General features: G+C 44.5%; 2 protein-coding genes across 4 annotated transcripts in view; one reads left to right on the forward strand and one right to left on the reverse strand.

Moving 5' to 3' along the window:
- The first annotated feature begins 43,169 nt into the window (after positions 1–43,169).
- On the forward strand, positions 43,170–118,596 carry ccdc92ba (coiled-coil domain containing 92Ba). 2 transcript variants are annotated; one of them, XM_048557004.2, is made up of 4 exons: positions 43,170–43,357; positions 59,016–59,163; positions 85,605–85,652; positions 113,685–118,596. In XM_048557004.2, exons 2-4 carry the CDS (start codon positions 59,034–59,036, stop codon positions 114,425–114,427), a joined length of 921 nt encoding a protein of 306 aa, XP_048412961.1. In that variant the 5' UTR covers positions 43,170–43,357; positions 59,016–59,033; the 3' UTR covers positions 114,428–118,596. The 2 variants fall into 2 exon arrangements, with proteins under 2 accessions (XP_048412961.1, XP_059511271.1); XM_059655288.1 differs by lacking the exon at positions 85,605–85,652.
- Positions 118,597–128,371: 9,775 nt separating this feature from the next.
- Positions 128,372–133,799, reverse strand: part of LOC125464426 (mucin-17-like) — an 11,195-nt gene continuing 5,767 nt past the window's right edge. The window contains exons 5-13 of one of the 2 annotated variants that reach the window (XM_059655284.1): positions 133,362–133,496; positions 132,890–133,077; positions 132,711–132,808; positions 132,028–132,155; positions 131,766–131,955; positions 130,394–130,541; positions 130,244–130,322; positions 130,039–130,164; positions 128,372–128,845 (exon numbers count right to left, since the gene is read on the reverse strand). In XM_059655284.1, coding sequence (XP_059511267.1) covers positions 128,736–128,845; positions 130,039–130,164; positions 130,244–130,322; positions 130,394–130,541; positions 131,766–131,955; positions 132,028–132,155; positions 132,711–132,808; positions 132,890–133,077; positions 133,362–133,496 — 1,202 coding nt within the window. In that variant the 3' untranslated portion in view covers positions 128,372–128,735. The remainder of the gene's footprint in view (positions 128,846–130,038; positions 130,165–130,243; positions 130,323–130,393; positions 130,542–131,765; positions 131,956–132,027; positions 132,156–132,710; positions 132,809–132,889; positions 133,078–133,361; positions 133,497–133,799) is intronic. The other variant, XM_059655285.1, reaches the window with a different exon arrangement.

Here is a 133,799-nt window from a genome sequence, read left to right on the forward strand (position 1 = left end):
TTTGAAAATATGTTTCTTTTTTATCTTTTATAAATCTGAAATAGTTAGAAAGGACATTTATTTTGCTGTTTGCAAGCATTCATTTTCACAAAGTGGCGCAGGGCATTTTCACAGTGAAGTCCTCACACACTGACTTCCAAACCTCTAACCTCCCTTCTCTGGTGGGGTGGTGTTGAGTGTCTGGCTGATGGCACCACGAAGGAAAGAATGATTGCAGGTCAGCTTAAGCACTCCTAATTGCCAGGCACAAAGTAGCATTAGCAAAGTCTGAAACACTGGGAACCTATCTTTCACAGATCATAGAATCCCTACTATATAGACCCTTCGGCCCAGTATAGTCACACTGACCCTCAGAGCTTCCCACCCAGACCCATCCCACTAATTTACACATCCCTGGACACTATGGGCAATTTAGGATGGTCAATCCACCTAGCCTGCACATCTATGGGCTGTGGGAGGAAACTGGAGCAAACCCACGTAGACATGGGGAAAACGTGCAAACTCTACACAGACAGTTGCCCGAGGGTAGAATCTTACCCAGGGTCCTGGCGCTATGAGGCAGCAGTGTTAACCACTGTGCCATCTCCTAGACAAAATATTATGTATGGCATAGAACAAAAGGAATAAAGGAAGATTTATCTGGCCATGAAATTATTTCAGGTAATTTCATGTTATCCTACAACTACATTTAGATAAACCACTCAAAAAACAAAACACGAACCTGACTGCAGGGCTTTAAACAAACAGTTAGAAGAAGAATGGTCATCAAATGGTGTTGTACGCCAACGGCTCTGTAGAAGAAAGGAAATTGGAGATGGGGCATGAGTACTCCTGAGCGTCATTCTTCCTTTGAGTTATTAGTACCATGAGGGTTATCGAAGGGATGCCAAAAGCCATTATCATCTCCCCAGACCCTAATGTCTGAGTTCCATGCAGGACCTAAACTGACAGTGGGCATGAGTGATCAGAGATAATGGGAACTGCAGATGCTGGAAAATCCGAGATAACAAAGTGCGGAGCTGGCTGAACACAGCAGGCCGAGCAGCATCTTAGGAGATGTGTATTTTAGGAGTCTGTATTCTCCACTTCTGGTAAAGTTTACCTCTCTTATCTCTCACAGGGAGATCTTCCCCATTGTAACACAGAGGCCAGTAGCTTAATGACAGTTTGCAGTGTGTCCTGACCTGGGTGGTGAGTACTTAAACACATTGCTTGCTGGACGTGTGAATAAATGGGTTGAAATCGCCTTCCTTAGGGATTTGGCACAGTTAGAAAAATGTGTACAAAGTGCTGTAAAATCAACAACTTCCAGCGAGTTTTGAGAAGATTTGTAGCTCAGTTTGAGGTTCTGGATGTGAGTTTGCTCGCTGAGCTGGAAGGTCAGTTTTCAGACGTTTCATCACCTTATTTTTTATTTGAAAAAATATACTTTATTCATAAGATGTACAAAAAATAAAACATTTATACACCTACCCAGTCATGCAAGCCGCTCCGGGTTACCCGGGGGTACATACACCAACTAAAGGAAAAAAACAAAGAAGAAAAAAAAACAAAGCAAAGAAAACACCCCGGCAGTCGTCTCCCCGCACAGTCCCAGTTGACCCCCTGACCAGTTGGGGAAGGCGCCAGTTGGGCCCAGTTACCAGACAGGGCCCTTTTTTCTATTCTGGACAAGGGGTTTCATACGGTGGTCTTTCCCCACCGCGCCTTGGCGGCGGCTGCCCCAAGCTTTAGCGCGTCCCTCAGCACGTAGTCCTGGACCTTGGAGTGCGCCAGTCTGCAACATTCGGTCGGGGTCGGTTCTTTCAGCTGGCAGACCAGCAAGTTGCGGGCAGACCAAAGAGCGTCTTTCACCGCATTAATGGTCCTCCAGGCGCAGTTGATGTTGGTCTCGGTGTGCGTCCCGGGAAACAGCCCGTAGAGCACTGAGTCCCGCATCACGGAGCTGCTCGGGACGAACCTCGACAAATACCACTGTAGCCCCTCCAGACCTCCTGTGCATAGGCACACTCCAGGAGGAGGTGATCGACAGTCTCGTCCCCCCAGCAGCCACCTCGAGGGCAGCGTGCGGTGGTGCAGAGATTCGGGGCATGCATAAAGGATCTCACTGGCAGAGCCCCTCTCACCACCAGCCAAGCAATGTCCTTGTGCTTGTTTGAAAGTTCTGGCGATGAGGCACTCTGCCAAACGACTTTGGCAGTCTGCGTGGGGAACCACACGACGGGATCCACCCTCTCCTTTTCCCGAAGGGTCTCGAGGATACTACGTGCTGACCACTGCCTGACGGCCTTGTGGTCAAAGGTGTTTCCTTTCAAAACTTTCTCCACGAAGGACAGGTGGTACGGAACGGTCCAACTACTCGGAGCGTTCCGTGGCAACGAGGCCAGGCCCATCCTTTGCAACACCGGAGACAGGTAGAACTTCAGTAAGTAGTGACACTTGGTGTTTGCGTACTGAGGATCGACGCACAGCTTGATGCAGCTGCACACAAAGGTAGCCGTCAGGGCGAGGGTGGCATTCAGTACGCCCTTTCCCCCATTTTCCAGGTCTTTGTACATGGTGTCTCTGCGGACCCGGTCCATCCTCGACCCCCAAATGCAGTGGAAGATGGCCCGGGTGACTGCAGCGGCCCAGGTCCAGGGAATAGGCCAGGCCTGCGCCACATGCAACAGTACCGAAAGCCCCTCGCACCTGACAACCAGGTTCTTACCCGCGATGGAGAGGGACCGGAGCATGCACCCTCCCAGCTTCTGCTTCAATTTGGTGATACGCTCCTCCCAAGTCTTAGTGCATGCCCCAGCTCCACCAAACCAAACACCCAGCACCTTCAGGTAGCCTGTCCTGACGGTGAAGGGGATGAAGGAGCGGTCGTCCCAGTTCCCGAAGAACATGACCTCGCTCTTACCCCTATTGACTTTGGCACCCGAGGCCAGTTCAAACTGGCCGCAGATGTCCAATAGTCTACTCACCGACCGACGATCGGTGCAGAAGACGGTGACATCGTCCATGTACAGGGAGGTCTTGACCTGAAGGCCTCCGCTGCCTGGGATAGTCACGCCCTTCAGGCTCACGTCCTTCCTGATGGATGCGGCGAAGGGCTCCACACAGCACACGAACAAGGCAGGAGAGAGCGGGCAGCCCTGCCTGACTCCAGATCTAACAGGAAAACTGTCTGATTCCCACCCGTTGATCGAGACTGCGCGAACGATGTGGGCGTAGAGCAGCTGGATCCAACTGCGGATGCCCTCCCCGAACCCCAATTTGGAGAGGACGTCCCTCATGTAAGCATGAGAGACCTTGTCGAAGGCCTTCTCCTGGTCCAGGCTGACGAGGCAGGTGTCCACCCGCCTGTCCTGTACTTAGGCGATCGTATCCCTGATGAGCGCGAGGCTCTCAGCGATCTTCCTGCCCGGCAGAGCACAGGTTTGGTCAGGGTGAATCACTGACTCCAGGACAGACCTGACCCGGTTGGCAATAACCTTGGCCAGGATTTTGTAGTCCACGTTCAAAAGTGAAATGGGACGCCAATTCTTAATTTCTTCCCTCTCCCCCTTCCTCTTGTAAATGAGAGTGATGATGCCCTTCCTCATGGACTTGCACATTTCCCCTGCCTGAAGCGCACTATCGTACACCTCCAGCAGGTCCTGGCCGACCAGGCCCCACAGAGCAGAATACAGCTCGACCGGTAAGCCATCACTTCCGGGAGTCCTATTCCTCTGCAAGGACTTGAGGGCTCTGGTCAGCTCGTCCAGGGATATCGGCCGGTCCAGCCAATCCCTCGTGCCATCGTCTAAGACCTCCGTGATAGACGACAGGAACAACTCGGAGACTGTGCTGTCCGTGGGCTTCGTGTCGTACAGTCCGGCATAGAAGGATCTGCTGATCCTCAAAACGTCGGGCCGAGATGACGTCACCGAGCCGTCGTCCTCCTTCAGCCGGCTAAGCACAGAGCTCTCTTTGTGCAGCTTCTGAAAGAAGAAACGTGAGCACGTCTCGTCCTGCTCCACGGAGCGGACCCTGGACCGGAAGATTATCCTGGAGGCCTCCACGGCGAAGAGCGAGGCTTGCTGGCTCCTCACCTCGCGGAGGTCCTCCGTGACATCGACCCCCATCAACTGCAGAAGGAGCAGGTTCTGCACCCTTTTCTGGAGTCGCGACAGCTTTCCCCGCCTCTCTCTTGCCTTCTGAACACCCTTGAGGACAAAGAACCTCTTGATGTTCTCCTTCACCGTCTCCCACCAGTCGCCTGGAGACTCAAAGAGGGGTTTCACGGTTCTCCAACCGGCGTACTCCCTCTTAAGCTCCTCGACGTTCTCTGGGGTCAACAGAGTTGTGTTGAGCTTCCACGTCCCCTTGCCGGCCGGCTGGTCGTCCTGTAAGTGACAGTCGGCCAACAGGAGGCAGTGGTCAGAGAAGAACACCGGCTTGACGCCGGTGGATCTGACTGAGAACGTCCGTGACACAAACAGGAAGTCTATCCTTGAGCGGATAGACCCGTCTGGCCGCGACCAGGTGTACCTCTGCTGCACTCCGTCTGCAGGGGTGCTGAAGACGTCGAGCAGCTTGGCGTCCTTCACCGTGCCCATCAGGAATCTGGACGTGACGTCCAGTTGAATCCCCCCACCCGCTGTCCCCACGCCGGATCTTCCATCTGCATCGATGATGCAGTTGAAGTCTCCGCCTAGGATGACCGGCCTGGACGTAGCCAGCAGGGGTGGAAGCCGCTGCAGGACGGCCAACCGCTCACTCCGTACCGCTGGGGCGTACACGTTGATCAGCCTCAGGGGAGCATTCCTGTAGGTGATTTCAGCCACTAGGAGGCGCCCCCCCACCACCTCCTGAACTTGAGAGATGGTGAAGTTGTGCCCCCGCAGCAGAATAGCCAGGCCTGAGGAGCGACAGTCGTTACCCCCCGACCAGATCGAAGGCCCACAGGTCCAGGCGCCGGACCATTTCCCGTACCTGCCGAGGTGCGGTATCCCGCACTCCTGCAGAAACAGGAGGTCCGCCTTGATGGTGGTCAGGTAGGCCAATGTGGACACACATCTCGCGGTTGACTTGACGCTGCGCACATTAATGCTCGCAATTCGTACCCCCATTGTGGGCAGTGACCGCAGTACCCTCCCCAAGTCCAAGGTCCAGCCCCTCCATCTGTCCCTTCATGCCCATTGCCCGGGCTAACTGCTGGACGCTCTCTGGGCTCAGGAAACCGTCCGTGCTGCCTTCCGGGTGGCATCCCCCCGTTAGGGGTGCGGAGGCAGGAGGGTCCGGCTCCGGGTCAGGCTGGGGACGTGCTGTTTCCTCATTCCCGCCTGGAAGTTCCGGGGGGCCCTCCAGTGCTCCAGCGGCACTTGACTGGGTGTCGGAGTGAGCCTCAGGACGCCTCCCGTCACCTGGAAGCGGGGTGCTGCTTTCCTTCCCCCTCGAGACCTTTAACTTCTGCTTCGGGTGGGCCCTCTCCGAATCCTCCTCGTCAGAGGAGCTCTTATAGCCCCCCTGTAGCTGCCTCTTCCCGCCTGATTGTTGCGGTTCCTGGGCCCGTCGACGCACCTTCCTCCTCGCTTTCCGGACTGTTGTCCACTCCCCTGGGTCGCCTGTCGCCGCCTCCATTGGCTCCGGGTTGTCGGGGGGGATCGGAGCCTGCAGGGGTGCTTTGCTGGCCTCGGGCCCATCCTGCAAGGCTGGGCCCTCCTGCACGGCCTGGCCCTCCTGCACATTAGTGGGGTCCTTGCTGGGCCCTGGTGCCTTCCTCTCCTCCGGGGGGGCTGGCCCCGCATTTCCCCTGCCGGCGACCTGGGCATAGGTGGTACCCCGCCGCGGGCATGCCCTATAGAAGTGGCCCGCTTCCCCGCAAAGGTTGCAGCTTTTCTCTCGTGGGCAATCCTTTGCAAGGTGTCCCTCCTCCCTGCAGTTCCTGCAGATGGTGGCTTTGCAGTCGGCCGCCACGTGACCTGACCTACCACAGGCATGGCAGACTTTAGGTTGCCCTGCATAGGTCAGGTAGCCCTTGCTCCCGCCGATCGCGAAGCTGGACGGTGGGTGTGCGACATTCCCATCTGCGCCCATCCTCAGCGTCACCTTGACCTGCCTCTTACTCGTCCAGATGCCAAAGGGGTCCACGATGTCAGTTAGGTCCCCTTCCACCTTCACATACCTTCCGAGGAAGGTCAGGACATCAACTGCTGGCACACGCGGGTTGTACATGTGTACAGTCACCATACGGCTCCTCTGTGCTGGCATCACAAACAGTGGGACAGCGGTCAATACAGAGACGGGGCCCTCACCTCCTTTCTCCTTGAAAACCTCCAGGAAGCGCTCGCAAAGCTTGGCACTCCTGAAGGTCACATCGTAAAAACCTCCTCCGGGGAAATCCTGCAGGCAGTAAATGTCCGCAGCAGCAAACCCACAACAGTCCAACAGGACCCCCTTCACGAAGAAGGTGCGGTCCACAGGTGCACCTTCATCCACCTTCTTTACAGAAACACGGATGGTGTTCCGGACCCCCTGACCTGGGGCATGAGCACTTGCCGCAGCCATCATTGCAGGTTGGCTGCTCCCCTGAACCAGCGTTAGGCCGAAGCCAGCATTAAGATCCACTGGTCGCAAGGGTGCACAGCCAACCTGACGTCTTCCTTTCACCTCCAAGACAGCACTCTCGTCCTCTCAGTCCACAAGAGAGTGGGTCTTTATTGTGTTCGAGATGTAAGCTGGTTCACTGAGCTGTAAGGTTTGTTCCCAGATGTTTCGTCACCATTCTAGGTAACATCAACAGTAAGCCTCCAATGAAGCGCTGGTGTCATGTCCCGCTTTCTATTTATCTGGTTAGGTTTCCTTGGGTTGGTGATGTCATTTCCTGTGTTGGTGATGTCATTTCCTGTTCTTTTTCTCAGGGGATGGCAGATTGGCTCCAAATCAATGTGTTAGTTGATGGAGTTCTGGTTGGAATGCCGTGCTTCTAGGAATTCTCGTGCGTGTCTCTGTTTGACTTGTCCGAGGATGGATGTGTTGTCCCAATCAAAGTGGTGTCCTTCCTTATCTGTATGCAAGGATACGAGTGATAGTGGGTCATGTCGTTTTGTGGCTAGTTGATGTTCATGTATTCTGGTGGCTAGCTTTCTGCCAGTTTGTCCAATGTAGTGTTTGTCACAGTTCTTGCAAGTTATTTTATAGATGACGTTCGTTTTATTTGTTGTCTGTATAGGGTCTTTTAAGTTCATTAGCTGCTGTTTTAGTGTGTTGTTGGGTTTGTGGGCTACCCTGATGCCAAGAGGTCCGAGTAGTCTGGCAGTCATTTTGGAAATGTCTTTGATGTAGGGAAGAGTGGTTACGGTTTCTGAGCCCGTTTTGTCTGTTTGTTTGGGTTTATTGCTGAGGAATCGGCGGACTGTGTTCATAGGGTACCCATTCTTTTTGAATATGCTGTATAGGTGATTTTCCTCTTTGAATACACTGTATAGGTGATTTTCCTCATATATAGTAACCTCATAACTTCATTCCCCTACATCAAAGACATTTCCGAAATGACTGCCAGACTACTCAGACCTCTTGGCATCAGGGTAGCCCACAAACGCACCAACACACTAAAACAGCAGCTAATGAACTTAAAAGACCCTGTACAGACAACAAACAAAACAAACGTCATCTACAAAATACCTTGCAAGAACTGTGACAAACACTACATTGGACAAACTGGCAGAAAGCTAGCCACCAGGATACATGAACATCAACTAGCCACAAAACGACATAACCCACTATGACTCGTATCCTTACACACAGATGAGGAAGGACACCACTTTGATTGGGACAACACATCCATCCTAGGACAAGCCAAACAGAGACACGCACGAGAATTCCTAGAAGCATGGCATTTCAACCAAAACTCCATCAACAAACACATTGATTTGGAGCCAATCTACCATCCCCTGAGAAAAAGAACAGGAAATGACATCACCAACCCAAGGAAACCTAACCAGATAAAGAGAAAGCGGGACATAACACCAGTGCTTCGTCGGACACTCACTGATGATGTTACCTAGAATGGTGACAAAACATCTGGGAAAAAACCGGCAAGCTCAGTGAATCAGCTTACATCCGGAACAAAATAAAGACCCACTCTCTTGTGGACCGAGAGGAGGAGAGTGCTGTGTTGGAGGTGAAAGGAAGACATCGGGTTGGCTGTGCACCTTTGCAACCAGTGGATCTTAATGCTGGCTTCGGCCTAACGCTGGTTCAGGGGAGCAGCCTTCCTGCAACGATGGCTGCGGCAAGTGCTCGTGCCCCAGATCAGGGGGTCCGGAACACCATCCATGTTTCCGTAAAGAACGTGGATGAAGGTGCACCTGTGGACCACACCTTCTTCGTGAAGAGGGTCCTGTTGGACTGTTGTGGGTTCGCTGCTGCGGACACTTACTGCCTGCAGGATTTCCCCGGAGGAGGTTTTTACGATGTGACCTTCCGGAGTGCCAAGCTTTGCGAGCACTTCCTGGAGGTTTTCAAGGAGAAAGGAGGTGAGGGCCCCCTCTCTGTATTGACCGTTGTCCCGCCGTTTGTGATGCCAGCGCAGAGGAGCCGTATGGTGACTGTACACATGTACAACCCGCATGTGCCAGCAGTTGATGTCCTGACCTTCCTCGGAAGGTATGTGAAGGTGGAAGGGGACCTAACTGACATCGTGGACCCCTTTGGCATCTGGGCGAGTAAGAGGCAGGTCAAAGTGACGCTGAGGATGGGCGTGGACAGGAATGTCGTACACCCACCGTCCAACTTCGCGATCGGCGGGAGCAAGGGCTACCTGACCTATGCAGGGCAACCTAAAGTCTGCCATGCCTGTGGTAGGTCAGGTCACGTGGCGGCCGACTGCAAAGCCACCATCTGCAGGAACTGCAGGGAGGAGGGACACCTTGCAAAGGATTGCCCACGAGAGAAAAGCTGCAACCTTTGCGGGGAAGCGGGCCACTTCTATAGGGCATGCCTGCGGCGGGGGACCACCTACGCCCAGGTCGCCGGCAGGGGCAATGTGGGGCCGGCCCCCCCAGAGGAGAGGACGGCACCAGGGTCCAGCAAGGACCCCACTAATGTGCAGGAGGGCCAGCCCGTGCAGGAGGGCCCAGCCCCGCAGGATGGGCCCGAGGCCAGCAAAGCGCCCCTGCAGGCTCCGCTCCCCCCCGACAACCCGGAGTCGATGGAGGCGGCGACAGGCGACCCAGGGGAGTGGACAACAGTCCGGAAAGCGAGGAGGAAGGTGCGTCGACGGGCCCAGGAACCGCAACCATCAGGCGGGAAGAGGCAGCTACACGGGGGCTATAAGAGCTCCTTTGACGAGGGGGATTTGGAGAGGGCCCACCCGAAGCAGAAGTTAAAGATCTCCAGGGAGAAGGAAAGCAACACCCCGCTTGTAGGTGACGGGAAGCGTACTGAGGCTCCCTCCGACACCCAGTCAAGTGCCGCTGGAGCACTGGAGGGCCCCCCGGAACTTCCAGGCGGGAAGGAGGAAACAGCGCGTCACCAGCCTGACTCGGAGCCGGACCCTCCTGCCTCTGCACCTCTGATGGGGGGATGCCACCCGGAAGGCAGCACGGACGGTTTCCTCAGCCCGGAGAGCGTCCAGCAGGTAGCTCGGGCAATATGCATGAAGGGACAGATGGAGGGGCTGGACCTTGGACTTGGGGAGGGTACTGCGGTCACTGCCCACAATGGGGGTACGAGTTGCGAGCATTAATGTGCGCAGCGTCAAGTCCACCGCAAGATGTGTGTCCACGTTGGCCTTCCTGACCACCGTCAAGGCGGACCTCCTGTTTCTGCAGGAGTGCGGGATACCGCACCTCAGCAGGTACGGGAAATGGTCCGGCGCCTGGACCTGTGGGCCTTTGATCTGGTCGGGGGTGTAATGACTGTCGCTCCTCGGGCCTGGCTATTCTACTGCGGGGGCGCGACTTCACCATTTCTCAGCCTCCTAGTGGCTGATGTCACCTACAGGAACGCTCCCCTGAGGCTGATCAACGTGTATGCCCCAGCGGTATGGAGTGAGCAGTTGGCCGTCCTGCAGCGGCTTCCACCCCTGCTGGCTACGTCCAGGCCGGTCATCCTAGGCGGAGACTTCAACTGCATCATTGATGCAGATGGAAGATCTGGCGTGGGGACAGCGGGTGGGGGGAGTCAACTGGACGTCACGTCCAGATTCCTGATGGGCACGGTGACGGACGCCAAGCTGCTCGACGTCTTCAGCACCCCTGCAGACGGAGCGCAGCAGAGGTACACCTGGTCGCGGCCAGACGGTTCTATCCGCTCAAGGATAGACTTCCTGTTTGTGTCACGGACGTTCTCGGTCAGGTCCATCGGCGTCGAGCCGGTGTTCTTCTCTGACCACTGCCTCCTGCTGGCCGATTGTCACTTACAGGACGACCAGCCGGCCGGCAAGGGGACGTGGAAGCTCAACACAACTCTGTTGACCCCAGAGAACGTCGAGGAGCTTAAGAGGGAGTACGCCGGTTGGAGAACCGTGAAACTCCTCTTTGAGTCTCCAGGCGACTGATGGGAGACGGTGAAGGAGAACATCAAGAGGTTCTTTGTCCTCAAGGGTGTTCAGAAGGCAAGAGAGAGGCAGGGAAAGCTGTCGCGACTCCAGAAAAGGGTGCAGAACCTGCTCCTTCTGCAGTTGATGGGGGTCGATGTCACGGAGGACCTCCGCGAGGTGAGGGGCCAGCAAGCCTCGCTCTTCGCCGCGGAGGCATCCCGGATAATCTTCCGGTCCAGGGTCCGCTCCGTGGAGCAGGATGAGACGTGCTCACGTTTCTTCTTTCAGAAGCTGCACAAAGAGAGCTCTGTGCTTAGCCGGCTGAAGGAGGACGACGGCTTGGTGACGTCGTCTCGGCCCGACATTTTGAGGATCAGCAGATCCTTCTATGCCGGACTGTACGACACGAAGCCCACGGACAGCACGGCCTCCGAGTTGTTCCTGTCGTCTATCACGGAGGTCTTAGACGATGGCACGAGGGATTGGCTGGACCGGCCAATATCCCTGGACGAGCTGACCAGAGCCCTCAAGTCCTTAGAGAGGAATACGACTCCCGGAAGGGACGGCTTACCGGTCGAGCTGTATTCCGCTCTGTGGGGCCTGGTCGGCCAGGACCGGCTGGAGGTGTACGATAGTGCGCTTCGGGAAGGGGAAATGTGAAAGTCCATGAGGAAGGGCATCATCACCCTCATTTACAAGAGGAAGGGGGAGAGGGAAGAAATTAAGAATTGGCGTCACATTTCACTTTTGAACGTGGACTACAAAATCCTGGCCAAGGTCATAGCCAACCGGGTCAGGTCTGTGCTGGAGTCGGTGATTCACCCTGACCAAACCTGTGCTGTGCCGGGCGGGAAGATCACTGAGAGCCTCGCACTCATCAGGGATACGATCGCCTACGTACAGGACAGGCGGGTGGACACCTGCCTCGTCAGCCTGGACCAGGAGAAGGCCTTCGACAGGGTCTCTCATGCTTACATGAGGGACGTCCTCTCCAAATTGAGGTTCGGGGAGGGCATCCGCAATTGGATCCGGCTGCTCTACGCCCACATCGTTAGTGCAGTCTCGATCAACGGGTGGGAATCGGACAGTTTTCCTGCTAGATCTGGAGTCAGGCAATGCTGCCCGCTCTCTCCTGCCTTGTTCGTGTGCTGTGTGGAGCCCTTCGCCTTCTCCATCAGGAAGGACGTGAGTCTGAAGGGCGTGACTATCCCAGGCAGCGGAGGCCTTCAGGTCAAGACCTCCCTGTACACGGATGATGTCACCGTCGTCTGCACCGATCGTCGGTCGGTGAGTAGACTATTGGACATCTGCGGCCAGGTTGAACTGGCCTCGGGTGCCAAAGTCAATAGGGGTAAGAGCAAGGTCATGTTCTTCGGGAACTGGGACGACTGCTCCTTCATCCCCTTCACCGTCAGGACAGACTACCTGAAGGTGCTGGGTGTTTGGTTTGGTGGTGCTGGGGCGTGCACTAAGACTTGGGAGCAGTGTATCACCAAATTGAAGCAGAAGCTGGGAGGGTGGACGCTCCGGTCCCTCTCCATCGCGGGTAAGAACCTGGTTGTCAGGTGCGAGGGGCTTTCGGTACTGTTGTATGTGGCGCAGCCCTGGCCTATTCCCTGGACCTGGGCCGCTGTGGTCACCCGGGCCATCTTCCACTTCATTTGGGGGTCAAGGGTGGACCGGGTCCGCAGGGACACCATGTACAAAGACCTGGAAAATGGGGGAAAGGGCGTACCGAATGCCACCCTCGCCCTGACGGCTACCTTTGTGTGCAGCTGCATCAAGCTGTGCGTAGATCCTCAGTACGCAAGACACCAAGTGTCACTAGTTACTGAGGTTCTACCTGTCCCCAGTGTTGCGAAGGATGGGCCTGGCCTCGTTGCCACGGAACGCTCCGAGTAGTTGGACCGTTCTGTGCCACCTGTCCTTCGTGGAGAAATTTTTGAAAGGAAACATCTTTGACCACAAGGCCGTCAGGCAGTGGTCAGCACGTAGTATCCTCGAGACCCTTCGGGAAAAGGAGAGGGTGGATCCCGTCGTGTGGTTCCCCACGCAGACTGCCGAAGTCATTTGGCAGAAAGCCTCATCGCCACAACTTTCAAACAAGCACAAGGACATTGCTTGGCTGGCGGTGAGAGGTGCTCTGCCAGTGAGATCCTTTATGCATGCCCGGAATCTCTGCGCCACCGCACGCTGCCCTCAAGGTGGCTGTGGGGGGGATGAGACTGTCGATCACCTCTTTCTGGAGTGTACCTATGCACAGGAGGTCTGGAGGGGGCTGCAGTGGTATTTGTCGAGGTTCGTCCCGAGCAGCTCCGTGACGCGGGACTCCATGCTCTACGGGCTGTTTCCCGGGACACACACCGAGACCAACATCAACTGCGCCTGGAGGACCATCAATGCGGTGAAAGACGCTCTTTGGTCTGCCCGCAACTTGCTGGTCTGCCAGCTGAAAGAACTGACCCTGACTGAGTGTTGCAGACTGGCACACTCCAAGGTCCAGGGCTACGTGCTGAGGGACGCGCTAAAGCTTGGGGCAGCCGCCGCCAAGGCGCGGTGGGGAAAGACCACCGTATGAGCCCCCTCGTCCAGAATAGAAACAAGGGCCCTATCTGGTAACTGGGCCCAACTGGCGCCTTCCCCAACTGGTCAGGGGGCCAACGGGGACTTTGCGGGGTGACGACTGCCGGGGTATTTTCTTTGCTTTTTTTTCCTTCTTTGTTTTTTTTCCTTTAGTTGGTGTATGTACCCCCTGGGTAACCCGGAGCGGCTTGCATGACTGGGTAGGTGTGTAAATATGTTTTATTTTTTGTACATCTTACGAATAAAGTATATATTTTTTCAAATAAAAAGAAAGGTGATGAAACATCTGAAAACTAACCTTCCAGCTCAGCGAGCAAACTCACATCCAGATCAACAACTTCTGTTTTTATGCAATGTTTATGCAACAACACTCTGGACAACCTGGGATCCTCTTGTCTGATCCAGATGGTGCTGGGGAATACCACAATCAAGGAGCTTGAATGAGTATCCTTATTCATAAAACTAATGTCACCATTGTCTCAGAGAGCTGCTCTCTCATTAGAGAGAGAGAGAGAGACGGCTGTGGGTTTAACCTGAGGGTCACCATACCTCAGGTAAAGGGTAATTTTGAGAAGGTAGGACTTTCATGGTAACCTCAGTTAGTAGCAGGAATTGAACTCATGCTGTTGGCATCACGCTGCATCACAGGTCCAAACAACTGAGCCAACTGTCTTCATTCATCTTCCGTTCAAAGCAGTAATTGATAGTGACACTGTTTTGCAAGCACAAACAATAGTCTTTTACATTGTGAGTTTGAATGGGTTACTTACAAATGAGGAACTGGAGTAGGCCATTCAGCCCCTCAAGCCTGCTCCACCATTCAATAAGATCATGGCTGATCTGATTATGGCCTTAAGTCCATATTCCCACCTAGCCCCTGACAACGCTGGGCTCCCTTCTTAGTTGAGAATCTATCCAACTCTGCCTTAGGATCGGTTCTCCAACTATGGGGTGGGCATCTGGTTTCTGCATCTTAACCCAGCAAGATTCCCTCACAATTGTCTACACCTTTTCTCTCCGGGTAATTAGAGCACTGCAAAACATGGTCAGTAAAAGGTTGAGTTGCACCTCTTTTTAGAAAAGTGTTCCTTTCTGCTATTTGCTATTATCACACTTCCTCTTGAAAGAGTAAACAAGGCATTAGGGTGGAAGCAAAGGAGCAGACGTAGTTTTGGTTAGAGATAATGGGAACTGCAGATGCTGGAGAATCCGAGATAACAAAGAGTGGAGCTGGATGAACACAGCAGGCCAAGCAGCATCTTTGGAGCACAAAAGCTGATGTTTCGGGCCTAGGCCCTTCATCAGAAAAGGGGGATGGGGAGAGGATTCTGAAATAAACAGGGCGAGAGGGGGAGGTGGACCGAAGATGGATAGAGGAGAAGATAGACGGAAAGGAGAGTATAGGTGGGGAGGTAGAGAGGGGATATGTCAGTCCGGGTAGGACAGACAGGTAAAGGGGGCGACATAGTTTTGGTTTATTTGTTCACGGAGTGAGGGCATCATTGGCTAGCCCAGCATTCATTGCCCATCCCTGATTACCCAGAGGACAGTTAAGAGTCAACCACATTGCTGTGGGTCTGGAGTCAATGTAGGCCAGACCAGGTAAGGACGGCAGATTCCTCCTCTAAAGGCAATTATAAACCTGATGTGTTTTTCATATATATGTCCACATATTATCCAAACTTTGCTGTACAATGTAATATTTGTCCTCGAAAGCCCAGCGGACTGCTTTGCTCTGCTGAGTAAACAGTCATATAGGAAATTTATTGCACTGTAACTATTTCTTTCAAAGAACCAGCACACAACATGCTTTAGCAAGCATTATCAGTTTCTCTGAATTACAATGTGAAGATTTCCTACAGCTTGCGTACAAAATTAACCCTGTCATCCACACTTGGTTCAAGTCTCAGGCAGTAATCAATGATAAGTAAATTAATGTGGGTGAGCTGCAAAATGAAGATGCAAATTGAGTACGGTATATTGAAAACACAGCCAATTGAAATGTAAAAGTCTTCAAAACAAGCCAAGTCTGTAAATTCCTCCAAAGGAAAAATGAGATTTAAGGCTTTGGGGATGGTTAAATTGACAAATCTTGCAGTGCGACAAGATCTGCCATGCATTTAAACAGAATCAGTCCTCCCACATTATTGTCTGGAATGTTTTCATTGTTCATTTCTTTAGCCCATTCCTCCTCCCCACCCTTCTCCTTTGCTGACTATCCATATTACCATGCGGCAGGCTTGGCCTGCTTGTAGTTTCTTTCAATGAGGCAGGTTATAGGAAAGCAACCCAAGAAAGATGCTGCTTGGCCTGCTGTGTTCATCCAGCTCCACACTTTGTTACCTCGGATTCTCCAGCAGCTGCAGTTCCCATTATCTCTGAACCCAAGAAAGGCCTATCCCTCTGATCTTCTCTCTCCCTTTTCCCCTAACGAGGAAGATCCCAACATTACTCCACTGTTTCCCAGCAGGAATGCAGATGACACTGGTAATTCACTGCATGGAACGTTGGAGTCAGGATCCATTACTTTCCAGCTGACAGTGGCAGAGGGGTTGCCACCCTGCAACCTGTTGTGATTTTGGACAAAGTCATGCCAAACCAGATTGGAGATTCTGTATCGGGGCTGTGTGGAGATAGTTCCTCTGGTGCAATCCAATATTTAGAGACATTGTTATTGCCTCTATGGGGTAGTACGTTGGAAATCAAACCCTGCTTTTCTTGGAGTTGTCACAATGTTATAGATTTAGTAAATAAAATATAAATTTACTAATTTTTCTGCCTTTTAGACCCCGGTTGACAGAAAGTACAGACAAGGTTTCTGTCCTTAACATGAATGACAATTTATTACAAACAGATACAATTTACCTACAGATAAACCTTTACTAACTGTCGGCATACAACACTACGAGTTAAGATCCTGGTTCAGCAATCCTGCCATGTCCTACCATATTCAGTCATGAACAGTGGTGGACAATTGAACAACTTACTGGAGAAGCAGAGTCCACAAACATTCCACCCTCGATGAGGAATTTTCTGGCAAAAGTCAAGGATGAAGCATTTCTAAACATCTTCAGCCAGAGGTGCTGACTGGGTTTCTCCTAAAGTCCCCAGTATCACAGATACCAATCTTCGATTCACTTCATTTAATATGAAGAAGTGGCTGATGATGCTAGATACTTCATAGGCTATGGGCCCTCGGAACATTTCAGCAAGAGTACTGAAGATTTCTGCTCATGAGCTAGCCACGCCCCTTGTGCAGTACAGTAACCTCGTGACGTGGAAGATTACCCACTTATGCCCTGTTCACAAAAAGCTGGATAAATCCAACCAGGTCAATTATCAATCAACTCTTAATTGTTACTCAGGAGATGGAAATTGTTGTTGACAAAGCCATCAAGTAACATCTACTCAACAATAACCTCTCACAAACACTCACGCTGTGTTCCTTCAGGGCTGCTCAGCTCTTGACCTCCTTTGGTTCAAGCATGGACAAAAGAGCTGAACTTGAGAGTGGAAGTCAGGGTAATATCAAGGTAATATTTGAACATACATTGCATCAAGGAGCCCTAACAAAACTGCAGTTAATGGGAATCAGAGGGAACAGTCTTTGCTGATTGGGACATTACCTAACACCTAAAGGAAGGTGGTTGTGGTTGCTGGAGGTCAATAATCTCAGCCCCAGGACATCACTCAGGGCTGGGACAGTGGACTACATCAGGGCCTATTAGGCATGGAGCTGTTTAGATTAGATTAGATTAGATTCCCTACCGTATGGAAACAGCCCCTTTGGCCCAACAAGTCCACATCACTCCTTGCAGCATCCCACCCAGACCCATCCCCCTATAACCCACACACCCCTGAACACTATGGGCAATTTAGCATGGCCAATCCACCTAGCCTGCACATCTTTGGACTGTGGGAGGAAACCGGAGAAAACCCACACAGACATGGGGAGAATGTGCAAACTCCGCACAGACGGTCACCCGAGGCTGGAATCAAACCCGGGTCTCTGGCGCTGTGAGGCTGCAGTGCTAACCACTGAGCCACCATGCCCCCCCAGACTGTTGCGTTTTGCTCACAGGATGGTGTCTCTCCCTGGCCTGTGCACAACATCAATAACCTTCCCCCAGTCTTAAGGTTAGAATAGGGGATGTCCACTAATGATTGCTCAATGTTCAGCACCAATTGCAATTCCTCAGACACTGAAGTAGTCCAGGTCCAAATGCAGCAAGACCTGGGCTATGTCTAGGCTTGAGCTAAAAAGTGGAAAAGACCATTCCTGTGACAGAAATGCTAGGCAATGCCCAGCTCCAACATGAAGGAATCTAACCATTGTCTCTTGACATTCAATGACATTACCGTCTCTGAAAACTCAATTATCATTATGCTCATTGTTAGCATAAATGGTGGCCCAGCCAGTGATCTTCAGTGTCAAAGGGGAGGTGATGGCCTAGTGGTATTACTGCTGGATTATTAATCCAGAGACCCAGGTAATGTTCTGGGGACCTGAATCCCACTATGGCAGATGGTAAAGTTGAGCTCAATAAAAATCTGGAATTAAGAGTCTAATGATGAATCTATTGTTGATTGCAGAAAACCCATCTAGTTCATTGACATCGATCAGGGAAAGAAACAGCTGTCTCTACCCATTTGGGCCGGAACAGTTCCCTGGGATGGACAAATAATGGTGGCCTAGCCAGCAACACCTTCATTCCATGAGTGAATGGAAAAAAGCAACCAGTATGAGAAAAATAAAAATCACAAAGTGCTTCATTGGAGTTAACTCAGACAAAAATTGTCACTTAGGTGAAAGAAAACAAAGTCAAGACTGCTGACCAAAAGCTTGTTCAAAGAGCGAGATTTTCAGAAGTCAAGTGGTTCTGGGAGGGAATTCCAGAGCTTGGAGTTTGGCTAACAGAAGATGGCACTGACACTGGTGTAGTGTAGTGAACAATGCTCAGAAGTTTGCACAGATTGACCTGCCTGCTTATAGAGGTAATTACCTGGGTAATTGTGTTAATTATACCAGTGACTACTGGAAATTCAAAGGTGTGCTTCCCTCATTTCCCACCCACTTTCAATACAGAGAGGTGAACATCACCAAGTTAGCCAAATTTATTTTCAGCACCTAAAGACAAACAAAACCTCCAACTGGGAGTGTGAAATTCACATTGGTCAGGAGTAAACTCTTGAAGAACAAGGCAACCCAGCTGAAGGTAAAGAAGCCACACAGCACTGGATTTATACTGAGCCAGGCCAGTCTGAACCACTCAATCTACCTCATTAGCAGCCACGTGATGAGATTAATAAAGGTTGGTTTGTAACCAGAGACATGATCCCTAATGCATTACACAGCTTCCAATTATGTAACTCTGCCTGTAATTGACAACGATGACTTTCTATCCATTATGATTGTGAAATGTATGCTGGGACAATATGATTAAGTCACTAAGCTGACTCAATAATTGATGGTCTAAACATGACAGTTAAAGTTTCATGTTTGCTGGGTTATTGACAGATTCAGATTAAGGTACATTACAAACATAATCAATACGTAGCAGTGAGTTTAAAGGCACTTAAACAATCGAGGTTATTGCCAATATGATCATAGAGAACAATGGGCAGCTGGTAATGGTCTCAAAAGTACTAATCACATTGGGGGTCCACAGGGCATCATAACACATTATCTGAACTCAAGAGTGGGCTACATCCTGTGATTCCTGTCTCAAATATTATATGCTGGTTTTGTTTCAACTGCCCAAATTTTCTGCCCTTTTCAGAACTTGAACAGTTTTCAGTGATCGCCCCATGGCATAATCTCCTATCACCCCAGCTTACTTGAGTTTTCAGTGTGTAATGTAAACACATCTCCCATGCTAAGATGGAAGAAAAGGTCTAAACGTTGCTCAGCTGTGTTGGAGCCACTCTTGTTCTATAATATTCTTCTCAATGTACTTCACAAAAATAAAAATCAATTGCAATGCCTCTGGGAATCATTTTAAACTAACATACCCATCATGAAGCTGCTACACTGCTCTTTTTACAGCCCCACTCTCCCATTTAAGTCAACAGTCACTCAAGCTCTTCAGTCTGTTCTGGAATATAATCCAATTCCTCAGGTTTGTGATTGGCAAACCATGCATCCATTGTCATGCATTCATCTTGAACTCTGCCTCTGTAATCAATACATTTGCACTGTGCTAATGAGGTAAGCACCATGCATGATTGAAAAAAGCCCAGATACTGCGGCATCTTTATTCTGGATAATACTTGGAAGTTAGCCACCTTATCTGTTGAAGTAGCTCACCCACAAATGAGCCTTGAGAACTGCATTGTTAATCATTGGGCTGCTCATACCTTAATATTCTTAATGAGCATTGATGTTATTGCTTTTAAAACCACAAATCAGATCCAGTGAAGTTGTAAAGGTGGAACTTAAAAATAAGAAAGGAATGATCACCATGTTGGGGGGTATTACAGATCCCCCCCAATAGTTAATGAAAAATTGAGAAGCAAATATGTGAGGAGATCTCAGATATCGGTAAGAAAAATAGGGTTTGAATGGTAGGGGGTTTTAAATTTCCAAACATAGACTGGGACTGTCGTAGTGCTCAGCATTTGGATGGGGAGGAATTTATTAAGTGTGTACAAGAAAACTTTCTTATTCAACATGTGGATGTACTTACTAGGGAAGGAGCAATACTTGACCTTCTGTCAGGAAATAAGTTAGGGCAGGTGACTCGAAAATTGATGGTATAGAGGACAGTGAAGGAGGTTGCCTCAGATTACGAACAGATCTTGATCAATTGGTTCAATGGGGTGAAGAGTGGCAGCTGGAGTTTAATTTGGATAAATGTAAGGTATTGCATTTTGTAAAACAAACAAGGGCAGGGCTTATGGTAGTGGTGCCCTGGGAAGTGTTGTAGAACAGAGAGACCTAGGGATTCAGTACATAATCCTTTGAATTGTGCATCGCTGGTAGACAGGGTGTTAAGATAGTGTTTAGTACGCTTCCCTTTGTTGCTTAGACCATTGCGTATAGTAGTTTACATCAGCTGAGATTGTCCAGAACGTTGGTGAGGCCTCTTCAGGAGTACTGTGTGCAGTTCCGATTGCCCTGTCATAGGAAGTATAGTATTAAACTGGAGAGGTTCAGAAAAGATTTACCGCGATGTTGCCAGGAATGGAGGATTTGAGTTATAAAGCTGTCAGAATAAGCTGGTACCTTTTCACTGGAGCTAAGGACATTTAAGGGTGACCTTGTAGAGGTTGATAAAATATGATGACATAGGTCTTTTTCCTAGGATAAAGGGATGGTTGGGATGTGGGAGACCTTTAAAAATGAGATAACGAGAGTTCAGAGAGAATATGTTCTCGTTAGTGTGAAGGGCGAGGCTAGTAGCTGTAGAGAATGCTGGATGACTAGAGAAATTGAGGTTTTGGTCATGATTAAGGATTTATCAGCTATAGACAGCTGGGATCAAGTGAATCCCTAGAAGAGTGTAAGAGCAGTAGGAGTATACTTAAGATGGAGATCAGACAGGCAAAAGGGATATGAGGTTGCAAAGAGAGTTAAGGAGAATCCAAACACATTCTATAAATATATTAAGGGGAAAAGATAATTAGGGAGAAAATAAGGCTCATTAAAGATCAAAAGAAGAAAATGGGGGAGATACTACACCAATATTTTGTGTCAGTGTTTACCGCACAGAAGGACATGGAAGCTAGAGAACTTGGGGAAATAAAAAGTGATATCTTGAAAATTGTCCATATTACAGATGAGGAGGTGCTGGAGGTCATAAAATGCATAGAGGTAAATAAATCCCCAGCATCTGTTGGGTGTTTCCCAGAACTTTGTGGGAAGCTAGGGAAGAGATTGTTGGGTCCCTTGCTGAGATATTTGTATCATCAACAGCTATGGGTGAGGTGCCAGAAGACTGGAGGCTCACTAATTCCCTCCAGGAATCTGCCACCCTTACCTTACTGGTCTTGCCTACATGTGACTCTAGACCCACAGCAATATGGTTGACTTTCAACTGCCCTCTAGGCAATTAGGGATGGGCAATAAATGCTACTCAGTCAACAACACCCTCATCCCTTTAAAGAATAAAGAAAAAATGCTTTGCTTTTATTTAAGAAAAGCTGGAATGAAAAGCCAGTTTAAAAATGCTAAACAGTGGTTAAGATTCTCTCATTCTTTCTGAACAGACTCCAAAAGAATAATGCAGAAAACAACAGAGCTCAAGAAGTAGGGATGGAATTCTCACCTTGCTTGGGTTAGTATTATCGTGAGTACAATATTATCACCTCTCACTCACTCTCACAGTTCTCGCTGACTGCAGAATTGGTGCAACCTCCTGCTGGGAGAATTGAATCCACAGCCTGGAGCCAATGAAAAAGAGATCACAGTTCCTCTGAATAATCGAGTATATAGTGAAAATTGATTTGACTATTTGAATACATTAAATTCTTGGAAATAACCATCTGGTTAAATGCGCTCTTGGAGTCTTTGCACAGTCATGGATTTGTGACTGACAGAATGAACCTGAGCATTTTGTTTCTAAGAGATGATAGGGACTGCAGATGCTGGAGAATCCGAGATAACAAGGTGTGGAGCTGGATGAACACAGCAGGCCAAGCAGCATCTCAGGAGCACAAAAGCTGACGTTTCGGGTCTAGACCCTTCATCAGAGACGGGGATGGGGACAGGGTTCTGGAATAAATAGGGAGAGAGGGGGAGGCGGACCGAAGATGGAGAGAAAAGAAGATAGGTGGAAAGGAGAGTATAGGTGGGGAGGTGGGGAGGTGGGGAGGTGGGGAGGGGATAGGCCAGTCCAGGGAGGACGGACAGATCAAGGAGGCAGGATGAGGTTAGTAGGTGGGAAATGGAGGTGCGGCTTGAGGTGGGAGGAGGGGATAGGTGAGAGGAAGAACAGGTTAGGGAGGCAGGGACGAGCTGGGCTGGTTTTGTGATGCAGTGGGGTGCAGGGGACGAGCTGGGCTGGTTTTGGGATGCAGTGGGGGAGGGGGAGATTTTGAAGATTGTGAAGTCCACGTTGATACCATTGGGCTGCAGAGTTCCCAAGTGGAATATGAGTTGCTGTTCCTGCAACCTTCAGGTGGCATCATTGTGGCACTGCAGGAGGCCTATGATGGACATGTCGTCTGAGGAATGGGAGGGGGAGTTAAAATGATTCGCGACTGGGAGGTGCAGTTGTTTAATGTGAACCGAGCGGAGGTGTTCTGCAAAGCGGTCCCCAAGCCTCCGCTTGGTTTCCCCAATGTAGAGGAAGCCACGCCGGGTACAGTGGATACAGTATACTATATTGGCAGATGTGCAGGTGAACATCTGCTTAATATGGCAAGTCATCTTGGGGCCCCATCCCGCCTCCTTGACCTGTCTGTCCCCTCTGGACTGACCTATCCCCTCCCTACCTCCCCACCTATACACTCCACTCCATCTATCTTCTCCTCTATCTATCTTCGGTCCGCCTCCCCCTCTCTCCCTATTTATTCCAGTTCCCTCTCCCCATCCCCCTCTCTGATGAAGGGTCTAGAACATAGAACATAGAACATAGAACAGTACAGCACAGAACAGGCCCTTCAGCCCACAATGTTGTGCCGACCATTGATCCTCATGTATGCACCCTCAAATTTCTGTGACTATATGCATGTCCAGCAGTCTCTTAAATGACCCCAATGACCTTGCTTCCATAACTGCTGCTGGCAACGCATTCCATGCTCTCACAACTCTCTGTGTAAAGAACCCGCCTCTGACATCCCCTCTATAATTTCCTCCAACCAGCTTAAAACTATGACCCCTTGTGCTAGCCATTTCTGCCCTGGGAAATAGTCTCTGGCTATCAACTCTATCTATGCCTCTCATTATCTTGTATACCTCAATTAGGTCCCCTCTCCTCCTCCTTTTCTCCAATGAAAATAGACCAAGCTCAGTCAACCTCTCCTCATAAGATAAGCCCTCCAGTCCAGGCAGCATCCTGGTAAACCTCCTCTGAACCCTCTCCAAAGCATCCACATCTTTCCTATAAAGGGGTGACCAGAACTGGACGCAGTATTCCAAGTGCGGTCTAACCAAAGTTTTATAGAGCTGCAACAAGATCTCACGACTCTTAAACTCAATCCCCCTGTTAATGAAAGCCAAAACACCATACGCTTTCTTAACAACCCTGTCCACTTGGGTGGCCACTTTAAGGGATCTATGTATCTGCACACCAAGATCCCTCTGTTCCTCCACACTGCCAAGAATCCTATCCTTAATCCTGTACTCAGCTTTCAAATTCGACCTTCCAAAATGCATCACCTCACATTTATCCAGGTTGAACTCCATCTGCCACCTCTCAGCCCATCTCTGCATCCTGTCAATGTCCCGCTGCAGCCTACAACAGCCCTCTATACTGTCAACGACACCTCCGACCTTTGTGTCGTCTGCAAACTTGCTGACCCATCCTTCAATCCCCTCATCCAAGTCATTAATAAAAATTACAAACAGTAGAGGTCCAAGGACAGAGCCCTGTGGAACCCCACTCACCACTGACTTCCAGGCAGAATATTTTCCTTCTACTACCACTCACTGTCTTCTGTTGGCCAGCCAATTCTGTATCCAAGCAGCTACGTTCCCCTGTATCCCATTCCTCCTGACCTTCTGAATGAGCCTATCATGGGGAACCTTATCAAATGCCTTACTGAGGTCCATATACACCACATCCACAGCTCGACCCTCATCAACTTTTCTAGTAGGCCCGAGACGTCAGCTTTTGTTCTCCTGAGATGCTGCTTGGCCTGCTGTGTTCATCCAGCTCCACACTTTGTTATCTTGGCTCCTGAAGCATCTTATTTAAAGGAAGTGAACTTGTTGGACTCAGTAACCTGCCACAAATAAAACTCCTATATTTATTGTACGAGCTCAGCTTGCAATGCACTTGTTGTATTGCTCAGGGGAGGGTCGAAATGTCACTTTCTGACCCTAAATCCTTCATATGTTAGTAAAGATATAACTTTGATTCATATAGTGCTTTCATGGCTGCCAAATGTCTCAAGAGCTTGGCAGACAATGAATTAAATTTGTAGCTCTGGTGTGCAAGAGAAAAACACAGCAAGCAATTTGTGTGTAATAAAATTCCAGAAACAACCAAGATAACTAGCTTTTTTATATAGTGTTGTTTAAGGAATAAATTATAGTTTATTGTAAGATCTGGACATTTTATTATATTGCCTTCTCTGTTGGCTAAGAGTAAATGAAGTTAGTTTAATAATGGCAGTCTTTCTTAGTGCAATACACACTATAAATGTTGCCTGAGACACCGGAGGGAATTCCCCTGCTGTTTTGCAAATTGTTCTGTGGAATCTTTTATACTGCTGGAGAACTTTAGATCATGCCCACTTTCATAATTCATTGAAATGACCACTGCAGTCTACGGCTGGTGCTGGCTCTCTGCACATTATAAAAAAGAGAGTAAACAGATAGGTTTAAAGTAGGTGTAACCAAATGATGTGTTCAAGCCACTGAAGAAGGGCTTGAACCCAGAACTTTTTGACTCATAGTTAGGGATTATGTGGGTTCATTATCAAAAATGATGCTTGCCTCTCAGCCTTGCTACCTCTACAGCTAGGAGCAGAAAGATTGTTGAATCTCAATTTGAAGTTAGTTTGTCATAAACATGTACAGCACGGAAACAGGCCCTTCAGTCCAACTCATCCATGCCGATAAGATATCCTAAATTAATCTCGTCCCATTTGGCAGCATTTGGCCCATATCGCTCTAAACCCTTCCTGGTCATGTACCCATCCAGATGCCTTTTAAATGTTGTAATTGTATCAACCTCCACCACTTCCTCTGACAGCTCATTCCATACACGCACCACCCTCTGTGTGAAAATATTGCTCCTTAGATCCCTATTGTATCTTTCCCCCCTCACCTTAAACCTATGCCCTCTAGTTTTGGACTCACTACCCCAGGAGAAAGACCTTAGCTATTAACCATATCCATGTTACCTTCCAAATAACACCCCAATCTACACTACAGTTTGTTCTTCATTGTTAGGATGGGACATTCAAGGCCTTTGAACAGACACCAGAAAACAAACCCTTCACTGTAAGGACTGTAGCGGCTTGAGGCAGCGGCTGTTCAGGCCAATTAGTGGGGGACAATAAAATTAAAATAAATACATCCTGCAGTTAAATATAAAAAAAACATGCGCATAATGAATTCCCAATCCTGCTCCTTGGAAGGAGGGAAAAGAGTTGGAAAAGGGAGGGAAAGTGACAACCTTTCATTCATTTCATGGCTATGTACTAGAAAGTGTTTGGAGATAATTGGAATCAAATATGGATGGACGTGATGGCAGGAGATGATAAGGGCAAGATATACTCATGGGATAAACGCTTCGATAATTAACAAAAGGCTTAATGGTGAGATAATTGCATCAGCATTTGTGAAGCAACTATGGAGTGCTTCACAATCTGAATACAAGGAAAGGCTGGAAAACTAGGGGCCACCACCTCTGAGGCACAAGGTATCGGAGGTCATTCATGTGAGTACTCCACCTCACTAACAGTGACAGGTCGTGGAATCGTTTTATATGTCTAACCGCTACACAGCTCTGCGATAGCAGCCCAAAGTATGGAGAGCTCTTGAATTAAGCGGCATTGTCCAAGCTCACTCCTGAATTCAAGGTTGAATTCTCTCCTGTAGAGAAAAGGATTCTCTCTTGCAGTCATTCACAGCTGCCCTTTGTTTTCATCAACGTGACAGCCTGAACCTCATGCTTGGCATTGTGCAGTGCAGGGATTAGCAGAGGATCAAATCTGCCTTTAATCACATTGCAGAAAGAAAAACATCATTCAAGCCCAATGGGTATTGGGCTGCAAACCTCAAACACAGTATCTCACAGAGTACACATCTCTCAGAGCATCAGATAGGGTTAAACCTGAGATTTCTGTTTCCCAATGAGATTACATGTGAAGATTCTAGTGCACACCTGGGTGTTACAAACAACTGTCATTGGATTTGAGACACCCTCACAGAAAACTGTACTCTTCAACCAAACAGGACCAAAGTTTTAACCAGTGGGTAGACTGAGTGATATAATCAGTTAGCCGTGCTCAAGCCATGTGTATACCTCCCTGGTCAGACCATGTGTACATCACCCTGCTCAGACTATGTGTACATCATCCTGCTCAAACCATGTGTATACTTCCCTCGTCAGACCACGTGTACATCGCCCTGCTCAGGCCATGTGTACACCACCCTGCTCAGACCATGTGTACATCACCCTGCTCAGGCCATGTGTACATCACCCTGCTCAGACCATGTGTACACCACCCTGCACAGACCATGTGTACATCGCCCTGCTCAGACCATGTGTACACCACCCTGCTCAGGCCATGTGTACGTCACCCCGCTCAGACCACGTGTACATCGCCCTGCTCAGATCGTGTGCACATCGCCCTGCTCAGACCACGTATACATCACCCTGCTTAGACCATGTGTACATCACCCTGGTCAGACCATGTGTACTTCGCCCTGCTCAGACCACGTATACATCACCCTGCTCAGACCATGTGTACATCACCCTGCTCAGACCATGTGTACTTCACCCTGCTCAGACCATGTGTACATCGCCCTGCTCAGGCCATGTGTACATCACCCTGCTCAGACCATGTGTATATCACCCTGCTCAGACCATGTGTACATCACCCTGCTCAGACCATGTGTATACCTCCCTGGACAGACCATGTGTACTTCGCCCTGCTCAGACCACGTGTACATCACCCTGCTCAGACCATGTGTACATCGCCCTGCTCAGACCACGTGTACATCGCCCTGCTCAGATCGTGTGTACATCACCCTGCTCAGACCATGTATATATCACCTTGCTTAGACCATGGGTACATCGCCCTGCTCAGACCACATGTAAATCGCCCTGCTCAGACCATGTGTACATCACCCTGCTCAGGCCATGTGCACATCGCCCTGCTCAGACCATGTGTACATCGCCCTGCTCAGACCACATGTACATCACCCTGCTCAGATCATGTGTACATCACCCTGCTCAGACCATGTGTACACCTCCCTGGTCAGACCATGTGTACATCGCCCTGCTCAGACCATGTGTACATCACCCTGCTCAGACCACATTTACATCACCCTGCTCAGACCATGTGTACATTGCCCTGCCCAGGCCATGTGCACATCGCCCTGCTCAGGCCATGTGCACATCGCCCTGCTCAGACCATGTGTACATCGCCCTGCTCACGCCATGTGTACATCGCCCTGCTCAGGCCATGTGTACATCGCCCTGCTCAGGCCATGTGTACATCACCCTGCTCAGACCACGTGTACATCGCCCTGCTCAGGCCATGTGTACATCACCCTGCTCAAACCACGTGTACATCGCCCTGCTCAGACCACGTGTACATCGCCCTGCTCAGACCATGTGCACATCGCCCTGCTCAGACCATGTGTACATCACCCTGCTCAGGCCATGTGCACATCGCCCTGCTCAGACCATGTGTACATCGCCCTGCTCAGACCACATGTACATCACCCTGCTCAGATCATGTGTACATCACCCTGCTCAGACCATGTGTACACCTCCCTGGTCAGACCATGTGTACATCACCCTGCTCAGACCACATGTACATCGGCCTGCTCAGGCCATGTGCACATCGCCCTGCTCAGACCATGTGTACATTGCCCTGCTCAGGCCATGTGTACATCGCCCTGCTCAGGCCATGTGTGCATCGCCCTGCTCAGACCATGTGTACATCACCCTGCTCAGGCCATGTGTACATCGCCCTGCTCAGACCATGTGTACATCGCCCTGCCCAGACCATGTGTACACCACCCTGCTCAGGCCATGTGTACGTCACCCCGCTCAGACCACGTGTACATCGCCCTGCTCAGATCGTGTGTACATCACCCTGCTCAGACCACGTATATATCACCTTGCTTGGACCATGTGTACATCACCCTGCTCAGACCATGTGTACTTCACCCTGCTCAGACCATGTGTACATCGCCCTGCTCAGACCATGTGTACATCACCCTGCTCAGACCATGTGTATACCTCCCTGGTCAGACCATGTGTACTTCGCCCTGCTCAGACCACGTATACATCACCCTGCTCAGACCATGTGTACATCACCCTGCTCAGACCATGTGTACTTCACCCTGCTCAGACCATGTGTACATCGCCCTGCTCAGGCAATGTGTACATCACCCTGCTCAGACCATGTGTATATCACCCTGCTCAGACCATGTGTACATCACCCTGCTCAGACCATGTGTATACCTCCCTGCTCAGACCATGTGTACATCACCCTGCTCAGACCATGTGTACATCGCCCTGCTCAGGCCATGTGTACATCACCCTGCTCAGACCATGTGTACTTCACCCTGCTCAGACCATGTGTACATCGCCCTGCTCAGACCATGTGTACATCACCCTGCTCAGACCATGTGTACATCACCCTGCTCAGACCATGTGTACATCGCCCTGCTCAGGCCATGTGCACATCGCCCTGCTCAGGCCATGTGCACATCGCCCTGCTCAGACCATGTGTACATTGCCCTGCTCAGGCCATGTGTACATCGCCCTGCTCAGGCCATGTGTACATCGGCCTGCTCAGGCCATGTGTACATCACCCTGCTCAGACCATGTGTACATCGCCCTGCTCAGGCCATGTGTACATCACCCTGCTCAGACCACGTGTACATCGCCCTGCTCAGACCATGTGTACATCGCCCTGCTCAGACCATGTGCACATCGCCCTGCTCAGACCATGTGTACATCACCCTGCTCAGATCATGTGTACATCACCCTGCTCAGACCATGTGTACACCTCCCTGGTCAGACCATGTGTACATCACCCTGCTCAGACCACATGTACATCGGCCTGCTCAGGCCATGTGCTCTTCGCCCTGCTCAGACCATGTGTACATTGCCCTGCTCAGGCCATGTGTACATCGCCCGGCTCAGGCCATGTGTACATCGCCCTGCTCAGGCCATGTGTACATCACCCTGCTCAGGCCATGTGTACATCGCCCTGCTCAGACCATGTGTACATCGCCCTGCTCAGACCATGTGTACACCACTTTGCTCAGACCATGTGTACATCGCGCTGTTCAGACCATGTGTGCATCTTTACCATTAAATGGTAAATTCCTGCCCTAATTTCACATAAATTGCCTTGCACGCAACACATGTGGGATCCGAAAACGGAAGTAACTAAATGTTTCATGGTTCCTGAGTTCTTAGTCATTCAAGGAGGTCGGCGTAGGATGTGATTGAATATGATGTCCCCTCGTCAGTGCAGAGTGTGAATGTCCAATACAATCCCTATGCAACTCGAATATTGTGTGATTATTAAAACTTCCCAACAGCCATAGTTTATGTACAGCTTTCCTACTTTGCTGCCATATTCAAGGATGATGCTCTGTGAGCCAAACCCTGGTGGTGGAAAGCTTTGTGAATCATCAATATCCCTTCACCAGGCTGCTACATTTACTAGATCTTGTATCAAAGTACTCACACACTGAACCCTAAATCCTGTTTCTTCATTCCCCCAGTCACTGGTAGATGGTATTTGATGAGATTACCGACAGCATGCAAACAGGACCTTCAGCCCAACAAGTCCACACTGCCCCTTGGAGCATCCCACCTAGACATATCCCACTTAACCCATACATCCCTGAACACTACGGATAATTTAGCATAGCCAATCCACCTAACCTGCACATCTTTGGACGGTGGGAGGAAACTGGAGCACCCAGACATGGGGAGAATGTGCAAACTCCACACAGACAGTCGCCCGAGGCTGGAATCAAACCCGGGTCTCTGGTGCTGAGGCCGCAGTGCTAACCACTGAGCCACTGTGCCGCCCTATGCTTCTCTGTTGGGAACATTCTCACAAGAAAATTGTCCAGATTGTTCAAAACTAGATGTCATGATGGGAGAGTTCATGAACCAAAGGGATGAGCTTTGATAGTTTTGTCCAGTCCATAACATTATACCATCAGGTAGGCAGGGATCAATCAGAGTAAATCACACTCTTCCACTGAGTGCAGTTCCCCTGTGTGTTAGATTATATTATATTAGATTAGATTACCTACAGTGTGGAAACAGGCCCTTTGGCCCGACAAGTCCACACCCCCCTTGAAGCATCTCATCCAGACCCATCCCCGTATAACCCACACACCCCTGAACACTACGGGCAACTTAGCATGGCCGATCCACCTAGCCTGCACATCTTTGGGCTGTGGGAGGAAACCGGAGCACCCAAAGGAAACCCACGCAGACACGGGGAGAATGTGCAAACTCCACTGTCTTTAAAAGGGCTAGACTGTTTTTAAGACGGGCAGGCTATTTTAGGAGGAGTAGACTGACTGCAGTAGAACTTAAAAGAATAAAGCAAGGGAAAACATTGGTGGCAAGAGAATAAATGGTATTTTATAAACTGAGTCCAAAATAATAGTTAAACAGAAAGTGAGAGGAAACGCTGTTAAGAACAAGTTGAAATATCTGTGCAGCATTTCACACAGTGTCGACAATAAAACAAGGAAGCTGGGGGTAATCATGCTTGGACAGGCACAGACATAATGGTGCTGGTTGAAAAATGAGGACAGGGAGTTAAATATTGCAAGGAATAACATATTTTGAAATGATAAGGACTGAAATGGAACAGAAAGGTGAGGTAGTCAAGCAGTAGGCTATCGGCAAAGAATTTATATGGACGGAGATAAGAAGAATACAAAGGGCCCAAACTGTTATCGGCTGCTCTCTGTAGTGGGACAGTTGACTCGATTCTCACACACAGCCTGCAGGCTGCTCTCTGAATAGCATCAACAACAGGCTTGTTGGGAAAGCACCACGTGCTAAAATAAGATAAAGAAAATGGCAAAGCATACCTCAGGGAATGTTCAGTTTGGCAATTTTATTCCAAATAATGGCTGGTGTCTGCAATAACAAAATGTGAATGATGTCCATCTTTGTTGTAACTTTGGACAACAACAACTTTGGACCTCTGGGAACAGGAGAAACGGAGAGAGTGAAGAGAAAAGAAAAAGACAAATGATAATCGTGACATGAAGGTTTTCTCATTTTAATAGCATTCATATCATTTTCAATGTTAATATTAAGCTGATATCTTAATATGTGTGAGTGAGGCAGTGTCACTTTTAATGGCAGGCTGGTAATTCAGAGGACAAGGCTAATAACTCCATGATCTTAAATTTTACTGTGGCCGTTTTCAAAACTGAAGTTTCATAATTTGGAAAGGAAGTAAAATTAAAAGATTTTTGCAAAAATAAATCCCAATTCGTTCATTGATGTGCTTTCATGGAAGTCACCTCTCATCATGACCCAGTCTTCTTTCCTAAACCAGCATCATTAACTCTCAACTCAACTGCGCCCCCTACCTAGTTAGTCCCTCTGCTTCATCAACATAGAAACTCCACGACCACCTTCTCAAGGCTATCCAGGAATGAGAGGTGAATGAAAGGTAAAGTTGTTACAGTCTTAGAGGACTGGAGGGCTGCTCCCTCATTTAACAGTCAGTTGGTGGTGGCCATGGCACCCCAAGCTTAAATACCAGCCTCATGACAACCAGAGGGCAAATAGGAATATATGAAAATACATTGACGCATCAAAACTCAATCATTGACTATATCAAAGTGCTGCATATAGAGACTTTTAAATAAATCTGTTCAAAGTTACTGAGATACATCTCTAGAGCAGGGGGCAATTTGAACCCAGGCATTCTTGCCTCAGAGGTAGAGACACCACTGCTCCACCACAAGAGACAAATAAATTATGCAATACTCACTGCCCTGGGAAGTCCTCCTCCAATTTAATGACAATTGATGTCTCCAGATTTCATTTTTAAAATGCCTTTCCAAGGAATTCCACATGGAATTTAGTTTGATCATTTTGAAGAAAAGGTCAAAATGCTGCGTAGAAAAAATAAATTTTCGATTTGCATGTTCCTTGGCATGCAAGTGTGGAACAATTAAACTCAGGCATCAAGAATATGGTCAATATTGACAGGGGTTAATTTAAGGCCCTTACAAAGTATTCCACTGACTGCGGTCAAAATGGATCTGGTAAACATGTTGAAAAGAACCAAGATTGTGCTTGTGGTGAAATAGTGGCTGGGGAAATGTTTATGGGAATATTGGGTGCCTCTTGCCTGTGTGGCCAGGTAGTTTTCCTAGTTTAAAACTCACACCATCAGGAGACAGCAGAGGGAAATGAAAATTGCTGATTTTTGGGAAGGTGGAAACAGCATTTACAGGTCAAATTGAATTAAGGTAACTAGAGTCTAGGTTTCTGTGGGGACCATTACAATGCCAAAAATGGTCAAAAATAAGAAACAAACAAATGGTGACATTTACAATTCCCGACCTAAGGATGAAGAAACTTCCTGCTAAGTCTCTACCATTAATAACTCAGCAGCACAGTACAGGGGTAACTCAAGAATATAAAAATTACAAGCAGCAGTAGACGATTTGGCCTCTCAAGCCTGCTCCACCATTCAATGTTAGACTTAGAATTAGGTTTTAACGTCATGTGTACTCAAAGTGCAGGGATACAGGAGTACAGTGAAAAGTATACAAAGTCACCATTCTCTGGTGTCACCTTGATACAAAAGCTATCCAGGTACAAAATCTTTGATACAAAGTGATAAATTGAAGAAATAGGTTAAATGTTCAGCATTACAGTGTTTTTTTAGCCATGGGCCTGCAGACATTCCACTCTGGGCATTCCCCATGAGGGCTTGATCTTTCTTGCATCTCCCGACACCACCAACACTCCGCAAACACCTCCCCCCACCCCACCCCACCCTCATGGGTTCGATGTCTCACCCACTCTCCGGCACTGAGCTCTGGGCTAAATCTCTTCCTCCGCGCAACCTGTGCTAGGCTTTGGGCTTGATTTCTCCCCGCCCCCAACAATAGACTCAATCTTCACCCCATCCCCCACACTGGGCTCGATCTCTCCCCGTGCTGCCCAATTGCCGCCCACCACCAGAGTTCCACCCAGCTCACCAAGTGCCAAAGTCCCACTCTGGATCTCAGCCGCTGCCAAGCTCCGCAGCCCGATGCCATCACTTCCGCAACCGAGCTCGCTCCAGAAGGTAAATAAAAAGAAAGTAGAAAACTAACAACAAAAAAGAAATGAGAAAAGCTGAAACAAAAAGAGAAAAAAGAAAAGTAGATGGAGTGGATGAACCCTGGGTTCAAAGCCTGGGCGCTGCCCACTCCGCTACCACCATCTTGCATGCGATGATGGCTGATCTGATGGTAGTCTCAACTCAACTTTCCTGCCTACTCCTCCCTAGGCCTCGATTCCCTCATAGATCTAAAACCTGTCTGATTCAGTCTTGAGTACATTCAATGGCTCTGGTCTGGCTGTATCCCAGCCTCCATTGTTTGCCGGGGGCATTGATACATCAAAGCAAGAGGGCTTGGCTTGGCTTTCAGCTCTCCCACTCTCTGTTCCACCTTTCATCACACCGTGCCTGGGAACAATTACAAAACTGCAAAAGTGTTGGTTACATTCTAGATTATAAATAATTCACACTCATGGATACCAAAGCTTCACTGTGAGAGATTACATTGCAGCAGATTTCAAATCATGAGACACCAGACAGCAGAATAATTTAAGAAAAACTCAGTCCCTGCTGCTCTGCTATGATGTTATCACATTTGATTTCTGAGAAGAGCAATCTGCGTTCAGAACAAATAGCTTCATAAAAGGAACCTGATAGGCAAACTCTATTCAACCATTCACTGCTCACCATGGGTTCAGTAGCTGGTTCTTCTTCTGTGCCTAGCTGCAAACTGCCTGCTTATGTAAAAGGCAGTGCTTTTGCAAGTTCTATGGAGGGAAGGAAATTGATTTATGGTGCATTAGATTACTGAAAGAATAAAATGCAACCTGCACATAGTTAATCTTAGATTTGGGGCAGTTCCAGACAAGCTGGCAGTGGCAAGTAGTAATGGAGAGTGTATAAGAGCACACTTTCATCCATTATTCATTACTGCTGTTCGAATCAATGTCACTGCATAGTTATGAATAAACAGGGGCATTTAGCTCATCCTATTACTTCATCCAGCACTCCAATCAGCAATCCAGATATTCCTTAAAACTTTCCAGGTTGTTGCCACTAATATCTGAGCCCAAGAAAAGAGTGTTTGGCTTAATGCTAATATTCCCACTTCTATGTAAGCAGGACACAAATCCTATTCCAGACGGTCCCACTGAGTGGAGATCAAGCTCTGGATTTGATTCTTCAGTTGATATCCTGAATGATCCAGTGAGGCAGTGTCTCGTGTGAGTGTTCTTCCTTATCGAAGTTAGGGAGCTCATTTTCTGTATCATTTGGCACTTTACGGATTTCTATAAAGCCATTTCAACATCCCCATTCAAGACCAAAAGACACAATTTTGTTTCAGTCTCTCCTCCTAATGACTCCCTTTCATGGCATGAATCAGTTTGATAATTCAAGCGAAACTAACACCTTAAGCTTCACCCTGTTCAGTTGGAGCTCCACATGCCAGAATAGTGAACAGGTGTTTCAACTAAAGTAAATAAAAGCTCTACAAAGTAGGAAGATACAAATTGTGACAAAAAAGGGCACAGGAACTGAGTTATCAATGTCCTATTAATGACAAATTTATATGGTAAAATAAAGGCCACTGAGAACTGGACCATGGATCAGACCTGAACAGTTCCTTCGCTTCTGAAAGCTGGTTTTGATTCCAGTCCACGACGAGACAGACATCTCTCATGTCCAACATCCACAATGTCTTTGTGTGGGCCCAGCTTTCACTTGACACAAGTTCCTGGCATAGATCTGCTGGGAATGCCATGTAAATTGACACTGAATTGGGAACTTGGCACTGACTCAGAAAGAACTGAAAGATGATTTGTGTGGGAGCCAGGAAAACACCTGCTTATGCAGTGGGGAAGGGATGCTGATGTTAAGTCACAATTCGTTTGCTCATAATTCTTTTATTCATCAGATTGAGAATGATTTTACTGGAGTGGAGAATCTCATGAAATGATGCATTTGGGAAACTTATTGTCACATGTTCAAGCTTGTTAAAGATATACAAAGTTGATAAAATTGTGAACCGATAAGGTGCAAAGTAGGCAACAAGGCATTTTATGACTTAGGTCAATGGCAGGATCATCTCCTGATTATTTAAAAAGGATTCACATTTATATTTCACACCCATGGGCTGTGTGTTGCACTTTATAAACAATTAGATACTTCTGTGGTCTAGACATTGTCATGATCTGGGAATGAACTTGAATTGAGAAATTGGGGCAAGACTGAAAAGAGGTAGAATCAGTGACTGAATTCAATATCAAATCAGGTACAGAAAGAGAAATAAACGTGAGGAAAGAACTGTTGAGTGAGTCAGGGAGAAAAAAGAGGGACAGGATGGGCAAGATAAAATCCAACACTTGATTTTTTTAAAAAAATCAGATGAATGTATGGCTAAGGAGCTAGTGTAAGGGGCAAGGATATCACATTTCTGGACCATTTCTACTGGGGTAGAAAAGACCTGGAAATGAGAGACAGGTTCCACCCGAATTGGAAGGGGACTAATATCCTTTGGGGGAGATTTGCTAGGGCTACTTGGGAGGCTTTAAACTAATAAGGTGTAGGAGAGGGAGGGTGGAAGAAATGGGAACCAAAATGATAGTGAGAAAAGAGAGGAAGGGAAGTGGCTGAGGTTTGCACAGTAGATAAAAGTTGAATGTTAAACAGACAAGGGAGACATTAGCCTGGCAGAGGACAAGATTAGACTGATAAATTATGTCAATTTACATCAATGCAAGTGGTCTAACAGGTAAGGCAGATGAACCTGACAGGGCACATGGGACTGGGATATCATATCTATTACAGAAACCCAGCTCAGGGATGGACAGGACTGCCAGCCTAATGTTCTGGGGTTTAGATACAATCAGAAGTGCAGAAAGGCAGGCAAGAGAGGAGGGGGAGTGGCATTTTTGGTTAGGGATAAAAGAGATGATCACCTTGTTGGGATTGAATTATAGCCTCTCTCTCCCCACCCCCATACCCACCACACCCCAACACACAAACACACACACACACACACACACACAAGAGTCAGCAGGAAATTGAGAAGTAAACATCTCGGATACAGATATCAGATATCTGTAAGAATAATAGGGTTGTAATCGTAGGGGTGTTTAACTTTCCAAGCATAAGCCGGGACTATCATAGTGTTTGGAGTTTGGATTGGCAGGAGTTTGTTAAGTGTGTACAAGATAACTTCCTTATTCAATATGTGGATATACCTACTAGAGAAGGAACAGCATGTGACCTTTGGTTGGGAGATAGGTTAGGGCATGTTACAGAGGTATCGGTGGGAGAGCATTTTGGGGCAAGTGATCATAATTCTATTAGCTTTAGAATAGTTATGGAAAAGGATAGATCAAAAAGTTAAAGTTCAAATTGGAGTATTGTTGGTATTAGCCAAAAGCTGATTGGGGGAAGCTATTCGCAGGTAAAGGGATGGCTGGTAAGTGAGAGGCTTTTAAAAATGAGATAATTACAGTTCTGAGATAGTATGTTCCTGTTAGTGTAAAGGCCAGGGCTAGTAGGTGTGGGGAATGCTGGATGACTAGAGAAATTGAGGCTCTGGTCAAGAAAGAGAAGGTGGTATTTATCAGGTATAGCCTGCTGGGATCGAATGAATCCCTAGAAGAGTATCAGGGAACTAGCAGTATACTTAAGAGGGAAATCAGGAAGGTGAAAAAGAGACATAAGATAGCTTTGGAAAATAGACTTCAGGAGAAACACAAGAGATTCTATAAATACATTCATAAATACTCAAAAGAGTAACTTGGGAGAAAATAGGGCCCATTAAACAGCAACATGTGGATGGGGGAGACACTAAGTGAGTATTTTATGTCAGTATTTATTGTAGAGGGCACATGGAAATGAAAGAACTTGGGAAAATAAATAGTGATGTCTTGAAAAGTGAGCATATTGCAGAAGAGGAGGTGCTGCAGATCTTAAAATAGATATAGTTAGCTAAATGCCCAGGGCATGATCAGGCGCTTCCCAGTACATCAGAAGAAGCTATGGAGGAAATTACTGGGGCCCTTGCTGAGATATTTGTATCATTGATAGCCACAGGTGAGATGCCAGAAGACTGGAGGTTGACTAATGTGTTGCCAGTATTGAAGGAAACCTGTAAGGAAAAGCCAAGGAACTATAGACTGGTGGGCCTTATGTCAGAGGTGAGAAGGTTATTGGAGGGGATTCTGAGGGACAGGATTTACATGCACTTGGAAAGGCAAGGAGGTGCATGGATAGGGTGAATAGCCAAAAGAGTGGGGGCATCTAAAACTAGAGGACATTGGTTTAAGGCAAGAAAAGAAAACTCTAAAAATGAGCTGAGCAGTAACCTTTTCACTCGGAGGTGCGTGTATGGAATGAGCTCTCAGGCAAAGTGGTGGAGGTGAGTACAATTAAAGCAATTCAAAAGGCATCTGGATGTGTATATGAATAGGAAGCAATTATAGGCCAGATGCTGGCAAATGGGAGTAGGTCAGATTGGGGTGTCTGGTCAGCACAGATGCGTTGCACTGAAGGGTCCGTCTCTGTACTGTATAACTCTATAATTCACAACCTGAAGGCGAGAACAGTTATCTTCCTGGTGAAGATAGTTGATTAGCTTTTATTAACAATGATTACATACAAATAGGGTAATTACATTGTTAATTGCGAGGCCTAATTTCCTGTGGTGAATAATGAACGGTTAATGTGTAAATGCAGCAAATTCATGAAAATTATGGAGAGGTTGGGGTGATTTGTTAGCTAAAGGTGGAACAGCCCCAACCGGCAATCAATTCACCAGCCTTCTTTTCCTCTTTACATCATGTTCTTCAATTTGTGAACTATTGGTGGCATGCATTATTTTTATAACCATCTGCAGCCCACATTCATTTTTCTTCATCCTGAATTATCACTTTGGACTTCATATTTAATTCATCTCTGAATGCCTGCCAAGCCCGAGACAATATTCCAATTTAGAATCTAACATCAGCTTTTAAAGAGCATGGCTGTAAACCTCAAGCTCGATCAGGTGAAGTCTGATCTTGAAGATGATCAGGTCCTGGAAGAAAACAGAGAAAACCCCACGGTTGTTTTCAGTTTCAAGCACTGAAATTATTTCCCACCAGAGGGCGCCTTGACCTCAATCCCCCATTGTCGGTAAAATCCCCTGTCCAAGGTGCTGAAACTCTCGGATCTTTTTGTAATAATTAGTTCATTAATTATTTAATTAAAGAGGAGCCCAAAGACATAATTTTCACTTCCACTCAATCTTGTTGGGAAGTGGACACATGCAAAGATTAGAGATTAGTCTGAAGTAGATCTTATTTCACTGCAAGATCGGAAGTTCGGAATTACTCTGATTTTCCTAACGAGTATAAGCCTCATGTGCATACGCCTCGGGCACAGGAAGAGAAAATGGAAACGGAGGTAAAGTTTGTATCGGGCCTAGACCCTTCATCAGAGAGGGGGATGGGGAGAGGGTTCTGAAATAAATAGGGAGAGAGGGGGAAGCGGACCGAAGATGGATAGAGAAGAAGATAGGTGGAGAGGAGAGTATAGGTGGGGAGGGAGGGAGGGGATAGGTCAGTCCGGGGAGGACGCACAGGTCAAGGGGGCGGGATGAGGTTAGTAGGTGGGAAATGGAGGTGCGGCTTGAGGTGGGAGCAGGGGATAGGTGAGAGGAAGAACAGGTTAGGGAGGCGGGGATGAGCTGGGCTGGTTTTGGGATGCAGTGGGGGAAGGCGAGATTTTGAAGCTTGTGAAGTCCACATTGATACCATTGGGCTTCACAAGCTTCAAAATCTCGCCTTCCCCCACTGCATCCCAAAACCAGCCCAGCTCATCCCCGCCTCCCTAACCTGTTCTTCCTCTCACCTATCCCCTGCTCCCACCTCAAGCCGCACCTCCATTTCCCACCTACTAACCTCATCCCGCCCCCTTGACCTGTGCGTCCTCCCCGGACTGACCTATCCCCTCCCTCCCTCCCCACCTATACTCTCCTCTCCACCTATCTTCTCCTCTATCCATCTTCGGTCCCCCTCCCCCTCTCTCCCTATTTATTTCAGAACCCTCTCCCCATCCCCCTCTCTGATGACGTGTCTCGGCCCGAAACATCAGCTTTTGTGCCCCTAAGATGCTGCTTGGCCTGCTGTGTTCATCCAGCTCCACACTTTGTTATCTTGGATTCTCCAGCATCTGCAGTTCCCATTATCTCTAAAGTTTGTATTGCATTTGAGTCGTGAAGCTTTAGTTAAGAAAATCTCTCTTCTCTTGCCCGAGGTAGATCAGAACCTCGTTCAAATAGGACAATGCTATATTGGTGGCTGAATCTACTTGCATACTGTTGGAAAAAACATTAGTTTAAACTCTGCACACCATCTCCAGGTGCAGTTTGAGACTGAATGGGGCGGTACTTTCATGTGGTTATAAATCAAATTGAATTAAACAGCACCATAAGCTGTAGTGCTGTTATGTTCGCTTCCAGTCCATTGCAAAGGTCAAGGTTATAATTATGCCTATTATTATTCTATAGAATAACAATGATAACTTGGGAACAAATGGAAAGATAGTGACATATTAAAAGAAAATGATGGATCACAAAAAATAAGATTAGCATATAAAAAGCTGGACATATAAGTTGCTGTACGAAAGGGGTAAGGTGCTTATCTCTTTATGAATTTCTCACATACCCAGGCTGTTAAATGTTGGTTTTGGAAGCAGAATGTTGTAGTTTCCTATTTTTAGACCAAAATAACAATCTGTGGCCAACTTTAAGGTGACATTAATGTATCAAACAGAAAGGAATTGTCTTTTTAGTTGCTGTTCACCCTTGTGATGTTGCTCACAGATAACCAGCGGGAGAGTTGTGGTTTCTTCCAACAAATATGAAGTTGCAATTCTCTTCCAGCCTATTATTTGCATCGTCCATCTTTTGAGAAAGTAATGCATATAAAATCTCTATCCTCTATCCCAGATTGCCTTAAAAGTTAACAGTTAAGGTAGTTCTCTGATGGTTACTGGTAAAGTGCAGACTTCTTCCCTTGGGGAAAACTAAATGATAAGCAGCCAGCATGAAAATATGACTTCTTCACTTTATATTCATGCATACAGTTTTACTACTTTTAAGTGCATTATTTGAAGTAAACAAAAATCTTTTGCATTCTTAAATATTTCTTAGCTTCGCTTTAATTCAGTTTATGTTCCTTTCCTTTGCTCCTACTTTGCCATCACCACCAAATGTGGCTCTCTTGCTGCAGTATCTAGAGGAATAAACTCTTTGTGACTGTTTCTATTGACTGACTGCCTGCTTACAGTGATGGAGACTACAGGGCTCTCTGATTTCCCGCAGAAAATGGTCTTTCCCTACTCTCAGTGGGCTGTGGCTGAAGTTAGGAATTCACCATTGGAATATTTCAAGGGGAAGGATTCATGTTTTCTTCTATTCCAATGCCAAGTGAAATATGTGAATGTGGCTCAGTTTACAATGGCCTCATACTGTGAGTAGAGGATTTTTATTACTTATTTGCCCTTGCTCTGATTAAACAATACTTTTTTAGAGGCTAAAGGGATCAAATGATATGGGGAAGAAAGTGGGAATAGGATCCTGAGTTCAACAGTTATCCATGATCCTATTGAATGGCTGAGGCAGGAGTGAAAGGGCTGAATAGCCTACTCCTGCTCCTATTTTCTATGTTTCTGTGCCGTTTGAGAAGACATCCTTCAAATGTAATAAGCAAATATTGCTGCCGCTTTTTCTCCTTGGTTTTAAGGTGGCCTACTCATTGTTCAACCTTTCTTTTTATACCCAAAGAGAGTTGTTAAAAACAAGCTAAGGCTCCAATCATTGGCAGATGAACACAAAAGCGATGAGGAAAGAAAAAGATTTTGAACATATCAATCAAAATAGAAATCTTACACAAAATACACCTGAATATAGTTCATCCACATTCAATAGCAATTAAGGACAAACTTACAACGGAATACATCAATGCTGCTAATTGATGTGTGTATTTGAGTTAGTGTCCAACACTCAATATTCTTTTGGCACGTGCTGGGGTGGGGGAAGCCAGCTATATGTAACGTGTAATGAGTGCAGAAATCTCCCAAAATCTCAGTGACTAAATGCATTGTGTACGGCAATACAGAGTGGTCTGGGTTAGGGCATTGATGATGTCTGCTATTAGTTGGCTGTCAGAATTCTCTGACTAGGCTCCCACATGCAGTATGGGCACTTCGTACCATGAAGGAACAGCAGCTGCAAGACAGAACGCAAGGTAGTCAGGCAATGTGGAGTGGGTTTAGAAGCAAGAATTACTCCCTGGACATTCTCTTAGATTAAACAAAAAGTAGCTGACTGGAAATCTTGCCTTTTAAAATATTCTAAAGGTCATCAGTGTTGAACTTAGAAATGAAAAATCACCTTTTTAAAAGGCAATAACACTTTCTGGAGTGACGGCCAGAGTTTGTTTTCATTTTTAATTAATTTTCAGGGTATGGGTGTCCCTGGCAATGTTGACACTATAACCAGTCATTAGTGGAGGGTAATTGTGACCTTTTCATGGAACCAAGTGCAGTACTGAGCAGATAAGTGGCAAGAATATTTGCACCACAGAAGTGCCAGGCAGTGACCATCTCCAACTGGGTCCAATGGTATTACCATTGCTGAAAGCTCCACTATCAAATTCTTGAGGTTACCATTGACCAGAAACTGAACTGGACGATCAACATGAATATTGTTATTAAGTGGCGGGCCAGGTACTTTGAATTCTGTATTGAGTAACTCATCTCCTGACTCCCCAAAGCCTGCCCACCATCGCCAAAGCACAATTCAGGGACTGTGATGGAATACTCCCCACTCACCTGGATGGTGGTGGGGCTGCTCCAAAATCAATGCGGAAGCTCAAAATCATCTCGGATTAATCAGCCTGTTTGACTGACACCCAATGCACCACACTTATACATCCATTTCATCCACCACTGACACTCAGCAACAATGTATACTATCTACAAGATGCACCGCAGCAACTCAGCAAAGCTCTTTCATCAGCGCTTCCAAGCTTGTCACCATGTCTATAAGGGCAGCATGTGTACACATGGGGATGCCATAACCTGCAAAGCCTCACTGCGTCCTGATTTGGAACTACATCACCACTCCTTTCTTGTGTTTGGGTCACAACATCCCTCCCTAACACTGTACTGTGGTATCCCACACAGAGGTTCCAGAAGGAGGCTCACCAGGGCAATTTGAGGTAAGCAAAATAAATGAGGAAGGGTCACTGGACCTGATTTTTTTTTCCTTCACAGATGCTGCCAGGCCTGCTGAGCTTTTGCAATTCTTGTTCCGGACTTACAGTTCTTTCGGTTTTTGAAATAAATGCCCACCTGGTCAGCAATGCTCACACCCGAGACAAAAACATCTCTTTGGTGAAAGCACTAGACCCAAAGACTATGAAGGAGCTCTGGTAGATTTCTACCAAGGTGGTACGTGGCTTAGAAAAGAACTTGGAAGCGGTGTTCCTCTGGACCTGCAACTGATGACCTTCCAGACAGTTCAGGTCGTGGGCATTCCCTCCCCCCATTAACAAAGCTGCAAACGTAAGAAGTGGAAAACAAAGGTTAATATAAACCACGTCAGGAGAAGGACGAGAGATAATGGGAACTGCAGACGCTGGAGAATCCAAGATAAGGGTCTAGGCCCGAAACGTCAGCTTTTGTGCTCCTAAGATACTGCTTGGCCTGCTGTGTTCATCCAGGAGAAGGACGAGCTCGGGCCGAAGATGTCCCCCCGCCCTAGGGGATGGGTGCTGATCTTCCGGTCACGTTGCACGGTGTTTACGGCGGCGGATCAGCTGTTGGAGAGCGCTCCGCCCTGTGCTCCTCCTTTCCCAGCGTTTACAGGACTCGATCCGAGCAGGAGGGAGGGAGGGAGGGAGGGAAGCTGATGCGGAATTTCCAGCTTCGATGTTCATACAATTCTAAATCCAGCTCCGTGTGTTTGTGTGTGTGTGTGTGTGTGTGAGAGAGAGAGAGAGAGAGAGAGAGGGAGGGCCTGCCCTTACCGGGGGCGGGGGGTGAAACTGTGCCTTTGTTCAGATCTGCAGTAAACCAGACGCAGGGAACTGGAGGCAGCTCCTTTTGGTGAGTACTGTCTAGTTTCAGTCACATTACGGGTCGTAACTCGGTTTTGGTCGCTGCAACTGTTAGATTCGGTGTGTCGGCTGGGTTTGGACGGCCGCTGCTTCTTAATTCAAAGATAAAATCATTTGCAGAATGTTGCAAGTGCTTTTGGGATGAAGAGTTCGCTGAAGGCTGTGATTTGCGCTGAGCTTGTTGTGGTTCGGCTTTGTTTACAATGGACCGCGTCCCCCCGCACCCCCCCCCCCAAACTCCAGTCATTACAAACGCCAGTGCGAGAAAGGGTCTGAGGACAGAGAGGGAGCTTTCAGTCCTCCCCCGCTGTCTTCCAGTCACATCGAGCCTTTTCGGGAACTGTGTAAACACATCGGGTTTACCTTTCAGCGTTGCGTGCCCTCACCCGGCGCCTGAAGGGAGGCATTCACTTCTGGAAGAGCGTGCATTTGTGTGGCGCCTGTCACGACTTCGGGACGTCCCCACGACCTTTTTCGCAGCCAGTGAAACACTCAGGAGGCGGGGCTGGAGCGGCAACGCGGCGGCCAATCTGCGCATAGCAGGATCCCACGAAGAGCAGTGGGCCACGGACGGGTAATGGTCGCAACTCGACTGCTCTCCACTAGAGAGATCTTTCACCTTGAGGGCAGGCATTTCTGTGGTTCTGTTGCTGACAGGTAGCACAGTCTGTACCTTAGTATAGTCTCTCCACCAGAGTCCAGCCACCCTGTAACATCCATTTGGAGAGCATGCTTGTGTTAAATGAAGCACTCACATGTAATTTGGCTGAATGAATTATAATAATCATCTCTGTTGCTGGGGTACTGTTCGTTTTCAATTCTTTGTCAATGCTAAAGTTGCCCAACTGAATCTCATCCTGCAACATAACAGTACTGCCATAGCACTGCACAGGAGTGTTAGTGTGACCTCTCTCACTTTGCTGGAGTTCCTCAGAACCTTCAGACTAACGCAAGCAGGTTATCGCATATTTCTGTGCAGAGATGTTCATGTATTTGCTGTACTGAAGTCAGTGAGAGACTTTGCCATTTTGTACTACTCTCGCAGATTATCATTGCAATACAAGTATGCCCTGTGTCACCTTGTGCATTGTTCCATGTTCCCCCTTCATCGCTATTTGCTGCGCCCTTTCCAAAACTAAGGGGTTAGTACATGGTATTGTATGCTAAAGTTACAATTCATTCATGGAAAACCATGTTATTAAGGCCATACACTTCATTTTAAAATGATTAGAAATTTTTCTTTAATAAAGCTTAACCTTAGGTGGCCATTGGTCAGTTAGTATATTAGTCCACAAAGTCATGATGGATGACAATGGTGGAGGGCAGTCAGTTTTTATCTGGGTTTGTTACAGTCAGTGGATCTAAGTGCATATGGTGAATATTAAATGTGGCTCTGGGTTCGATTCCACCCTCGGGCGACTATCTATGTGGAGTTTGCACGTTCTCCCCGTGCCTGCGTGGGTTTCCTTGGGGTGTTGCGGTTTCCTACCACAGTCCAAAGATTTGCAGGTTAGGTGGATTGGCCATGCTAAATTGCCCAAAGTGTACAGGGATGTGTAGACTAGGTGGGTTAGCCATGGGAAATGTAGGGTTACAGGGATAGGATAGGGGGTGGGTTTGGGTGATTTGGTTTATTGTAGTCATATGTACCTAAGTACATTGAAAAGCTTTGTTTTGCTAGCAGTATAGCGAGACCATAGCAAATAAGGACATGCGGATCATAGGACACTGAGCTCAGGTCAGTGAGGCTGCACAGGAGATTTGCAAAGCAAGATCAACATTAGCAAGATTAACAACTTTGTGAAGTTAGAAAGGTCCATTCAGCAGGTGGGATGCTCCTCGGAGAGTGTACGTGGACCAAATGGGCCAAATGGCCTGTTTGCACACTGTAGGGATTCTATCGTATTAGGTATTGTGCTCGTCAAAGAGAATGATACAAATATGACACAGCTGTGCCCATGAGTTTGGATGAGGAGTCTGCTGACATTGAATGCTACACTGCAGGAAATTACACTCCCTGGTATATGTCACACCCACAAATTTGAAAAGCATTGTTATTAAGGATCAAACAATCTGGGCTAAGTTTCGGTGGTAGTTCTAAACCCAAGCTTTTGGGGGTGAAATTGGACCTTATGAGGATGCAGAGTAGGGGCAAAGTTCTTTTTGTTTCTGACACATGTCCGGTTCACATGAAGTCACTGGGACTGGATGATGGGCAGAATGGCTAACATGCTGACTGGTGGGATACCATTTGGTGTTACCACCCCACCAGGTCAAGCTTCACCCCCGCTGTCACTCAAACTGTGTGAACACCCAGCAATCCGTTTAGTCATGTCCAATGTTACGAATTGTACGGGCCTTGGCTGTAACATGGGCACTTGACTACCGCTGTCCGAGGGTCTCACTTAGAGCAATGCCATCTTAATCACATACTGATTAGCGGTGCTTGAGGAACTGGATGCAGACCTGAGCTCAGTCCATGAATTCATCCCTTGGCCAGGCACTGACAATAGAATGATGAGTCTGAAGCTATCTAACTAGGCAAAACGGATGGGTGATGCTGAGTGAATAAGGCCAAACTCAATAACATAGAAGCCCTACAGTGTGGAGGCAGGCCATTCGGCCCATCAAGTCTACACTGATCCTCTCAAGGGCATCACACCCAGACCCACCTTCTACGCTATAAAAAACCACATTTCCAATGGCTGACCAACCTAGCCTGCACATCCCCAGACACTATGGGCAATTTAACATGGCCAGTCCACCTAACCTGCACAGTTTTGGAGTCTGGGAGAAAACCAGAGCTGTGAAGGAAACCCGTAAACGCACTGGGAGAATGTGCAAACTCCACACAGAGAAGAACATGGTTCCCCAACACAGTGCAGCACCAGTGTTAACTGCTGAGCCACAGCCCCACCCTTTATACTCTTGTAACTCTTACAGTTAGAAGGACCGTGTACCAGAAGACTGACCAAAACATGCCGGCCTGGGTGACACAGGTCTGAGCACCCAGTGGAAAGCATTTGGTTTGATGTCAATCCAGACTCTTTCAGACGAAATGACAAAACTGCTCATGGTATCCATTGCAAGAAATGATTTTTCAGCTCAAGTAAGCAGTGACATTGATATGTTTGAAGCAAAGCTTTCCAGTATCAGAAAAAGATGTGTGATAGATATGCATTTGAGAAGGTGTGGTGAAATGGTAACCAGGGAAAGAAGTGGACAGGGGGAAATCCACCTTGGAATGTTTTCACAGTGAGTGCTTACTTGGAAATGGTTGGAGTGTTGTAGCCTGTCAAACAAAACAATGGAACAGAAAGAAAACCCTTACCATTTTAGGTCTAACTCGGTAATGATGCACATTCTGGTCTCCCTGCATTATGCAAGATGTTGTTAAACTTGAAAGGGTACAGAAAAGATTTACAAGCATATCACCAGGACTGGAGGGTTTGGGCTATAGGGAGAGGCTGAATAGACTGGGGCTATTTTCCCTGGAGCGTGGGAGGCTGAGGGCTGACCTTGTAGAGATTTATAAAATCATGAAGGGCATGGATGGGTGAATAGCCAAGGTCTTTTTCCCAGGGCAGGCAATCCAAAACTAGAGGGCATATCTATAACGTGAGAGGGGAAAGATTTTGAAGGGACCTAAGGGGCAACATTTTCACACAGAAGGTGATGCATATATGGAACAAGCTACCAGAGAAAGTGGTGGAGGTGAGTATAATTACAACATTTAAAAAGCATCTGGATGAATGCTTGAATAGGAAGGATACAGGTCAAATGCTGGCAAATGGAACGAGATTAATTTAGGATACCTGGTCGGCCTGGATGATTTGGACCGTTTAGCCTATTCTTGTTCAGTACTATGACTGTCTTCTGCAGCTGCCACACAAGCAGTTGGGAGCAGGATTCTCCTCACCTTCACCCCTTGCTTGAGACGTGGTGACCTTCAGGCTAAACGACCAACAATTCTCCCTCTCTCACTGTCTCTGTCTGTGTGTGTCTCTCTCTCTCTCTTTATCTCTCTCTGTCCTTCCCTCTACCTCTCTCTCTCTCTCTACCTCTTTCTACCTCTCTCTCTCTCTCATGAGAATGCAGCCCTATGGTTTGCTAAGAATATAGCTACTTTACCGTTTTACAGCATAACCATTACTGAAAAATGTTTTACTCCACCTGAGATGGTTGTTTGAGTGTGGAATCCTGCTTCCAAATGCTCGTGTGATGGCTGGAGAAAATAAGATAATCAAAGTAGTCTGAAACTGTTCAAGATTCACATCATTCCACATTGTAATCCACCCGAGCTGACAACTGTGGGGCATACAAGAATAAATCTAGATATATTCAGAAAGAATGATGGCATCTGTGAGGCCAGATAAACATTTTTAGTGGTGTCTATTTGAAAATAATAAGTTTCATATACTTAAATTCAACTGATGAAATCTAAATGGTAAAAACAACACAGAATTTGATCCCTGTTTTGTTTCATTACTTGGGTGATAACATTTTGTTATTTTTATAGAATCCCTACAGTGTGGAAACAGGCCCTTCAGCCCAACAAGTCCACACCGTAACACGCCTAAGCTACATATCTCTGAACGCTGCAGGCAATTTAGCATGGCCAATCCACCTCACCTGCACATCTTTGGACTCTGGGAGGAAATAGGAGCACCCAGAGGAAACCCACGCAGATACAGGGAGAATGTGCAAACTCCACACAGGCAGTTACCTGAGGGTGGAATCGAACCCGGGTCCCTGGTGCTGTGAGGCTGCAGTGCTAACCACTGAGCCAGCATGTTAACTTTTTTAGTTTGGGAATCATTCCAGGTGACATTTAAATATCAATGTTTCTAAATATTCCTCACTAATAATTTAAACCTTTAAATCATTTTGTGATAGCTGTCTGATGTGAATTTTTCAAAAGCAAGACCACATTTTCATACGCTGAAATGTTTCACTTGGAGCCCTCAGTTGTAGAGTGGCCTATCACATGCTGTCACACAAATTTCTGCTGTCTCAGATGTTCACAAGGGTGACATTGTCTCCTTCGATTGGGAAGAAATGTCCCACTTTTACTTGCTCGTGATGGCATTTCAATCCAGTAGGAAGTAATTGGCTCATATCTCCCTGTATAATTACATCCATATCTTCCTAATCACCATATTTACATTGCAAATCAGTTTGATGGTGAACTAAAAAAAATAGATTTTTGCTTCTGCCATATAGATAATATCCTTTGACACCAATCCCCAGATGTTAGTGAGATAGATTTTTCAAGGTTGGCCAGACTGTGTGTATCTTAATTGGGTCTTGATACATCAGCAAGAAATGGGTACCTTCTGAATCAATCTTCTGTCCTGTCCACTCCCTCCGCCCCAGTTCCTGTCATGCACTGACCTCTTGTTAGATTGAGATTCTCAAGTCCAATATCTAAACACTTTTATTGTCACGTGTACTCTATTTTAGGAGTACAGTGAAAAACCTTTACAAGGTCTGCCTTCCTGTGGTGACATCTTACGTACAACTCTTGGATACAGCAGAGGAATAGAAGTAGTTGTTTAATTACAGAGTTGGAAATAAGTTGAATATATGGAAATATTAAGAGCTTAACATTAAGTGTTCTAAGAGATAATGGGAACTGCAGATGCTGTAGAATTCGAGATAACAAAGTGTGGAGCTGGATGAACACCGCAGGCCAAGCAGCATCTTAGGAGCACAAAAACTTTTGTGCTCCTAAGATGCTGCTTGGCCTGCTGTGTTCATCCAGTTCTACACTTTGTTACTAAGTGTTCTAGGTTAAGTTCTATCTCACCCAAATGGGACTTTATTCGTGTGTAAACCTACAAAAGGTTATTTGTCTCTGCCAGGTGCGCATCTTACTTTACCTGATTTTTTTCTCACTAGAGAGTAGGAGGTTGAGAAGTGGCCTGATAGAAGTGTATAAAATAATGAGAGATATAGATACAGTTGATGGCAGTTGTCTTTTCCCTATGATGAGGACTTTCATGACTAGGAGACACATTTGTAAGATGAGAGGAGAGAGATTTAAAAAGGACATAAGGGGCAATTTTTTACATAGAGGGTGGTTCGTGTGTGGAATGAACTTCCTGATGAAGTGGTAGATGTGGGTACAATTACAATGTTAAAACCCATTTGGATGGATATATGAACAGGAAAGGTTTGGAGGGATATGGGCCAGGAGCAGGCAAGTGGGACTTGTTTACTTTGGGATTATGTTCAGCATGGACTGGTTGGACTGAAGGGCCTGTTTCTGTGCTGTATTACTGTATGACTGTATGTCCTTATCTAACGTTCATCCACTCAACACAGCAGGAATTACTGGAGAGTGGAAAGTTCTCCTCCCAAACACAAGGGAACTGAGGTGTCAATTATCTTAATTATGGCTCTGGCTCAGACTAACCAATTAAGCAGATGCTGTGAATTGAATTTGAGATCTTACTCCTTGAAGCTGTTATTCTAGAGTGTCTGGAGTACCCTGGAATTTCAGCTTTAAATAATCTACCTTCCCCTGAAACCCTCACCCATGCCTTTGTCACCTCCAGACTTGATTATTCCAACAGTTTATTGTCTTGCATCCCACCTCTCATCTTACACAAACTGAACTTATCCAAAATACTAATGCTAAATTGTGCCAAGTCCCATTCCCTCAACAACCTTATGCTTTCCAAACTACATTGACTCAGATCCAGCATTGTTTCATGTTAAAGCCATTCTACCTGCTTATAATATCCTCTGAGGTGATCTCCTCTTATTTCTGTAAACCTACCAGCCCACAAGCCTTTAAGACCTCTGTTTTTCTCCAATCCTGGCCTCTTGTGTTTCTTGGGTTTAGATGCTTAACCCCCAGCAAAACCATAAGTTGACTAGGCCCTGATTCCAACCGTTCCTTCCTAAGTGCCTTCATCTATCTCACTTCCATTAAGGTGTTTCTTAAAGCCTGGTTCTTTGTCTAAACCTTTGCTCATCTGACCTAACATCATCTTATAAAGCTTGGTGTCAGAGTCTGTTTAATACTCTATAACCAGTCTTAGGATATTTCAGTACATTAAATGAGGTATACAAATGCTGATTGTCATATATTGCAGATATTTAAATAAAGAATACAAATGAGCTGGAGTGAACCATTCAGCTGGATCACCATCACCATGGGTAATTAGTGATGTGAGTAAATGCTGGAAAAAAGGACAGAAATTGCTAGAGAAACTCAGCAGGCCTGGCAACGCCATTGGGAAGGAAGCAAAGTTAACATCTCAAGCCCCTTGGCCCTTCTTCATAACTCAAAACATTAATTCTGCTTTCTTCCCACAAGGGCTGCTAGGCCTGCTGAGTTCCTCCAGCAGTTGCTGTTTCTGATTCAGATCTCCAGCATCTGCCGTTCTTTATTTCATTTTAGTGCATAAATGCTGTCCTTGCCTGTGTTGCTCACAACCCATGTTAGAATTGTGGAAAAAAAAGACCTGTGTCTCAATTCTAATGACCCAGCTCCATTTCTCCATCTTAACTTGCAAATCTCCAATTGTCTCACCCTCTACAGTTTTTTTTATGGGGGACTGAATTCCACATTCCACTATCGGGCGACTTTGAACGGAAGATCTTGAAGTAGAAATAGTGGACACAGAGTCGGTGATCTGAGTGACTGTAATGATGACTCTCTATTAAACTCAGACACCAGCAGCAGTGACGTTAACAGCTGTCACCAGTACAGGCTGCAGGCTCTAGGGGCTGGCAAATGATCAGGAGAAGGAGCTTAAGTGAAGGCAATGATGCAGGACATCTCGGGAGACAACACAGCAGGAGCAAACTGCATCGGATCTCATTGTGCTGTGTTCAGCTTCCATTATTATCAGTGTTGGATGTTAACTATCATCTCTAAACCAGACTGGTTATTACATTCAGCGCAGGATCAGTGTAAACTGGAAGGAGGTTGTGGGGCAGGGTGGTGTGAACGGCCAACTAATGCCAAGAATAATGGCTTTCCTAAAAGTGTCAGGAGGGTAGTAATAATACTAGTGCTGGGACTTTGAGCCATATTACGTTATAAAGTTGCTATATTTAGCTGCAATGGTAGTGGAAGCTGCACATTCTGATTTCTTGTCTTTAACCAGTGACACATTTACTTTGGTTTGTTCCTTAGCCCCTTTTCACATTTTGTGCTTTTTTTTGTTAAGTTTGTGTGGTTCAGAATTTGTTGGCTGTGATTTTTGATTTTCCTGCAGTCCATTGAGCCTGTTTCACCAATCATTTGGATCATGGCTAACGTTGGAACTCTTAACTGGTATATATTCGTTGCATGTTGGTACTTGTATTACAAAACTGCTTTTAGATGTTAGATTAACATGGCTTGTCATACAACAAGCACTCTGGCTTCTTTTATGATTCATTATCTACTTCAAATGCCAATATCCAGCTGGAAACTTGGCATCATCATTGAAACGAGACATAGGCTTTTCACTTCACCCTGATCAGGACAATGTAAGAATACCCAATTTCAAATGACCTCAGCAACTTATACTACAGGAGTGAATAAAAGCACCCTTTTCTTCCGTGATATAAATTGTTGTGATCGTTTTAAATTTTGAATTGACGAGTGCAAGATGAAAAGCTTTGATTATGTTACCTGCTTTTGAATTCTCCATTTCCATGCATTATATAAACATTATTTGCAACTGACTTAAAAGTTCTGCAGTCATTATTTTTAATTGTCATTTTTACATGGGGTGATAGTCATAGAGTCATGGAGATCTACAGCCTAAAAGGTCCTTTGGCCCATTGTGTTTGCGCCAGTCAAAAGGAATCACCTCATTTTTCTATTCCCATTTTCCAACACTTGGCCCTTGGCATTTGTTTCATATTTCCAATGATGAACGCTATTGATCCCATCTTCCTTAAAACCCTGAGAAACGCCTTGAATTCTGATTGTAAACTTTCTCAATACACGGAATATTACAGGATTCATTGCCTGTTAAGTGAGCATTTTGTCTGTTATCTGGTCAAGACTCCCAGAATGAAGGCATATTATTCTAACACTGAAACAAATATTATGAAAGAAACAGCTGTATAGAAGGTTCATAGAGAAAACTGCAAATGTTGGAAATACAATAGAACCAAAAAATGCTTATCAGGACCATCAGAAATATAGAACAAAGTGACAGATGACAAGGTGTAGAGCTGGATGAATGCAGCAGGCCAAGCAGCATTAGAGGAGCAGGAAAGCTGACATTTCGGGCCTAGACCCTTCTTCGGAAAAATACTTAAAATACTCTTTCTGAAGAAGGGTCTAGGCCCAAAACGTCAGCTTTCCTCCTGCTCTGATGCTGCTTGGTCTGCTGTGTTCATCCAGCTCTACACCTTGTTATCTCAGATTCTCCAGCATCTGCAGTTCCTACTATCTCTAGAACAAAATGACATCCATATTTTTAAAATCAGAACTGTTAGATGTTTTTGAGACAATTCCTGTTATCAGTTTAGAACTGTGCAATAGTGCAACCTGTGGGGATTTTTTTTTTCTCCAGAAGTTATCATTTGCACTGTCCCACACCGGTATATGTCAAAGTGTGGAGGTGAAATGGCAGTCAGGCCACGTGATTATGGATAGTGTTGATAAGTGGTGTTTAAGTAGTCCGTAGAGACTTGTAGTTCAAGTTCTAAAGTGAACTAGGACAGCAAAGGCAGGAGAATGGAGATGAGGCTCAGACCAGCCTTGATACATTTGCAGGTCCAAGGCACTGAACACAATGTTCCTTTCTTACTTTTCCCTTGGAAACGCTGCAGTTGGTCTCAGTATCTTTCAGATGGTGAGGGCATAAGAATGCACCCAACGTACTAGTCCTGATTAACATCCATTGGTTAAATTCCCAGTGACAAGCAGATACCGCCTACCTACTAACCTCATCCCGCCCCCTTGACCTGTCCATCCTCCCCGGACTGACCTATCCCCTCCCTACCTCCCCACCCACACTCTCCTCTCCACCTATCTTCTCCTCTATTTGTCTTCAGTCCGCCTCCCCCTCTCTCCCTATTTATTTCAGAATCCTCTCCCCATCCCCCTTTTCTGATGAAGGGTTTAGGCCTGAAACGTCAGCTTTTGTGCTCCTGAGATGCTGCTTGGCCTGCTGTATTCATCCAGCTCCACACTTTGTTATCTTGGATTCTCCAGCATCTGCAGTTCTCATTATCACTGGTCTGTCTCATTTTGTATACTTCAAAACTGGAGGGCCAATTACCAATATTGAAGGGTTTCTCCTCTGAGAAAGGGTTTGATTTGGCTTTGCGCTTTAATCAAAAAAGAACAGATTCACTGGTAAGGACCACATATGCAAGTGTGGGCGTGGTATCAGAATGCAAGGTCAGCACACAGGTAGAGGATATTAGGGAATACATGGAGGCAGGGCAAAGGGAGATAGGGTAATTGGAGTGGATCCATACAGAGTGTAGCACGTGCTTCTGCTTGTTGGAATCCGTGGTCAACAGCGTTTCTTTGTTGAAGAACAAAAGAAGTGCTGTTGCTTTTCTCCCCTGCTTGAATTGCAAAACAATGATGAGAGCAGTCAGACTACCACTTGCACAGCTCTGCAAGCAGTTTCAGGAGGAGTGTGCAAGTGTGTCCTTGACTCAGATTTCAAGTTAGCACTCACTATCTGGTGAATTGAAACAAAAACAAAAAAATTGCTGGAAAAGCTCAGCAGGTCTGGCAGGATCTAAGCAGACAAATCTAGAGTTAACGTTTCGGGTCGAGTGACCCTTCCTCAGATTTCTGATTTCTCTCCACAGATGCTGCCAGACCTGCTGAGCTTTCCCAGCAATTTCTGTTCGCATTTCTAATTTACAGCATCTGCAGTTCTTTCAGTTTTTGTCCAGGGAATGGACCAGCCTCACCCGATATTTCTACCTGGATTGCTGGCAGATTGAATACACCACCTTGTAATTTCTTGACTCCCTGTTCTTCATAACCCGTCAGACAGATGTTCTGCTGATAGTCCAGCATTGCATCGAGCATCAGTGACTATGGGGCTAAGCGCTCTCATGATCAATTCTTTGCAAATTGTGAACTCCATCCCTTTGTCACTGAGATGCATTTTACTGGCATCACAGTTCTGTTTTTGATGGTTCAATTCTTATTCCAAGTAATCAATTATAACAGCATTTTCAATCCAGCACACCGAATAAAATATTCCACCTGGGATAATACTTTAAGTGAGAAAGCTTTTTTCTAATGAGGTTAGTTGGGAAACAGGAAGAAATACACATATTACTCAATGAGAAATGACATTGTTACCAGCACTATTTCATAACATTAATGTACACCAGCAATCCACTCACTGGAGGATTACGTACTTGTGAATCTATTTTGAAATATTCATATAATATTCTTCTTTTAACGATCGGTCAACTGTTTAGAAGTTAAAGCCCAAAGATGTGCAGGTTAGGTGGATTGGCCATGTTAAATTGCCCAAAATGTACAGGGATGCGCAGGCTTGGTGGGTTAGCCATGGGAAATGCAGGGTTACGGGGACAGGCCTGGGTGGGATGCCCTTCAGAGTGTCAGTGTGGACATGATGGGCCAAATAGCCTGTTTCCATGCATATTGATTCTGTGATTCTAAAGGCGCTTTACTCTGTCCAGAATCAGGGAGGGCAGAAATTTACACTGTAATAGGTTTTCCTGTCTGGAGTGGTAACTGCAAATGGAGACGTGGCCCATGTTGACCAAAAGATCCACCAGTTTCAATGATACCCACTGAAATGGTAAACTACAATGCCAACTACATTTGCAGATTTCCCTTCCCCTTTCCCCTGTTGGAACAGTTTCTCCTGATGATCATCAGTGCCTGTTGGCAAGCGCATCCCAGATTGATGAGCTGAAGATGAGAATAGCACCTTGGATAAAAATCAGAAACTGCTGGAAACATTCAGCAGGTCTGGCAACACCTTTGGAAGCAGAAATAGAGTTAATGTTTCAGGCCAGATTCGCGGTCGTTACCTTGAATCCCTAATTCTGTTTCAATTTTCTCCGCAGTTGTCACCAGAATTGCTGAGTATTTCAGCATTTTCTCCTTTGGGGGTGTATTTTGATTGTAGCCTCTGCAGTGTTTTGCATTTGTATAGCCTTTTTGGAGATGCCCCCAGAGAATCATACAGAACAGGAGGAACCCATTCAGGCAGCTGGACCTGTGCCAACTCTGTCAACGATGCCAGCCAATGAGGCACACCCTTATAAATATACTTGGTCTTGTTGTGCTGCTAATGAATATTTATAGAGAAAGCTGATGTGAGGAAATGTTAACTTTTATTTACTCATAGGATGTGGGCATCTCTGGCTTTGCCAACACTTATTGCCCATTGTTAATTGCCCAGGAGGCAGCTAAATGTCAACCACATTGCATGTGGGTTTGGAGTCACATGCATGCCAGACCAGGTAAGGATGGCAGATTTGCTTCTATAATGAACATTAGTGAACCAGATGGGTTTTTGTTTTGGACAATTGATCTATGGTCATCATTAGACTTTTAATTCCAGATTTTTATTGAATTCAAATTCTACCATCTACCATGGCAGGATTTGAACCCAGGTCCCAAGAACGTGAGCCAACTATCTAGATTAATAGCCTAGTGATAATACCACTAGACCATTGCACCCCAACTTAATTCAGGGAGCATCTTACTCAGGTTTCATCTTGCCATCAGGCTGCAAGAAAATAAAAGCAAAACCATGACAGAGAAATGATAAATACTGCCTAATGTGTATTAATGTCAGACTGAACTCCTTGTACCAAAACCCGCTTTCTACTATCCCTGCGACGAATAACCTGCCACATTTGTGGTGGAGGTACGTCAGTAAGGTTCACTTTGTAACGGGACTGGATGTTCATGAAAACATATGGGAACCTGATACAGAGAGAGACAGGAGGGGAGGACATTTTGCTACATATTCCTGGGATGATTTCCCGATGCAGGAGCTCCGAGCACCATAGAGACTGGGTACACCAACTGAAAATAAAAGTAGAATCCTGGAGAAAGGTGGTTGGAAGGATTTCACAGCATTACAGCCATAACCACAATATTGGCCATTGCATTGATGGTTGCAGCGGAGAAAGTAGTGCTGTACACAGTGAAGGAGGGATTTCTGTTTGAAGTTTGAAAGGGTTAATACTTGGGCAGGATGAAATAGGGACTCATTAGTCGTTTTTCAATAGAGATTCTGTTGTAAATTCATTGAGATTTTGACTTGGGGCTTGACAACCAATTAATGCGACAGCTTAAATTATGACGATGGGTTTCATGGACCAGACTTATATACCAAGGAGAATGGGAGTTTAATAGTGATTTACTGAGGTGTCTGAGATTGTCAGATGAGTTGATGGCATAGAAAGAAAGAATGTAGGGTCATTAGCCTTATGTTAGAGCCAGGGTAAGTTCACATTTCTTCATACAGATAGGATTAGAAATGAGAATCACCCCTTCCCCACTCCCAACCCAACCCCCCTTTTAAATAATTGGCTGGGGGGGGGATTCAATTGAAAAATTCAAAACTGAATTTGATAGGTTTTTGCTAGGTAACAGTATTAAAAGATATGGGATTGAGTGGAGTAGCTGGATTCAAAGTCGAGATTGGCCAGGATCTAATTGAGTGTTAGAAGCTGCGTGGGGCTCAATGGCCTACTCCTAGTCAGATAAGAAAAATGCAAAGCCTCAGCAGGTCACTTAGCATTGGAGGGTGTCTTTTAGGTGGGAATGTGCTTAGAACTGGATGAATAAGACCTGAGGAGGTCCTTACTGGGACCCACCAAACCAAGAAGCCAATCAGAAGGCAATAGGCAGATCTTACAAGATCGAATGGACCAAATTTTTCTTCTTTGTATTTTACCAAAGTGAGGTGAAGGTAAATAATGTCTGCCATAATTAATAATTTACAGTTGCCACAGGGGTTTCTCATTTCTGCATTGTTGTTTCTGCAAGGCCATTTATGTTTTGTGGTTCACATGAAATAAACAACATTTATGAAGGAACGTTAAAAAAACCAAACAACTATAAATGCAGGAAATCAGAAACAAAGCAAAATTGCTGGAGAAACTCAGCAGGTCTGGCAGCTTCTGAGAATGAGAGAAAGCAGAGTTACTGTTTCTGGTCCAGTGATACTTCTTCAGAACATTTATAAAAGTGTGCTTCCCTTCTTGAATTTAAGGGACACTACAATTTAGCGTGCACATGCAGGACTTTGCCTGTGGCTTTCAGGATCCTGCCATCAAGCTCATTGGCAGGTGACGTATGTTTTGCGGCTTAGCCATTGAATGGCCAGAATGCAGACTCGCCAGCCAATTAGTGATGGTGGGTGAACAGGCTATCCAAGGCAGAGGTCCAATCAGAAGTCTTCCAAAAGCAGAATTAGGATGCCATGTGAGAGTGTGTGAGACTTGACATATAAAATGGCCTTTGCGGCCACCCCAGGCTGTCCTCCAGCTGTTGGGCAGCATGGAGGAGTTGAAAGTCTTTGTTTCTGCCCTGAGCTAGAGCGTCCATGGTCACCTGGGGCAACTTGGAGCCTAACTGGGGAAATCCAATTGGCCTCCTTCTCTGGGCCCATAGTTATCTCAGTTGGTTACTGACAGTTTGCACAAGGATAGCTATCCTGCACCTGCATCCCATCACAGAACAGAAGGAGGCAACACAACTGACGATGACATATGATTCTCTATTCGTCCGCTTCAGTTCCTAACAATGACTGGGCCTTGAAACCCTCAACCACATGTTTGGCCGATGACACAGACAGACTGTGGTACCATCACTAGACTAGTAACCCAGAGGCCTTGGCTAATGTTTTTGGAGACATGGGTTCAAATCCCACATGGTAGCTGGTAGGATTTAAATGCTATGAATCAATTATAATTAACCAATTAATAAATGAATGGAATTGAAAGCTAGTTCTACCCGTGGTGATTAATAGTTAAAAACAAATAAAACGGCCAGGGTGATATGGTGGTGGGCAAACCGTTGGGTTCTGTGCGATAACACTTCCTGACATAAGAAGGAAAGGAATGAAAGCTAGTCCAAGTAATGGTGACCATGAAAACTGTCAATTTGTTGCAAAAACTCGTTTGTTTCATAAATTTCCTTTGGGGCTGAAAATTGCCACTCCTACCCAGACTGGCCTACACGGTTCCAAATTCTTGGTAATGTCTTGATTCTTGGGCGCAGGCTCAGAAGTTACTCAACTGATGCAAATAGGGATGGGCAGCAAATGCTGACCTTGCCAGTGATGTTTGCATCTCAGTTTAGAAATGCCAAAATCCATAATTTCTGATTTTACAACCGGAGCACTTTTCCAAGTGATATTTTATACACAGACACATGCGTAATCAGTTTAGTGCAGAATAGTAATGTATAATAAATTAAGCATTATTAAATTCACAGCATCATTTGAAAGCAAGAAGAATGGTTCTCTTGTGAAATGTTGTTCGTTGCAGAGGAACAGCAAGGGCACTGCCCTGGAGATCGGTGGGTTGAAATTAGCAGCTCATTCAGGTGCAAAGCCGAGGATTTATTGCAGTGTCCTTAAAGATCTCTGAACATGTTGACTATGCTTCACATCGTTGTCTCTCCTGATCATTAACCTGTCCTTTCCCTCCGGGCTCAGACTGTTTACCTCGTCACCATGGAGACTTCGTCTCTGGAGCGGCAGCTGCAGAGCGTTCAGCGCAACATTGCCTTCTTAAAGGGGGAACACATGGAACTACTGCATGGGCTGCACATGGAGATCCTGCAACTGCAGAAGCGCTGCACCGGTGAGTCTCTGTTGTCATGCTCAACCTGGAAGGAGGCGGGGGGGAGGGGTGTGGGGTGGCAAGGCGTGGGCAATCATGCCTTTGTTTTTGCGAGACTGAAACAGGGTGGCAAAGGTGCCAGATGACACCATTGTTTTGTCTTTCCTTGCCGTGACCAAGAAGAGTTGCTCCAGTCACTCGTGCCTCCTTTGAAAATTCTGAGCGGTTTTGGGCCCCATACCTCAGGATGGATGTACTGGCCCTGGAGTGGGTCCAGAGCAGGTTCCCGAGAGTGATCCCAGGCATGAAAAGGAACATTATAGAGCATAGAACAGTACAGCACAGTACAGACCCTTTGGCCCATGATGTGCCACCCTACTAAAATCAATCTACCCTGCATACCCTACATTTTGCTATCCTCCATTTGCCCATCCGAGAGTCGCTTAAAAGTCTCTAATGTATCTGACTCCACTACGACTGCCGGCAGTGCATTCCACACACCCACCACTCTCTGTGTGAAGAACCCACCTCTGACATCTCCACTGTACCTTCCTCCAATCACCTTAAAATTATGCTCCCTCATAATAGTCATTTCTGCCCTGGGAAAAAGTCTCTGTCTATCCATTCTATCTATGTCTTTCATCATCTTGTACACCTCTCACGTCTCATCCTTCTTCGCTCCAATGAAAAAACCCCTAGCTCTCTCAACCTTTCCTCATAAGACCTGCTCTCCAGTCCAGCCAGCATCCTGGTCAATCTCCTCCTCTCTAAAGTTTCCACATTCTTCCTACAATGAGGCAACCAGAACTGAACACAATATTCCAAGTGTGATCCAACCAGGGTTTTGAAGAACTGCAGCAAAACCTCGCGGCTCTTAAACCCAATCCCCCTGCCAATGAATGCCAACACACCAAATGCCTTCTTTACAAGCCTATCTTCTTGAGTAACAACTTTGAAGAATCTATGAATGTGGACCCCAAGATCCCTCTGTTCCTCCCCGCTGCCAAGAATCCTGCCATTAACCCTGTATTCTGCATTCAAATTCGACCTTCCAAAATGAATCACCACACACTTGAGGACTCCAGAGCTATACTCGATGGATTTTAGATGGATGACGGGGGATCTAATTGAAACTTATAGAATACTGAAAGGCTTGGGTAGAGTGGGTGTTGGGAAGATGTTTCCAATGGTAGGAGAGACTAGGAGCCAAGTTCACAGCCTTAGAGTAAAGGGAAGACCTTTGACAACGGAGATAAGGAAAAACTTCTTTGGCCAGAGAGTGGTGAATCTGTGGAAATCATTACCTTGGAAGGCTGTGGAGGCCATGTCATTGAGTATATTTAAGACAGAGATAGGTAGGTTCTTGACAGTCAAGGAGATCAAAGCTTATGGGGAGAAAGCAGAAGAATGGGGTTGAGAAACTTATCAGCCACAGTAGAATGGTAGACCTGACTCAATGGGCCAAATGGCCTAATTTCTGCCCCTGTGTCTTACAGTCTTATAATCTCCCGTGGCATTGTTCATGAATAGTCCAGGTGAAGCTGGGTGCTCTGAAGGTCGGTTGTGGGGTTGAAGGGAGAGGGAGGTTAGCATTGAAACCAAGAAGTAATTGCCTGCATCCAGAGTGCTGGCTGCCAGACCCATTGAGCTTCTCCAGCAATTTCTATTTTTGGTTCTGACTTCCAAACTGCAGGCTTAACTTTCAGCAGTGCTCATCTAGCATGCAGCTACTTGGAACGTGTTTAGTTCTACAGAACATGATATAAATGTCTATTATATCTAGATCTCTAAATCTTTCCTTCTTGCTTATCAGATGTTGGCATTGCTGTCATGGCCTGCATTTTTTGCCTATTCTTAATTGTCATTCAGCTGGTAGTGTTGAGTCACATTGTTGAGCTGCTATAGTCCGTGTGGTGTTTGTACACCTATTGTGCGAATATAAAGGAGCTGTAGGGTTTGGATTTACCAACAAGAGGACAGGTAATGTGGTTTCAAGTTAGGACAGTGTGTGGCATGGAGACGAATTCACTGGGATTCCCATAGGCCTGCTGCCCTTGTTTGCAGAGTGGTGAAGTTTATAAACTGCTGAATATATAAATCTAGACATTGAGTCACATTAGCAGGATATTGTTCAGGCAAAGATGAGTTGCAATATGATGCACTTTTATGCCGTCTGTGCTGTACTATTCAGTCATCTGTTCAGTGCAAGGGAGAGCTGTTAGCTGTAATTTAAGGAGGACCCATGATTTGTTTTTCCCAATTTCTCACAGGGTCTATCACTAAGCTAACCCACTGCTCTATAACAGATACAGTCACCTGCGCGTAGCTGTCACAGTAAAATTGCTGAATCCTTTAAATTCCACAGAATTCTATTACACCCAGCTTGCTAATAACTGCTGTCACCTTTCTAGTTTCCAACTTCAGTTAGACACTATCCAGGCCAGTATTTATTACTCAGCCCTAATTGCCTAGAGAGTCAACCACATTGCTGTGGTCTGGAGAGACACGTAGGCCAGACCAGGTAATGATGGCAGTTTCCTTCCCTAAAGGGTGTTAGTAAACCAGATGGTTCCATGGTCATCATTAAATTCCTAATTCCAGATATTTGTGGAACTCAATTCCATGGCAGAATTTGAAACCCAGTCCCCAGAACATTACCTGTGTCTCTGGAGTAATAGTCTAAGCGATAATACCACTAGGCCATCAACTCCCTTTAACCTATGCTGGCTGTGCCAGAGGTTTGGTTTGCAGAGGAATGGGCTGCAAGTAAATGCCAAAATGATCAGTGAATCACTAAAGTGAAATGTCGTAAAGATGATGTGAAGCTCTCTGGAGAAATTTGGCATTTTCAGCCTGGACAGGAATTGATCTCAGGGATGGTTTGGAGGTTACCAAAAGAAATGTAAGAGACTGATATTTAAATTTGCAGAAGTAGGACAAGGGGAACCCATAAAAGGCAAGTTTTGGACTGAGGCTGGGTAACAAATGTTTCCTTACACACTCGACTCATCTACTAATGGAATAACTCTTGCAGAGATCCGAGGGTCATTTTATGAACCAATTGTGTGCCACAATAGAGATGGGAGGAGGGAATTGCTAGGCCCATTGTGAATGGAACAAAGGGGCAGGAGGCTGCTATTTAATTGTCAATCTGCCTCACCGTTTGATGAGATCCTAACTGATCTGGGACCTTATTGCATGATTAGTCTTTCTCTAAATTCCTTAATACCTCCCATTAATAAAATTGGATCAGTCTCAGATTTAAAATGAATGATTGATTCAGTATTGATTACTGTCTGGAAAGTTATTTTAAACTTCTGTTGCTCCTTACGTGTAAAAAGAAATCTGAGCTTTACCTGAAGAGAAGATCCTCAGCCAGTGGAAACAACAGTTAATGTAATAAATGTTTTGAGATCACTTATTGGTTATCTAAATTTCTGGTTCTAAAAACCCTAGTTTATTATAAGAAAAGGAATGTGCGTTAAATTAGTCTCAGCATCTACCAAGCGTTAAACAGCAATAATGTTTCAGGTCAAGAGATAACAAAATGTAGAGCTGGATGAACAAAGCAGGCCAAGCAGCATTTTCACTAGAAATTTGCATAATCTCTTATAATTTAACCCTTGGGGTTTAAGCATCATTCTGGTATACGTGTGTAATACTGGGTTGGATGCATGCACTCAGACAGGCAGAATGACTTTCATTAGCCACATCGTCCCATCATTTTTCAGATGCTTTCTGACCGGTTAAGTTTTTTAATTATTCTGTCATAAAATGTGGTTGTCATGGCTGGACTGGCATTTGTGATCCATCCTTTATTGTTCTTGAATTGAGTGGCTTGTGAGACCATTGCAGAGAGAAGTTAAGAGTCAATTACATTGCTGTACGTCTGCAGACACATGTGGGCCAGACCAGGTGAAACAGCAGATATCCTTTCCTGCAGGACATTTGACATGAATTGTCCAAGTTTAAAAAAAACCTCAATTATACTTAATTCATAGAAGTAGTGACTTGCAAGCCTAAGAGTTCCATAGCACTGTTTTAATATAGGCTCCCCATTTAAAACATTAAGCAGCATGTCTCTAACCACTGACTCATTTCACATTTCCAGCATTTACCATTTTGATTTCTAGTTCTCACATTTCTGTTAAATTCTGAGGCAGATTTAACATTACGCTGTGTTTGATCTAAAGTAGCAACGTACACTTAGATCTGATTGACCATGAAAATGGTGAATACTGCTCTCACTGGTTCCCTCATCTCGAAGTGAATAATTTTACACAGGCTTTGAATGTCGCCCAATGAGCACTGTGTCTGCCTTAAAAATTGTCAATCTGGTCTGGCCTTGCAATAAACACATTTGTAGCTGCACAGAAAGTTTTATTTTTATAATGATCTCATCCAGCACACTGACATTTCATCCCCATTGAAACTGTATCATTAGAGGGCAGGGGACGATGAGACTGTCTGTCTGTTTGGGCAGCTATTAGTGAACTGCATTGATTGCTCAGCTTCTTCTGTAGTGGGTCACTAGTAACTGCTGGAGGTAAATCTGCTGTGCATTTTAGTAAAACAAACAAAGGAAAGACTTATAGAATTAAAAGTATGCCTCTGGGTAGTGTTGTAGAACAGAGACCTGGGTGTTCAGATACATAATTCTTTGAAATTTACATCAGAGGTAGACAGGGTGGTTAAGAGGGCGTTTAACACATTAGTCTTCATTGCCCAGCACAGGAATTAGGACATTATGTTGAGGTTGTACAGGACACTGGTGAGGCCTCTTCTGGAGTACTGTGCGCAGTTCTGGTCCACCTGTTATAGGAAGGAGGATAATATTAAGCAGGAGAGGGTTCGGAAGAGATTTACCAGGATGTTGCCAGGAGTGGAAGGTTTGAGTTATAAGAAGAGGCTGGAAAGGCTGGGACATATTTCAATGGAGCAAAGGAGGTTGATGGGTGATCTTATAGAAATTGATAAAATAATGAGGGGGATAGATAAGATGGATGGCAGGTATCTTCACCCTACCCTAGGGTGGGGGATTTCAAGACGGGGGGGCATATTTTTAAGGTAGAGGAGAAAGATTTAAAAAAGGACAAGAGGGGCATTTTGTTTTAAGCACAGAGAGTGGTTTGTGAGTGGAATGAACTTCCAGAGGATGTGATGTACGTGGGTCCAGTTACAACATTGAAAACATATTTGGATAAGAATAAGATATGTTTGGAGGGAAATGGACTGAGCGCATGCCAATGGGACTAGTTTGGTTTGGGAGTATGTTTGGCATGGACTGGTTGGACCAAAGGGTCTGTTTCCGTGATGTATGACTCTAGACTTGAGCTCAACCTGAAGTGCATTTTCCTCAGGGGTAAGTGATCCTGCCTGCAAACATCAGGGAGGGATCAGGCAGTTTATGGCTGCTCCATCTCTGATACTGCGGATAACCGAGGCTGAGACATGGATCAGTCACTTGTAGATGGAAAGGAAGCGAATGGCAATGGCAGGACAGGAAACCAAAATCACAACGATGTGGCAGACCAGGAAAGTATAAAGCACGATCCAGCAGTGCCGATAGTGGACACCTCCTATTCGTGTTGCACATTAAGTACCTGAAGGAATCTTATTCAGTGTATTTGTGTTGTGATGTGCACATACATGTAAAGGTGCATATTGTAAACTGCTGTCCATCACTATCAGCTGGGCGATAGATAGTGGATGTACAGTCCCATGCCTCTGACAGAACAAAGCAGTAAGCCTACAGACCAGGTGTCTCCACCTAAATCCCAGGTACCCCTTGGTGTCAGGACCATCCCTGTATCCACGTTGTGGCCAGTGAACTTGAATTCATATTTTGCTTTCTTCCTACAGAGGCTGCCAGGCCTGCTGAGTTTCTCCAGCAATTTTGATTTTTGTTTTAGATCTCCAGCATCCACTGTTCTTTGTTTCATTTTAGTGAGTTAATGCTGCCAGCTTACCTGCATTATTTTTAATTTGTACAATTCAAATGAAAATGGATCAGAGGTCAAGCTTTTTTATTGAACAGGTTTGAGCTTAGTTTATTACCAGCAACTGCTGAAGGTTCCTAATGAAGGTATTAACTAAGAAAGACCGACGAAGATGAAAACAAAAACAGCCATGATTTTAAAAAAAGAACATTTGAGAAGGAAGTCTCTGTTAGGGTCCTTTGCTTGAGTCCCTTACTGCTGTAGTGAAGAAGTTAACAATTGATGTTGGATCTGGCAGATGTGATGACTTCTGTAGGTGTTTTCTGGCACCAGTGGACTCAGCCAGTCAGCAGACTTTGGGACAGAAAAGCGTCTCCTTGCTCTTCACCAGTGCTATGGTTTTGGTAGTTTCTTACTGCTTAACTTTCCTTCAACAGAGCAGTATTCAGCCTTTCTCTTCTCCTCCCCCAATTAAAAAAACCCTCAGAGGGTGGTTCTCAGAGGAGCCTTTTTGAGGCAGTGCGCACCATTTGGGCTAACCAATCCATTTACGCATAATTTCAACCAGCAGCAGAGTTTGCCCTAGACCGCTAACTCGTTTTTCAAACCGTGTGGGTCTGATTAACCCATGTCCTGAAGCTAAACTCATCTGTTACATTTTAACTGAGGCATCAGCTTTCCAGACCCTTTATCCTTCCAACTTGAATGGCTCTGATGTTGGTGTTTGTTGGGGACATGGAGAGCTGTTGGCACCTTGGAAGCCCAGAGTGTTGCCCAGAGTAAATTGCAAATGTCTCCACTTCCTAACTTAAGACTGAGGTAATACACTTCAATAAGTTTTGAAATAGCCCAGTGTAACAGACATGGTCTGCTGTGGCCTCCATCTTGATCAGGCTTTCTGAAACTTAATGTCCAGTGTACATATTTTAAAGTGGAAACGTCCCTTTAACATGTGTTTTTCTTAAAACCCTACAGTATCAGAATGGCCTGTTTGTAAGATCTGTACCTAGTGCTGTTCAGGGATTTGGAAATGCCAGCTAGGGTAAGAAAATTCTTGCCAAGGAATAACGCTATTGGCAAAAAAGACGATCACTGATTTAGAATGCAAACAGATAGAAGCTTTATTGCATAATAAAAACTGATACTTACTATTTCTCTAGTTGAGACCTGACACAATACACTTGTCTAATGTGTGTCAGTCTTCCTTTCCAAGGCTCCCTGGATCTCCTCTTGGTTATTTGACCCTGGTCTCTTCAAGAATCCCTACAGTGTGGAAACAAGCCCTTCAACACAACAATTCCACACTGACCCATCCCCCTATAATCCACCTCCGCAGCACGGGCAATTTAGCATGGTTTATCCACCTAGCCTGTACATCTTTGGATTGTGGGATGAAACCAGAGCATGCGGAGGAAACCCACAGAGACACGGGGAGAATGCACAAATTCCACACAGACAGTCACCCGGGGGTGGAATCAAACACGGGTCCCTGATGCTGTGAGGTGGCAGTGCTAACCGCTGAGCCACCATGCCAATGTCTTTCACATGCTGTAACTATAACTGCATCCACCACTTCTTCAGAAAGTGCTAGGGATATTTTTGTGTTGATCTGCAGGGATAGACCGGGTCTCAGTTTAAGATCTCATCCAAAAGTGAATTCCCTTTAAAATAGAAGGTTATGAGATTAGATCCCACTCCAGACACTTGACCACACAATCCACATTGTTGCCAGTGTGACACTGAGGGAACACTGCACTGTCAGTGTTAGCTACAAAGTGGGTAACAAATAGACTCTGCATGTGCTTCACTTGACCCAGTGGGGCTGGTATGGAATTGGAACTTGGGCATTGTTTCCCTACATTAGGTGAGGTGCTGTCACCTGCTGTGCCTGAGCTATTGAAGTACTCAGAGGGCCCTGTATTAGAGTAATCCATCTCACTTCAGGCACCTTGACATGTAGGGCGTAGGGAACAAAATTGTTCATTTTTATTCCTGTTTCTCATCCAAAATCTATGATAATCAATTTCGAACCAGATATTTGAAAACATAGACCGTAAAAACAAGAAGTGTATGGATTTTGTAAGGTCACCAAATAGGACATATCACTTTTGGGCACGGACTGGTTGGACCGAAGGGTCTGTTTCTGTGTTGTATGACTCTTATAATTCTGCGTTTCCGTCACCAAATGGACTATGGGCTTGTGGTCAGCTACAAAGTTCTTGAAACATCCCTAGGTGCCATATAAATGCAGGTTTTTTTCTTGTAAGTTAGGCTTTGATTTAAGGATTAACATCTGAAATCAGGTGGGAATGGGGCCACTGTTTATTTTAGAAAAAAGTATTTTGACTCATTCCTATTGCCTCAGTAGCTTTAGCCTTCTGCTATGCTTAGTCAAAATTTAATCAGCCAACCTTAAAGGACTCTGAAACCCAATGTGAAATACCAATGAAATAGTTGCTCATCAAAAACATGCACTTGCTAAGGAATGACAAAATGTTTTTGGTCTATTTAATGTATTACTGTACGTGACAAACACATGATACTAAATGTGTTCAGAGGGTACAGCAGTGTAAATATATTTTCTGAGTTCTTTTGATGCAACTGAAGGGAAATGAAGAATAAGGGGACATAACCTCAAAATTTGGGAGAAGAACTCAAAACCATTTTTCCACACGCAATGTACAGAGGAAATCTGGAATTCTGTCCACAATTCTAAACATCTGAGGACAACTGGTCATTTCAAGACTGAGGTCAATCATCTTTTGTTGGTTAAGGGAATCTGAGATTATGGAGCAGTAGGGCACAGATTAACTCTGATCTAGCTAAACAGTAGCACAGGTTTAGTATTCTACCCATAATCAGTCAGTCAGCATTTAACTGTTCCTCCAATCCTGTTCCTAATGCGACCATTATTGTGACAATGTTAACGCAGGAAGATTCACTAAATCAAACCTAGGATAGTTGAGCCCTTTGCCATTATCACTTGAACAGTGCTGCTCATGTAGACTCCAAAACCACCGAAGTCATGTCTGTATTATACTTGATGAAAAACGCTGGAGTAGACCTTCTTGAGACTAGCCCAGTCCCACACTGTGGCTCAAAGGTCCAAAAATGTGTTAATGATGATGGAGCTAATCCAAAACGCCTGTGCTTCCCTTTTATAGAACATAGAACATAGAAAAGTATAGCACAGTACAGCCCTTCGGCCCACGATGTTGTGCCGTGGAATAATCCTAATCCAAAAATAAAATAACCTAACCTACATTCCCCTCAATTCACTGCTGTCCATGTGCATGTCCAGCAGTCGCTTAAATGTCACTAATGACTCCGCTTCCACGACTACCACTGGCAAAGTATTCCATGCGCCCCTTTTAGATGTGAGAATGTCAATTGAGGCACAAGGTTAATAAATAAGAGCCAACGTTATGTTGACAAGTGTGAAGGGCATAGCAGCATTGTGTGTTTCTGTCAAAACCAAAGCAAACTTCATTGCTGGCAATTAGATCAGACGAGGAAGTTCAATACTATATCAAAATCAGACACCTCAGCTGAGCCATGAGTCCATTGTAGCAATCTCATCTCTGAGCCAGAACCCAACCCTGAAACTTGTGCATAAAGACCAGATAGGAACTTCAGTGCAGCAATGTCAGGGTATCGTACTGTCCTATTGCTCGGGGCCCTGCCTTCCTTTTTTGTTATTCATCCATGAAAAATGAGTGTTGCTGGCTAGGCCAGCATTTATTGCCCATTTCTGATTACTTAGAAAGAAGAGTAAATCACATTGCTGCTGACCTGAAGGTCAGACCAGGTAAAGATGACAGATTTCCTTCCCAAAAGAACACTGGTGAACCAGATGGGTTTTTACAATAATCTGTAGTGGTTACATGGTCACCAGTAGGCTAGCTTTTCTAAAAAACAATCAGATGTGATTCAAACCCATGTCCACAAAGCAGCCTGTGGTTCTGGATTTTCTAGTTTACTGATATTACCACTTCACTGGTACCTTCCTTGCTAAGTAGCTGTAAAACATCCCGTGATAAATTTTGAAGTAGAGCCATCAGTCCTGTCCTCATGTAGTGGGAGCTTGCTGTACACAAATTAGCTGCTGCAGCATATTAAACAAATACTGCACTTCATAGATAATTAAGAATTAAAGCTGTTTAGTTTGTGAAGGTGTTGCATAAATACATTAAATTAAACAAAGAACTGTGGATGCTGGCAATCTGAAATAAAAAAATAATTACTGGAGAAACTCAGCAGGTCTGGCATCATCTGTGGGAAGAAAGCAGAGTTAACGTTTCAAGCCCAGCAGAACAGGGTCCTCAACTTAAAACGTTAACTCTGCTTTCTTCCCACAGATGATGCCAGACCTGCTGACTTTCTCCATAAATACAAGTTTTTCTTGTCTTTGAGTAAATTTTGTATTTTGTACATGGTCTCTCATGCTTGTTAAAATTTCTTTGTCTAATCCTTCAATTATTTCTCCAATTAATTTAACTTAGTACTGTGGATAGATAGAAGTGGGGACTGTTCTGCTTGAAGGAGAGAAAGTTGAGAAGAGGTCTGATAGAGATATTCAAAATTTCGGGAGGCCGAGATAGAGTGGGTCAAGAGAAATTGTTCCCACTGATGGAATGATCAAGAGAGGCAAAGAATTAAGATAATTGGCAAAAGAAGCAACTGTTATGGACCAAACCAGACTCCCTCAAAATGTGTTAAGAAAATAATCGAGACTGTAACATTTTCTTGTTTAAAAGGTCCGAGTCAGACATTGCATTCCAGATGCAATTCAATTGGTCAAACTACCAAATTTGAAGCAAAACACACATTATTCATATAGTATGGTTAAAATGCAACAAAACAAAGAAGAAATTGGAATAACTTCACTCTCTTGGAAAACTTAACAGAATAATAGATTATTTAATTAGTAGACGGCAACTGTTCCAGTATAGTAACATCCAATAAACACACCCTTGACAAAGGCAACTTCAGCAAAATAGACTGTCTTCAGGCAGTTCTCCAGTCCAGGGGGAAAAACATCGAGAGAAAACTCTGTGAGAGAGTGTAGCAGGGAAAGATGTGCTGCAGCTTCCAAACCCAGCTTCAAGATTGCAGCAACTATTGCTACTGAAAATGAAAACTAAAAATCCTGGTTCTGTAGGATCTTGCCCCACCCATTCAGGCTGCTTCTATTGTTCCAACTTTTTAAAAAAAAAACCTAAGACACCTCAAACTGCTAACTGTAACAGCTCTGAGTAGACCTCACAGCATCTCTTTCTCAAGGTTTCTTCATAAAAAGAACTCAGGACATTGTAAAGCATATTGTCACACAATGTGTTGTTAAGATTTGGAATGTGTTGCTGAGAATGTGGAGGAGGCAGGTTCTGTTGAGCTACCCAAGAGAGAATTGGCATGTTGACCCTGCACGTTCTTCCTTTTCTGGTTATGGGGCTGGAGGGGATGAGGACGAAGTTGCTCATTCAGAAAGCCAGTACCGACATGATGGGCTGAATAATCTCTTGCAGTGCTCTACCAATTGTGTGACTATTCACTGAGGCTTGAGAAGGAAATTTGACCCCTGGGGGTAGGGAGAAAGGGCAGCCATTCCTAAGCACACCCTTGTTTCCTCATCCACGGTCGAAAGGTTGGCCACTTTTCGAATTTCTACTTGATCCCAATTGTTTCAGACTCTGAAGGGGACTGGAAATTGCTCAGAATATGTAGTATGATCCATCACGGAGCCAAATCTTAGTAATTGGAAGTGGAGACAGACAATATCACAGTTCTCCCCCATTAGACTAGAAACCTGAGAGGTGACTTGTAATGCACAGTAACACACATGACTTTCACCAACCATCTGAGGACAAAGCAAAAGAGTCTTTTGCAACCTACTGCCATCTCTGTGAGTAATGGTTTTCCAATGTAGCCGCTGGAGGAATGACAGTACCTGTGAGCTCAGTCTAGAGTCTCTCTCTCTCTCTCTCTCTCTCTCTCTCTGTGTCCCTCTGTCTGTCTCTCTCTCTCTCTCCCCAGTAAGTGAGTGCACAGTTCAAAGTCACTGAATTCTGCAAGTACAATGCGGTTTGAGAGGAACTTAAAGCATTAGGTTAGCTGCCAGTAAACTATTGACTGAAACCCAATCTGTACTGAACAGTGCAGGAATGCAGCCGAGGATAATGTGGTAATGCTGAATCAGAGCATTCTGAATCACAAGTAATACCTTATGATGGCATGTTGCATTCCATATTGCTGCTGTCTTCTTAGCGAACTAGTGAGATACTGGGTTACATGCATTGAACAACAACAACTTCCATTCGTGTAGCACCTTTAAAGTAGTGAAATGCTACAAGGCACTTCATGGGAGCATTATAAAAAGTTTTTGCAAGGTGATATTACGACATGTGACCAAAAACTTGATCAAAGGGGGATGCTTTTAAGGAGATGCTTTAAGGAAAGAGTGGTAGTGAGGTATAGAAAAGGTTTACCAGAGCCTGGCATCCAGATAGCTAACGACACGGCCACCAGTGATGGGAATGACATTTGGGGATGTAAGAGAGGCCAAAACTGAGGGAAGCTCTAATATCATGGAGTATTGTGAGGTTGCAAGAGATTAGAAAGATACACCTCCCACCCCCCACCCCCCCACCCCAGACCCTGTGTATTTCTGAAAATAAGAATGCAAGATTCAAAATCAGACACTTCCTGTTGTGTTGGACAATATGTCAAGGATTACTGGGCTAAAATCTTAGTTTTGTCACTAATGAATGAGTGGAAAATCTGTGTTTAAACAAAGGACATAGAGCCAGAACATAATCTCAGTGTATGGGGGCAGAGTGGGAGCCTGTGCTTTCAATGGTGTACCCCTACGATGAAGTTATTTGTGCTTACTAAGAATTAGTGACCCTCTCTATATTTTTTTCACAGGCTGCTTTAACATCTAGGCCTACTCCCTACGCCTGCTTCAATTTCATGTTATTTCCTGAGCGTTACATTGAGCAATATCCTCTGTATGTGTGTCAATCAGCTGAAGCACATTTAATTTTCTTATATTTCTAATTTATATTTTAGTTTAGATCAATGATTATTGTATTTGGGAGTTTTTATTCTCAAATATGTTTGTTAAGAATGGAATGGAGGAAGGATTGGTATATTTTGGTTTCACGATTGTGCAAAACAGGTTTTGTGATTGAAGTTATGTATTTGTCGCTAAGGCTCACTCCCTCCAATGCCCAGACAAGGGAGGAGATTGGTCTATCAATAGAGTTATGGGAGTCAGTGTTTTTATACTCATTTGGCTGCTTTTTCCAAACACAGTCATTTATGTTTTGCTGTCCTGGTCTTTTGTCTTCCTCCCTGCTCCTCTTCCTATCAACCATCTTTCCAGTTCAACCTTCATTCCCGACAGTGATCTGTCACTACAACTGCAAACGCTGCTAATATTCTCAATAGATTCCCCCCGACACAGGTTCTTCAGTTCCTCTCTTGGGATGCTCCAGTACGCCCATTGAAACTACCAACTAGTCTCCTAACCCTCAAGCTGTCCTATAACAGTCACCTATTCGCTGTCCTGCCCAGAGTGCCCACAGGGTGCCTACCTTGCCAACCTCACTTCTGGCGTTCTCACCCCAGCCACCACTGCCAATGGATTAATTGTCACGCCTGGAGAGGAAGGAAGCCTTATTCTCTTCATCACGGAGGCAGGCCACTTCCATTTCCACTTCATCGTGGCTCCACTAATCCATCATGGAATGTTAGCCCATGCGTTTTTCACTTCTGACTTGCACATTCCAGTGGTGCCTGGTCAGCCTCCTGTCCATTAACATCAGCCCGTCCAAAATCCTTCCTCCTGGACCCTATCCAACATTAACCCAGCTCACCATGACCTTGCTAACCATCCAACGCCTTAAACTTAAAATCCCTTCATGATTTCACCTCGCATTTTCCTCATAACCCACTGCAGCACCTAGATGGTGCATTGTTTTGGTTTTGACCTTTATGCATTCTCTTTCCTAACATTTATCTCAGCCACACACTATAGAAAACCCCTTCTGCTTAAAATAGACCCGCTTTAAAACTCTTTTGGTCATCCTTCCTGAAAATTTGCTCTTCCATGTCTTGACATTCTTTTTTTATTCCTTCATGTGATATGAGCATATTAGCAATTCCCTTTCTGCCCTTGAGGTGCATTCCATGGGGAGTAAATACACCAAAGAAAGGGAGTTCAGAATTTTGACCCAGTGACGGTGAAAGAACCACGTGAGATAGTTTCAAGTCAGGATGGTGAGTGGCTTGAAGGGAAGCCTGTAAGTAGTGGTGTTCCCATGTATCTTGGTGTTCTTCTTGGTGATCATAATAGCAGTCATAGGTTTGGAAGGTGCTCTAAAAGACACTTGGTGAGTTATGGCAGTGTATCTTATAACAATTGGTGCCACTGTGCATCAAAGCTGGAGAGAGTGAATATATAAAGGCAGTTGATGGGGTGCCAGTCAGTTGGGCTGCTTTGTCCTGGATAGTGTCAAGATTCTTGAGTGGTGTTAGAGCTGTACTCATCCAGACAAGTGGGGAGAATTCCATCACCCTCCTGACCTGTGCCTTGGAGATGATGGACAGGCTTTGGAGAAGCCTCTTTTACTTGCAGCAGGATTCCCAGCCTCCAACCTGTGGCTCTTATAGCCACAGTACTGATATGGCTGGTTCAGTGTCCGTTCTGGTCAGTGGTACTCCCCAGGATGTTGATGTTGGAAGCATTTCCCAATGGTAAGGCCAAGAGGCAATGGTTGGATCTTGCCTTGTTGGGGATGGTCATGTCCTGGCTTTTGTGTGGCATGTTTGTTACTTGGGACTTTTCAAATCAAGCCCAGATATTGTCCAGGTCTTGCCGCATTTCAACATGGACTGCTTCAGTATCTGAGGAGTTGCCAATGGCACTGAACTTTATGCAATCATCAGGAAACATCCCCACTTCTGACCAGATAGAGGGCAAATGAAGTTGTTGAAGATGATCAGGCCAAGGACACTACCCTGAGGAACTCTTGCAGAGATATCCAGCTTCAATGATCTTCCTTTTGTACTGGGTATGACAGCAACTAACAGTTTTCCCCCGATTCCCATTGACTCTAGTTTTGCTAGGGTGGCACGATGCCACACCCAATCAAATGTAGCCTTCGCATCAAGAACAGTCGCTGTCACCTCACTTCGTGGATTCAGCTGTGATGAGATCAGGAGCAGAGTGGCCCTGGTGGAACCCAAACTGAGCATCCGTGAGCGGGATATTGCTGACTAAGTGCCTCTTGATAGCATTGTCAGTGATACCTTGGATCATTTTGCTGATGATCGAGGGCAGACTGATTAGGTAATTGTCAATGCCTGTGGAACTTCTTTGTTTTAACTCAACAAAGAGAACTCAAACAATGAGTTGTTGCTATTTTGGGATAAGACCGACATCTTATGGTGAAAGTGTTGAGGAGTTCCTGTCAGTATGCTATAGATGTACTAACAGAGGATGTGATGCTGGATGTGGAGGAGGGTTATAAAACAAATAAACAAATTGCAGATAGGAGAACATTTTGAGAATAGTGAGTCACTGGATTCCCGTTGAAAACAAATTAACTTGAAGCATGTCTGACTAGAAATTGAACTCATTTCTGTGAGAAATCCAAAATAACTTAAAGAAAAATAATGGCAAATGAAGCATAAGGTACTAAGGCAGGGGGAGTTATTTAATTGCAAGATGCTTATTTGGAGTGTTCTTTAGTTCTGATAAACTACGTGCAACATTCTGCAATCTCTCGCTTAGTGGTCACTTGTGAATTTAATCATTTGAGTAGCTGCAGGCTGTTAGGAGATCCACAAAAAAGTCCAATCTGGTCATTATCAGACAAGCAGACACATGCTCCCTTAAATGGATTCACTGAAAAATGAACATGAGGGGCAGAACTGACAGATTTAGGTCTTCGCTCATTTGCCCAGGAGTCCTCACAAAACCATTCTGAAAAATTTGGAATTTGTACATTAAATGGTATGACATTTTCAGGACAACTTTTGTTTCAGTCTGGTCAGAAGTGGGGATGTTTCCTGCCGTTGTTTGAATGAGAGATTAAACCAAGATTGGTCTGATCTTGCAAATGGACATAAGTCCTGGCCAATATTTATCCTAGAATTGATATCAGATTCTCTAATCACATTGCTGTTGTGGAAGCCTGCTGTGCCCAAATTGGCATGCCACATTTCCTACACTACAACAGTGACTCCAATTTTTGGTTACTTGTTCACGGAACGTGTGTATCACTGGTCAGGTCAACATTTTATTGTACATCTCTATTTAGCCAGGGGGGCAGTTCATAGTCACCCACATTACTATGGGCCTGCTGCATCGTGTCTCATGTAGGCCAGACCAGTTAAAGACAGCAGATTTTCTTCCCTGATAGACATTGGTGAACAAGATGGGACTTTTTTTAAAAAGGCAATCAGAAGGGGTTACACAGTCACCATTAGAGTGGCTGTTTGTTCCATCTGCCATGGAAGAATTTGTATCAGTGTATCTAGGACATTACTCTGCAGCTCTGATTGCAGACATTACCAGTATGCCACTAACTTTCGTGTCATTCAAGTACATTTTTAAGTGTTTTGGGATGTCCTAAGGTTTTGAAAGGTACAACTTAAATACAGGACTTCTTTTGCTATTTGTGTCTAATCTTCAGTTGGCAGTGTGGAGTTTGCAGATAGTACAAAGCTGGTCTGAGTTCTGTCTTGCATCTCTGATAGGTGACCCAGCTTCCAGATGGTCTGCTAATCTGGAGCTTCTGTACTCACCGTTGGGGTGTCTGCTGGAATTAGATTGCCTGGGAACACAAGACTCCACCCAAACTATGTGTAGTGTGGCCAGCCAACACCATCCCTGTGTACCATACAAGTCTGTGCTCAATTCCCTGTCCCTACCTTCCATCATCAAAACCATTCATGACAATCCGCCGGTAATGAACGAATAGCTGGAGTCCAGTTACCCTTTTTGGAAGGCCTTCAATAATCATTTAAAACCATACAATAAATAGGGGAAGAGACAGCTTTGGTGTCAACATAAATAATGATTAGCAACCATTCCTGATTTAACTGAACATAATGCTTGCAATGTCTCCTGCTTCTGTAGTTGGTGTCAGTGCAACTGAGACTAGTGTATAATACTTCTTAAAAAAAATCAGTTCTCTATCGTGAGGCTTCTATTTTCAGTTACAGTGACAATAATGCATCTTGCTGCCCTGAAATATTAAAATTAGAGCCCCATAATCTATATATCATCTTAATTCAATGCGCAGAATGATTTTAGATCCGTGTGGCATTTATTTTTCCTGACTCTCAAATTTTCCCTTCCTGCATTCATCCCAGTGCCACACACCCTGGCTCTGTATAACAGATTAGGAAAGTAACCTGCTTCCTATTTCTTGATGCCCCAAAGAGCATCACATAGGGATTAGAGTCAGGAGAGTCTGGCATCTTGTGTGGAAGCCATTTGGCCCATCCCACCTATTCAAGAGAGTTATTCATTTAGTCCAATTCGCCTTCAACCTCCTGTTTCTCTGATTTCTCCCTTCCTGTCTACCTGATGTTTCCCAAACCTCGATCGACCACCCTATTCCCTAACCCAGTGAAAATGACTTGTGGCACAATAGAATCATCCAGTACATCAGGATGCCATTCGACCATTATATCTGTACTGGCAATGTGAAAACTATCCAAATGCTTCAGTTTCACTCACACCGCAGCATAGCTCTGAAGTTTTTGCCTTTTCAATCAGATATCCAATTCCTTTTTGAAAATTACTTTTGATTCTGCTTCCTGCACAACCAAATTCCTCATCACCAGAACTTGTGATTTGAACTATTTTTTTTCTCCTCTATCAATCTTACTGCCCTTGCACAGTTTTTGGTCATAGTTAATGCCATAAACTGCAAAAGCAAGCAGTCTGTCATCTGATTGCCACTGTGTTGTCTCCTTATCACCCTGGGCTTTCCACTTAATAATAAAGTTAAGATGCTCATTCCTCATTAGCACTGTTAACAAAGTGAAGTTACCTTATTGGCTGATCCACAAATCCATCAGTTAGAACTAATACTGTTCTGAGGAAGGGACACTGGACCTGAAATGTTAACTCTGTTTTTTGTCTTCACAGATGCTGCCAATCCTGCTGAGCTTTTCCAGCAACTTTTCTTTTGTTCTAGACCTAATACTTTGTTGTTCTATCAATGACAGAATGTGACAAACTTGGGGCTACAGAGAGATAATTATTTAATTTGAGTTTTACCAGAGGGCTTGAAGTATGTGTGTAGGCATTGAGTTGAATTGCTGATTTCAACTTAACTGCTGGCCTGAGTCCTTACCCAGGAAGAGAAAGAAGGGGAAAATCAGGGATTCACACTAGGTCACACTTGCAGAATTTACTTTCATAGTAGCTGTCAGAAGCCTAAAAGTAAACTCAACCAGCTGAAGTGTTTCAAAGGCAGATCCATAGGGCATGTATGTATAAATTCTGCCAATTTAAAAGTGTATTGATCGGTCCAGTTTTGTCAATCGTATGCAGATACATGCCCATTAATACCACATGCCTTCAATTTCTGGGATGTTGCTGCAACATACATGTAATATGTGTTGAGATGCCTACTAGAGAAAAGAAGGAAAATGGAGTTCCACTTCAATAGTAATGTTAAAAGAAGTGTTTGTAGGCTCAGGAATGAATGTGAGCTGTGCACGGTCTTCAGCAAAAAAAAGTGCGTGGGAGTTATTGTCACCATTGCAGAGATTCTGCGGAGTGACTCAAGGCTGACTGGTAAGATATAACTGAATCCGCATTCATTTCTGTGCTCAGTAACTTTAACTGCTGTTTCATTGGACACATATGATTTATGTTTGTTTTTTCTTGAATCAATAGAGCTTGCATAATAAATTTTAAAACTACACACTTAAGGGAAGTGTTGGGTTGTATAAGGGAACTTTGTAAGTGGCTCAGCTCATAGAAAACCAGCAACAGTACATGATTCATAAAAGCTTTCTGTCAGCCTCTGGGGGACTATTCACAAAATGATAAACATCTTCTCTGCACATTGGTAAAATATGACCAACTGTGTTTTCTACATTAATATAAGTTCTCCCTTATACAATGCTTTCTATTAGAACATAGAACAGTACAGCACAGAACAAGCCCTTCAGCCCACGATGTTGTGCTGACCTGTTATCCTACTCTTAAGATCAAACTACCCTGCATACTCTACATTTTACTATCATCCGTGTTCCTATCCAAGAGTCGCTTGAATGTACCTGATCTGACTCCACTACCACTGCCAGCAGCGCATTCCATGCACCCACCAATCTCAGTGTGAAGAACCTACCTCTGACATCTCCCCTATACCGTCCTCCAATCACCACAAAATTATGCCCCCTTGTAATAGTCATTTCCACCCTGGGAAAAAGTCTCTGGCCATCCACTCTTTCTATGCCTTTCATCAGCTTGTACACCTCTATCAAGTCACCTCTCATCCTTCTTCGCTCCAATGAAAAAAGCCCTAGCTCCCTCAACCTTTCCTCATAAGACCTGCCCTCCAGTCCAGCCAGCATCCTGGTAAATCTCCTCTGCACCCTCTCTAAAGTTTCCATATTCTTCCTATAATGAGATGACCAGAACTGAAGACAATATTCCAAATGTGGTCTAACCAGAGTTTTATAGAGCTGCAGCATAAGCTCATGGCTCTTAAACTCAATTGTCCTGCCAAAGAAAGCCAACACACCATATGCCTTCTTAACAATCCTATCAACTTGGGTAACAACTTTGAGGGATCTATGGACATGGATCCCACGATCCCTCTGCTCCTCCACACTGCCAAGAATCCTGCCATTAACCCGATATTCTGCATTCAAATTTAACCTTCCAAAATGAATCACTTTATACTTTTCTGGGTTGAATTCCTTCTGCCAGTTCTCTGCCCAGCTTTGCATCCTGTCAATGTCCCGTTGCAACTGACAACAGTCCTCCATGCTATCCACAACTCCACCAACCTTCATGTCACCAGCAAACTTACTAACCCACTTGAAGAAGGGTCTCAACCTGAAACGTCAAACTTTCCTGCTCCTCTGATGCTGTTTGGCCTGCTGTGTTCATCCAGCTTCACATGATGTTATCTCAGATTCTTCAGCATCGGCAGTTCCTACTATCTCTCTTACTAAACCACCCTCCCACTTCCTCACCCAAGCTATTTTTAAAGATCACAAAGAGCAGAAGCCCAAGAACAAATACCTGTGGAACCCCACTGGTCACTGAGCTCCAAGCTAAATACTTTCTATCTACTACCCCCTCTGTCTTCTATTGGACAGCCAATTCTGTATCCAGCAGCCAATTTTCCCTGAATCTCATGCCTCCTCACTTTCTGAATGAGGCTGCCATGGGGAACCTTATCAAATGCCTTGCTAAAATCCATATACGCTATATCCACTGCTCGACCTTCATCAATGTGTTTTGTCACATCCTTAAAGAATTCACTAAGGTTTGTGAGGCATGACCTGCCCCTCACAAAGCCGTGCTGACTATTTCTAATCAAACTGTGCTTTTCCAAATAATCATAAATACTATCTCTCAGAATCCTCTCCAATAATTTGCCTACCACAGAAGAGAGACTGACCGGTCTGTAATTCCCAGGATTATCCCTATTTCCTTTCTTGAACAATGGACTAACATTTGCCACCCTCCAATCATCTGGTACTACGCCAGTGGACAGTGAGGACTCAAAGATCATTGCCAAAGGCACAGCAATCTCTTCCCTCACTTCCTGTCGCAACCTTGGGTATATCCCGTCTGACCCAGGGGATTTATCTATCCCCATGTTTTTCAAAATTCCTAGCACATCCTCCTTCCTAACATCAACCTGTTCAAGCATATCAGCCTGTTTCATGCTATGAGGATTTTATCATGGGTGTCAGCTGTGCCTCTCCTGAGTGGGAATCATTAGATTCTGCTTTTAAATCCTATTGCAAGCAAAAAGTCGAGGCTGGCTGTCCAGTGTAGTACAGAGGGAGCACAGCACTGTCAGAGGTGCTGTCATTCAGATGGCATGTTGAATGAATCCCCAACTCCCTAACTGGCAGGATGCAAAAGATTCCACGGTACAATTGCAGAGAAGAGAAGGGGAGTTATCCCTAGTGTCTTTGCCAATGCTTATTCACCAAAACAATAGACTACTTAATCACTGTCTCAGTGTTCGTTTGAGGGAGCTTACTGTGTACTCATTGGCAGCTGCATTTTTCTATGTTGCAACAATGGCTACCCTTTAAATTTACTTCATTCGCTGTGGAGTGCTTTGGCTGCGGTAGTCATGAAACAAGTAGTATAAATGCAAGTCTGTCTTTATTGTGCTGAGGGGTGCTGAGTGGGAGGGGGTTGGGTAAGGGCAGAGGGGGCAGCAGAAGGTGTCAAACAAATGAAATTTGTGCAAGACTTTGGGTTCCACTAATACATCTCAGCTAACGCTGTACAGACGTATTCAGTAAGGAGTTCCCCAATGACCTTGACAATGATCCTCCTTCAATTACACCACCCCCAAAATTCAATTAATTAGCGATTCACCACACAAGATAGAGATGTGTGATTGATTTTTGCTTACATAACAGGTATAAAACATTGTAACTTTGTGGGAACATGATGAAATGCTGCACAGAATCGCCGTGCAGGAAAAGGTCTGTATACTTGTGCTCCACACAAGCCCACCTCTCGCTATCAGCAAACTTTCTGCAGTACAGGATTAGAAAACCATGTGCTCATCTGGCTTCCCTTTCAAAGCATCCTTGCTGTTTCTGCTCCAGCTGAAGTTTTCAACCTTTCCCCTCACCTGTGGCGTGGTGACCCTCAGGTTAAACCACCACCAGTTATCGCTGTCTAATGGAAGACCAGCCCTGTGGTCTGGAAAGACTATGTCAACTTTTTCATGTTCTTCAACTACTTCTTGAAGTATTATGTTCCACATTCTAAGTGCCCTCTGGACAAAGATGATCTAGAATCCTTCAGAATTCCTTTGATTTGATTGTGACACAGCTATTTTTATACCACCTAGTTTTGAAAGCTTCAAAATGTAGCAATATTCTCTTTGTTTGCCTTATTGAACCATTTAATAGGTCAACACTCGACCTTCTCTTCCAAAGGAAACTGTCTCCACTACCTCAATTTTTCTTGATAATTACAATTTCTCAATTCTGGCATCATCCCTGTGACTCATTTTTGCACCTTTAGTGCTTCATATTCTTTTTCATAACATTGAGACCAGAAATATGGTCAGTCTGTGTGATCAGACCAAACTTCCATTCTAATTTAACATATCTTCATTTTTCAACTGCATTTCCCTAGAAACGAACACTCTTGTTTTGCTTGTATTTTTATTAATGTCCTGATTATCCTGCATTACTATTTTTAAATTATTTAAGGATTGTTAAAATTACAAGTTTCTTTATGTTAAAATGCAAGATACTGTATTTAGGTACTATTGAAACAATTCTCTTTGCTCTCCCAAAACATAACTCGGGCGTTGGAGTATATCAAGATAACGATCACAGCCATAAAGACAGAGAAGACTGTATTTTCAGGAAAAAGATTAATAACTTTAACACTGTATTAGAATACTCAATATTATTGATTGTAAATACATTTTGAGTCAATCCATTAATATGCTGTGCCATTGCTTATCAGGAATCAGAGAAAGCATGTATTGTGTATGATGTATTTATATTATTAAAGTTAGAACTAGGAACTAAAGTTTGAGTCTTCACTAGATTACATTTTCTTAGCTGGACCAGGACAAAGATGCAGCGTAGGAGAACCAGTCTGAACTGGTCTGGTGCGGTCTGAGCAGTGTGCTTCTGTGCAGTCAGCCTACAGAATGAACAAGATGGAATCCTTATTCCATGAAGGCTGAAGTGTGATTATTCAAACATCACAGAACTCATATCAGACTAATCTTCAGTTTACCAGGAGTAGCAGGCAGGAGATATTTGCATCTAGATGTAGAGATGTCATTGAGTTGCCAATCCAAAGCCATTTATTTAATCACTTTGTTCAATTAAAAGCTCTTATGTATTATCATAAAAATTGCCTCAGTAAAGTAAACTCACAGTTCTATAATTTCCCTGTTCCTGTCTGTGGCTGTACTGTAGTATGCTGCCTGTACTGGCAGGAGGAGGTAATTCCACTGTGACAAGTTTACATCAGGAGAAACATTGTTCTGGTGTAGGATGTTGTAATATGATATGCATATTGTCATAAAGTCTTAAGTCTGAAACGTGCACCAGTTGTGTTGTCGATGCCACTCTTACACAGTGAGAGATACAATCATTCAAGTCTGTAGGGGGTACTGAAGTGGGAGCCAAGGATGGAAGGAAGATTTCAGATATACAAGTTCAAAGCAGATGTTCCAGAATTCTGTTTGACAGAAAATATATTGGTGTCCATAAAAGGCGATGAAGACATTGTGCCGTGCAGCAGATGTTTGCTACCTCGCATCCAGCTATTGCTCCTACTGTGTTTGGATTGCATGTGATTTGGTTCACTGTCTCCACTTCCCAAGGATGGGTAATGAGAGGCAGTCTATTCCATCGAGGAAGCAAACGAAAAAAATATTGCAAACTCCAATGTCAGACAGAGGAAAAAATGCAATATTGTTGGCTCAGTGTTTAGCACAGCTGCTTCACAGCACTGGGGATGCAGGCTCAATTCCAGCCTTGGGTGACTGTCGGTGTGGACTTAGTGCATTCTCCCAGTGTCTGCATGGGTTTTCTCTGGGTGTTTGGTTTCCTCTCACCATCCAAAGACATGCAGGTTGGCTGGATTGGCCATGCTAAATTTCCCATAGTATGCAGGCAAGTTGGGTTGGCCATGGGAACTGGAAGGTTATGGGGACAGGGTAGGGGTCTGGTTGGGATGTTCTTTGGAGGGTCAGTATGGAACTCAACAGAACAAATGGCCTCTTTCCGCACTGTCAGGATTCTATGACTGTTGATCCATTCCTGCTTCTGGAGAGTAAGTTTCCACCTCTAACTGGGCCACTGTCCCCAGCAGCACCACAGATGTCAGGTATTGTATTGAAGGCCAGGGGGCAGGATTGTTAGCTTCCAGTGAAGCAAATACAGGGGGAGAAGGGCATGAACCTGTTTGGAGGCCAGTTACCTAGCACCATACACTGCTGGAGCCATTTTCCCCAGAGATGGGGGTAAAGCAATGCTACCTGTCCACATGTGGCATGTTTCCACTTGAGGCTTCTTACAGCCCATTGAAAGCCTATTGTAGGAAACAGGGGGGAATAGTGTTGTGGCTGGAGGGAGCTGCTGGCAGCAGACTGGGGACCAAGCTCTCCATGCAGGCTCAGTCTCCCTGTGCCTACCTGGCTTCAGCTGCAGGCCATGCTGTAGTTCGCTCCATCAATGGTAGCCAAGGGTCACCCGCCCTCTCATTCGCCTGAATTGGCAGCCTGCTGCTTAGCCACTGCCGGTGGGCTTCCTGTCACCCCTCCATCTTACATTAACTGGCCACTTCGGAGGATCGGTGCCAGCCAACAGATAAAATCCCATCCTGTCACTCTTCCCCACATGGTACAAGCATCTGCTGATGCTGGAGATTCTGAAGTAGGGTCCAGACCCGAAACGTCAGCTTTCCTGCTCCTCTGATGCTGCCTGGCCTGCTGTGTTCATTCAGCTGTACACCTTGTTATCTAATGTATTCAGACAAGCTGTCTTCAGTGATAATGACTGAGGAATAAATGTTGGCCAGGGATAAACTCCATTTGAAATAGCACCCATAGTATTGCTTTCCTCTGATCCAAAATGGCAGTAAGGATCTTGGTTTGGTGTCTTGTCTGAAAGACTGCACTTTTGACAGGTCATTGGATAGTGCCATCCTTGAATTTTGTACTTTAGCTCTCGTGTGGATCTTAAACCAATGATTAAAGCTTATAATTCTGAATTGTGTGCTAGCTGCTGAGTGCAGGGCTGACACACCCCTATACATCTTGCACATGGCCACTTCTCCTGCCTGAAGCTTGACAGTGAGCATTCAGTCATTGGACTCAACCATCAGAACGGGATGAATTGAACATAGAACATAGAACATTAAAAGTATCCCAGCACCACTTAGGGACAATTGAAGCTTCCCAATCAGCTGTTCTGGCACATGCAAAGTTGTGAGAGAGGGCCATGTGCCACAAACACAGTAATCCATGGTCTTAAAACATGGACTGTCCCTTCCAGAAGCCATGGGAAATGCTTGCTTGAAAACCACTGAAATACGAAGTGCCAAAATTGGGAAGGCAAAGGCCGAGCAGTGTCATTGCTGGACTGTTAATCCAGAGACCCAGGTATTGTTCTGGGGACCTGGTACAAATCCTGCTGCAGCTGTTGGTGGAATTTGAATTCAATAAATATCTGGAATGAAGAGTCTCATGATGATCATGAATCCACTGTCAGGAAAAATCCATCTGGTTCACTAACGTCCTTTAGGGAAGGAAATCTGCCATCCTTATCTGTTGGTCTACATGTGACCGCAAACCCACAGCAATGAGGTTGATTCATAACTGCCTTCTGGGCAATAAATGCTGGCCTAATCAGTGATGAATCCCATGAATGAATAAAAAAACTCAATCGACCCACTTGCATGTATTTTGCACTAGGTGGAGGAGTGCAGAACTTTACTCTCTCAGGCTTCCACCTTTGTCCAATTCAAAATGTTTTGTGAGGCACAAGAAGTCACATGGTCCTGGGTTGGTTGGATGGATGGATCAGAAGATCCTCTGCTGTCTGTCATTATCCACATGTTTGTCAAATCCAAGTGGATTGGGTAGGCCAGTATCATAGAACGAATAGGATCATGCCTTTTTAACTTCACTCATTGTCTCCTTCACTGTACTTTCAGCCACTGATCCCAGCAGGGCTTTTTCTACAGCTCACTGTCTACTCTGTCTCTGCGAAGGCACTCCGGTAATGCAAATGGTGTTGGCAATATTGCTGGTGATAAAAGCACATTGTAAACTCTATTGTTGAATTTACTGACGGGCACCTCCAATCCTTAACCTGAATGGGATAGGAAGTCACAGTTCTGTCTTAGCAAAGGAAGAGCAGACATTGTTTGGTAGAGGTTAAGTTTGAGTCCATGCTACCTAATGGGAAGCCTTGTCCTCTGCAAGCATACATCAAGACTTTAGGGATACAATGGTCAGAAGTTTACAGCCAATGTTTGGAAAACTGTACCCATTGCTGATCCAGATTTCTAATATGAGCTGCCAGAAGACACAACGGTTATGACTACTGCCTCATTATGTTGCCCTCTTGATATTCGGTTATAACATGTCGGTAAGCTGAGTCAATAAAAGAGACAGGCGACAATCCCATCCCTCTCTTGTTTTCCCCCATCCCCTCCTCTTCCCCACCCTTCCCTGTCCAGTACATACTAATGGACACAAGGGTTAAACCTTCTCCATATTGATCTGTACTATTGGCTGTCTTTTACAGAGTTAACATGTGAACTAACATTGAAGTCGTCAAAAAATGGCCAATCAGGTAAGAGATGCATAACCTGGCAACATACTATGTTTCATATTATTCTGGAGTATTTAATTGTGGAACGGTATATTGTAAAGTCAGAAGTAACATTGGAAGCATCAGGGTAAAGGAAAATCAGCACCCACCTAAAAGTACTAGAGACCCCGAGCAACAAATTACCACCTGCAGTGACTTTGACCCCAGCAATACTGACGCTTTAATACTCATGGTAATCTATAGAACAAGAAAAAGGTTACAGCATAGAATGAGTCCAATCGCTGATTTGAGATCAGTTTATGACCTGTCTTCTCAAATGACGTGAGGAATAATTCCAAATGAAGTAGTGTCCTTTGGGCCAATTATTCCTTTGGTGGATGGGTTTATTGTGTCATATCAGAGAATAAACAGGAGGTCATTCAACTCATTGTATCATTTCCAACTCTTTGGTACAGCTATCCAATTAGTCCCACTCGTCTACTCTGTCTCCATTGCATTATCTGTTTCCCCTTGGAGTATTGATCCCATTGCCTTTAGAAAGTTACTATTGTATCTGCTTCCACTGCCCTTTCAAACAAACAATTCCAGATCCTTATCAACTCACTGTATTAAAAGAAAAGCTGCATTTGACTTTTTTGACAATCACCTTTAAATCCATTTTCTCTTGTTCCCAACCCTCCCATCACTGGAAGAAAAAGTTTTCTTTCAATCTACTGTATCCAAACCCTTCCTGCCTTATACCCTGGTATAATTGACATTGCCAATTCATCCTTTTCTGATCCCTTTGTTTAGATATATCCGGTGCCATATGATTTTTACATCTAGACGTCCTCATCCTGCCTCTAGATTTAACTCTGCACCATTTGAATAAAATAAGACCCTGCAAACCAACGTCACAGAATGAGGAAAATGAGGAGTTAGTACAGGAACAGGCAGAAACTTGGCATGTCATTTAGTTTAGCCATTAGGGTTGGCCTTGAAGTTGGCAATAAATGTGCCATCAGTCTCTCTCAAAATGAACATTGCCAAAATGAATTCACTAACGATTCACTGACTACTGACAAAAGGTAGTGACTTAAACCTAATGCTTAAATAGGCTTTCTTTTGCGCTATTGGCTTATGACTACGAAGCTTCAGAAAATTACCAATGCTGTAGGGTTTGTACATTGTAGTGCAGTTATCGTTATTGGAAATGTAAAATAAATACTAGCGGCTACAGAATTAGACAAGGAGGATCAAAGCAATTGCATGTTTTGAAACCTTTTCAGCAATTGTTTTCAACCTGAGTTTTAATCCACTCCCACAGGCTCAAAGCCAAAGGGGCTGATATATCTCTTGATACCCTATTTCAGACTAAAGCATCCTTTGTGAAATTTGGTAACAAGCATAGACAAGCTATATTCAGAGTACCTGATTTAAGGTGATGGAATATGTCCAGCTTCATTTCATCTCATGTGGGATTCTACAATTTGTTTGACTGCCTTGAGAAACATATCTAATTATTCTGCCCATTTTACCTGATGTGATCGTGTATATTGGGACTGCTGTTCCCTAGGATCAAGGCCATTGCTTCTGATGACTGAATAAATATAAAGTCTTTGATTGGGTGGAATTTTAACAGATGCCCTCCAGATGTCCAATTCTGTTTTTGAATGAAACCTGAAAGCAATTGGCCTTGCCCATGAATTCTGTAATGTTCATGCTAATGATTTTTGCACTAACAGAGAATCTCTTTATAGCATTCTGTAAACCAGTTATAAATTGTAAAGAGTTTCTACTGAATACCCGCCTTTCCCTGACTAAACATGAAGCAATAGTTTTCTTTGCAAAATTGCCCAAATCAGCATCTATCACTTTTGGTGGATATTTACCAATAAGCACCTTATTGATAATTTGGGTTTTCTTCCCTGTTTTCATTTCCTCCATTTAAACCAAGATTTATACACTTGGACTGCGGACAGCATTTCACTCTTGACTTGATTAGTGCAGCTCTTGAAGGATTTCCAAACAACCCCAGAAAATGATCTGAGTTGCTGAGGGTTTGGTGCCTAGGCCAGCCGACAGGTTGTAACCAGGGAAGGAAAGTACTGTCAGCTTTGTTTTCTAAGGCTCGCTATACTTGGTTCTGACACCAAATTTAAAATAACGATAGCGCAGGTTCGGCATAAAAGCCTAATGGTTAGTACAGATTGCACGTTATTTACAGCCCAGAAGCCGGCCATTTGACTAAGCAGGTCTGATCCATTGTTAATGCTCCACCTGACCACAATATTATTCTATTACTTTCTCCCTCATGTTTATCTGATTTCCACTTAAATGTATCCAATGCATTCATAACAAGACATTGCAACAGTAATCAACTGCACATTGAGGGGTGTAATGTAGGATGAGGCAATGGTTTCTCCTCCCATACTAAATTCCCATTTACAACCTTGACAAAGTGGGACATCTAAGTATGTAGGAAGTCAAGTGGATGGTTGTGCATTTGATCTGAGTGCTGTATGTGACCTTGCTAGCTACAGTGTCAGAGTGCCAGGACATTACACTGGCATCTACAGCTAACCTTCCACTCTGAAGCTGGCATCTGGCATCCTTGAGGTCCCAGAAATGAATGAAGAGGGAAACCAGTAGCTGGCAAAATATTCATTAGACGTACTTCCCTGGGATCATCACAGGCTTCAAACAGTCAGCCATTTTGATTGGGAGGGAAGGGCCATTTGTGGAGAGCACCATTACCATCCTCACAGATCTTTCTCTCACTGCAAGTACTGCATGAGAACCAGCAGCACTTTTGATCACTGGGTTTTCTTTCATGTTCTTGTTTCCTTCACTTGTGTACCAAGTCTTGTTCACTCGGACAAGTGTCTTAGTTATCTTGTAGGCCCAGAGGTACGATAACCACAGTCTCCCATACCTCATATAGAGTTGGACCATCCAATCCTCTAGTCTGCCTGAATGTGTGCTGCAGCCCACTGCAAAACCTCCATGAACAAGTCAGATAGTCACTCACTTTCGAACAGAAAAAGCAAGCCTAAAGCACCTCACCCACCACTTGATCCTTGGCCCTTCAGGTAATGCTAGCTGGGATAGGTGAGGCTGATTCTGTGGGACTACCGGATGGGCTGTTGAGCTGAGAGTGCTCAGTGTGAATGCGTGCAGTCCAAGTTTCTGAAATGTGCGTGAAATCAGCCGCAGCGGCTAAATGCTGTTCTGGTAGCTCTACCAGGCACTTCCGTGGAGTGCCCACATACTTCCAAAGCCAGAAGTGTGACCTGTCCCATTTTTGTCTTTTGGACCTTCTCAAGTTTCAGTATCAGTGGTGCCACACCCTATGTCCAACCCTGTGTCTCTGGAGATGATAAGCAACATTTTAATAACTGTTTAAATTATCTTTACAGGAGGTCAGGACAGTCAAACTTTATACAGTACTGTGGGACCCAAGGAAAGATGTAACAGTTTTTAAGGAAGGTACACCTTTGCTGGGTTAGCCCTCTGTCTGTCAGATAGAGAACAAAGCAACACCTCACAGGGGCTGTTATATTTGGGGAGTTTGATTAAATGTTGGAACTCAAACGAGCGACCCATGAGTGGTACAGCATAGATGTCCACTGCAGTTCATAGCTGGATGACTCGGTGATCTTCAACTGAGCAGAAGTCAGCTGCATATTCTCCAGGAAAGGTTAATACACAAGGACGAAAACCCGAGCTCACTTATCCAGCTCAGCTTTGCTAATGTCAATTACATTCTCCAAATGGCTGTCTCAGCAGAGATTAGCTAACACAGACTAGAAGAGAGCTGGAGCCAGAGATCTAGGCCAACTCACTCAGTGGCTATTAGACTGAATAAGCCATTTGCGGAGTTCAGAGGGCTTAGCTTTTCATGAAAACCAGTGGTTTCAATGTGAACAAATTATTCATGTAATACAATACCCCACATCTCAGCAAGCTACATAAAGAGAGATCGCCAAAAGCCTGATCAAAGATATGTGCAGTAAGGCGTCCTTTAGAAAATAATAAGAGATGGAGAAATAAGGGAGAAAATTACAGAAGTTGGATTCTAGGCAGGTAAAAACAGGGACCCCAGTGTTGCAGCAATCACAGTGAGGGATGCGGATATCTCAGAGGGTTTCATGAGATTACATGTAGAGATGGAAAGGAGCAAAATCAAAGATGAGAATTTTAAAATCAAAGCATTGCTTAACAGGGTCCAATGTAGGTGAGCAAGGCGATGGGTGAACATAACCTGGGTGTAAGGATGAGCACAGGCAGTGTGTTCATATTTTCATATAGGGATACTTTGTCGCCAGTTTGTGCAGCTTTTAAAGAAAACAGTGCTTTAGTTGGTAAGATTCAGAATGAGGAACAGAACTTCCTCCCAACTTAAAGTAGTTTCGTATGTATTTTGTTCACAATGGCAATGCGGTCAGTTTTTGTGGTGTTGGTTCAGAGGTAAATGATATGGCGTTTAACCTCCCTGCCATTCTTCCAAAATACTGCCTATTATGTGATAGCATCATAAGGTATAGAAACAGGCCCTTCAGCCCACCATGTATGTGCTGACCAACAAACACCGACTACAGTAATCCCGTTTACCCATATTTGTTCCATAGCCTACTATGCCCTGGCATTTTACATGGTCATCCAGATGCTTCTTAAATGTTGTGAGAGTATCTGTCCCCACCACCCTTTCAAGCAGCATGTTCCACATACCTACCACCCTCTGGATGAAAACATTTTCTCCGATCTCCTCTAAACCACTTGCTTCTCCTCTTCAACTTCTGCCCTCTGGTTTTAGACACACCTGGGGAAGAGATTCTCACACTCCACTCTGTCTATGCCTCTCATAATGTGTATAACCTCACTCAGATCCCAACCTCCTCTGCTCTAAAGAAAACAAACCCAGCCTACGTAGCCTTTTGTCATAACAGAGATTTTTCATCCTAGGTGAGATCCTGGTGAATCTCCGAAACCTCCCTAAGACAGGCAGGGTCCTGGACAGCCTGGAATAGGGAAGCTGCTAGTACATCTGAGTCCATTAACAGGGGCCCATGCTTGTGCATGGTTCAGAGATGTGGCCCAGGCTTAGGGATAGGAGCAACACCAGCCTCATGATTTCTGTACCTGCCCCTGCAGACAGGGTGTTGGTTTAAACTCTTAGCAAAATGAGGCACCTCTGGCAGTGCAGCATTCCCTCAGTGCTACCTCATGGCTCTGAAACTCATTCCCTCTACCAATTAAACCTAACATGCCGTATGCCTTCTTAACAACCCTATCAACCTGGGTGACAACTTTTAGGGATCTATGCCCATGGACACCAAGATCTGTCTACTTATCCACACTACCAAGAATCTTAAAACTTATGAAACATAGCACTAGGAAAGGCTGAGTTTAATATTTATGTTGTATTCAGAAGCATTTTAACCTCCTTATTTCTTATTTATTTCTGCAAGCACTAAAGGGAAATCAAGTTTAATTTCATTATTACTAAGCAAATGATGTTATTAGCCTTGATACAAAGATTGTCTGAGGTAATCTTTTCCTTTCTCATGTTTGATTTTGATGCAAACCCAATTCGAGAAGTAAGAAAAGAGTACAGGAGCTAGGAGCTGATTCGGCCATTTGGTTTTTCAAGCCTGTTTCAGCATTCAAAAAATGATGGTTGACATTTGACCTCAACTGCTCAATGCTCATATTTCCTAGTTCCCTTAAAGGGCCAAATATTTATTGACTTCTGTCTAAAATATAGTCACTGACTGAGCTACCACAACTCACTGTGGCAGACTATTCCACAGAAGTACTTTGCTTGGTGAAAAGATTCTTCCTTGTCTCAATCCTAAATGACTGACCTCTTGTTCTGAGACTGCGACCCCTGTGTTCTACTCTTCCAAACTGAGGGAAGTCCATAATTGCCTTCTTGGAATATCGTCATTCACCCAACACAATTCCACATTACCAGAATAAAGGCATTACCAGAGAAACACTCACTTCTCAATGGATAGCAGTAGCCTAGTAATAAAGAAGAACTCAGACTCAATTCTCTACTCTCGTTTCAATAACCTTGCTCTCCCCAGTTTTCCTGCGACATGGAGTGGGAAGGATTGTCCTCAGCAGCCACTTCAAAAGCCTGCCAAATATCCTGTCCACTCAGCCCTGGAAAAAAAACAAACCACATAAATGTCTTTGAAGAAAGGCAAAATAGTGCAGATGCTGGAAATTTGCAACAAACATAGAGAATGCTAGAAAAACTCAACAGGCCTGGCAGCATCTGCAGAGAGAGAAACAGAGTTAATGTTTTGAATCTGGTATGACTCCTCAGAAGAAGAATCAGTTATGAAGAAGAGTCAGACCAGATGTGGGATATTAACCAGAGCTGGCAGCCCTCAGCCCTCGAGGGAATCGCTGGCTGTCACAGCCTCTTCTGTGACTTAGAGGAAGCACCATCTAAATAACAAAGGTACCCATGACACAACTAGCTCATATTCCTGACAAAAGAATTGACAGAGAAGGCACAGAACATTCCAGAAGTCACGTCACCTGGCTGTAATTTTGAGAGACTAAATTCTGTCTTTTTATTTTATGTAAGTGGGATTTGCATTTCTTGGAACAGTGTACCATTAGGATCTTGCTTTATTTGTGAATGGTTAGTAGTTAGAAGGGGTTTATTTGGTTTGTTCATAGTTTAGTTAATTTGTTCACTGTTAGAGTTAGATAAATGAATTGTTATTTGTTGATTGTAGAGTGTCAGGGATTTAATTTACTTAACCACTGGAAGTTGCTGAAAGGCAGATTACACCACTTTTCACATCCTTTTGCAGATTATGGGATGAGGTGGCCCTCTTTGGGTGTTGTAGTATTACTTCTCGGGTTGGGGGGCGTTCAAACTCTGTTTTATAATACTAGAGAAAAGACACCTGTTATTGACACTATCTACACCCCTTATGATTTCATGAACCTCTGTAAGGTCACCTCTCAACCACATACATTCCAGTGAGAAAGGTCCCAGCCTATCTAGCCTTTCATTTTAACTCAAACCTTCTATCTCGACAACATTCTGGTAAATCTGTTCTGAACTCTCCTGTTTAATAATATCCTTCCTGTAATTGGGCGACCAGAACGGGACACAGTATCAGAAGAAGCCTCGCCAACGTTCTGTGCAATTTCAACATGATTTCCAAATTCTAATACTCTCACAGTCCAGCTATTTCCTAATATGTAAATAAAATTCAGAAACTAAAACAAATTTTCGGACCGCAGTGATAGATGTCATGGAGGTTGAAAACAGAAGAACCTAAAATAAATCAAATATCATACATAGGTGATGTAACCTTGGATTTTAAATTCGGAGGAAGACTGTAGGAGGCAGGGTGGGCCACGGATTTGATGAAGCGGGAAACGTTGAATTCAATACAGACTCATGATTTTGAACACCTCTATCAAACCTCCAAGTCTTCTCTTTGTGAAGAACATTTCTGGCTTCTCCAATCTATCCACCCAATTAAAGTGCATCATTGCTGGAACGATCCCTGTAAATCTTTTCTGCACCCTCTCCAAAGCTTTCATATCCTTCCTACAAAAGACTAGACACTGTGCTCCAGTTGAGACCGAGCCAGTGTTTTATGCATGTTTATCATAATCTCTTTGTTCTGTTACCCCATTTATAAAGCCCCGGATCCCATGTGCCTTATTAACCACTTTCTCTACCTGCTCTGCTATCTTCAATGATTTGTGCATGAGTTCTGCTGGGTATCCACTTATGCATTCCCTCACTGATTTGGGATTAAATCAGAATCAAACCAGAATTTTATAAAGTACATAATCTAGTCTGATGGTACACAGCAGTACAGGCAAAATGTTTGTGAAATACCTTCTTTTGGCTAAACAATTTGTTAATTTACAGAAATAAATGTAAAAGTCTGAAGATGCTGTAAGTCTGAAATAAACTTAGAATGTTGGAGAAACTCAACAGTTCTGGCAATATCAATGAAGAGAGAAACAGAGTTAACATTTTGAGTCTGATATGACTCCTGCTCAGAATAGAACTCAGCTCTGAAGAAGAATCATACCAGATCTGAAACTTTAATTCCATTTCTCCCTCCACAGATGATGCCAGATCGGCTGTGTTTCTGTGTTTATTGAATTATGTGTTGGCTTTCCACTCTGGGACAAGGCTGCAAATTCAATGCAGAGAGATGGGACTCTGCGCACAGGGGACTGAGAGGTCACATGGGAATTATATGCAGCTGGTCTCTACCCTGCTGCTGGTGTGTATGGCCTGATCCAGAGTTCAACATTAACCCACTTTGATGGACTCATGTAGGAAAATTAACATACAACTGGGAGTGAACAGTTGAGGTCTTTCAGAGGTGTGGAATTTGATTTTGGGTTCCCTAGTACTGGGATTTTGTTGAGCGGGGGAATTGAAAAATAGCCATCCCATCTCCTGGTTGTTTTAAGAGTCAGAATTGAAATTTGTCAGGGCTTGAACCTACAGATTCAGTGGCCAGAATCCAACTAAAGAGCCATGCAAACAATACCTATATCAAACTGGAACAGTCCCTTCAAGAGGTTAAGTTTCAACATCCCAAATGAGCTGAGAGCTTCAAGAGCTGAGCGGCATCTCACAGAACAGCTAACCTCCAGAATTATAGAGGTTGGCATTAATTAATTCAGCAGAGTTAACATGGGGGTTATCACTGTGTCGCAAGACCCTGAAATACTGGGCTCCATTATGTATCCAATATGCAAAAGTGTGTGTAAGAACTACACTGACACTTATTGAAACAAACTTTTTGTTACACAGACATTCCATTTCTTTTCAGTATAACTCATAGCTAAAGAGGCCATGCCCACACCCACCCACCCTGTCTGTCCCTCCCTCCCTCTCTCTCTTCCCTCCCACCTCTCCCTCTCTGTCTTCCCCCCCACCCTCCCTCTCTCCCTTTCTCTTTCCCCCCACCCTCCGTGTCTCTCTCTCTTCCCCCCTCCACCCTCCGTGTCTCTCTCTCTTCCCCCCTCCACCCTCCCTCTCTCTCTCTCTCTCATTCCCCCCACCCTCCCTCTCTCTCTCTCTCCCCCCAACCCTCCCTCTCTCTCCTTGCCCCCAACCCTCCCTCTCTCTCCTTGCCCCCAACCCTCCCTCTCTGTCTTTCCCCCAACCCTCCCTCTCTCTCTTTCCCCCAACCCTCCCTCTCTCTCTTTCCCCCAACCCTCCCTCTCTCTCTCCCTCCAGAAATCCTCGAAAATCAGGTCAATTATCTGGCTACTGGCTTTTCCAAAAGGTCTCACTGACCTTGTGATGGATGCGCTGAGTTGCAACTATTTGAGCTGTCTGTAGAGTCCCAGTGCAGGGGATCACTTTCACACTTCAGCAAGGATCTGAAGGATGGATTTAGCAGAAGCTGTCACTCCCTTGGATTTTAATCATGCTGTCTGAATAATTTCCCTGGCAGTTTGGTCGGCCTTTTCTCTAAACATAAAAAATGCAAATCCTCTAAGTTAAATTATGCAGGGATTATTTTCCAGTTTTAATAGGATAATGAACCATTGCATTTGATGTCATTTTATTCCATGTTACATTGATGAGTGTCTTTGACTTAACCAACATCATTTCGTTGAAAAATAAATGGTCTCATTTAATACACTGGCTAGATTTCTGTTATTCACTGCACTTATTTACTTCACGAACTTGTGCATGACAACGTTAGGAGAAACAGAACTAAATCACTTCAAATTTTCAGCCCAAGATGCCTCATAACAAATGGGTTTTCAATAGCCAAACATGGGCCATCTAATTCCTCATTATTTTATTCTCTTCCCCCACAACACACACTTTAACAATTGTGGCATCCTTCTCCTACATTGCTATATAAACATGAGGATGTGTCTAAGATTCAAGAGCCTTAATCCAAGTGTCGAAGACTAAAAGGAACTGCAGAGAGTTATGATAATTATTTCCAGTTGAAGAATTGTTAGCATCATAAGCCTAGTGGGCTGAATGGTCTCCTCTTACACATTATTATTTCTCTTTTAATGTACATTATAGTCCCTGCATCACTCTTGTGATAAGCCATTGCAGGCTTGATAAAGATTGTGTTGAAAGAATTTGATATTTTCCCTTAGATAACACAGTGTGAAGCTGGATGAGCACAGCAGGACAAGCAGCATCAGAGGAGCAGGAAAGTTTAACGTTTCGGGTCAAGACCCTTCTGAGAAGGGTCAAACTTTCCTGCTCCTCTGATGCTGCTTGGCCTGCTGTGTTCGTTCAGCTTCACACCGTGTTATCTCAGGTTCTCCAGCATCGGCAGTTCCTACAATCTCTGATATTTTCCCTTGTTGCTGTTCCACAAGTAATCCTGAATCTGTGACCTTTTGTTTGTAATTCAGTGATAATGACCTTTCATAATACTTCCCCTCCAAACCATCATGGTAGAAAAACTCCCTTTAGATTCCCCCATTTGTCTCTGGATCAAATGGTAAGTAAACCAAAACCCTCAGATTGCTTTAAGTCGAATTTCACAGCAATACTGTTCTTTTTTTTTAGGTATCATTCAAGCTAATCTTCATGGCAGCGTTTCTTGGCATTCAATATCCTTGCTTTTAAATGCATATAAATCACTTTGCCAGATCTTAGGAATGTGGAGGATTGAAGCGTGTTGCAATTGACAGAAATCAAAATCATGTTTTCATGTGTCTAACATTTCACTTCTGAACTTCAAAAGAGCCAGTGGTGACTCAATGTGCTAAAAGACCACCTCCTGTACTGTACTATTCTCTGATCTCCCCATACCTAACCAAGAGATGTGTTTCCATCATCTAATGATATGCAGATCCTGTCGCATTAAATCCTTGCTGCATCCAATTGCTGATAGGAACTGAAAACTGAAATTGAACTATCGTTAAGTATTTTACTATCATCGAATAACGCTTACATCCACCAGCTTAGGTAAAACATAAGAGTTCTCATCATCAACTTGCCTACACAGCCATCATTGTCACAAGAGCATATCATCTTCTTCTGCATTCTGTGGCATCTCCCTAACCCCATCATTAACCCACCCACCACCCGAGGAAATTTATGTATCTGAATATTGACGACAGTTGCAGCACTGCAAAAGATTTAGCATTGGAAAATTTTAACGAAAGATAAAGAAAACAAGCTCCTGTCAATGCCGTACTGAGGGAATGCTGGAAAGTCAGATTTACTGGATTTCCATTGAGTCACACCTCTCTCAGCATCATTTTTAATTAACTTGACATCTTTTGTAGACTACTTAATTATGTATTTCAAGATTTATTGATCATCTTTCAACATAAATGACAACACAAGGTACCTCAAAATGGATAACGTGCACTAGAACCCTAAAGGGTTTAAACTAGAACCCTAATATGTGAATATTATATTATTATGACATATACCTAGGAAACTGAATAATTATCATTTGTAACTTGTTTAGATTTTTAAAGAAACTGGAAGGCATATTGCATTGGAAAAGTTTAAACAAATCAGAGGCTTTGGCTGATACAGGAAGGCTTTGAGTGGTATAAGGTCATCAGAAGCGATCTTGTTCACAATGACCCACTGACGTAGCTTGTCTTAAGTGCCTGCAAATTGTAAAGGTTGATGCAGACAGTCCAATCATATCTACTGTGGAGTAAATCAATCTAATGATTTGTATCTTTCCATATTTCTTGTTTTGTGGAGTTATAGAATATGTGTGCAAAAGGCATGAATATCCAATTCCGATTGCTAGGATTGGGAATCTCAGGACTGCAGTATCAAACAAGTAGACGTAGAGCAGTTTGAATTGCCTCTCAGAGAGAAAGAAAAGAGTAAGATGCTCAGATCAGTTATAGAAGTGATTGAAACCAATAAGCTCAAGAAGACATCTATGGGAAATCCAAAACAAAAACAGAAATTGCTGGAAAAACACAGCAGGTTTAGCAGCATCTGTGGGAAGAAAGCAAAATTGACATTTTGGCAAATTTGACTTTTTCAGTTCTCTGGGAAATCCAGATCTGTAACGACTAAAATCCTTTTATTTGTCTTCCTAAGTGCTACAGGTTACATATATTAACCTACCATTGTGTCATCGCTTCACAGATTCTCCTTGTTAAGGAAGGTCATTCTGGGGAGTGATGCTGAAGGACAGAAAATGGAAACAAAGCACAAGCAAACTCCCAGTTTTCATCCATTTAGTGCTCCATTTCCTTGTCCCACATCATTGCTTCCTTGTTACATGCAGTATTTTGTCTAGGACTACAGGTAGGCATGCTGCTTCCAAACTTGCGCTGATGCCACCGTACAGTTTGCTGCTAAAATAGACTTTTGGGGTTGAGTGCCCTTCAATTTGAAAGTGACACCCCTTCCCTGCCTAAAACCCCGATGAATGGTACACATGACCTGCACTCTGCACCTCCCTATATTGTCAGAGTTGTGATAGGATAGTTTGCTGACGCATAGCACCATGGTATTTTTTTGATATACTGTGCAAATTCTCCAACAACAAACTGAGGAATATCTTCAGGTGAGATTTGACAAAAAGCGGGCAATAAAGGAAGATTCACTGAGTATACAGTATACACCTTTTGTGACAGTACACTATCCAGGCTGCTGAGTCTTGTAGAGGTTTACAGCATGGAAACACACCCTTCAGCCCAACTTGCCCATACTGTCCAGTTTTCATAATTAATCTGGTCTCATTTGCCTGTATTTGGCCCATATCCCTCTCTACCTATCCCACCCATGTACCTGCCAAAGTATTTCTTAAATAACAAAATTGTACTTGCCTCCACCACTACTTACAGCAGCAGGTTCCAGATACTTACCACCCTCTGTGTGAAAAAATTGCCACTCTGAACACTTTTGTATCTCTCACCTTTGAACTTTAAGCTACACCCTCGAGTTTTAGAGTCCTCTATCATGGGGAAAAGCTGTCTTCCTTACATATGCCTTTTGTGATTTTCTAGACCTCTATAAAGTCGCGCTTCATCACCATTTTTGATTTGATTAGTTATGGTTTTAATCTATGTACTGAAGTTCTTAGAATGGGATCCCCATGTTGCTAACCTCATTAATTGCTCATTTGCTGGATTCACTAACCATCTCGACACCAGTTTACCTGTATCCCTTCTATTAGTTGCTCACTTATTCCTGCGAGGCAGGGGGAGGGGCTGAGCAATCAATCAGTCATTTAATCACAAATGTCTGGTCTTCCTTTCGCAAACAAATCTTACGTCAGTTAAATGACTCAAGAAAATGTACACATTTCACAAGTGAAGAGATTGCTAAAGAACCTTTTAGGTCATGTTAGGCACAGAATGAGAAAAGGTCATCTGGCCCACAATGTATGTTCTCTTGTTCTGCACATAGTGTATGATCCGCCATGTCTCAAACTCTGCATCAAGCCTTTTATCTCTGATGTACAGACTGACAAATTATCTCCATGACCTGTCGAAGAATGCTCCAAAATATCCATCAGCACATGGGTCCACTGCACAACTATGGCTTGAGGGAAATCACACCTCCTTGGTCAATGCAAGATGATAACCGTTGTAATTGAGTGGCTGCACAAACTTGTCAAATTTCTATGGAATGAGTGAGGTTGAGAAGTTCCCTGTCACACTTCATCAATGGGAGCCTGATCACCCAAGTTACAGCTCCTCAATAGACAGCAACATGTCACTATTCATTAGATAGTCAACTAATAGTTTATGAATCTCTGATATTGTGGGCAAAAGTTGAGATCTGGGCCCCCATATTGAAAGGGGAAGGTAGAGGGAGATGGGAGGGAGTGTCGGCAGCCCGTAAAACCCTCCCTTTTCGAGTAATTTTGGGCAGATTCCTACTCAGCAATTAGCCAGGTTCAGGGTTGGTGAAAGAGATAGGCAAAGCTCGAATGTAAGAGCCAGGCACTCATGGCTGGGTCTGAACCAACCAGCTGTAATAAGGCCATAAAACATAGGAGCAGAAATTAGGCCATTCAGCTGTGCCATTCCATCATGCTGATAAGTTTCTCAACTCCATTATCCCGCCTTCTCCCCATAACCCTTGGTCCCCTTGACAATCACGAACCTATCTGTCTCCATCTTAAATACACTCAATGACCTGGCCTCCACAGCCTTCTGTGGCGGTGAATTCTGTAGATTCACCACTCTCAGGCTGAAGGAGTTTCTCCTTATCAACCAGGTCTTCCCTTTGCTCTAAGGCTGTGCCTTTGGGTCTTAGTCTCACTTAGCAATGGAAACAACTTCCCAACATCCACTCTGCCAGGCCATTCAGTATGCTGTAAGTTTCAGTTAGATTCCCCCCTCATCCTTCTAAACTCCATTGAGTACAGACCCAGTGTCCTCAGATGTTCCTCATATGTTAAGCTTTTCATTTCTGAGACCATTCTCAAGAACCTCCATTGAACCTGCTCCAGGGCCAGTACATCCTTCCTGAGACGTCGGGCCCAAAATTGCACACAATACTCCACATGTGGCCTGACCAGAGCCTTTTAGAGTCTCAGAAATACATCCCTGCTTTTATATTCAAGTCGTCTCAAAATAAATGCCAAAGTTGCATTTGCCTTCCTAACTAATGACTCAACCTGCAAGTTTACCTTGAGAGTATCCTGGAATAGAACTCCCAAGTCTCTTTGCACTTCAGACATTTAGAAAATAGTCCATGCTTTTATTCTTCTTACCAAAGTGCATGATCTTACACTTTCCTATATTGTACCCCATCTGCCACTTCTTTACCCACTCTCCTAATCTGTCCAAATCCTTTTGCAGTTTCTCTGTCTCCTCAATACTACCTGTCCCTCTACCTATCTTTGTACCATCTGCAAACTTAGAGAGAATGCCCTCAGTTCCTTCATCCAGATCATTAATGTACAAAGTGAAAGGTTGCGGTCCCAACACTGATGCCTGCAGAGCACCACTTGTCACTGGCTGCCATCCCGAGAAAGACCCTTTTATCCCCACTCCCTGCTTTCTGCCAGGCAGCCAATCTTCTATCCATGCTAGCAACTGTAATGAAGGTGAGGCAGATCAGAATCAGTGTGTGAGCTTGGGGGACAGCGTAGATTGCCAGTGTGGTTTTGTGCAGCCTGGGAGATTGTGCTCCTCCTCAGGGCACACGGATAGTATTACAGTAGAGCTGACCTTTCAGTGCTTACCTTTGATCATGGACAAGCCCCAGCTTCGACTCAGCAATCACTCACTCTGACCTCACATTAAGTTTAAATCACATTGCAATGATATTTAAATGTCACCCCACCCATCTTTAAAGGGAACCTTGATGGGTTAAAATGTAAAGAGCCAGGAGTAGGTTATGATTGGGTTCCTTATTTGAGGGCCTCCCCTTCCCTAAAACAGGTAGAGTCTGGGGTGGAGAATTTAAAATCAAAGCCCTGAAATATGCAACTCAGCAGTACTACACCTTCCATGTTGTGTATTGTGAATTCGCCAGTCCGCTGACGAGAATCGATGGTGCACATTGTAGCTGAAGTGTCTTCATTGTTCAGAGTGTTGTACTGATTGTTTTAGAGCCTGCAGTGTTTAATACTGGCATTGAACAGGTCAGTACAGCTAATGCATTGAAAGCGGCTACAGCACAATGTAATACTTTTGGCTCATTTAAAATGTCTAAAAGTGGCGACAGTGTTTGACTTGCCTCCCATCTGGTCACATGTGGACAACAGACATTACAAGATGACGGAGCTTCATGGTTGCTCAGTGAGTGACATTCGCAGAGAATTAAGGAATGACTCCTAACCTCCCAATGAAGGTTATAATGTTCTATATTCAATTCCATTCCAGCTCCGGAGACTTGAAAGTGAATATCTAGGCTGACATTCCAGTACAGTGCTGAGGGAGTGCTGCACTGTCAGAAAACCTGTTATCTTCAACCATGACCTCACTTGCACCCCTCAGGTGGATATAAAAGATCCTACGGCACTGTTGTGACTTTGTGACACTGGCAGCCTGACTTTTAAGTAAAACAATTGTTATGATGGCAGCAGATGTTATTACTGACTCCTGAGTCAGACTGCAGTCAGAAATCTGATTTGATGGGTCATGATTTTATTTGTTTTGATTTGAGTAAAGTGGTCCCTCACTGAAACAATAGCATACAATGCTTTGGATTTTACTTTATCAATGAAACAAAAATTTATGACAAAAGAAGGGTAGATAAAATAGAATAATCAAAAATATTTACTGAAAATACAAATTCAAAGATTTTAAAATGTGATAAAAGTATAATCCCATTCATCCCAAAATACTCCTCTCTAAATTGAAAACAAAACAGTTTTTGTATAGTACCCAAAACACCACTCTTATGATACTCTTACCATTGTCATCTATCTAAATGCCTGGCAGGTTTAAATCACTTGTGACTTCAACTTTTGAACTGAAAGGCAGGTAGCTTCTTTCTGAAGCTGTTAACCATTTGAGATTCAATATACTCCTCTTTCAGGTTTTTATCCCAACACTTCTGATGCGGAACTTTTATATTCACTCATGGGATGTGGGTGTTGCTGGCCGGCCAGGATTTATTGCCCATCCTTAGTTTCCTTTGAGAAAGTGGAGATTAGCTGCCTTCTTGAATCGCTGCAGTCCACATGCTATAGGTCAACCCACAGTACGTTAGAGACAGAGTTCCAGGATCTTGACCCAGCGACAGTGAAGGAACAGCAATGTATTTCTATGGTCAGTGGCTTGGAGGGGAACGTGGAGGTGGTCATGTTTCAAAGTACCTGCTGCCCTTGTCCTTCCTGATGGAAGTGATTGCAAGGTTTGCAAGGTGCTGTCTAAGGATCTTTGGTGAATTTCTGCAATGCATCTTTGTAGATAGTAGCAGCAGTGCATACTGAATGTTGGTGGTAGAGGGAATAAATACTTGTGGATGTGGTACCAATCATTGGGCTGCTTTGCCCTGGATGGTGTCAAGCTTCTTGGAGCTGCACCCATCCAGGCAAGTGGGGAGCATTCCATCGCACTCCTGACTTGTGCCTTGTAGAAGGTGGACAGGCTCTGGGGAGTCAGGAGGTGAGTTACTGGATGGAGCATTCCTAGCCTCTAGCCTGCCCTTGTAACCATTGTGTTTATGTGTCAAGTCCACTTGAGTTTCTAGTCAATGGTAACCCCCAGGATGTTTCAAATATCAAGGGGCAGTGGTTAGATTGTCTCTTGTTGGAGATGGTCATTGCCTGGCATTTGTGTTGCACAAATGTTATTTCCCACTTGTCAGCCCAAGCCTGAATATTGTCCTGATCTTGTTGCATTTGAACATGGACTGCTTCCATATCTGAGCAGCCATGAATGGCGCTGAACATTGTGCAATTATTGGCGAACGTCCCCACCTTCTGTCCAAATGATGGAGGGAAGGACATTGATGAAACAGCTGAAGATGGTTGGGCCTAGGACACTACCCCGAGGAACTGCTGCAGAGATGTCCTGGAGCTGAGATGATTGACTTTCAACAACCACGAACCATCTTCCTCTCTGCCTGGTGTGACTCCAACCAGCGGAGAGTTTTCTCCCTGATACCCAAAGATTCCAGTTTTGCTAGGGCTCCTTGATGCTCCACTCAGTTGAATGCAATCTTGATGTCAAGGGCTACCATTCTCATCTCACACCTCTAGAGTTCAACTCTTTTGACCAAGTTTGAACCAAGGCTGTAGTGAGGTCAGGAGCTGAGTGGCCCCGGCAGAACCCAAACTGGCCGTCACTGAGTAGGTTATTTCTGAGTAGGTGCTGCTTGATAGCGCTGTTACTGACACTTTCCAGCACTTTACTGATGATTGAGAGTAGGCTGATGGGACAGTAATTGGACAGGTTGGATTTGTCCTGCTTTTTATGAACAGGACATACCTAGATAATTTTTCCACAATGTCGGATAGATGCCAGCGTTGTAATGTACTGGAACTTCTTGGCCAGGGGAAACAACAAGTTCTGGAGCACAAGTCTTCAGTACTGATGCTGGAATGCTGTCAGGACCCATAGCCTTTTCAGTATCCAGTGCATCTAAACATTTCTTGAGATCACATGGAGTGAATCAAATTGGCTGAGGACTCACCTTCCTGGACCTCTCAGTCTCCATCTCAGGTAACCAGCTAGAAACTGATGTTCATTTCAAGCCCACCGACTCCCACAGCTACCTAGAATACACCCCCTCCCACCCACCCTCCTGCAAAAATTTCATCCCCTATTCCCAATTCCTCTGCCTCCGCTGCATCTGCTCCCAGGATGAGACATTCCACTCCCGCACATCCCAGATGTCCAAGTTCTTCAAGGACCGCAACCTTCCCCCCGCAGTGGTCGAGAATGCCTTTGACCGCGTCTCCCGCAACACATCCCTCACACCCTGCCCCCGCCACAACTGCCCCAAGAGGATCCCTCTCGTTCTCACACACCACCCCACCAACCTCCGGATACAATGCATCATCCTCCGACATTTCCGCCATCTACAATCCGACCCTACCACCCAAGACATTTTTCCATTCCCACCCTTGTCTGCCTTCCGGAGAGACCACTCTCTCCGTGACTCATTTGTTCGCTCCACACTCCCCTTCAACCCCACCACACCCGGCAGCTTCCCCCGCAACTGCAGGAAATGCTACACTTGCCCCCACACCTCCTCCCTCACCCCCATCCCAGGCCCCAAGATGACCTTCCACATTCAGCAGAGGTTCACCTGCACATCTGCCAATGTGGTATACTGTATCCATTGTACCCGGTGTGGCTTCCTCTACACTGGGGAAACCAAGCGGAGGCTTGGGGACCGCTTTGCAGAACACCTCCGCTCGGTTCGCAACAAACAACTGCACCTCCCAGTCGCAAACCATATTAACTTCCCCTCTCATTCTTTCGACGACATGTCCGTCAGGGGCCTCCTGCAGTGCCACAATGATGCCACCGGAAGGTTGCAGGAACAGCAACTCATATTCCGCTTGGGAACCCTGCAGCCCAATGGTATCAATGTGGACTTCACCAGCTTCATTATCTCCCCTTCCCCCACCGCATCCCAAAACCAGCCCAGTTTGTCCCCTCCCCCCACTACATCGCACAACCAGCCCAGCTCATCCCCTTCCCCCCCGCATCCCAAAACCAGCCCAGCCTGTCTCTGCCTCCCTAACCGGTTCTTCCTCCCACCCATCCCTTCCTCCCACCCCAAGCCGCACCTCCATCTCCTACCTACTAACCTCATTCCACCTCCTTGACCTGTCCTTCTTCCCTGGACTGACCTATCACCTCCCTACCTCCCCACCTATACTCTCCTCTCCACCTATCTTCTTTTCTCTCCATCTTCGGTCCACCTCCCCCTCTCTCCCTATTTATTCCAGAACCCTCACCCCATCCCCCTTTCTGATGAAGGGCCTAGGCCCAAAACGTCAGCTTTTGTGCTCCTGAGATGCTGCTTGGCCTGCTGTGTTCAGCCAGCCCCACATTTTGTTATCTTGGATTCTCCAGCATCTGCAGTTCCCATTATCTCTGGCTGAAGACTGGTATATGTGATGCTGGGGACCACTGGAGGATGCCGAGATGGATCATCTACTTGGCACATCTGGCAAGAGATTGCTGTGAAAGCTTCAGCGTTATCTTTTGCACTGGTGTGCTGAGCTCTTCCATCATTGAGGATGGGGATATTTGTGGAGTCTCCTCCTCCGGTGAGTCGGTTAATTACCCACCACCATTCATGAATGGTGAAGCCATAGGGTGATAAAGTTATACCACACAGAAACAGACCCTTTAATCCAACCAGTCCATGCCGACCATTATCCCAAACTGAACTAGTCCCTCCTGCCTGTGCTCGGTCCATATCCTTCCAATCACTCCTTATTTATGTACTTATCCAAATGTCTTTTAAATGTTGTAACTGTATCCACATCTTCCTCTGGAGAGCTTAGATCTGATTGGTTGTGGGGTTGCTTAACTCTGTCTATCGCCTGCTGCTTGTGCTGTTAGGAATGACAGTAGTCCTGCTTGGAAGCTTCATCAGGTTGGTACCTCATTTTTAGGTGTGTCTGGTACTGCTTCTGGCATACCCTCCTGCACTCTCCATTGAACCAGGGTTGATCTTCTGATTTGCTGGTAATGGTTGAGTGGGAGATGTACCAGGCTGTGACATTGCAGATTGTACCATTCTGCTGTTGTTGATGGCCCACCGCATGGACGAGTTGCATGATCTGTTTGAGTCTGTCCCAGTTAGCACAGTGATAGTGCCACACAATACTTTGTCTCCACAAGGACAATGTTGTGGTCACTCTTACCAATACTCTAATGGACCGCTGCATCTGCAGCTGGCAGGTTGGCGAGGATGAGGTCAAGTATGTTTTTCCCTCTTGATGGTTCCCTCACCACCTGCTGCAGACCCAGTCTAGCAGCTATGTCCTTTAGGACCCGACCAGCTCGATCAGTAATGCTGCTGCTGAGACACTCCTGGTGGTGGTCATCGAGGGTGGTACATCTGTGGCACTCTTTGCTGCAGAGGGCTGTGGAAGCCAGTTCATTGATAGTATTTAAGACAGAGATAGATAGGTTCCTGATAAGTAAGGGGATCAAGGGCTACAGGTAGAAGGCAAGAGAATGGAGTTGAGAAACATATCAGCCATGATCAAATGGTGCAGCAGAATTAATGGGCTGAATGACCTACTTCTGCTTCTGGATCTTGTGGCCTTATGGTTTATCTGTACAATTGGTTGTTCATTTCCACAGCGTCTTTTTTAAAGTCATCAAGGGCAGTGAGTGTGCCCTATAGTGATGTAACGTGCCATCTTTAACTGGTCGGGCCTACACGTGATTCCAGACCCACAGCAATGTGGTTGACACTTAACAGCCCACTGGGCAATTAGAGATGGCAATAAACGCCAGAGATACCTCGGTCCTATAAATGAATTTTTAAAAAGTCCCATAACCACAGTTTCCTGGTAAGGGAGAATGAATCATAAACAAAATACTCATGAGTATTTTTAGTAGCAGGGTTTCTGTGTGGGGTACTAGTGCAGTATCATCAAGACAGAGCAGTGGTTCCCTAACAATTTCCCACTGTGACCCCAAGTAAAGGCATGAAAATTGTCATGGGCCCTCAGTGAGAACTGTGAGGGTGGGAGCATGCGGCCCTTTCTGTCAGAGCTCCATGGATGGCTCACAGTGCCATCTTAGCTATGAAGGTACATAGGTACAAATTCTTAAATACAAATTGTTTGGGGGAAAAAAAATTAGAAAAATAACGAAATAAAATGTCCAGGATTACAGATCATAAGAATAAACTAGAAATGTAGAGAAATAAAAAGTTCAGAATAACTATCCTTCTAACACAGCATATGCCAGCATCTAGCCTCTTGTCTGCACTGGGCCTTGATTCCAGATCCCTGTGGAATCATCTTGAGGCTGGAAGTTGATGCTGAGGCTACACTGGACTGAAAGACCACCACACCAATTTGGGAAGCCCTTGCACTGAGTAGTTCTCTGATCAATGTATGGTGCGTTCTTACCTTCACTTCCCACCTGTACAGATTGTAGAGCTTTCTGTCTGACCTTGTCAACAGGAAAGCTCCTTTCATATCTATAGCGAGGCAAAGGCCAGGAGAATGATGAAGAAAATCACAAACAAAGTGGGTTACTGAATGACTTTGTTGAGTCAGATGCATTTGTCGAATGAAAAAGAACAAAGAGCTTCTGTGTAGTGAACGCGTCATGCCTCACTGCCATAGGATACTAGAAATAAGACCCACTCTTCCCAGAGTTATCACGATACATTTTAATCATTTTATAATCATGCGCAAAATTTCCCACCTTACCCGTCTTTTCACTGCTGTTAACGGATAGCAATGAACATATTTGTTAAGTATAGAAACATTTACTCATTATTACAAACAAATAACTTTTGGCTACAGATGAACTGTGAACTGTCAAATGTAACTCTACTAGGTAAAAATCTAACACCTTATAAGCATCTCCTACACATGCAAACATACAAAAAAAATGAATTGGTGTTATGGATAAAGGGGAAAAGCTGGGAAGGCAGTTCAATAGCCCCTGTCCACAGGGTTCACTGAGATGACCCTTGTGCTGTTTGTCAATCTCTCTCTTTGTTTCTTCAATTGATTTTCATTTGTTTGCAGAATGTGTTCACAAATTACAAACTCTTTGACTTATCAATTAAAAGCTACATCTTACAGCAACTGGTAGGGGAAAATAATCTGGCTTTCATCAGACTTTAGGTGTTTCCTAACTACAGAGAAAAGGACATCACCTTATCTTCCAGAAGTTCAAAGACTTCTGGCTATATTGCTCCCACCCACAAGCTGTTCAGTTACTGGGAGCCATTCACATGGTTTTTGGCAGGCAGAAGGCCTTTGTCATTGACAACAGTCACTACTCATAGACCAGTCAGCTGCCTGAATCTTACATTGTACACATCCTCTGGAGCCAGTTCATCTGCAGTAATCCTTTCCCCATTGATTGAACAAACAACAGTGTAAGTAGAACTTAGTAGTAATTGCTTCTACAATCCTTGGTTTTTATTACAATTTTTTTCCCGTTTCAGTTCACATTAAAAAATATACAATTAAAAATTTTTTCTGAAGAAGGGTCCTGACCCAAAACGTCAGCTTTCCTGCTCCTCTGATGCTGCCTGGCCTGCTGTGTTCCTCCAGCTCCACTCTGTGTTTTCTTAGATTCCAGCATCAGCAGTTCTTACTATCTATAAATACAGAGAGGATGTTGCCCCTTGTGGGAAAGTCTAGGACCGGAGGGAATAATTTCCGAATGAGCATTTATGAAAGAGTGCAGTAGGAATTTCTTCTCTTGGAGAGAAGTAAATCCATGGAATTTATTATCACAGAGAGCTGCAAGGGCTGAGTCGTTAAATATATTTAAGGCTAAGATAGATTTTTAATCAGAATGGGAATTGTAGATTACGGGGGGAAAGCAGTAAATGAGGATCATCAGATCAGCCATGATACAATTGAAGAGAAGAGTGCAGATTTTATGGGCCAAATGGCCCACCTCTGCTTCTATATCTTATAGGTTGGAATGCACTAATTTAGAATGTATTTCAAGATGACATACAATCCTTGTTTTATGCTTGATATATAAGAACAGACTAATATAATAAATAAGAGACGGAGTTACCCATTTGAACTGTTTGAATCTGTTCAACATTCAACACGATCTTCTCCCTCAATTCCAGCTCCTCGCACTTTCCCCAAATCCTGTAATTCCTGAAATTCTTTTGAACTCTGTCTTGATGCTCACAGTTACCAAGTTACAGCTCTTGGGGATGGAAAAGTGAAAAGATTCACAACCTTTTATTTAAGCAATCCTTCCCCACTCAGTCCATTATGTTGAGAATATGTGCCCATGTTCCAGGTTCTACAGGCAAGGAAAACATTTTCGCTGTATCTGTCCTGCCAAATGTTAGAGATTTTGCGTTAATTCAATCAATAGACAATTAAGCAATCACTCATGTACTTGTTCAGAATGCAAATTAGAAACATTTTTACTGATAGCATTTACTGGCAGAGTTTTCCTTCATCCTGCCTTGCCCTAACTTCAGCCCAGGGCTCATGGTCTAGAACGGGGGTTCAATAAATAGTATAGCCAGGCCGCTAGGTTTGGGCCACTCTGCTCAGGTTTGGGTGTCCAGGCCTAGAGCAACTCTGGGCTCCATAGCGACGGTCCCTGCCCCTACCCCAGCCTTTAGGTATCCCTACCCAGAAATCCTCAGCTGTCATGTGACCATTTCCAGCATTGCCTTTGACCAGCTTTTTTTGAGCACGGCAGTAGATATTTAGTTTCTCCCTCAAATAGTTTGTCACATTGACAAGAGTATTCAAAATCCACAAATTCTAAAATAATCTAACAGTTCACACAAAGCAGAAGAGAATAAAATCACAATACTACAAATGCTGAAGATCTCAAATGAACACAGAAAGTGGTGGAGAAACTCTGCAGGTCTGGTAGCATTTGTTGTTATGGATCAGACCAGACCTCCTCAATATATTCAGAAGGTAGTCTAGAATCTAACTTTTTCTTAATTTAAAGGTAACTGTAGCTGTTGCATTCCAGATGCAATTTGATTGGCCAAGCTACCAGATTTAAAGCAAAACACACTTTCTTCATCCACTATTGTTGAAATACAACAAAAGAAAGAGAAATTAGAATAACAACTCGATTGAAAACTTAACAGAATAATATATACAGTAACTGTTACCAGTTAACTGTTCCAAGATAGTAACATCACATAAATACACCTTTGGCAAAAGGCACATTCAGAAAACAGATTGTTTCACATGCAACTCCAGTAGTCCAGGAGGGAAAAAAAATTGTGAAAATTCTGAGAGAGTGTAGCAACTTCCAACTGAGCTGTGACACCAGCAACAATTGCTGAGGATGAAAACGAAAAGTTTTCATTCTGTGGGAGCTTGACCACACTCATTCAGGCTGCTTCTGTTGTTCTACCATTTAAAAAAAAAGTCTAAGGCCTCACAAGCTGTTTACTCTAGTGGGTCTGGTAGATGGGTCAGCACCTCTGACTTAAAACCTCACTTCAAAAAAAATCCAGGACAAAATAATCTCCTAAATCCATGGTATCATCACACTGTGGAAAGAGAAACCGAGTTAATGTTTCAAGGCCAATATGATGCTTCCTTGGAACTTGAGGGATACTGGAAAAGTGAGGGTATATACTGTGCAAAAAAAGAGAGAGAAAGAGAAAATGGAGCAGATGGTGACTTTTTTTAACGAGAAAGCTGTTGGTATCTGGAACACATTGCATAAAGGGATGGTAAAGGTGGTAACCTTCAAGGCATTTTAATTATATTAGATTCCCTACAGTGTGGAACCAGGCCCTTTGGCCCAACAAGTCCACACTGCCCTTTGGAACATCCCACCCAGACCCATTCCCCCTATAACCCACACACCCTGAACACTACGGGCAATTTAGCATGGCCGATCCACCTACTCTGCACATCTTTGGACTGTGGGAGGAAACCAGAGCACCCGAAGGAAACCCAAGCTGACATGGGGAGAATGTGCAAACTCCGCACAGACAGTTGCCCGAGGCTGGAATCGAACCCGGGTCCCTGGCGCTGTGAGGCTGCAATGCTAACCACTGAGCTACTGTGCCACCCAGTAAGAAGTAGTAAGATGAACACTTGAAACACCATAGCGTGCAAAGCTATAAAACAAGTGCTGGAAAATAGGATTAAAATATGTAGATGTTGATGACTGGCATGAACATGATGGGCCAAAGGACCTCTTTTCATGCTGTAAAAACTTGAAGAGTCTAAGACTCTAAAAATGGCCCAGAGCAAAAGGCAAAGAGTGTTAAGCAGCACCCCCTGACATTCAACATAATGCCAATGGTGATTGAAATAACCAATACTTTGCCACAACCGACAACTAAACTGCAATGACCGTGAATAATCTTAATCCAGTTCCCAGCCTAACGGTGCCCAAAATTTGACAGTATCACTTTAGTGTAATAGGTCTGGCAGGGAAAATCTTTTCAACAAAACATGCTGACACAGTGAATGGGACATTCTTGTTTATTTGTGATTCAAAGACATTTGTTATGACGTGGAGACAGAAAGTTGAACCAAACCAGTCTCTCTACCTCTGTTTTCACAGCCCAGCAAAATTAAATGAAAACTGAAAGAACTGCAGATGCAGTAAATCAGAAAGAAAAACAGAAATTGCTGGAAGAGCTCAGCTGGTCCGAGGAAGGGTCACCGGACCTGAAACACTAACTCTGATTTCACTTCACAGATGCTGCCAGACCTGCTGAGCTTTTCCAGGAGTTTTGATTTCTGTTTGCGACAGTAAAGTTAAAACCTCCAAAGGTCCTTAAAATTGATTAGAAACCATTTGGTTTTAAATAACCAAACTCACACTTTGCAAATAATCAATTCTCAACATTGTTTTGTATCTTAAACAAAAGATTTAGCAACTTATTCAACAATATAGTGACTTCAGCAGAGCAAAAATTAAACAACAAGGTAACCCAATTGGCCTGTGCATTAAACCCAAAAAACCTCCGTTTTCACATGCTGCAATTTTTTTTTACAAATGGCGAGAGTGAGAAAAATAACACAGAAACAGAGAAAATAGGAGCAGGATAACAAAGTGTGGAGCTGGATGAACACAGCAGGCCTGGTCTCCCCTTCCCCCCGCCGCATTCCAAAACCAGCCCAGCTCATCTCCTTCCCCCACTGCATCCCAAAACTAGTCCAACCTGTCTCTGCCTCCCTAACCTGTTCTTCCTCTCACCCATCCCTTCCTCCTACCCCAAGCCACACCTCCATTTCCTTACTACTAACCTCATCCCACCTCCTTGACCTGTCCGTCTTCCCTGGACTGACCTATCCCCTCCCTACCTCCCCACCTATACTCTCCTCTCCACCTATCTTCTTTTCTCTCCATCTTCGGTCCGCCTCCCCCTCTCTCCCTATTTATTCCAGAACCCTCACTCCATCCCCCTCTCTGATGAAGGGTCTAGGCCCGAAACGTCAGCTTTTGTGCTCCTGAGATGCTGCTGGGCCTGCTGTGTTCATCCAGCTCCACACTTTATTATCTTGGATTTTCCAGCATCTGCAGTTCCCGTTATCTCTGATACAAAATAGGAGCAGGAGTGGGCCATTCACTGTGATACTGGCTAAGCTTCCAACTCAGTACCTTGTTCCCTCTTTCTCCCTATTTCCTTTGATCCCCTTAGCCTTAAGAACTGTATCAAACTCTTTCTTGAGAACATTCAATGTTTTGGCCTCAACTGCTTTCTGCGGAAGAGAATTCTGCGGGTTTTCCACAAGCTGGAAGGCCTGTGATGAGGTAGAAGGTTGGAGAGATGAAATAGCAAAAAGAATCAGAAGTGTCGAGCTGTAGCATGTGGTAATGGAACTAAACCAATGTTCAAACATACAGTTTGCATCTAGGAGTAGGCCATTTGGTCTCTTTACCTGTGCTGTTATTTAAGAAGAACATGGCTGATCTAATTGTGCCCTTTACTCCACCTTTCTGCCCACTGTCAATAACATTGACTCCTTTTGGTGGTCAGGAGTGTACCTAACCCTAAATATATTCAACAAACCACCTTCTATCACTTTTCTACAGAACTGAGTACCAAAATCTCTCAATCCACAGAGGAGGGAAAATTTTCCTTATCTCTGACTTAAAGGAGAGATTTTTATTTTTAAACTAAATAGTTTATTAAAAAAAAACAAAAACCGAAAGCAAAATCCAGGATGCTGGCAATTTGAAATAAGGAAGACAAAGTTCTGGAGAAACTCGGCTGGTCTGGCAGCACCTGTGGCCAGAGGGCTACCGTTTTGAGTCAGAATTGACTCTTAATCAGAACTAGAGAGAAACACAGGACGTGTCCAGAGGAGGTGTCAATGGCAGAATCATGAACAGTAACCACTTGAAAGCAAAAAATAGGTAGAAAGAGAGAGAAAAGAAGCAAAAATAACAACAAAATATTAAAATGAGAGCAAAGCTGCAATGTAAAATTGTTGAACTCGACGTTGAGCCGAGACTGTAGGAAAGTGCAAACAATAAAAAGAGGTGCTGGTCCTCCATGTGTTATTGTTTGTGGTTAGATTAAATTAGATTAGATTCCCCACAGTGTGGAAACAGGCCCTTCGGCCCACCACCCCTTGAAGCATCCCACCCAGACCTATCCCTACATAACTGACACACCCCTGAACATTATGGGCAATTTAGCATGGCTGATCCACCTAGCCTGCACATCTTTAGACTGTGGGAGGAAACCGGAGCACCCGGAGGAAACCTACGCAGACACAGGGACAATGTGCAAACTCCACACAGACAGTCGCCTGAGGCTGGAATCTGGCACTGTGAGGCTGCAGTGCTAACCACTGAGCCACTGTGCTGCCCACAGGTCATGGTGGGGGCGGTGGGGTAGTCAGGCTCCAAACAGAACAGCTTTTCCCATTAGGCAAAGGGGCAACTGGAGAGAGCGAAGGCGCCTTAGACCATTTTTTTTCTTGAAAGGAGCCCATTCTGAGGCCGATTGGTGTGACCTGTGGTTTCTCATTGTCGTTGCAGACGATTGCGAGCAGCAGGATGACTGTGCCCCCCTCGAGGCTGAGATCAGGCACAAGGAGCTGCAGAACGCGGCACTGAGGAAAGAACTGTGCCGCAAGGAGGCCCTGATAGCAGCGCTGGAGGACAGCCTGCGGAGGAGGGAGCGGCTGTTCCTCGAGGAGCTTAAGAGGCGGAGCCACAGGATGACCGTCCTGAACGGTGAACTGCAGAAGCAGTCTGAGACTGCGGCCCAACTCGCATTCCAGTTGCACAACGTCAAACAGAAGCTAAGTAACTCCAGGCAAGGCGGTCGGTTTTTGGATAAGCCTGCTGATAAAGCCATCCCTACATCTCCGGTGTACACGTCAGTCTCGCTGAAGAGGCACCATAAAGTCCATTCGAAAATGACTGATAAAGTCCGCACCGAGAGGGCAGTGGGTTCAGACTCGACCCAGCAAAGACGCCGGGCAGAACTGGACGAGCTTGACCCCATGCCCGACCCTGCACTCTTCCTACGGGCACGGTGGCATCATGGCCAGAGGCACAACCAAGCAGGCTGCTTGGCGGCGCCCGTCAGTCAGGAGTGCAGGCTCGAGAGCGGCGGCCTCGCGCCGATGCAATCGGTCGAGCCCAGGACTGTGCCACAGGGGAACTCGAAGTGCTCGAACTTTCTGGGACCTCCTGCTGAGACAGAGATCCCCCTCACAGACGAGGAGAGCACCGGCGAGGATTTGCAAAAGGCGCGAGAGAGCGTGCGAAAATAGGGCAGCGTTATCACGGGTTGTCAAGGCCAAGAAAGAACTCACTTTGATTACAGCATCCTTTCACATCCCGAGATGCATCGCATGCAACAAATTATCATATTGGTCACTGTGCAGGCAAATGTAGCAGCGTCCTTGCACAAAGCAAGGCCCCACACGCAGCAATAGGGTCTACAAACAAATGTTCCTTCATCTGAAGCCCCTGTCCTGCAATTTACTGAGGCCGCAGCCTGTTGATCCAAAACCCCAAGCTGAGCTTGAATCCTCTCAAATAACATTTTGGAAAAACATTCTACTTAAGTTGAAGAATAGGCAAGTAACACAAAGCTTTCTTATTAACCTCAGGAGCCTGAGCCTCAGAAATATTTTATTCAAACAAACCAATGGGTGATTCAACTGCATAATAGGTTTTTGAAACCATTGAATTTATCCAAACATTTTATTGAAAATCTCTCCCTCGTACAAAAATTCGAGACACGGACACAGACCCTGCACAATCACGCTGCAGGTAACCTAACTGCAAACATTTGGCATACTTAAAACATAAATGCAAGGCAATAAAGCAGAAAGACTCGAGCAACAGAAAATAGCACACGCACAATATCTTCGTGTCCTAACTGACGTCTGTATGAACTCACTTAGAGTTTACTATCAGTAAAATCTTAAAGAGGTTAGGGGCCTACACTTTACCAGCAGAGAGTGAATGTAACTATCTCCCCTTGACATGCAATAGTATTACCATAGCTGAATCCATCACTAACAACATCTAAAAACTCAAATCAAAGCAAAATGCTGCAGATGCAAATCTGAAGTTTCTGAAGAAGAGTCACACCAGACTCAAAACACTAATTCTGTTCCTGTCTCCACAGATGCTGTCAGACCTGCTGTGTCTGTCATTTATTTATCCCAGGGGCTACCTTGGACTAGAAACTGAACTAGACTAGCCATGATAAATATTACAGTTACAAGAGAATGTAACAGACTGGAAGTTCTTCAGCAAGTAACCCATCTCCTGACTTCCCAGAATCTTTCCACTATCTTCAAGGCACAAGTCAGGAGTATGATGGAATACTCTGGGCTTGCCTGGATGAGTGCAGTTCCACTAACATTCAGGAGGATCAATACCATCCAGGACAAATAGCTCAGTTGCTTGGCATCCCATCGGCCATTCACTTCCTCTGCCTGTGATGCACAATGGCAGCAATGTGTACCATCTACAAGATGCACTGCTGCAGTTGGCCAAGGCTCCTTGAACAGCATCATCCAAACCAATGCCCTGAACCATCTCAAGGGCAGTAGACACATGAGAACACCACCAGCTGCAAGTTCCTTTGCAAAGGAAGATAATGATAATATCACTGGACTGGCAATCCAGCACCCCACGGCAATGTTCTCAGGGCATGGGTTCAAATCCTGTGGCAGATGGTGACATTTGAATTTCATAAATGTCTGGAACAGCCGGCTATAACCACTGGCAATTGTTGTAAAAACTTGCCTGGTTCTGTAATTTTCTGAGAGAAGGAAATCTGCTGTTTTTACTTGGTCTGGCCTATGTGTGACTCCAAACCCACAGCAATCCTTACTGCACCCTGGGCAGCATATGCTCGCCCAGCAAGTTGTGCACATGACCTGTGAATGTATAAAATACTGTCACGTTCCATCTTGACTTGGAGTTACATTGCTGTCCTTTCACTGTGACTGAGACAAAATCCTGGAAGCCCCTTCCTAACAGTTTTGCAAGTGTATCAGCATCACATACTTGGGTTTCAGCAATTCACCATTATTGTCACCAGCTAGGGATAGGTAATAAGTGCTAGCCTAATCAGCAATTCTTCCATACTGTAAATGAAAAACACAATGTTCCTGACCTTTCGAGGCAGTACAGCTTCTAATTAATCACAAGAGATTCACAACTCTGGATATGAAACACTTGCATTCAGCGCATGCTTTGTTTGTAATCATCTCATATTGTGGCAGACACAATGCAATGTTTAACAATCATTGATAATGGGAACTGCAGATGCTGGAGAATCCAAGATAACAAAGTGTGGAGCTGGATGAACACAGCAGGCCAAGCAGCATCTCAGGAGCACAAAAGCTGACGTTTCGGGCCTAGACCCTTCATCAGAGAAGGGGATGGGGAGAGGGAACTGGAATAAATAGGGAGAGAGGGGGAGGCAGACCGAAGATGGAGAAAAAAGAAGATAGGTGGAGAGGAGAGTATAGGTGGGGAGGTAGGGAGGGGATAGGTCAGTCCAGGGAAGACGGACAGGTCAAGGAGGTGGGATGAGGTTAGTAGGTAGGAAATGGAGGTGCGGCTTGAGTGGGGAGGAAGGGATGGGTGAGAGCAAGAACAGGTTAGGGAGGCAGAGACAGGCTGGGCTGGTGCTAGTTACTGACCAATTGCTAGATGAGTGTGAAGGGACACACGTGCCCTTTCGCAGCAAACTGAAACCTTGAAATCCACCCTGCTGTTGGAACAAATCCAACTCATTGGAGTCAATGACTCAAAAAGTTTGTAAATAATAAAACAAACTCAAATTTTCTTATAACCTAACAAAACATTATTTCACATTTACTCAAGAAATACTTGCATCTATATAACACCAGTCATAACTTCAGGAAACCCCATTGTGGTGTCGGAAATGTGTCAGCCATTTTGTGCACATCATGCTCCTACACTAAAGTGACAATTATCAAATTGTCCGTTTTTGCGGTATGGAGTATGGAACCAATATTGGCCTGGATGTCAGAGATACTTCCCCTACTCTTCAAAACAGTATTACGGATCTTCTTCATTCACTTCAGGGCAGATAGGATCATGGTTTGTCAGCTATCTGCAATACTATATCAGGCTTTGTTGGCCTAAATTCCTGGGGTGGGATCTGAACACTCAGCCTTCTGAATAAGGGGTGAGCGCACTGTTCACAGAGCTATAGTGATTTAAAGGACTAAGCTCCTCAGAAAACACTACAAACACTATTCCTGTATAATTTTCAAACATATACTTTATTCATGAATGTCATAAAACAAAATCATTGCAAAAACATTTCACCTAGAATATTATATTATTTGCAAGAAAATTCAACACACCCCAAGGCAACATGTTCCACTCAGTTCAATTATAACATCCTTAATATTTACAAAATGCATTCTATGTCATGTATGCAGCTTGAGGGCAAAACATTTCAAGTTGAAGTGAACAGAAAGTGCAATAAATATATTGTTCCCTGTACAACGTGTTTCACATGTGAGGTGCCCCCAGCACATTTCCAATGCTCACAATTTACAAAATGCTTTCTTTGTGAGGTGCATCGCCCACGGGGTATCGCAGTTTCCAGACCCTTGCTAAACTATGATTGAAAGATGTAAGCAGTGACCTGTCCCTGCACTGCCTCTGCCCCAGGCATTACTGCATCCCTCAACATGTAGTGCAGTACCTCTTACTAATACCAAGGGATGTTCGTCAGTCTTTAATGTAAATTTGCTATTGAGCAGCATAGATATATCCAGGATTGAGCTGTGTAGATATTTTATTATTAACCTGTTCAGAGGTATTATCTCCCAAACCTCTGGAGGAGGAGGTACTTAAACTCAGGCCTCCTGGAAAAGAGGTTGAGACACTACCACTACACCATAAATCACCCTTGGTTGAGCTCTCTACTAAATTATACCTAACCAGATCTGGGTAGTTGCTCCAGTAAACACCTTCTAATTGATGCTTCACTAATCTTGAAAACTCTACCACAAATAAGAATACTTTAAAATTTTATCCTCACTAGAAACCTCCATAATTTTTGGGGATGTTGGTGGGGGTAAGGGGGTGCAGGAGGGTGTTGCGGGAGATGGTGGTTGGAAGATAAAGGCTTGATTAATCTCCGAGTGAAAGCAAAGGGTTATCACATTTAAGAGATCATCTGCCTAATACTGCTCAGTAGGATTATACAGCTCCACAATTCAATTATGAATAAGGGTCCAATAATATTTTCTTTTCCATGATTAGCAAAACATACATAAACAGTAGTTGTAGAATTCTTATCTGTAAAGGCTGGCTTTGATACTGTGATAATCACGTGCAGTTCTACAGTTTCTCAACAAGAATTTTTATTTGTTGGGACTGATAATTAATCATTTTATCTGTACAGCAGGTTTAAAAAGAACAAATCAATGCAATATGGCAATGTTTGAATTGTGTGTACAGTTGTAATTGAAACTAAAATGTAAACAATATCTCACTGATCTTGAAGACTTTATTTCTGTGTAGCCAAGTTAAAGGGATACCACCTTTTACCTTTAACATAAATGTATTTTTGTTTGGCAAGGGAAAATTCTCAGCAGAACAAGTAGAGACAAGTAGTATGAAGAGACTCCTGGGGTTTGCGAGAAGCATCGTGTCACTTCTGCAAACGTTTGCTGCTGCTGTTAGTTTCTTTTCCCTTCCTCTCTAGAAAATGCTGACTGTCACTACACCACAGTTATCTGGGCACGAGCTCAGATCTGGTCCCTCCTCCAGGCAGCTATTTTTGATGTGCGTGCCTATTGTGAATTTTGACTAGCTATAGGGTTCATTGTGTCTGAGCTCAAAGGGGGTTTCCCATTGCTGACAATCTTTCAATGTACTGTTGTTGCTAGGTGCATTGATCCCTTGTGAACCTAAGAGACTGGCTTCAGGCCATCTAGTTCTGCCTGGCTCAGGACCATATTGGGTAGTGCAGTTGGCACCAATTGTAACAGCTTCACTGTACAGTAGAGGGGTTCTCCCAGCCAGCATTCACATTTGTAGTCCCTGCTCTTAATCAAATAGATGGCAAGCCTTCCCTCTCACTAGTGAAAGTGAGCGGGAACACGTTTTGACATCTCCCTTTTGTCTTCGATTTGCTCTGAAACGTTAGTAAGCTTTGCCCATGGAGACTGCAGGAGACATAAGAACACCACGTAAGACACGGGAAATAGAGTAGGTCATAAATGTCAGTGCATGGAGGGTGGCCCCTTCCATCTCCAATACATGATGTAATGTCACCCCCTTGATCACTTGTCATTCTCTGGAATGCTTGCTGTGGGCTGAAGCTAATTATGTTCCCTTGTTTAAAAGAACTGGCAAGCTAAAGATCTTTTTTACAATATCAGTCAAAGGCAGTAGATACAAGTATTGAGTTTTAATGGATTTATTCCCTTGTAACAATCCTCCCCAAGAGTGGTGCAGTTAGGGATACCATTCCTCCGGTTTCTCTGTCTCCAATAATTTCCCAGTCTCTTTATCTGTGTTGCAGCAATTCCAGTGATCCCATCTTTCAAACCATCGGTTCTAACATTTTTCCCTTGTTCCTCAACCGAGGATTCCCACTGATCATGTTTGACAGAGTCCTCCAATGTGTCGAATCCATTCCATAGATCTCTGCTCTCGCCCCTTTGGCCTCCTTCCCAAAACCACAACAGGGACGCCTTTGTCATTTTAATTCTGCACCTTACTCCCACGTTGACCTTTCTGTTATGGCCTGCCACATTGCTCCAATGAAGTTCCAAAACAAGCTGGAGTTACAGCAGCATATCTTTCAATATGACACTCTACTGCTTTGAACTCAGTATTGAGTTCACCAGCTTTAAACCACAAACAACTGCCTTCATCCTGGTCTATGTATTTTATCTTTGATTTTTGTTGCTGGATTGATCTTTGTTTCAATCTTCATCCAATGATGTTTCATTCAAGGATGGGTTTTCTTAGGTTGTTATTCATGCCACATTTTGACACTACTTTTATCTCCACTATTATCCATTGTCACCGTCCTTGGCTGTTCTATCATTAAATCTTTTGTGTGAGTTTTTTTCGAAATTCACCCCTGGGTATCACCCTATTGTAGTCCTTCTTGCTCTATACATTCTGCCCATCCTCTCCCACTGGCCCAAAGCTTACGTTTCTTTGTCTCTTAAGTTATGAGAAGAAGCCATCAGCACCGAATGTTAACTCTTCCATTCAGTAGACGCTTGCCTGACCTCCTGAGTTTCTCCAGCAATTTTTGTACTTATTTAACATTTCCAGCAAGTTGTGTTTGCATTTTGTGTGTGTGTGTAAACACCTTGAGGCTGCTCTGCCACTTAATAAGATGGTGGCCGATTTTCTACCTCAACTCCACATTCCTGTCTGCTCCTTATATCTCTTGATTTATCCAAAAATCCCATCAATTTCAGACTTGCATTCACTGATGACTGATCATTCACAGCCTTACAGAATCTCAACATTACTCTGAATGAAGAAACGATTTGTCATCTCAGTCTTGAAATGGAAAACCCCCTTGTCTTGAGATTCTGACATGCCATGACCTCCCCCCACCCTCATCCCAGCGCCAGACACGATAGCCAAGGAAAACAGACCCCAGCAAAAATTTTAAATGCTTCATCAGCTCTCAGTATTCTAAACTCCAGATAACGTGGCCAACATCTCAAATGTGTAATTTAAGAACAAATCTGACTCTGAATAGTCCTGTTATGCCCTATCACAGCGTGATTGACAGAATGAAGCCTGTACCCTACACAAAGGCAATTTAAAAGGAATGGATCCTAAACTAAATTCCCAATGTGTTCTGTTTAAAAATCCCAACAGTAAATGGTGAATGAGAGAGATTTCTGAGATTGTAATAACAATTATCTAAATGTCATTGACGATTAGACCTGCCTGTTAAATCACAAGAGCAGGGTTCCCCAGTCACGGGACAGAGCTACCTCTCCCCCTCCCCCTCCCCCCCCCCAACCAAATACCCATTAATTCTTGGTTTCTTAAATTTCTGTGTGCATTGTTTAATTGCTCTTCGAGGGAACGGTTTTTATTTGACCATTCCCGATGCTGCTAGGGCTTCATCAATGCACATTATATGTGACAATGGGAAAAGGGAATGAATGCGTTAATAGACTTTGATTTTAGAATGGCAAATTCCCAGCACCAATTTTAAAGGACAGTGTTGCTTTTTGCAGTCAGTTGGGATAATTTCAACTGCATTTATGTTCATTACATTGAAAACAATATATAATATTCACGAGCTTTGTGCATTACCAAGTACCTTGTAAGGTTGTGCTTGAAGATGCCAAGCATTGAATAGGATGAGAAAGACTGAGATCTCAGATTCTATCTCATAGAAACCCTAAACTGTGGGAGTAGGCCATTTAGCCCAGCAAGTCCACACTGACTCTTCGAAAAGCATTCCACCCAGACTGACCCACTACTCTATCCCTGTAACCCTATATTTCCCATGGCTAGCTTAAACATCCCTGGCCACTATGGGGCAACTTATGACCCACTACTCTATCCCTGTAACCCTATATTTCCCATGGCTAGCTTAAACATCCCTGGCCACTATGGGGCAACTTAGTATGGCCAATCCACCTAACTTGCACATCTTAGGACTGTGGGAGGAAACTGGAACAAACCCACGCAGACACAGGAGAATGTGCAGATTCCACACAAACAGTTGCAGGCAGGAATTGAACCTGGACTCTTGCTCTTTGAGGCAGCACTGCTAACCACTGAGCCACCCATGATATTGTGTGACATAAATTTAGTAAAGATGTTGCCTTCATCACATGGTGGTAGTGATACAGCTTTACCTTAACCATTTAAACTGTATTTAATTCTTACCTTTGGATGTTTTTATATTGTTGTTAAAACTATTTTAATGTCTCGTGGCATTGTTTCAAGGCAAGCATTTCTTCAGAAGAAAAAGATGGCATAGCTGTAATTAATGCTCGACTTTTATTTCTGTAACTGATTCTGTTTCCATCTCATTCTGTGGCTTTCACTCCCCTCTCTCTGTCAAACTATTCTCCTGTTTGTATGCTTCTCATGTACTTGCCTTGTTGTCTCCAGTTCCAAATCATTATGATGCACATGTAAAAAGAAAGTCACTATTGGGTTTTAATACTCTTGAAGCTGTTAAAGACTTGTAGGGTACAATGGTGCATTCATTTGAGGGAAAAGGTCAATTATTTTCCAGCGACTTATTCTGTTATTTTCCTCCTCTCTGTGCTAACTTTACAATGTGTCAATACAACTTGAATTTACATGACACCTTTAATGCAGTAAAGCATCTGAAGATTCTTCAAAGAAGCAATATGAGACAGAACTTCCACTGACACTTATATCAACCAAAAGATTGATCGAAGAGATAGGTTTTATGGAGCGCCATAAAAGGAGAGGGGGAGATTTTTAAGAGAGAATTCCAGAGCTCACAGTCTTGTCAATGAAAATCTTGGGTGTACAAGAGGCCAGAATTGGAGGAGAAAGGTAGAAAATTCTGATGGCTGTATAAGATGGAGGTAGCAGATTTAAGGGCAGGCATACACAGCACTGTCAGATTGAGAGAAGTGGCATGCAAAATTGTTGCCTAGTCTCGAATTAAATTGCCAGCTTTATTCATCGTTTTAAATCCATACATCTCCACATGACTACAATTTGGGTTGAAGTCTGTTTCTTGACTAAAGGCAGTTAGGAGCAGGAAAACAGACTTCCCTAACAGATTACTGAAACACCAGACGGTGGCAGCACCACATTTTAAAAGACAAAGTTGCTCAAATGAGCAGCAGATTGAAGCGACATAACCATTTTCAAGGGTCTTGTGGTGTAGTCATAGTCTTCCTATCTCTGAAACTGCAAGTCCAGGTTCGAGGTGCACCTGCCCTGGAGTAGTGTTGTAACAAGATTGGTTAAAATACATTTATAACCATTTCCATTCCGGTAACTATTAAGCAAAATGTTAGTTCAAGTATTAAACTGCCAGCTCGCGTCTTATCTTCTGGATCAGTAGTGACGGAAATGTGCACCCAGCAACGATGAGAGGAACAGGTCATATTATGTCAAAATTGAGAGTTCTGAAACTAGAAAATATAGAAGGGAAAGTAGATGATCCTTTCAGAGGAGACCCATGAGAACTGGCAGCTTTCCTTCCTCTTTGGAACAATACCTGACTTAGCCCTTCATTTTCCTCAAGGTTTGGATGTTGTTGGCAAGACCCAACCATTGCCCAGTTCTGCTTGTCTTGAGTTAATGATGGTGGTAACCCTTTCCTAGTTAAACGCTGTGCGAACACCTTGCCCAAAGATTCAGGAGGATGGCCCACGCTCACCTTCTCAAAGGCAGCTAAGGATCGGCAACACACGGCAGGCTCATTACAACATCCATATCCCAATAATTAATTTCCCTTTTTGGTTCAAGTTCAAGCACATGGGGGACCCATGAGAAATCCAGGCTGTTTTTATAGCCAGTCCATGAACTATCACCGCATTCAATTTCTTACTTTCTGTGATAGGATTTGGTCTCCTGATGCTTATGCAGCCACTCCAGTGTGATCATCAGTACACGGCCACATTCTAAATTGTTTCTTTCCAAAGCTTTCTCCTTAACTGAGATGACTCATCTCTTAAACAGAGTTTCAAATCTCTTTACACCTTCTAGTTGTGAAGTCCAAACTGAACCCAGTATCCTGTTAGGTTTTTGCTTTTGTTGAACCCCAAAGAGAGATGGATAAAGTGCTTGAAAAAGAGAAGAGAAAAAGGGGAGGGTGATGGAAGAAGAACAGGAGAGTGAAATTTCTTGGAAAGGCCTTTCAAAGAGCTGCAAGTAACATGGCGGGCCAAATGGCATCCTTCCTTGTCATAGCGATAATTCTACTACTTAACCAGTTCCGATGAAGTCTCCCTTCCGAAACATCAGCCTGATCCTTTATCTTTCAGATGCTGTGTGCGTTTCCAGTGTTTAATGTTTGTTTCAAACTGGACACTTCAGTATTTTGTATCTGTAGCAATGCTGATGGGTGCTCCCATCGCTAACTGCATGCATTCCCCCTGTAGACAGTGGGTGCTTTCCAAGCACCACTGTTGCCTTTTGCATCATGGACTGTAGCTAACAATTCTCCTGCTTCTCCAGAATGGCAATTCTATCAAAGTATAACGACAAAGATAGGATGCACAAAACCTCAAAAATAAAGAGATGTAGAGAAGAACCCGTTTCAGTGCCTGTGTTTTGTTTTCTGTGCTACCTTCCACTGCTTCCTTTAGGGTCAGCATTTCCCACGGTGGCGGTCAGGAGCCTAAATTTTGTGGGTGTGAGATCCAAGCAGTAATGGGACCTATGGTGCTACAACAGCCACGCTCCCAGTCTACAGGCCCCTCACTGAGGGGCAAGCAACCCCTTTCACCCTCAAGATAGGGTCACAGCGGGAAAAGTGAAAGAGGTGCCACTTTAGATTATCAGCTACATCCTTTTGGTTCATGGATAATCATCCCCAAAAGGGCAGCAAGAGGAATTTATAGGATTTCTTACATAATCTAAGAATACAGTGCCGGGGAAGGGGAAACACACACTTTCCGTACAAATAACTCATCTGCAGGTGAGAAGCTAAAAAGATACAGGCTGAGGAAAAGAAAAAAAAAGAAAGAAGTTTGTTTTTCTAAAGTGAACAATTTCTAACAGGATCTTTTGCCTCCAATGAATAAATGATGGGTTAATATGTTTCAGTGGTGTTCTGATAAACATATCTGCTTTGAACCATGTTGTGAAAACTTTCACATTCCCTTGAGGAGTAAGAGCTGTCAGCATATAACATCTCACTCAAAGCAGCAGAATCTCTGACACTGCAGTGCCTCTCAGAATTAGACTGGCTTATATTAGGTGGTGAAAGACTGGATAGGTTAAGGATCCTCTAGTTTTTAAGCAACACAAAAATTTCTTGCTGAATTGTAGCACCTTTAAATAGAAAGATATCGCTGGCTGCCATTAAAATAGAAAATTACCAGGCCCATAACTTGTTTAAAAACTGGCACTTGATGCCAGTGTTGGACTAGGAGTTACTTGATTGGATGTACCACCCCAAAACAAATCTTTGAAAAAGTTTGTTCAGTTTCTACGTGTGATACTTCAAAGACATATACTTCAAAGACATAAATTGATTTTCAGCATAATTCCTAGTATTTGGAATTTATTTAGTAAATGTTGTCAAATGGTAGAATGTTTATTAGGGATAACAAGGTGTAGATGTAGAGCTGGATGAACACAGCAGGCCAAGCAGCAAAGGAGCAGGAAAGCTGACAGTTTGGGCCTAGACCCCCCTTCAGAAAATGTTGGGCATTATGGCTGGAGCTTTGCTGATTGATCATAATTGGTACACAGTTAAAAGGGACATGTGACAGGAAGCTGTATGCTAGCCACTGGGACATATGCTCCACATATCTGGCATTGCGCGTGCGCACACACACACACAGCACCTGCATTATTCGTGTGTGAGCAAAGAACAGTTACAGCACAGGAACAGGGCCTTTGGCCCTCAAAATGTCTGCACCGACCATGAAGCCATTCCTGACTAATCGCAGTTCCCTGCACATGGGGTTCCTTTATCTCTATTCCCTACTTGAGTGTCTGAATTCATCTTAAACATTGCTATCATATCTGCTTACATCATGTCCCCCTGGCAGCATGTTGCAGGCACATACCACCCTCTAAAGAGCTTGCCTTGTACAAGGTCTTTACCACCTTATCTGCATGTTGCCAGTTTCTAGGAGCAATGGTCCTGCACCCCAAGCGCACTCTCTCTCTCTCCCCCCCACCCACCATGTCTCCCCCACCCCCAACCACCGCGCCCCCCCCATGCTCCTGTGTACTTTCCTCTTGCATTTGACCTCCCAAAATGGATCATCTCAGTTGCCTGTCTGCTATTTCTCTTAACTTTGACAACCTCCTCACTTGACACTCCTCACTTGACACAACTCCAAGTTTTGTGTCATCTGTAAGGTTGCACAATCAGATCACCTACGTTTGCATCCAGTTCATTTACATAAATTACAAGAGAGGTCCCAACAGGTGATCCTGGTCACAGACCTCCAGTCAGAAACACCCCTCCTCTGCGACCACACCAGCTTCACCCAACTTACCAAGGATCCCCAGTGACTAGACAGGGGAGACATCCTGTTATTGATTTGCTAGTGATCTGCACACAACTGAGCATTTTACCATCACCTAATCAGGGGTGTTTTCTAGTTTTTTAGAGAGACTATACCAGGAAATAACTTTCTTTTCCCTCCATGCACCCACCCCTGTGATTCACATGCAAAAAGTCAGTAAAAAAAAAGGCAATGCAAGCCAGATATTACAGGATTAGGGAAAAGCTGGAGGCCCCAGATTAAATTAATCTGCTTTCCTATGCTGTATGAAACCAACAGCACCTTCTGAAGGTGGATTGCTTTCCCCAAAGCAAGTTAGTTATGTTTCAATTATGGATTCAAGCTTTTTCACCCCTCTCAAGCAATAGTGCAGTTTGGTTTAGTAGAAAAAAGGCAGGCTCCTGGATTATAGATTGTAGTGACTGGGATCATTAATGCTCACTAAATTTAGAGAGCTCTGGAAGCTAGACAAATCAGAAAGATCCTGCTAACTTAAGCTGGAGACTGAAGAGTGTTATCTAGGTTGCCGTGAGCCCATCAAGCTTTTCCAGATGAAATAACCATCTGGAAATTCAGGTCCCTGAAGACCTTGTCCCACTTTGGTGCTGCCCTCTACTGACAAAAGATGATGCTTTTAAAACAAGCTCCAATAGAGATAACAGGGTTGAGAGCTGGATGGACACAGCAGGCTAAGCTGAGGAGTAGGCAAGCTGCTATTTCAGGCCTAGACCCTTCTTGCAAAGGATCAGCTTCCTTGTTCCTGATGCTGCATTCCTCCAGCTCTACACCTTGTTATCTCAGTTTCTCCAGTTCCTATTATCAGACAATAGGGAGCTTGATGCTCATGGCCTATAGTTACTGCCAAGCAGTTTTGCTACCAGCATTGAGTCCTCTAAAGTTGTCTTAGACTAAAAGACCCAACCACATGAGAAGAAGCCACCACCCACATAGCTTAAACAACTGCATTAGCTAGGATGGTGCAGGGGACATTAGCAGAGAGCTCAAATCCACAGGATCAAAAGCTAGCCAAGCAAATTCTGTCCTTAAATTGGCCTGCAGGGGAGGCCAAAAGAGTTGTTACATACAGGATTGGTTTTTAAAATTGTATAGACAAGCCAACATCCCAGCTGGACAGAATTTGGTTTGTTAAAATAAACAGTTTGTTCTAATGCTAAAACCTATTGACAAAATGCTGTGAAGTTGCAAATCCAGTCTGTTAGATATTAGGAACAGTCCAAAAAGTTCATTGGAAGGAATCAGAGTTTGGTGACCAGCCTTACACTAGGTTGAGATCTGCCATGTTTCACTCCAAGGTGTAGTTGCAATCATAAGAGTTCAGTGACTTATTACCTCAGAATGGTAAGACCTCACCTTTGTGCTTCTCATGTCAGGGGAATGGGCCATTAAGAGCTCACTTTGGGAACTGTGCCACAATCAGGTCTGGATTTCATTCAGCCAATTTAGTGCCCTGTTCAGTGTTGACAAGCTGTTCTAATGGGATGAATAGGGGACATGGAAGTAGATGGTTTGAGGTAACTATTACACTAGCTGCTGCTGGGTGGTGGGTGGGCAGGGGAGGTGAAGACTCAATTGGAATCAGTTGTCTATGCAATGTCATTAATACCAGGCTTAAAATTCCAAGCTAGAGTTTCAACTTGCACAATGAGTTCCAAAGACTCCCAAAACAGATGTTCTCTTAAGCAGTGGGACTACTTCAGAAGTGACATTTATTGGGTTTGACCTAATACTGAAGCAGAAGGCTATGGCTGGGAAATGTCAGCTAGGTCATTAGGCCACAGCCACCAGGAAGTCAGTTTTACTTACATTACTGCAGTACATTCACTGCAAACAGGCAAGTGCCTGAAGTTAAAAGCTACTGTTTAATTGCAAAAGCTTTTTCCTAGGAAAAGTGCTAAATTGGTGTTAGGAACAAGTTTTGATCCCCTAATGCAAAGGAAAATTGCTAGCTAGTGGGAGAGATTGGTTTAAAAGTTCATACATAAGAACAGAAACCAGAAAACTGTCAACATTTTATTTGCATAGTTTAAACTTCATCCAACAATACAAGTTGTTTATAAACCTCATTTCTACAGTTAGACTGGGAAAACAGTTTAAACAAGCAGGGCAGCAACATTGCTAGAGACTTTTGTAATTTACCATTGAACCAGAGACTAGAGACTCCTCCAGAGGAAGTCTGACATCCAAGTCAACATTGGTTAACAGCAAGCAAGAAACAAGTTCTTCATACCAAAAGTCATCATTTCAACCCCCCCATTGTTTAATTAGATACTGCAGTAGCTCCCACAAAAGACAATTCAACCAGTCATTGAGAATAAGGGGTTAATGACATGTAAATCTTACACTTCAGTAGTGAATTCTGAATATCACAAGCTCAAGACATGGGCATTTGTTTGCAATTCCAACAGACTACTAGTCCACAGATCAAGGCCAACACTAGTGATGTTATAGCTGCTGCGAGGAGAACACCATCAGTTGTTTTTGCTGCAAGAGAGGTTAAGTGTAATGAGACTATACTCAAAAACCAAATGGTCGTTTGTGATCTTGTGGTACTCACCCCAACACCCAAATAGACAAGCCAGCATGCAAGCTTTTTTACTTCATTGATTCATGCCTCAAACCCCCAGTTTAAGAATTTCTCCAATTCTGGGGAGTTCAAGACATCTAACATGGATCAACAGTTTCTGTTATGCCATTATGGACAAGTTTAGAAGCTTAAATTAATACCATGTTTCATAGAAAAATCCTTGGGGTGGAAACAAGCCTTTTGTCATCTCAACCTCTGACTAGACCTACTTTTAACCCTATCCTGTAACCTCTTGAATGCACCAGCCTGCACATCTGGGCTACTATTGATTTAGCCTGACTATTCAGTTAGCTGGCACTTGTGATGAAGGTCAGGTAGTAAGAGTGTATAAAGTTTGTGCAGACATCCAAACTAGACCTGGGTTCCTTGTGCTGTGAGGCTGCAGTGCTAACTGCTGAGCCACTGTAGCTTAAACTAGTAATGCTATGTGTGACAAAGCTGGCATGTGGTGTTATCTTTGGCCCACTGGTGATCAATTGTGGGAAGTGGAGGCCATTTACTATGTTGTGTAAAGTCAGTGTTTAGAGCCTAACAAACATTATGTGAAAACAGGGAGGTCCCAGATGGTTTTGCTAGTCATTGTGGCTTGCCTATAGTCAAGCCATTTTCCTGATCTAGAATGCAACGATCAAATTGAGAATGAACCCCTGGAGAGACAAGTTAGGAGAAGTGAAGAAACCCCCTAGTCCTAGAACAGGAGGCTTGTCCTTGTTTGATTTGGCTTGACCAAGTCTCCCTCAAGATGTTATCCTGCTTTGATCACTTCCAGCAATCCTGTTGTGCACTTGCAACAACCAGATCAGCTTTTGGCAGCCTATTAAGGTAGGCCCTTCAGATATATTTATGTAGTTAAATCCAGTCTGCACTGCATGGACTTTAAACAGGCCAGCCCAGCCACACCAAGAATTAAGCAAGTTCTTGACTGCCTGGAAGTCAAGCATTGCTAGTGCAATAACAGGGAGGGCTTAGCCATGTAAAAGGTGGCAGGAAGTAATGCTACTAGCAAGCCATTATTCCAAACCCTGCTCTTTAAGCCCACCAGCTAATCATAGTTACATTTGATTGAATCAATGTGCAATATATTTCATACCATTTGCCTGGGATAGGTCTGCAGTTTTCCCTTCAGCAAGAGCAAAAACTATGGGTCTCTTCAGTGTCACTAATCCATGGTAGGCAGCTTTATCTGAAGTGTTAAAGTCTGAATGTCTGGCCATTCCTGGCAGGGGAAGAAAGGAAGTTTGTGAAAAATGCTAGTGGAAATAAAGTTTACTTTTAAAATCATTAGTGTTTCTTACTTCTGTCAGCTCCACAGGTTGTGGTACACTCCTGCATGTCTGGTAGAGGGCACACAGTTACACTACAGTGAAAGTAGACCTACAAGAGAAAAATAGGTAAGCACCAGAAACCTAGAAAAGGAAGGTAATTCAACAAGATGCAAAACCAACCTCTCCACTTAGTGCTGTTTGAATCTCCTGGTTCCAGAATGCAAATGTCTTCACTTCAAACCGTTTGTGATGTGTTGGAAAAGACAGGTTGGAAGCTGCATCTACTGCATGTAGCTGAGACAAGTAGTTGTCCTTGTAGTATGGGCACCTGCAGAGATGAGAGGGCTTGTTAGAAGGCAAAAGCACAGATTGTATAGAGTAGTATGTTTTAGGTGTGAAATGCAATGAGTGACAATTACTGCATTGAGTGGGTAGGATGAAATAAAGGTAAGTTGGGTTTCATTTGTAATTCCTTGCACAAGCTTGTGTAAAAGCCAAAACAAGGTATAGAGCTAGATGAACACAACAGGCCAAGCAGCAGCAGAAAGGCTGCTGTTTACAGCCTTCTGGCAGCTGCTTGGCCTGTTGTGTTCATCCAGCTCTATGCCTTGTTATAGGATTCCCTAGCATCTGCAGTTTCTATTTTTAGAACTGTAAAGATATGCATCTGCCATCAAGACTTTGATCTGATTAGAGCCTAGGCTACATTAGCTGAAAGATGTTGTAGCCTTAGGGGGAAACAAAAGTGTAGAAGATTTTCCAGGATGTTGCCTGGAAAGGAGGGAATGTTGGGTGCACCAAGGCTTCTCTCTTTTTCTGGAGAAAGGAGTGATTTGAGGTGTATGAAAGTGATCAGAGGTATAGATAGTAGACAGCTAGAGACTCTTCCCTAGAGTGGAGTTAGCTTTTATGAGGGGACAGTTTTAAAGTGAGTGGAGATGGATAATTGGGGAGACAGGTAGGTTTGAGTGGTAGGGGTGTGAAATGCATTGCTGAGGGAGAGCACAGAGTGAGAGCACAACAGCATGAGAGCAAGTGCATGAGAGAGCAAGAGGAGTTGGCCTCATCAGGGGCATTTAAGCAACATTAGATAGGCATATGAATGCTAGTACAAGGTGGGGGTGAGATTCAGATAGAACTTAGGTTTGGGTTAAAAGTTCAGGCCACCATGTTGTGCTGAATGGCCTGTTCTATATTGCTAGCTTCAAATACTCTTCTGATCCAAACGGCCACTAGGTTAGAGTGCTGGTGGTGATATAACTGCATATTTAGACAGATATTCAAGCTTTCTAAGCAAGCAGCTGAATTGTTTATGGGTAATGAACACCAGAAAAAAGGACAGTGTTAAAACTGCACATTGAGAATTGTTACAGGCCTTCATTGAGTGGTGAAGTTAACCAATGGTCAAGAGTTTAAGTGCTGAGCACTTAACATAATGTTTTGCATCAGGAACAAAGTCAAAGGGCTAGCATGAAAACTGTTGGCAGAACTTGCCATTTGAGGTTGGACAGTATGCACTTATCTGCTAGTTCTGTAGCAGTCAAATACTTGCCCATGCAGGAGAATGCTCCACCTTGGGGCCTGATGAGGGTCAAGTGTTTGTGTAGCCCAGCAATCATTCAGCACTAGTTCAATATTGGGATCAGTTCGGTGGAGAAGGCGTACTTCCACATACACTGGCTCCCTGAGAAATTTCACTAGAGGGTAGTCTTCATCAGCAAACCAAGTACTATAGGACTTTTCTGTTGAAAATAAGTAGACAGTGAGCAACAAATACAAAGCTTATGCAGTTCTCTAGGTGCAACTGGACTTACCCTTTGCAATCCTCATTTCTATTTGGAGGACACCCTCCCTCAATATGGAAGGCAGGGGTGAAGCAGTATTCACTACTAGTGTCAAAGGGATATCTCTCTTGCCAGAGAAGTGGCATTTCACATGCAACCTAGGGAAAACAGTATATAGGTGCTTCATAAAAAAAGTGTCATACAAGGTATTTAAATACTACAGTTGACCAGAAAGACTGAACATGCTAGTCATGAGGTGCACATAGGAATTAGATCAAAGAAAAGTAGAGGAAAGATGCTTCAAATAGAGCTGACTGTTCATTTCACTGCCTTCAAGATTAATCTGGAGGAACCAAAGGATGTGGCAGAGTACACTATCTAGAAGGCACTTTAGAATTATACAATCCCACTGAGGACAGAAGCTTAATTTTTGGCATCAGGCTTAATGTGGGATGATTGCATGTTGCAGTTCACTCAGTCACTGTTCAGTGAATGGATTAGTAACTTCAGGGTCAGGTTGCTTACAGGAGTTAAAGATAATGGTCTAGGTTTGAGGATCATCCATGATCACATCAAAAGTATTTCATAGAGAAACTGAAGTTGGCAAAGGAATCAGCCATGTTATAGAGTATTTAAACCCCCTAATTCAAAGTTGAAAAGAAAGCCGAGTTTGATTTGTAATTTGCTGCTACACAAATGTTTATGGAGCTCACTTGAAAGTACTCTCCCTGGTTATAGAGCCACGAGGTCCACTTTGGATTTTCCTTTTGGCTATTATATCTACGCTGTAAGTGATGTTTAGTCCATCACCCTATGGAGAGGAAAAGTACATAAGAATATGATCAACAGTTTCCCCCCCCAGTTGTTCCCCCCCACAACAAGAGAGACTTACTATTTGTGTAGTCCCACATGAATCAAGGGGAAACCTGAAGAGAACAAACTCAGTTGTCCTGGTTATAGGGAGACACTGAGGGCTTGTATGATTCATCAAAGCTATGGAACTGAGATTGAGTGCTGGCACAGTTGCTACCCTTGGTACCACAATGGTAAACAGCCCATCATGGGAACAGTCAATATAAGCTGAAAGGGAAAAACTAATTAGTAAACATCACCAGTTAAGTGCTACACAAATAGGTTTACTATTGCATTCATCTGAATTAAATTCTCACTACAATTCAAGCTCCAAGTATAGAACTGGCATTTAAAACCAAGCTTCTTTCTGTACAAAGATCAGCCTTTGTTAAAGCTGACCAGAATCACTTAGTTTGGAACTGCAAGAACTAGTGAGATAACTGTCTGTACAGGAGACAGAAATTTAGTCTGCAAGATTGTAATCTAAAGTCTTTAGATGGAACAAAACCAACCAGTTTTTCCATAAAAGCATGGAGTTTGCTTGTTGATGGGATCATAACAGCAGCCTTTGGCATTGCATTCTTCAAGTGTGGCATTTCCACAGTCCACACGGTCCTTCACCTCGACACCACAAATATGGGTTGTGTCTGCAACAGGGACAAGTTCAGTGAACCACAAGCCTTTAACTAAAAAAAGATAAAGAGGGCTGTGTTCTAGTCTTACTTCAGATATCCTGGTCTAGAAGACCCATTGGTTAGTGATAGCTAACCAAGCTTTTTAGTTAGTTGTTAACTAGATCTGGTTATCTCCATTTTAGTTTAAGTCACATATGGAGTTACTTCAACCTGTTCAGGAGTTGAACACCTTCAGGTTAGGGGATATTTGAAACAGGATCTTCTGGTTTGCAAGTGCTACAGTTCATGCAAGAACCTAGTTAGTAGGTAGTAAGT

Source organism: Stegostoma tigrinum, chromosome 27 (assembly GCF_030684315.1).
Source record: "Stegostoma tigrinum isolate sSteTig4 chromosome 27, sSteTig4.hap1, whole genome shotgun sequence".
NCBI classification, from domain to species: Eukaryota; Metazoa; Chordata; class Chondrichthyes; order Orectolobiformes; family Stegostomatidae; genus Stegostoma; species Stegostoma tigrinum.

Bases quoted from the DNA above. Each gene is read 5' to 3' on its own strand.
- ccdc92ba (XM_048557004.2), top strand. From the start codon at position 59,034: ATGGAGACTTCGTCTCTGGAGCGGCAGCTGCAGAGCGTTCAGCGCAAC. The intron at 59,164-85,604 runs GTGAGTCTCTGT...TGTCTTTTACAG, and splicing joins ACTGCAGAAGCGCTGCACCG to AGTTAACATGTGAACTAACA. The intron at 85,653-113,684 runs GTAAGAGATGCA...TTGTCGTTGCAG, and splicing joins GTCAAAAAATGGCCAATCAG to ACGATTGCGAGCAGCAGGAT.